Raw genomic sequence first — 144,179 nt, 5'->3', positions numbered from 1 at the left:
GCCGATGTGATTTGGGTCATTGATCCGCGTATGTGATTGATGGTCCTTGTTTGATCGCCATCGCCCCATGGTCTGCACTGATTTTCCTCCACCGATGTGACCCACTGATTAGATCTGGGTCGTTGATCGGCCAGATCTAACGACTGCTATGCCTTCTCACTTTAAGCCTGTGATTTTGGAATTTTAATGGTTTTCAAGTGTTTCCTTCCTCTCGATAGTGTATTTCCTCCCCTTTAAGTGCTTTCCGCCTTCGACCATTTTGATTTCAAACGACCCTTAAGAGGATTTTGAAGAATTTTGGAGCACACTTGGATTCTTTGGGATAATTCTTAAGCAAGTTTGGAGACTTTTAGGACATATATGGATCCTTTTTTGGGCCGTTTGGCTCCAAGGCTAACACCCATCTTATCATATCTGTGTATGGCAAGAGCCTAGCCCTTGCTGTTATTCAATGAAGGAAAGAGCATGCAGCATATCTGAACTGTACTCCTTACAATTCTGTATTTTCAGCAGTTGGTCGAATATTTGTTACTTCAGGGTTTTCATTCTCTAGTGTAGTATAAATAGTATGCCATGCAGTGGTGCCTCCATCTGCAGTGCATACTGCTGTAAACATGGACGGAATATATGTGATTTCGAATTCTGCGATAGATTTCTTGGTATGCTTCTGCATCACCTTTCAAATGGACATCGCTTGAGCGGAGTTCCTATTAAAACCAACAACAATTAATTGTCATGTAAAATAAAAGATCTGATGAAATGATTGAACTTTGTAAGAAAATATCCAGAAGCGAGTTCAGCATTAATGAACCATAACGAACACCATGATTACATGCATAGGGATGATAACCATATTAAATCATTCTAACCTAACATGTGTCCAACTTAAAAACACTATTAGACATTTTTCAAATCCGTCATATCAGATATTTAAGATATAGTACGGATGAAACTTTGTTGATGGATCTTGCGATATGCGATATGCGATATCGCAAGATCGCAACATCGAGATATCATAATATCAGAGTTTTGATAGGTAACAATTAAGCTCTTGCCATAATATCCTCCGATGTGTGATATGCAATCGGAATGTCGCCTACAAAGTTCGATCGAAAGTCGCATATCAGTATTTTTTAAATGTGCTTAAATTTGCTATTAAGGAATTATGCGATTTGTGATTTTCGATGAGGACTTTAATATGTTTTAACTTAGATTCAAAAAGGACTCTTTGAAAAGAAACAATTTTCTGAGACTTGGCATTTTATTCAAAAAAAAGGAAGGGGAAAAATCCAATTTTTAAAAGGGTCCCTATTTGTATTTTATATAATAAAAAAGGCGGGGGGGTGTTGCTGCATAGCCCAACAATTGGTGATTCACTTGGGAGAACCAACTATCTCTGATTAGTTTCTTTGACATTTCGTAAACTTTTAAAACAAGAAAAGTTGTGAAAGAATAAGAATTGTATGATTCATAAATTAAACATTGTTTCTATGGAATATAAAGTATTCACCTATTTCACTTCTTTTCTTACTCAAATCTTTAGGTGATAAAACATAAATGTCTGTACCAATCAATACTTAGATTTATAAAGATAAAGTAGGTATTCTATTAAAATTGGCTTTATAGATTTTTACTCATTTATCATAGATAGAGTCCCTGCTGCCAGCAAGCGTTCATAGCCTCGACAGGGTGATCTTTCAACCAACAATGGTTCATAGTCCTATCTGAAATTGATTCCTAATTTCAAAATTTAATCAAAATTTTATTCAATTTTTTTCAATTGGAACTTGTTTCTTTTTCATGGTACTTTTCACTTTAAATATTCTTAAAAGCCATTGTCCAGGCTTGGTAACCTGATGGTAACAATGTCATTCACTGGTTGTAATTTACATTGAACAAGCTAGATCGTGATGAGACCCTTGTCTTTTGATTGTTTCAATCATTAGCTATTACCCTGTTATGATATGCAGTATTGGTAATATCAGTCTAAATTATTTTCCTGTGATCATGATAAACAAGCTCGTGATGAGACTCATTATCTTTTAAGTTTTGAATATTTTTTAATTACACTGTGAAAAAAAAAAATTTATCAGATGGGGTGAATCATTGGCTCATTTAAGAGTTATGGATGATAATTATAGAGTTGGTAAATACCTTTTTGTAGAGAACCCTTGCTAAGTTACTGGTTCTTTTCTTGACTGGTACAAAAACATCTATACTTTATAAAATCTAGAGTCTTTTCAGAAACTAAATGTCTTTAGTAAATTCAAAATTTTCCAAAGAAATAAGGTTTATTTAAATCTCATATTTATAATTATCCTTTTACTCTTCTTATTTATAGAAGCGAGAAAAATCAAGTAAATTATTAGAAATTTAAAATTTGAATAGCCAAAAGAGATACTATTCAATCTTTATTTTCCTAAAACTAAAATTTTAAAACTAAAGTTTAACTTCTAAGAAAAATAAATTTTAAGAATTTGCCCGTTTACACGTAAAGAGTCTTTCCTACCTGACAAATCTTGTATCAAAAAGGTGGATGGGCCTAGTTTCTCTATGATTTGAAATGGACCAAGCCACATTCTTTGGAATTTGGTATGTTTACCTTTTTCCTCATGTGCCTTATCCCACATCAAAACAACATCTCCAATTTCAAAAGTTCTTGGGCTGGTGGATGTTGTATCAAATGAAGCTTTAAATATCTGTTGATGATGACCATGTATTGCTTTGGCTTTCTCCCTCTGTTCTTCTAATTTAAGGATTTGACCATGTCTAAGTTGAAGAGAAGAAGAAGGGTTTTCATCAATAAACTGAACCAAAGCGAGAGATGGTATTGTTATGTTTGTGGGTAGAATCACTTCTTTCCCATAAACCAATACAAATGGAGAAATACCTATTGAGGCCTTATGAGTGATTCTATCTACCCAGAGAGAAAATATTAGTGCTTTATGCCAGTTCTTATGATTTTTCTCTACAGTCCATTTGATAATTCTAATCAGGTTCTTGTTTGTAGATTCAACTAATCCGTTACCTTGTGGATAATAGTTAGCTGAGTATTTAAGTTTAAAACCTATTTTCAAAGCAAACTCTACCATAGCATTTCCGGAAAAGTAAGATGCATTATCAAACATTAAAGCTGATGGGAGACCAAACCTAGTAATTATAAACTGATCAATGAAATCCGTAATGTTTTGGGTGTTAACTACCTTTAATGGGATAGCTTCTACCCACTTTGTAAAATAATCAGTTGCAGTTAGAATATACTTATGTTGTTTGGAGGAGGTTGGAGTTATTTCACCAATAATATCTAACCCCCATTGTTCAAATGGTTGTTGTATATTTACTGGCTACAACGGGAGTGTTGCTTTCCTTTCTCTTCCTGCTGCGGTTTGACATACTTTGCATTTCCTTGCATATTCATGTGCATCTTTGAAAAGGGTTGGCCAATAGTACCTGGCATGCAGAATTTTATGTGTTGTGGTATTTCCTCCAAAATGACCTCTAGCTGGCCCGTTGTGTAATTCCTGCATTACCTTTTCAGCTTCAGGTTTCTCTAAACAGTTTAATCATACAGCATCATAGTTTTTTATAAATAACACATTATCCATTAATTTATACTGATTTTCTTTAAGCCTTAGAGCACACTTAGATGTATAATTGAGATATAATGGAGCATGTCGATTTTTCAAGAAAAATTTCAGATCAGCGTATTATGATTGAGAATCGTTGAGGCTTACCTCAAATAATTGCACCTTAGAAGATTGATCGTCCTCTGTCGGTAAATGAGAGGCTCCTGTTAGCATTCTTCTAAAACCTTGACCTCTAATATTTTTAGCAGGATGCATTTCTACATCATATTCCTGAAGTGCAGTAACCCAATTTGCTCTCTTCTCTCCTACTTCTCATTGGATTAACAGTTGCCTTACAGCGGGGTAAGGGACTATTATCTTAGTGTGTGTTTTTAGGAGAAAAGGTCTGAAATGTTTTAAAGTTTTAAATACAGCAAAAGCTTGTTTCTCCACAGCTGAATAATTTAGCTCAACACCTTGTAAGTTAGAACTAAAGAATGAAATAGGTGCTTCAACGTTCTGATCATTTAGCTGTGTCAAAACTGCCGCGTAAGAGGTATCAGAAGAGAATGTGTATAATACAAATGGTTTTAGGAAATTGGGAGTTGTTAAGGAAGGAGCCTCAATGATGGCTTTCTTTATCAACTCAAAAGAATCTTTCTCATCTTTTCCCCATTTAAAAATTGAATTTTTTCGGATCATTGACTGTAGGGGTAAGACGATTTGAGAAAAATCAGGAATAAATCTTTTTACAAAATTAATTTGTCCTAAAAATGATTGCATCATTTTTTTGTTATGTGGCAGGGGAATGTTTTCAATTTCTTGAATCCTATCAGGATCGATATAGATTCCTTTCTTAGATACCACAAATCCTAATAATTTACCTTCTGCCAAGGTGAAATAAGATTTTTTAGGATTCAAAGAAATGTCAAATTTCTCACATCTCTCAAAGATTTGTTTTAGGTGACTGATATGGTTGTTTCTATGTTTAGAATAGACAGTGATGTCATCTAAATATATTACAACTAAATTGTTGATTAGTCCTCTAAAAGCTATGTCCATAGCACCTTGAAATGTAGTGCCAACATGAATCAATTTAAATGGCATCTCTTGATATGCTTATGTTCCCCATTTTGTACTAAATGTAGTCTTTAATCTATCATCTGGATGAACCATAATCTGATTGTAACCTAAAAATTCATCAAGAAAAGACATCAATTTATAACCTGCAACTGAGTGCAAAATCTGCTCCATGGTAGGCAAAGGAAACTTATCCTTTTGGCAAGCTTTATTCAAATTTCTAAAATCTATGCAAATCCTAATGTCTCCATTCTTTTTTCTTACAGGAACCATGTTTGACACCCATTTTGAATGTCTTATAGGGAAAATGATTTTGGCTTTAAGCATTTTATTAAGTTCAGACTTAATTTGACTTTCTAAGTTTGGGTGGATCTTCCTAAGCTTCTGTTGGATAGGCTTGTTATTTGAAATCATGGGTATAGTATGCTGCATTATAGAAGTATCATATGTTTTGAGAACTGAATAATCCCAGGGAAAGATACTTTTATATTTTCTTATCAATTTAATGAATGACATCCTTTCATTGGGTGTTGTTGAAGCCCCGAAAATTGGGTCTACAACAAGGGGGATACCCACCCTGTCCGGACCTTGGTTGGTAGCTCCTTTTCCATTTGGTATAGTGGGTTCGACTGGGGATATGGGACCAGTTTCCCAATATCTGTGTGTGTGTGTGTTGAGAATTGATATTTCTTTCCTAATGATTTCTAAGTAAAATGCTTTATATTCTAAATCTAATCTAACAACATGCAATTGTATTCTAATAAACAGAAATATCTAATTCTAAACTAACTCGAGATGTAATATTTCCATTATGCGATCTAAAATGATTTCAAATAACAGTCGGTAATAAAGATCATTCAACAGCTATGAGAAAAGAATTCAATAACGATAAACCATTTCATATAAAAAGTTAGACAAAATAGTTATGAAAAACATATCGCATAATAAGCTATTCATATACTAAGCATAAATAAATAGCTATCACCGTACAAAAGTGCCAAATGATAACTCAAGCATTTAAGCATTTATATATAAATAACTGAACATGAATATCACCATAACACATAAGCAGAATTAGTTAAGAGATAAAAGTACCATTTATAACTAGTTCTACTCATGAGCTCCAGCAATAATGATCTATCTCTTCTTAATCCAACATCCACTAAGAGTACAAAAGTGCAACATCAATAGTAGATATTAGATGCAGATATCAATAAATCCTGTTCCATTCATTCATCAAAATCTCCTCGGAGGGTACAAAAGTGCATGTTCTGAGGACAAGTTTTTGATAAATTTCTGGACCCTTCTCTAAATGCATGAGAAGGGTTTAAATACTACTAACTAAGTCTAAAAATAATTTATTACAAAAATGTAGAATGCAGTTTAAATGACCATCCTCATTTCAGGAAAAAATAAAGCAAAATTAAAACTAAAACTGAATCTAAAACTAAAACTAATAACTAACTATCTATGTATTTTCTCCTTGTAGTTACAAGCGTTCAGCATTTGCTTGAGGAGAGTTGGCTGTTTGACTTCCGACTTTAGCTGTCCTGCAAAAACGGAATCAGCAAGAGCTGGTGCCATTTTCTCGGTAGAACTGATGATACATTTGAAAGTCATGCACTGGCTATGTGGTTTTACAAAATACGCCCAGTAACAATCCCAATTCAACTTGGTTAACCTTTTGATTGACTCTGTTCGTTCTTGAGCCTTCTGTCTCCAGCTTGTTTGTAGATGTTGTACATTTGGTAGATATTTACATACTATTTGAAGATAAATACCATTGGTTTTGAGTTCCAGTTTTACCTTCCGTCTTTAGCACCTTTTTCCTACAAATTTCTGAGCTTACAGGCGACTAAGCAATTTGAGGCTTTCCATCTTGAGGGTTTTTCCCGGCGATGCGCAATTAGCGCTAGGTGCTAATCGCACATCGGAAACTGCCTCCGTTTCACGATCCGAGCTTCCCTGATGCAATTTTCGCCTCTTGCGCGCTTTTTGTTAGAGGATATAAATCTTAAATTTTGTGGAAAGAACGACTTATACGTTCTTGGTTCTGAGCTTTAAATTCTCTATACGTGATATTATCATTATCTAGCACCCATTTAACCATGTCCATGTATGGAAGAATTTTGGGCCTCTCCGCTATCCTGTGCAAGAATGAACATGCTAGATCTATAATAGACGCCTTAGAAGACCTGTGTGAGCCTACAGTAGCCATAACCTCCATTACCTTGGGATCTTCTTCCTCAAGTAAACTATACATGCCTTCCCAAGTAGTAATACTGACATCTTTGTTACAAGTGGTGTTTGTGTACAAGGGCATCATTTCTTTATCTTCAGAACTGGGAGCTTTACCCTTCTTTCCCATAATATCTTGAACTCTGCTATGTATACTTCTCTACTCTTTGCTCCTGCAGTTTACAAATGAGGTGAGAACGATGATAAGAAAAAGGTGACGGGAAAGCTTTAGATGCGGAAAACATATAAAATATACTGTTAGGGTCCCACCCTAACCCTCTTATTTATGTAATGGGATCACGTCATAGTCAAGAGTCAATAAAGCCCATATTAATAATTGTAAGTGGTTAATCCGCAATTAATGACAAAACCACAGTTAGTTGCAAATGGGCCGTAGTATTAGATAGATGGTATTAATAAAACCCACGGTATTGGCCCATGGTATTGCATGTATGAGTCATATATAAAGGATAGAGACTCCCTGCGAGGAGCATCGTGTCTTATTTTGTAGTTGAGCTCTGCTCTATTGGAGGTTGCCCCCTCGAAGAGGCAAGTGAACATTACTCTCTGAATAATAAAATCATTGCTATTTTGTGTTCTGGGTATCTTTTCTTCGCATATTCTGTATTTGGGTATCATTTTGCAAGTTAAGAGCATAACAAGTGGTATCAGAGCACTTTCCAGGGCCGGTGGGATCTCCTTTTCTTAGCAAAAAAAAAATTTGGCTAGAGACGTGTTCCAACGTCTTTAAACCATGGGATTTGTCGTTGAGCGCATAAACCTACGGATTTGGGGAGGCATGCACGCAGGAAATACAAGAGGTGGTCACGTCTGTTGGACTCCCTTGTAACCCCTGTGGGTACCCCTTCGAGTAGTAGCGCATTAGATAGAACCGCGCACGGATTGTCTTCCACGTACCCTCTGGGTATATCGGAAGCCCCCTAGGCTCCCTTGAAACCTCGCCATAGATAAATTGTTGGTTGTCTTGCGGCTACAGTACACCGAGAACAGCACTCGGGGAGGGTAGTCGGGTTGTACGGCTAAGGGTATGGTCGATCCTCCTTAGTTAGAGCCTTGAAACATTGGGCCGAGTACTACTGCCAGACCTTATATATATTGCGATCCATAGCACCTGACACTCCTCAAGACCTTAGTTCCCTTTTCTATCGGGGGATCACACAGCATCTCTTCCAGATCCGCCTGTGCAAAGGGGTGCAGCAGTAGCACACATCAGTCCCGCAGTCTCGAGTTCGTAGATCAGCCATTCCGATCTATTAGATCCATCAGATCCGCAGAAGTAGTCTATTCCGCCATCAGATCCGCCATTCAGATCTCTCAAATCCCCCAGATCGGATTCGTTGTGAAGGGTTCCTATACCAGGGTATAATTTTCGCAGGACTTTTGGCCGCATTGACATTTTGAGGATTTGGCCACTGCAGTATTGAGGGGTGCTTATTGGTGATCTAGCCCATCAGAATCAGGATGACGAGCTGAGCACAGTGGTACCATTCAATTATTAGTGAAAATTTTTAGGTGGTCCCAAATTTTCATCAGGTTGGTGTATGGTAGAAACTAGAGCTCAAGCGATGGCCAATGAAAGGATGGACAAACTTGAAGAATCCAGGCACACCCTCAGCCTTCAGCTTACTGGACTATGTAGCCAAGTCACGCAACTCATCCTGAAGGACAAGGAGCAAGCCCACGAGGAGGCGTATAATGGCAATGGTTACAATGAGGGTGAGTCTAGCCACTCTCCTCACGTCTGGCACACCCACCAACCACCCAGTCAGCGACCTCCCAAGTTGGATATGCATAAATTTGACGGTTCTCACCCATCGGCATGGATAGCACAAATGGAGCAGTATTTCAAACTGAATCGTATCTTAGATGATGCGACTCAGCTTATGTTGGGGAGCATGTACTTGGACAATGAAAGGTGGCAATGGTGGGAATGGCATCAACGTTGCAATGGACCTTTTAGGACTTGGACCCAATTTACAAAAGCTCTTCAAGACCACTTTGAACAGGAGGAATCTTTTTTGGGTCGTCTTACTAAGCTCCGACAGACTGGTACAGTAGATGAATATATTATAGCTTTTGAAGCCTTAGCCTTCCGCACTTGGGGTCTCTCAGATGCGTTCTACACGGAATGTTTTATCAGCGGTCTTAAAGAAGCCATCAAAGCTCAAGTCCTACTGCACCACCCTCCCACATGGACGGAGGCTTGCAAGGTAGCTCGTAACGTGGAGCGTGCATTAGCAGCCCAATGCAGTCACCCAAATTTCTCCGCTAAAGGTCCCCCCCCATAGGCTCACAACATGACTCAAACACTTAAGGTCCAAAAGGTGTCACCTGCAGAAATGGCCGAAAGAAGAAAGAAAGGACTATGTTACTACTGTGATGAAAAATACTCCCCAGGTCATAAATGCAAGGAGCCCAAATTTTTTCAAATAGATGCCATTGACTACAGCTCAACAGAGGAAGATCCACCACTTGAGGACCATGAGGCACTAGAAGCAGACAACCAAAAGGACAATGTCCCTGACGAACCAATTATTTCGCTGCATGCGTTGGCAGGGATTTCTTCCCCCCAAACTCTCAAAATCATAGGTTTTCTTAAATATCGCCCAGTAGTAGTCTTGATTGATAGTGGAAGTACACATAATTTCATCCATCAAAAAGTCGCAGAAGCAGTGCATTGTTTTGTACGAGCAGTTTCTAACTTCCAAGTCCAAATTGCGGATGGGGGCACAATGAAATGTGAAGGCCGCTGTGAAAATGTCAAACTTCAAATGGGGGATTATCAGTTGAAAACCCACATGTTTGCCATACACATGGGGGGTTGCGACATTGTCCTCGGCGCTGAATGGCTCCGCACTCTTGGGCCAATCACAATGGATTTCCAGGAGTTATATATGAGTTTTAAGCAGAACAACTACACACATACCCTCCGTGGACTCCAGGCGGGAGCCCCCTCTATCATCAACTCACATAGGATGGAAAAATTGTTAAAAAAGGGCAATCATGGAGTGGTAGCTCAATTTAATGCCATCCAGGTAGTCGAAACCAAGTCTCTGCCAATTCATCCTGAGATGCAACAGATTTTAAATAACCATCTGCCAGTCTTTAACAAGCCTCATGAGCTTCCACCCTCGTGAGGGGAACATGATCATAGCATCACTTTGGTTCCAGGGGCCCAACCCCCAAATGTGCGGCCATACACATATCCGTTCACCCAAACGAATGAAATAGAAAAAATAATCAAGGAACTTTTGGAAGCCGGTGTCATTCGTCCCATCATTAGTCCTTATTCATCCCTAGTGGTCATGGTGCTCAAGAAAGATGGGGAGTGGTGGATGTGTCCCAACTTCAGGGCCCTCAATAAATTGATAGTCAAAGATAAATTTCCCATCCCGGTGGTTGACGATTTGCTGGATGAACTCAATGGGGCTCAATTCTTCACTAAGTTGGATCTTCACTCAGGCTACCACCAAATTCGCATGAAGGAAGTTGACATTCCCAAGACTGCTTTCAGAACTCATGAAGACCATTATGAGTTCCTGGTCATGCCATTTGGTCTTTGTAATGCCCCCTCTACTTTTCAGAGCCTTATGAATCACATTCTCAAACCATATCTAAGGAAATTTGTCCTTGTCTTCTTCGATGACATCCTCATCTATAGTGGCACTTGGGCTGCACATCTTCAGCATGTAGATCTACTCTTGCAACTGCTCCACAAGCATAAATTATTTGTCAAGATGTCCAAGTGTTCGTTTGACATGGAAGAAGTTGAGTACTTGGGCCACATTGTGGGGCGTGAAGGTGTCAAGGTCGACCCCAAAAAGATCCAGGCAATGCAAGAATGGCCTCAACCTAAGACCTTGAAGAGCTTGAGAGGAATTTTTGGTCTCACAGGCTATTATCGTAAATTTGTCCGCAACTATGGCCGCATAGCGAAGACCCTCACTCAAATCCTAAAGAAAAATTCCTTCTTCTGGAATGAGGAAGCACAACAGGCATTTACCGCTCTCAAAAACGCCATGTGTTCCACTCCAGTCTTAGCACTACCTGACTTCACCAAATCCTTTGTCATTGAATGTGATGCTTCGGGGACAGGTATTGGGGCGGTCTTAATGCAGGAAGGGCGACCTTTGGCCTTCACAAGCCAACAACTAAGTGGGAGGAATCTGGGCCAATCTACCTACGAAAAAGAAATGATGGCCATCTTACATGCAGTCGAGACCTGGCGACCTTACTTATTGGGGCAACGTTTCCAAATCCGCACAGATCATCACAGTCTTAAATATTTTTTGGAGCAACGCCTATCCTCCCCACAACAAAATAAATGGCTCGCCAAAATGCTGGGATATGATTATGAGATCATTTACAAGAAAGGGAAAGACAATAGTGTAGCCGATGCATTATCTCGCCAATTTGAGGAAGAAAGTACTCTGCTAGCAATTTCCCTCCCCATTCCCGAATGGATTGAAGAGGCTCGCAAGGAATGGTTTTCACACCTCGGGCTATCCCAACTCATTTCTCAATTGCAGGTAGATCCAAATTCCACCAAGGGATACTTGTGGCAGGATGATATTCTTCGCTACAGGGACAGAGTCGTAATATCACCAACATCCACCCTCAAAAGTCGCATTTTGGCATAATTGCACTCATCTCCCATTGCAGGACATTCGGGCTTTCATAAGACGTATGCTCGCACCAGAAAATAATTTTTTTGGATAGGCATGAAAAAGGACATCCTTACTTTCGTAGCAGAATGCGATGTCTGTCAACGCCACAAAGGGGAAACCGTCAACACACCAGTCACATTACAACCATTGCCCATTCCGGCATCAATTTGGACGGAGGTTTCTATGGATTTCATTACAGGTCTTCCAAAGTCAGGGAACAAGTCATTCATCATGGTGGTTGTGGACCGACTGTCGAAGTATGCTCATTTCTGTGCCCTACCCACCCATTTACACCAACTTTGGTTGCTCAATCTTTCATGGATCAGATCTTCAAATTGCATGGCATGCCCACTTCTATTGTGTCCGACCGCGACCCGATCTTCACCAGTAATTTTTGGCAGGAACTCTTCAGAATACAAGACACTCAACTAAAACTCAGTACTTCCTATCATCCGCAAATAGATGGTCAAACCGAAGCCCTCAACAAATGTCTAGAAACCTACCTTAGGTTTTTCACTTCAGAAAAGCAACACCTTTGGGTACAGTGGCTACCTTTGGCTGAATGGTGGTATAACACCAACTATCATGCCACCACCAAAATGACTCCCTATGAAGCAGTATATGGTCAACTCCCGCCTTCACCTACTTCGTATCTCAAGGGATGCTCAAAAGTACAAGCAGTGGATCAACTCCTACAACACCACGCAACCATGCTCACCCATCTCCGAGAGAATCTTCATCAAGCTCAGAACCGCATGAAGCAACAGGTAGAACAGCATCGCTCAGAGCGCCAATTTCAAGAAGGGGATCAGGTCTTTTTACGGCTCCAACCATATAAGAAAACATCACTCAAAGACAAGGGGTGTCAGAAACTCTCTCCCAAATTATACGAACCATATCAAGTACTTCAGCGCATTGGAGAAGTGGCCTACAAGTTGGCCTTGCCACCTACTGCAAAAATCCATCCAGTTTTCCATGTCTCATGCCTCAAGAAAGTGATTGGGAACAATTGCAGAATTCAGACCAGTCTACCTGAATTGGATGAAGAAGGGTCCATCTGGCTTCAACCCGAACAGGTCCTAGACACACGAGACAAGCAACTGCGCGGTCGCATGATTAAGGAAGTCCTCATCAAATGGAAAGACACCTCTCCGGAAGATGCAACTTGGGAACCAGCCACTATTCTTCAGCAGTTTCCGCAGCTTCAGCCTTGAGGACAAGGCTAGTCTTAAGGGGGAGGGCATGTTAGGGTCCCACCCTAACCCCCTTATTTATGTAATGGGATCACATCATAGTCAAGAGTCAATAAAGCCCATATTAATAATTGTAAGTGGTTAATCCGCAATTAATGACAGAACCACAGTTAGTTGCAAATGGGGCGTAGTATTAGATAGATGGTATTAATAAAACCCATGGTATTGGCCCGTGGTATTACATGTATGAGTCATATATAAAGGATAGAGACTCCCTGCGAGGAGCATCATGTCTTATTTTGTAGTCAAGCTCTGCTCTATTGGAGGTTGCCCCCTCGAAGAGGCAAGTGAACATTACTCTCTGAATAATAAAATCATTGCTATTTTGTGTTCTGGGTATCTTTTCTTCGCATATTCTGTATTTGGGTATCATTTTGCAGGTTAAGAGCATAACATATACCACCTTACGTGAAATGGCTCCTTGATAAGATCAAAGCCATAATTTATTAATAATTTCCAACTAACTCATTAATTAATAGTAACGCGCATAACTAGACCTCGGTTTATGAAAAAAACTTTCTCAAACAACGGGCCCTGCAGATCTGCGATAAGGCAATTTTACTATTTGCTTCGCAATATCGTAGATCGCAGTATCGCAGATCGCAATATCACAAATCCATTGCATGTGGTAATCATCCGTCAATGTGTTTTTTACGAAATGTGATTCGCGAGATGCGTCATCGCATATCGGCTGTTTAAGGCATTTCAGCATAAGTGATGTTTGAGGCATGCGATGCAATGAGGGTCTTTTGATCCGTGATTTCGCATCGCAATTACCCACTTTTTAGAATTCCACTTGTAGGAAGGCATCCATTACCCTTTTTGCGATGCGACATGTTTTAAGGAGTGATTTTATTCTAACTTATCATAAAACTTAAGTCTTTTTAGATTTTTTGAGGGTATTCTCCTAAGTTTATGATAGTAAGTTTTATTGAAAAAGGAAATACAAGCATTAATCGATTTTTTAAATTTTTGAATAAGGGTCCCCACTTATTTAGTATTAGTGATAAAACTAAATAAGAAGGGGGGTTGTTGCTGGCCACAACAATTGGCCATTCACTTGGAAGAACCAGTTATCTATGCTTTTCTTTTGAATTTCCTAAACTTCCAAAGCAGAAATGTTTCTAGAAAATCAAACTTTATTATATAAAGATAAAATACACTATGCTTTTTAGCCGTCAATGATAGTTTGTTTCTTCTATGTCAACTTTGTTTATTTACTTCCTAGAGCTAGTCATTGTACCTATATCAGTCACTGCTTAGTTTATAGAGATAAAAACAAAGGATTCTCTGTAAATCAGTTTTAAATATGCACATTTGTTGTAGGTGGAGCCTCTGCTGCCAACAGGCGTTTATAGCCTCGACAGGGTTACCTGTTACCCAACAATGATCCTGTATCCCACTTGGATAAATATACAATTTTCAAAGAGAAATCGATATCTACACTTATTGCTTTCCTTTTCTTTTAATCCTTAAAGAACAATGCCTTGGTTTGGTAGCCAAATTATGACAGTGCCACTCACTTGATTTATAGCTTTGCTGAACAAGTTGGCTCGTGATGAGACCCCTTGTCTTTTGATTGCAACAATCTTGATTCATTGCCCTGTGTGGTATGCAGTTTTGGCAAAGTTAGCAAGCTATAATATCTATGATCATGATAAGTCGGCTCGTGATGAGACCTCTTATTCTTTAAGTTTAAATTGTATCACTGGATTATTCCTTGAAGCTTGTGATTCCTTAGGTGGGGAGGAAGTCATTGTTTCCTTAAGAATAGCTCTGGACGACAATGGTAGAGTTTTGGAAAGAGCTTTTCTATAGAGAATCTTTGTTTTGTTATTGATACCTTTCATTTGACTGATATAAAACAAATTCTCACTAAAGGTGTCTTTTTATCAAAATTTACAAGGTTGAAACTAGTATCATATTCAAGCTTATAGCTCTTTGATTGTATCTTTCAATAATAATGACCAACTTTCTAAATTATTTCTATTTATACAAGCAAAAAAACAAAATCTAAAAGAAATACTTGTCCTTTTCTTGAATTCCAAATGTAACCGTTTACAACTAGTTTTATTATGAAAATAAAGGAAAAAACTAATCTATAAAAATAGAAGATTGATCTCCTATGGAAAGTATTTTTTGAGGATCTGCCCGTTAACAGGTAAATATTCTCTTTTTCCTATTAAATCATGTAACATAAAGGTAGATGGGCCTATGATTTCTACGATTTGGAAAGGGCCAAGCCACATTCGTTGAAGCTTTGTATGTTTGCCCTTCTCCTCATGAGCCTTGTCCCATTTTAAAACTAGATCCCCTATCTGAAAATATTTTCTGGACATCATGTTTGAGTCAAAAGAAGCTTTTACTAATGCTTGGTGATGAGCATGAGTTATTTTTGCCTATTCTCTTTGCTCTTCTAGCTTAAGGATTTGTAGCTGCCTTAGTTGTAAGGAAGAAGTTGGTGTTTCATCAATATATTGAACTAAGGCCAAAGAGGGAATTGCTAGATGAGTTGGAAGAACCACTTCTTTCCCATAAACTAAATTAAAGGGAGAAGTGCCAATAGAGGCTTCCTGTGTTATTCGGTCTACCCATAAAGCATATATTAAAGACTTGTGCCAATTCTTATGATTCTATTCAATGGTTCGCTTAATGATTCTAATTAAGTTTTTATTCGTAGATTTAGCTAATCCATTCCCCTGTGCGTAATAATTGGCAGAGTATTTAAGCTTAAAACCTATTTTGAGTGAAAATTAAATCATAGCATTTCCAGAAAAATACAATGCATTATCAAACATTAAAGCAGAGGGTAAACCAAACCTGGTGATTATGAACTGATCTAAGAAATCAATGATGTGTTCGGCATTAGCTGTCTTGAGAGGAACTGCTTCTACCCATTTAGTAAAATAATCTGTAGCTGTAAGGATATACCTATGTTATTTAGAAGAATGAGGAGCGATCTCACCTATTATATCCAATCCCCATTGATCAAAAGGTTGTTCAATGTTGACTGGCTGCAAAGGTAATGATGGCTTCTTTTGTCTCCCAGTAGTAGTTTGACAAACTTGACATTTCCTTACGTAGCTATGCGCGTCTTTGAATAGTGTGGGCCAGTAATAGCTTGCACGGAGGATTTTATGTGCAGTAGCATCTCCAGCATAATGTCCACCTACTGGTCCATCGTGGAGTTCTTGCAACACCTTTTCAGCTTCAGATTTCTCAATACATCTAAGGAGAATAGAATCATAATTCATCCTAAAAAGTACATCGTTCATGAGCTGATATTGCTTAGCCTTCAACCTTAGAGCTCTTTTCTTTGTATAATCGACGTTTGAAGGGGCATATCCATTCTTTAGATAAAATATGATATCAGCGTATAATGAATCAACATCATTTAGGCTTACCTTGTACATTTGTATCTCTGTAGATGGTATTTCGGAAATAAGCGATGCTCTAGCCAGCATTTTGCAAAAGCCTTGACCTTTTACAATATTTGCTGGTTTAATTTCAACGTCATATTCTTGTAATGCAGTAACCCAATTGGCTCTTTTCTCACCCACATCTTTCTTTACTAAAATATTTCTTACCACTGGAAATGGTATTATGATCTTTGTATGGGTTTTAAGCAAAAAGGATCTAAAATATTTTATCGCTTTGAAAACAACATATGCTTGTTTTTCTACGTCTGAATAATTTAACTCAGCCCCTTGTAGATTTGAACTGAAAAAAGCAATTGGGGCTTTTGCCTTGTCTTGATTTGCTTGAGTGAGTATCGCAGCATATGATCTATCAGAGGCAAATGTTTATAAAATGAAAGGATCGGAAAAATTTGGAGTTGCTAAAGATAGAGTGTTAACAATCGCTTGTTTGATCAAATTGAATGCTTCATATTCGTCTTGGCCCCATTTGAAGATTGAGTTCTTTTTAATCATTGCTTGTAAAGGAGATACAATTCTTGAAAAATCTGGAACAAATATCTTTACAAAGTTAATCTGGCCAAGGAAAGATTGCATAGCTTTCTTGTTGTGAGGCAAAGGTATTTCGGAAATCTCCTTGATTCTGTCAGGATCAATATGGATTCCAGATTTTGACACTATGAATCCAAGAAGTTTTCCTTCACTTAATGCAAAAAAGGAATTTTTTGGGTTAAGTGAAATTCCATACTTTTGACACCATTGGAAGATCTGTTTTAAATCTCGGAGATGATTGCTTCACTTCTTGGAATATACAGTTATATCTTCCAGGTAGATTACTACTAATTTGTTTACTAATCCCTTAAATGCGATGTCCATGGCCCTTTGGAATGTGGCACCAGCATTGATCAGACCAAAAGGCATCTTTTGATAGGCATAAGTACCCCATTTGGTTCTGAATGTGGTCTTTAATTGATCATCAGGATGGACCAAAACTTGGTTATAGCTAGAGAAACCATCCAAGAAGGACATTAATTCTGATCCTGCAACTGCCTGCAATATTTGCTCCATAGGAGGCAAAGGAAAATTATCTTTTTGGCAAGCTTTGTTAAGATTTCGAAAGTCAATGCAAATTCTAATGTCTCCGTTCTTCTTTCTAACGGGAACCATATTGGAAACCCATTGAGAATGTCACACGGGGAAAATGATTTTGGCTTTCAATAACTTATTGAGCTCAGATTTGATCTAGTTTTCTAGATTAGGATGGATCTTTCTCAGCTTCTGCTGGACAGGGTTTTTATCGTTTATCATTGGGATAGTATGTTGGATGATAGAAGTATCATAAGTCATAAGTTCATTGTAGTTCCAAGCAAAGACATTTTTGTATTGTTTCAAGAGACGAACATACGCTAATTTTTGTTTAGGAGGTAGGCCAAGGCCTAGGATGATATTCTATGGCTTGGTATCAGTTCCTAGATTTACTAATTCATAGTTTAGAGTTGAACTTTGAAGCTTTGAATTGGTAGATCTTTTGAATTGATCTTTCAAATCATATAGATCTTCTAATTTGACCACTGATTTTGGCATAGCATTATTAGTGCTATCTTGTTGCAATTGTCTGTCATGTTGGTCCTCATCAATTATTTGATTGGTGTAAGATCCCTCAAAGGTGAGGAAGCTTACAATATCAGGATCATCGTTGAAAATTCTCCAATTTGTAATGTTATCAGGAATAAAGGGTTTAAATATTAATTTGATTGAAAACCTATCGGGCTAAACTCTTCTAAGGGAATAAGCTTGGAAGCTACATTTGCCAAGAGGTCAGCCCTAGCATTTTAGAGTCTAGGAATTGACGAAATATTAAATGCTATAAAATGTTCAGTGAAATCTTGTACTAAAGATTGGTAATTCTTTAAATGACCTGATAGACAATGTATAGTATTCCGTACCTATCTGATAACAATTTCAGAATCTCCGAAGACTTGTAGATATTTGATATCTAATCCGATTGTTTTGTATAATCCGTGGACTAAAGCCTCGTATTCTGCAATATTATTGGTGCAATAGAACTCGAGTCTACAAGTTAGCATAGTTTTGTTTCCCTCTGGACTAACTAATACGCATCCTGCTCCTGCTCCTTCGTTAGACTTAGAACCGTCAAAAAATAACTTCCAAAATAAATATTTATTTACAGGATTATCTATAAAATTAATACATTTAGAACTATCCGTTTGAGAAATTTTTCCACTTGAGATAAAACAGAATGTTCTAAGTAAGGTGAAGTGTGAGCATTAAAATTTCCTAGGAAAGAATCAACAGAATAGTTGCCAATTATATTATTTTTGTATGCTACCGGTTCTTTTTCTCCTTCCAATTCTGTTACTATGTATTTCTAATGTCTTTCTCGCTCAACCTTTTTCTGATTTGGTTTACCATTGTAAGGGAGCCACATGTGCGACCAATCAGTTGCAAAGTATCCATGAAGATTTTCTGACCAATCCCTGTTAAGAATTAAGCCATAGAATTCGGGAATGTCTGTAACTAAAATATCAATAACTTGACATACATTTGGATTAGATGACAGCCTTATGGTAACCTGATTTAATTCACTGATCACTTCAACTTGCGACCGATCCAGCTGCACTATGCGCACAACAGATTTTTGAGGTTGAACGTTCAACTTTGCACAAATCGATTTAGGTAAGATATTGGATGAAGCTCCTGAATCAACTAAACAATTATGCAATTTTTTATTGAAAATTTCATAAGTAAGAATAAATGGCAAAGTATGAGATCTTGACCTTCCTCCAATTAGAGCGATGTCACTTGGATCAACTTTATTAATCATAGTATTTGGAGGTCTTCCCATCTCATGGGAAGCTTGCAAGATTATAGCGGCGGGTAGAGGTGCAACTGGTACTGCATGTAATTCTTTCAAAAGGAGCTTTTGTTGATGTTTTAACTTGCTCAATTCATAAAAAGTGATGTTAGCCCTAGTCTTCTTCATGTCTTCTATGATATTATACTCCATTTCATCCGAAACAATCAATGTTTTAGATGGAGTTGGTGAATCTGTTTGGACTGGGCTTGTTTGAGTCGCTTTGGATGTCGTTTTCTTGGCTGTGACTTTATCCTTAGGCATTGAGCTTGTGCTCTTTGGCTTAGGAGTAGGTTGAGGTGGGTTGAGTTGATTTCTACTTTGAGTATTAACCGATGATGCCTCTTGATCCTCTTCATCAGGGAGGATGAAATCCCACATACCGTGTACCTCTACAACTTCTTCTTCATCAGTAGGTTCTTCGGTAGCAATTTCCTCTTCTTCTTCCTCTGATTCAGCATTTGTAATAGCGTTAGGAGGCTTTGAATCAGTCGAAGGATTTCTTCTATAAGGCTTGTAAGGCTTTTTAGAAGAAGTCTCTACTACTTGTTTCTTTATGTCAACCATTTCGTTAGACATGGTTTTCAAAACTTTTTGCAATCCCTCTAAATCAAATGGGTCTTTGGGATAGTTTTTCTTTGGATCTTCTTTGAAAGAAACCTTTTTAGATTTATGTTCTTCAATGGCATTTTTCTTTTCTAGAGCTATGATGCATTTCTCTACTGCTATTGCTTCCTTCATATGGTCAGCTAAAGTTGTTTTGTTAGCTCTATGAACGAATATTGCTATGTTTGATGGTAAAGTAGAGATGTACCATTCACTTCGCACTTCTTCGCTAGGTTTAGAAGCAGTAGGAATTTTTTTCAACAATTTATTAAAACGCGAGTTAAAATCTTTGATAGGTTCCTTTGACTCAACCCTAAGGTTAGATAGGTCATTGATTAATGTCGCACTGGACCTATCATCACCAAACTTAGTCAAGAATTGTTCTTGGAAGATATCCCAACTAGTAATAGACCCGGATGGTAATGAGAAATACCATGATCCAGCTGCTCCTTGCAAAGTGTAAGGAAAAATCCGAAGGACAACGTCTTCATTAGTGACCCCATTGAGATTTATGGATAACATAAAGTTATTTATGTGTTCTTCTGCTAGCATGCCTGCTTCAGGATTAAACTTAGGTAGCCTTTTTTTGGGATGGGCCGGTAATTGACTCAAGGGCGCAAGCATTAAGACTACCCCTAGGTTATTCCATGGCATTTGGGCTATCGTTGAACTGCTAATAGAGGAAAGAACAGAAGATGATTCTTGCGGTTGGGAAGATGAGGATATTATAGTTCCAGATGTTTGAGAAGGAGATGTTGAAGTTCCAGAGGTCTGGTGGATGATGATTTGAAGTGGAGGAGTGGATGGTTGACTTCACGGTAGAGAGGTTGAGATGGATGATGATGACGAAAGAGTCTCACTATCAAACCCTTTAGGTGATTTCCTTGCTCTCTTCCTTGTAGGTAGAGGTAACTCGGTTGGCTCAATACCAAACTTTTGCTCTTTAATCTGGTGAGAGGATGAGTAGGGTTATATTGCGAAGTCACGTTGCCTGACATTTATCTGATATTTGAGGAGATATTGAAAATCACTGAAGTTTATGAATCAAAGATTCAACTTCAGGAGGTTCAATAGTAGATTTGTCTGAAATGTCAGGGTTTGTGGTAGTGGTTATTGTTCTTTCGACTTCTTGCTCAAGATTTAAAGATTCTAAATGTGATGGAGAAGTCGGGGGAGATGGTGAGGGCGATTAACTTTCAAAATGGTATTTAGATTTAGACTTACTTTTCATTCATAGTTCTGATCCCTCCTTCTAGCACCAAATATGTTGAAGCCCTGAAAATCGGATCTACAACAAGGGGGATACCCACCCGGTCCGGACCTTCGTTAGCAGCTCCTTTTCCGTTTGGTATAGTGGGTCCGACTAGGGATATGGGACTAGTTTCCCAATATATGTGTGTGTGTGTGTTGAGAATTGATATTTCTTTCCTAATGATTCCTAAGTAAAATGATTTATATTATAAATCTAATCTAACAACATGCAATTGTATTCTAATAAACAGAAATATCTAATTCTAAACTAACCCGGGATGTAATCTTTCCGTTATGCGATCTAAAATGATTTCAAATAACAGTCGGTAATAAATATCATTCAACTGCTATGAGAAAGGAATACAATAACAATAAACCATTTCATATAAAAAGTTAGACGAAACAGTTGTGAAAAACATATCACATAATAAGCTATTCATATATTAAGCATAAATAAATAGCTATCACCGTACAAAAGTGCCAAATGATAACTCAAGCATTTAAGCATTCATATATAAATAACTGAACATCAATATCACCATAACACATAAGTAGAAACAGTTAAGAGATAAAAGTAACATTTATAACTAGTTCTACTCATGAGCTCCAGCAATAATGATCTATCTCTTATTAATCCAACATCCACTAAGAGTACAAAAGTGCAACATCAGTAGTAGATATTAAACACAGATAACAATAAATCCTATTCCATTCATTCATCAAAACCTCCTCGAAGGGTGCAAAAGTGCATGTTCTAAGGACAAGCTTTTGATAAATTTTTGGACCCTTCTCTAAATGCATGAGAAGGGTTTAAATACTACTAACTAATTCTAAAAATAATTTATTACAAAAATGTAGGATGCGGTTTAAATGACCGTCCTCATTTCAGGAAAAAATAAAGCAAAATTAAAACTAAAACTAAATCTAAAACTAAAACTAAAACTAATAACTAACTATCTCTGTATTTGCTCCTTGTAGTCACAAGTGTTCAGCATTTGCTTGAGGAGAGTTGGCTGGTCGACTTCTGACTTTAGCTTTCCTATGAAAACAGAATCGGCAAGAGCTGGCGCCATCTTCTCGGTAGAATTGATGATACATTTGAGAGTCATGAACTGGTTGTGTGGTTTTGCCAAGTACGCCCAGTAAGAATCCCAATTCAACTTGGTTAACCTTTTGATTGACTCTGTCCGTTCTTGAGCCTTCTGTCTCCAGCTTGTTTGTAGATGTTATACATTTGGTAGATATTTACATACTATTTGAAGATAAATACCACTAGTTTTGAGTTCCAGTTTTACCTTCCATCTTTAGCACCTTTTTCTTACAAATTTCTGAGCTTACAGGCGATTGAGCAATTTGAGGCTTTCCATCTCGAGGGGTTTTTCCTGGTGATGCGTGATTAGCGCTAGGCGCTAATCGCACATCAGAAACTGCCTCTGTTTCACGATCCGGGCTTCCCTGATGCGATTTTCGCCTCTTGCGCGCTTTTTGTTAGAGGATATAAAGCTTAAATTTTGTGGAAAGAATGACTTATACATTCTTGGTTCTAAGGTTTAAATTCTCTATATGTGATATCAGCATTATCTAGTACCCATTTAACCATGTTTGTGTAAGGAAGAATTTTGGGCCTCGCCGCTATCCTGTGCAAGAATGAACATGCTAGATCTGTAATAGACGCCTCAGAAGACCCGTGTGAGCCTGCAGTAGCCGTAACCTCCATTACCTTGGGATCTTCTTCCTCAAGTAAACTATACATGCCTTCCCAAGTAGTAATATCAGCATCTTTGTTACAGGTGGTGCCTGTGTACAAGGGCGTCATCTCTTTATCTTCAAAACCAGGAGCTTTACCCTTATTTCCCATAATATCTTGAACTCTGCTATATATACTTCTCTGCTCTTTGCTCTTGCATTTTACAAATGAGGTGAGAACGATGATAAGAAAAAGGTGATGGGAAAGCTTTAAATGTGGAAAACATATAAAATATACCACCTTACGTGAAATGGCTCCTTGATAAGATCAAAACCATATTTTATTAATGATTGCCAACTAACTCATTAATTAACATTAACGCGCATAACTGGGCCTCGGTTTATGAAAAAAACTTTCTCAAACAACGGGCTTTGCAGATCTGCGATAAGGTGATTTTTCGATTTGCTTTGCAATATCGCAGATCGCAATATCGCAGATCACAATATCACAAATCGCAATATCGCAGATCGCAATATCGCAGATCGCAATATCGCATATCACAATATCGCAAATCCATTGCATGTGGTAATCATCCGTCAATGTTTTTTTACGAAATGCAATTCGCGAGATGCGCCATCGCATATTGGTGGTTTAAGGCATTTCAATGTAAGTGATGTTTGAGGCATGAGATGCGATGAGGGTCTTTTGATGCGTGATTTCGCATCGCAATTTCCCACTTTTTAGAATTCCTCTTGTAGGAAGGCATCCATTACCCTTTTGCGATGCAACGTGTTTTAAGGAGTGATTTTATTCTAACTTATCATAAAACTTAAGTCTTTTTAGATTTTTTGAGGGTATTCTCCTAAGTTTATGATAGTAAGTTTTATTGAAAAAGGCAATACAAGCATTAATCGATTTTTTAAATTTTTGAATAAGGGTCCCCACTTATTTAGTATTAGTGATAAAACTAAATAAGAAGGGGGGTTGGCCACAACAGGTGTTAAGCCCAAACCTAGGTTTATGTTTTGAGGTTTATCAAATGTACCAAGATTAATCAACTCAAATCCTATAGTAGAACTCTGTGTTTTTGAATTGGTGGTCTTTTTAAACGTATCTTATAAATCATAGAGATCTTCCATATTGACTACAGATTTGGGAATTGGATTTGCATCCTATTTATTTTCAATCTGTAGGTCATGTTCATGTTCGTCTATGATTTGACCTTCATAAGATCCATTTGATGAAAGAAAGTTGATTATATTTGTATCATCATTAAACACTCTCCAATTTGTTATGTTATTGGGAATGGAAGGCCTAAAAATTAACTCAATCAAAAATCTATCTCGACTAAATTCTTCTAATGGTATCAATTTAGATGCTACATTTGCAAGTAAATCAGCACTTACGTTTTGTAATCTAGGGACTGTTGAAATATTAAATGCAATGAAATGAGAAGTGAGGCTCTAAGCTAATGCTTGATAATGTTTTAGGTGTCCAGAAATACAATGGATTGTGTTCTTGACTTGCTTAACAATTATTTGAGAGTCCCCATACACCTGCAAAAAATTAACGTTTAATCCATTGGCTTTGTACAGGCCTTGAATCAATGCTTCATACTCGGCACTATTATTCATGCAATGAAATTCGAGTCTGCAAGCTAGCATTGTTTTCTCTCCTTGCAGATTGATTAAAATGCAACCTGCTCCTACACCATCGTCTGATTTTGAACCGTCAAAGTATAGAGTCCAGAACAAAGAATGATCTAAAGTTTTATTACTAAGATTAATACATTTAGAAGTGTCTGATTGAGAAAAAATTTCAACCTGAGAAGTAACAATATTTTCTGGGAAAGGTGAGATTTGGGCATTGAATGAGCCAAGGAATGATTCAGCAGAATAATTTCCAATAATATTATTAGTGAAAATTACAGGCTCGTTCGCTCCTTCTAATTCAGTGACTGTATGTTTCATAAATTTTTCGCGATCAACTCTAATTTGATTTGGTTTACCATTATATGGTAACCACATGTGTGACCAATCGGTTGCGAAATATCCATGTAGTTTCTCAGACCAATCCCTGCTTAAAATAAGACCATAAAATTTAGGGATGTCTACCACTAAGACATCAATCACTTGCAGCACCTTTGGGTTGGATGATAATCTAATTGATACTGATAACATTTCTCCAACAACCTCGACTTTTTTTCTATCCAATTGGACTATATGCACAACAGACTTTTGAGGGGTAACGTTAAGTCTCGCGCACACAGATCTTGGCATGATATTCGAAGAAGCTCCTGAATTGATGAGACAATTATGAACATTTTTATTGAAAATTTCATAAGTCAAAAGGAAAGGAGGAGTGTGAGAACTAGATCTATCACCAATCAAAACAAGATCATTTGGTTTTACCTTGTTTGAAGGTGACGGGGGTTTTCCCATATCTTTGTTAGCTTGGGCTATAACCGGTGGTGGTATGGGAGCTACAGAAACTGCCTTGAGTTCTCTCAGTAATATTTTATGTTGTTGTTTTAGTTAGGTCATTTCATATAATGAAATGTTTTTTAGTCTTTTTCATGTCTTCAACTATATTGTATTCCACTGTATCTTAAACTATCAAAGTTTTGGAAGTATCTAGGGGAATAGGATCAGTTTGAACAGTTTTAGATTTTTTATTCACTACTTTCTCCTTTGTGGGAGGAGATTTATGTTTTTGATTTGGCATAGTTGAGTTAGCATATGTTTTGCTCCTTGTAGATGCAGGCATAGCCTCTCTTTCTTCTTCGGTGGGGAGAATAAAGTCCCATAACCCATTTAATTTGACTTCTTCTTCGAGCTCTGCTTCTTCTTTAGTTGTTGAGGCATCTTCAACATATTGATCTGATTCAGCACTTGAAATCACATTCGGAGGCTGAGATGGCGAAGTAGGACTTCTATTGTATGGGCGATATGCTTTCTTAGGAATTGATGATTCAGCTACTTGTTTATTTATTTCAATCATATCATTTGACATAGTTTTCAAGAATTTTTGAAGACCTTCAAGATCAAATGGATCCTTTGGGGTTTCCTTCTTTGATTCTTGGCTAAAAGTCACTTTTTTAGATTTCCTATCTTCCAACTCAAATCGTTTTTCTAAAGCTAGAATTCTCTTTTCTACAGACAGTGCTTCTTTCATGTTTTCTAAAAGAGTAGCCTTATCGACTCTATCTACAAAAATGTCTATATTAGAAGGTAAAGAATAAATGTACCACTCTATTTGTACATCAACAACAAGTTTAGAGGTAGCTGGGATTTTATTTAATAACTTGTTAAATATGGAGTTGAAATATTTGCTCCTTTCACCTGAATTTGTTTTCAGGTTAGAGAGAGCATTGATTAAAGATGCCATAGTTCTCTCATCTCCAAATTTTGCAAGAAACAGTTGTTCAAAATTTACCCAATCTGTTATAGTTCCTACTGGAAGAGAAAAGTACAATGATCCCGCAGATCATTTAAGAGTATAGGGAAACAATCTTACTACAATATCTTCATGCACAACTCCATTCAAATTCATGGCCAACATAAAATTGTTGATGTGTTCTTCAGCAGGAAGACCATCATCTGGATTGTACTTGGGTAACCATTTCTATGGATGATCAGGAACAGGATGTGGGTTTGCAAACAACATAGCACCAGGATTAGTCCAAGGCTTATTAGCCATAACTTGAGTTGAGATTTAAGAAGATATAGAATCAGATCTAGAAGTAGTGGGTATGGATGTAGAACTTACAACTAGACTAGTACTACTTGTGGTAGGGCTAATTGTTTGAGTAGAAGAAATAGAAAGATGAGAATATGTGAATGGAGGTGTAGTGAATGAGGGAGTAAATGGAGGGGAATTTGATATGACCTCACTTGTATCTAAATTAGATCTAGACACAGGAACTTTCTTACGTTGTGAATGTATTGGAAACTCAAAAGGATGTATTCCCAGTTTATCACTTTTTGATCGAGTTAGGATACCAGTTTCTCTAAATACTTTCTCGAGAAGCTTCAAGTTTATTAGGCTTCTCAACAGAAATAGATATTCGTTCTAGTTTATGAACTAAAGACTGAACTTCAGGAGATTCTGAAGTATATTCTGAAGAAGGTAACTGTCGAGATACTTCAGGAGATGAGGGGGAAGTTTCTACAACTTCTAACTTCTGAGTGTGTGACTTAGAACGTGATTGAGAAGCTGTAGGATTTTTCAAGGGAGAATGACTCTTGTGAAGGCTTCGAGTTTGAGACTTAGATTTATATGCCATTCACAATCGGGGCCTCCTTCTAGCACCAAAAATGTTGAGGCCCCAGAAATCTGTGGCAACAACAAGGGGGATAACCACCCGGTCCGGACCTTAAAGCAGCTCCTTTTCCATTTGGGGTAGTGGCTCCGACTAGGTATGATGGGACCAATTTCCCAGTGTTTTGGGTTTATATGATTTGTGGGATTTTTTCTTATGATTCACAAAAGAATAACTCGAAATTAACACAACCTTATTCTAAGATGCAAAACTTTGAATTAAATCTATTTTAATCTAACCCAAGGTATTGCTAGTTTTATGGATATAAAAACATGTATATGTAATCTATGATGATATAGATCAATCGTAGACTCTATAGAGTTAATATATTGTAAGATAATTCCTTTGAAAAAATAGTTAATCAAAAGAATTGTGAGAAACATATCGCATATTCTAATGATCACATATAAAATAGATCATTCTCTATTCTGATACCATACAATAGTGCAACTGATACTTCAAACAGAGATGACAGATTTCATACATAATTCATGAAAGATAAACTTATCACTAATACTAGAAAAAATATTTAACAAACATGATAACAGTACCAGATGTGTACCGTTCTACTCATTTGACCAGTGACAATAGACCACAATCAATCTTCTACTAACGAGTATCTCAAAGAATACAATAGTGCATCAACAGTGATCAACAAAAAGATATTTGATTGAAAAGACCATGTTCCATGATTCCATCAAGGCATCTAAAAATTTACGATAGTGCATTCTTTGTAAATGTTCTTAATAAAATTCTGGACCCTTCTCTAAATGCATGAGAAGGGTTTAAATATTATTCTTAATTAACTAAAAATAAATTATACAAAATATCCATGAGGAGGTTTCAAACAACCTTCCTCGTTCCTAGTATCCAACTTTCCAAAAATAAAATTGCTCAGAAATGACTCAGGTCTTCATTGATTAATCACCGCTGCCAGCTTTGCCTCTCAACTCACAAATGTCAAACATTGGCCTGACTTGTGGTGGCATCCCGAATTGTGTTCTCAACTGCCCTACAAATATAGCATCATGTAACGGTGGCAACATTCTTTGTACTGAATCCAAGGAGCAATTCAAGTTCATGATCTGACTGTGTGGTTTGACCAAAAGTTTTCATATTGCTTTCCAGTCAGTTTTTGATAGCCCCTCAATGGTTTCTTTCTATAGCTGACTCTTATTCTTCCAATTCGCGTCTAATGCTTTAAGATTGGGAAGTGTTTTTGGATCACTCTACTTTATGAGGTTGGATGTGTGCAACATGTGAATTTATTGTTTTGATAATGCTTTTTGAAATACCTTATGCTCTGGCTATTTCTAGTTTGGCATGTTTCACCTGTGAGTCCCAATCAATTAATAGAATATCCTTATGTCTTTCGTTGATCTTCGGGAGACTTGACCTTTTTTCTTCATCTGAATCCTGCCATTCAATATAATCAGAGATCTTAGAATTAAGTTCATTGAACTCAATTCTTTGGTCAATAATGATGTTTGTTAATTGTTCACTAGTATTCAAATGTGGAATGATATTTGATAGATGTTGGAGGAAGAGCTGCTTTTGCTTTGATAGTAAAGTAATCAGTGTTAAAGCCTCATTAATGAATTCCTCTGCAGTAGGAATATCCTTATACTTTGCTAGGTCACTCTTTAGCTCCTGGATTTGTTTGTTTTCAGCAGATAAGTCATTTTCATGACTTATTCTCAGTATTTTCATATCCTGTTGTAGCTTATGTCACTGTTCCTCTGCTTGATGGTTCACATTGGCTCTTTCTTCATCTAACTATCATTGTAATAGTGTGATCTGGTTGTCCTTTTCTTTAATCAAAATAAAGACTTCAGTTGCTTTGTCGATTGTTGTTGTAGCATAGGCTCCAACAAATTGAGATAGCTGAGTCAAATGTTCAATCGGATTTATTTGTGTGTCCTTCCATAGGACATCCATAAATTCATGTTCTGAAGGAGTTTCGGTTCTCCTCCTCTTCCTTTGTATTTTTACAACATCTTTATGAAGAGGGTTGTAAAAGACATCTAGAGGAGGGATATCTGTTACATTCAAGACAATTTCAATAGTTGGATCTACAGGAATTACCTTTGTATCTTGGAAACTTGTTTTTTGACCTTCAGTGGTCATTGTTGCTATCTGCCTTGATGGGGTCTGAAATCCTGTGGGTTCTTGTGTTGATGATACCTTAGGGGTATCCTATAGTTTTTCATTGAATGCATCCCACAACTTTTCTAATTCATCTATTTCTACTTCCTGATCTCATGACACGCTTGGCTTATTATGCTCCTGAGACTTGGTTTCAATTCTATGATTAGTAATCCAAAATTCTTCTGGAAGGTATTCTAATCTCTATTCTCTAAACTCCTGGAATCTTCTCAATTTCTCTGAATTTAACTTTTACTTGGCCGCATTCAGAATCTGCTCAAAGTTCTCGACTAATTCCAATAAATCTTCAAACTCATCTACTATATGAGTTACAGGTTTGATCTTAACTGAAAGGGTGAATTTGTTTGCTACTTGTTGTGGATCAAAATACCTTGATGGTAGAACGGGGATCTTTAATAACTGAAAATTCTGATACTGTTTATAAGCATGACCATAATTAATAAGGGTAAATGACCCACATTGAAGAGGAAATTTTGGCCATAGGGATTTCTTCATTTCCTTCAATGTTTTTGTGAGGCCATTTGCTACTGTTTGGTATGCTAGTTCCCTTGCCACTAGTTTATCCGAGACATACATAGGGAGGACATGTGGAAAATCTTAGCTAACAAATATCCTGATATAAGAGAAGGATTCTTCAAGAAAATACCTTCAGATTGCTTGGAGGTCTGCGATAGCTTCTTTTGTGAATCTCAGACATCTTCTGTTTAAAACTAATTGATTTAAGGGGAGAACAACTCCATGGAATAATTGGTGAAAATGTGGAATAAAATCTTGTTCTCACATTTTCTTATAACTTAGGAAGATAGGAGTAGGATCATTGGTAGTCCATTTTCAAGCCATGGTTGGAAAATGAGTGTAGAAACAAATACCATTGAAGCCATATGTAGACATGAAGAATTAGGGAACTACTCTAGAGGAAGCAACCCTGGTTTGGCGATATTCAATAATCTCTTTGGCCAAATTCTTAGACAGAATGGTTGCCCAATTCATAATGTGAGAATTAACACAAGCATCAATTAAAGGAACCCAATTGATTAAGAACTTAGTATTATCAGGGAGACCATACAACCTACATAGCATAGAGGCTACGAAATTATAAGGGTTGGCTAAAGAAGCAATGGGTACATACCCGCTTTATCTTGTTTGAATTTATTGTCTCTTCTCCTCCATTCATGTATCATTTGAAACGGGTCTTCATTTTCCTTTACCAACTTTGCAACAAACTGTTTGTCATAAATGTCCTAGGCATTGGCTAGCTTGTACATTTGTTGTAAATCTTTGGCTTTGAAAGAACCCATGACTGTGTTTTTAGCTGTCTTGATAAACCTGTCTTCCACTTATGTATTATCTACTACCCATCTTATCATATCTATGTATGGAAAAATCCTAGCCCTTGCTGCTATTCGGTGAAGGAAAGAGCACGCAGCATCTCTGAATTGTACTCCTCATGGTTCTGTACTATCAGCAGTTGGTCAAATATCTGTTACTTCATGGTTTTCATTCTCCAGCGTAGTATAGATAGTATGTCATGCAGTGGCGCCTCCATCTCCAGTGCATACTATATCTGTAAAAATGGGTCGCATATCTGTGCTTTTGGTTTCTACGATAGATTTCTTGGTATGCTTTTGTATCATGTTTTGAATGGACATCGCTTGAGCGGAGTTCCTATTAAAACCAACAACAATTAATTGTCAAGTAAAATAAAAGATTTGATGAAATGACTGAAATTTGTAAGAAAAGATCCGGGAGCGAGTTCAACATTAATCAACCATAACGAACACCATGATTACATGCATAGGGATGATAAACGTACTTAATCATTCTAACCTAACTCGTGTCCAACTTAAAAACACTATTAAACATTTGTCAAATCTGTCATATCGGATATTTAAGCTATAGCACAAATGAAACTTTGTTGATGGATCTTGCGATATGTGATATGCGATATCACAAAATCGCAGATCACAATATCGGAATATCATAATATCGAGTTTTGATAGGTAACAATTAAGCTCTTGCCATAATATCCTCCGATGCAATATACGATCGGGATTTCGCATACAAAGTTCAATCGCAAGTCACATATAGGTATTTTTTGAATGTGCTTAACTTTTCTACTAAGGAATTATGCGATTTGCAATTTCGATGAGGACTTTAGTATGTTTTAAGCTAGATTCAAAAAGGGCTCTTTGAAAAAGCAACAATTTTTTTAGAGTTGGCATTTTATTCAAAAAAAAGGGGGGGAAATTCAATTTTTAAAAGGGTCCCTATTTGTATTATATATAATAAAAATGGGGGGTTTGTTGCATAGCACAACAGTGACCTAATTGAGTAAGTGGAGAAAGGGTAGGCAGGAATGACGTTCAGAAAAATATGTGAGGTTCTCTCAATTCTGTGGGTGGGATTGGCATTATTATAAAATCAATCCCTCTTGTTCAAATCTATGTTGTAGAGAAATAAAAGAAAATAACATGAAAAGATAAGTAAGGTCATCCCTCCATTTGAAGGAAAGGATGACCTTTTTTCCAACTATCTACTTCTTCCCATCAAAGGTTTGTGAAGTAAATTAGCAAAACCTAAAGTATACCCAATGACTTCATCTATTCTCTTTAAGAATTTCTCTTGATTCACGTGTGCCCCCATCAATGATTTCACCATTTATAGATAGGCTAGTGAGTATATTGGGCCATAATTTATGAGGCAACAGGTAAAGGTCCTGAAATAGCCTTCCCAAGATTAACTCACACTGACAGATTCTACCTATTTCTTGAATGGAGGTATGGTTCAGGTAGGCAGGAAAGATAGTAAGTCTAGGCCAGGAAAGATAGTCATTCCAAACTTGGTTGCTTGGTGAGACTGGTTTGGGAACTCAATTACCTAGGGTTCAGTCACTTGCTTGGATGAGAACTACTTGGATAGATGAAAACTATACTATTGTTTAAGTTCGTTGAGTTTCGAAAGAATTCATGACATGAAGTCACTAGCTAGTGCTTTTGAAAGCCCAATAATGGTTCATAATAGGGGTCGCTTAAAGATTGATCAATAGGTGGGATACTGGGCCTTGATCAAATCATCTGTGGACTTCAAACAAAACCAAACTATATATTATGCAAAGTCCTCTTGCGGTAAACCGTGTATCTTATATATATATATATATTAACTTCACATAGTGTCAATGTTTCCTCATTATGTCTATATCTTCACATAGTGTCAATGTTTCCTCATTATGTCTATATCACTTCTAGGGTTGGAATCATTTTGAAGAAGACACTATGGCCAATATATATTTAGGGAGGGAGGTATGCAAGCACATTCCTTTTTATATGCTCTGAATTCGCAGGAGATAGCATGCATACATATGAAAGTCTATTATATTCAAGAAAGCAGGGTATACACCCATTGTATGCCCGTTACTCTCAGGTATCATTGCTCAGACAACCTACCTATTAGTCCATGAACTGATATAGTGAGTTCAAGAACATGAGAAGGATGCATAATCATATCCTATAGAGATGCTTTCAAACTTAACCCCGATATGGTATTTAAATGCATGGAGGCAAGGCACGGATTTATTACACCTATCTATTGAAATCAATCCTTGCAGAGTGCTACCATAGTTATATTAAAATATTGATTGATAACCTTCTACCCCAATTAGATATCGTGAAACTCTTAAGTGGTTGCTTCTTTCATCAACTTGTGGGGTTTGGTTGGATTTTTCATAGGGTATGGTATGACAATAAGGGCATCGTTGAATATGGGGAGGTAACTTAGCACTCAATTTCCTAGTACTTGGATTTTCATCACTTGGTCTTCACCTTGGCTGGCCTCCAACAATCAACCAAGGTTCATTCACTCGCCTACCCCACTTTATATACATATAGTTTGAATGTGGAGTAGGGCCTCAAAGAACAAAGTTCCCAGGTCCTATTAATAAATTTAAAGTGTTCCCAAGACCTCGATCTATCTATATATCTGGGTTTTTTTTATTCTTGGGAGTTAAAATCATAAAATTTACAAGATACTCCCAAGAATCTAAAGATACATATACATCTTCTAATATACCATTAGGTTTGATATCAAATCTGCCTGCTAATTGCAATAAATTTGGAGTATATTGAAGATGATGAAGCTTTAATTAATTCATATTTTTCTTGTTCATAATATCGATGGTTTCTCCTAAATCAATCAAAGTGTCTAAAATCTTAGTACCATTGATGTGAAGTTGTACAATAGGGCCACCAGGCTCTAGATATTTTTTAACTATTGGTTTCCCCATCATAATATTTGCAATATTTCCTACCAATTGAATCTTTTTAACATCTTTTCTTTTTCTTCCTCGTTTTTTGATGCACAACTCCTTTATTGTCTTTAAAAATATAGGTATTTCCTTTACAGCTTGAAGAAAAGGTATTTTGATGCAAATCTTTTCAATTCATCTATCATATCATATTTAGGTAAGACAATCTTCCGTTCTATTCCCTTATCAATTTTGAGCCTTACAAGAAATGGGGGATTTTGTAGGGAAGCATAGGGTTGCTCTACTAAAGGAATTGTAAGAGTTGGATTTATTTGGTTGTCACCTAAATGTGTAGGAACATATTCCTTTGGAGGAGTATTTTCTTCATCAAGAGATGCCTCTTTTTTAGGAATTTTATCCTCCTTAAATTCTTGGATGATAACTGGTGGTGATTTCTTTTGCAAAACCCTACTAGATCTAAGTTGGACATCATTTAGACCTAGAGGGGTTATCATACAAGCTTGAAAATTTTGACCCTCAACATTATAGACAGGTTGTTGAGGAGCTTTATTATTTGGATTCAGAAGTGGTTGAGCAGGTAGTTGATTGGATTTTTGAGGAAATGGAGTGGATGGCAAGGGAAGTGGTTGACTTGTAGTCAATTGGGGTTGGAATTGTGGTTGATAGGTTGTGAACATTGAGAGGGATAATACTAACGTTTTTATTGAGGGTATGGTTGTGGGAATTGAGGATATTGAGGATTCCTACCGTAATAATTTTGTCAACCCTGTGACGAAGTTTGGTTTTGGGACTGAGAAGTTTGGTTGTGGTAATTGAGGATATTGAGGATTCCTACCGTAATAATTTTGTCAACCCTTTGACGAAGTTTGGTTTTCCAAGGCATAGGTGCATTCCAATTGCTTTGTGGTTGTGCATATGATTGACATTGGACATTGGGATCCTGTACCATAATCATTTTTCTAGGCTACCATGGTCTCTTAGGAGCAACAAAACAAAGTGATTCAGCTTGACTTGTTCCAACTTCATCTTTGAAAACAACCTTAAGCCCAGTTATTGAAGGGCATTCTTTTGTATCATGATTTTCTACACATATGACACATATATCAACACTATCCCTAGGAAATTCTCGTATAGCATGTTTTTTCCTACACCTAGAAAATGCAACATTCTCAGCTTTTTTCTTGTTTTGTATCCTTAGAGTATCCAATTGTTCATTAATATTTCCAAGGACATATGTTTTGAAATTATCAAGCTAATTTCCTAATTCTACTCTACTTATTGTTCCATATGCATATATGTTTACTCTCGACATGACTATGTCACTTGTATTTATGCCATATATTTCCTTATCTATTTCAATGTGTTTACACAACCCCCAAATTTCCTCAAATGACAAGTGAGAGACATCTCCTTGTCCAATTAATTTGAGTAGATCAATCCACTCATATCTTATGGTTTTTAGCAAAATAGTTTTTAGTGTCTCTCTACCTAAATTGTGCATTTTAGCCATTTTTATATTGTAGGCAAACCTTTCCACTAGATCTTCAAGTTTTTCATCCTCTCTGTGGACCATATTAAAGACTTCATCCTTAAGGTTACGATGCATACAATAATCTTTGTATTTTTCTCGGAATACTCTCTTCATTTCGTCTCATGTTATAATAGAGTGTATTCCTAGACCATGACGATACAAGTGGATGTTGGTGGCCACCCACCTATTCCACTTGGACCCTCACCACTATCTCTTTCAATTTTTCAATTTCCTTAATTGTAGCACAGTTTACTATTTTTGGTAGGTTTTCGGGTCCTGAACTTCCAGAGTTGTTTTGAGGCCCTAAATGATGTTTTTTTAGGGAAAACGGGACCAACATGGGTTTTTTCCCTATGTTTGATACTCATAAGTTGTACTCCTCAGATATATATTTCTAACGAGGTATTTTGCGCGTCAAACAGAGATCGTATGTCAAAGTTACGCCCCCAAGAAGTTAATGTACCAATTTACCCAAACGAGGCCCATCGTTTTGGCGCTTCATCTCCTAGGGTTAGTTTTTTGGATGTTTAGTGTTTTCCATTGTTTCTCAATAATAAATAGGTATCTAAGCCTCATTGTAACACAGTTGAGAGGCATCACATCTCTTCTCAGAGATAAGCTACGATCGCCCAAGCTAGTCTTATTTCCATTTTGTTTGTAAGCATATTTAAGTATTTCATATTAATGAAATGAAGTTTTATTTCTGTTGCATATCTGTATTTATGATTACATTTGTAATTTGTTGCATTCATATTTAAGTTTGTATCAGTGGTATCATAGTGGTCTATTCTTTCTCTATTTTTCTTTGCATGTCCCCAACGAGGTCGGGATATAAGGAGTTAGGGATCGTTAATGTCAAGCCTTTGCCAGACTAGCCTCGCAAATCCAGGCGGCCTCACATGGCGGAAGAGAAGAAATACGAGGGGGCAGAAGATCCTTTAAAAATCTTTCTCGAAGAATCCCTCAAGTGAAAAAGGAATGCGATGATGGACAACTTTGCCCAAATCTTTCAATGGCTACCCAAGGGAGACACATCTCCTTCCAGCAGCTACTCTAGAAGTGCCACACCCTTTAAGGTGCAAGTTAACTTTAACATCCCCATATTTGATGGTCAGATAGATTTGGATGTCGTAGATAAATGCGATTAAATGTGTTAGAAGGATATTTTTATGTTCGTGATTTTTCCAACTGGGAAAAGATTACTTTTTCACTTCCCAAAGCCGCCCCCATAAGGATTGATGGGAAACCTACTATGAGAAGAAGGAAAAAAGTACACCCTCAGTATTTTCGGCTACACCCACTTGGAATTCATTATGGGATGCCATCAAGGAGTAGTACTACCCTGTCAGGAGATATGAGGATAAATACATAAAGTGAACCACACTACGACAGGGAAGGTACCAAGACATGCCAGAGTTTACCAATGTTTTTCATACCCTTCACACGAAGTTGGGTATCAAGGATTCTGAGAAACATTTGGTGCTCAAGTACTACAACTGCCTACACAGGTACATCCATGATGAGATGGAGTTTTTGGACATTTCCTCACTCATCAAAACGTACTGCTACACTGTTAAGATTGAGCAGAAGTTTAAACAGAAAAAGCGAGACTTTAGATCTGTGAATCTGAAGTAAGTGAAAGGAACCCCCAAACTGCAGAGCAAAGGCAAAATCCAAGGCAGGGCCAACCAGGATAACCCATCAAAGCTACAAGAAAACAAAAACACCACGAAGACAAAGAAGGACACGAGAAAGTGGTGTGAGTTCCATAAGAGCTCCACTCACAACATAAGTGAGTGTCAGGCCAAGCAGTCACCGGTGGCCGAACTGAAGGCTTCCGAGTCAGACACACGTTCTGACTCTGAGTCAAAACCCGAGAAATGGAATGAAAAAGGGAAGTAGATCATTGACACTAAGCCCAGTGCCACTATGGCCACAACCAAGATCTAGAAGATTGAGCCTGAAGATCTAGAGGAGTGGGAACTCCTATTCCACTCATAGATGTGGGTGAAGGGTTCTCCACTGCAGTTCATTTGCTATAGTGGGAGCCAAAAGAACCTCATTTCAGCAGAGGTCATGAAGCGGCTAGGGCCTACCGACTACAACACATTTGCAGTCGTACACCATCAGGTGGCTTCACCAAGGATGAGATCTACACGTCAACCAGAAGTGTCGCCTTCCCTATAGAATCAAGCCCTTCACAAATGAGCTACTGTGTGATGTTGCTCCTCTTGAAGTTTGTGATGTATTATTAGGACAACCATACTTATGGAAGTGACATGCTATATATGAGTCTAGACCTCGCTCTGTTATTATTTCTTTGGGTAGTAAGTTATACAAGATACTTGAGGTAGCCCACCTACCGCCATCTCTTTGATGTCTTCTAATAAATGTAGTAAGATCATATCCAAGGCTGGGAAGTTTCTTTCTGATTCGCTCTCAAAGTAAGGGGAAGATCGTAGACCATATCCATGGCCCTTGGGAAGGGTTCCTCCATGCAAGAGAAGTAGGTGGATACGGTCATGGAAGAATACAAGGACATCTTCTTCTCACCCACAAGGGTACCCTTGCACCGTCAGGTCAAGCATATTATCGATCTGACTCCCAGAGAAACTCTACCTAATGGGCCGATATATCACCATTCCATTATGGAAAATGAAGAGATCAAGTGGAAAGTCTAGAAGTTGCCACAAAAAGGGCACATCCAACCAAGTTCCTCACCTTGTGGGAGCTTGATTGTACTAGTGATGAGATTCTACATTGATTATCGGGCACTAAACAAATCATTGTCAAGAACAGGTATCCAATCCCATGGATTCATGACCTTCTGGACCAACTCAAGAGGGACAAGTATTTCAGAAAAATCGATCTGAAGTCTCGCTATCACCAAGTTTTAATAGAGCCCACAGATGTATGGAAGGCCACCTTAAAATCCAAGGAAGGCCTTTTTGAATGGTTGGTTATGCCCTTCGGGTTGAAAAATTCCCTTGCTAATTTTATGAGGCTAATGGATGACATCTTGCATCCCTTCACCAAACCATTCATGGTTTGTTATCTAGACAACATCCTCATCTTTAGCAAGAGTTGGGAAGAACACTTGCAAAAAATTCGGTAGGTCCTTCAAACCCTTCGGCAACACAAATTGTGTGCCAACTTGGAGAAATTCGCCCTTGGCATGAGCCAGGTCAAATATTTGGGTTACATCATAGATGAGCATGGTGTGCTTGTGGATTCGACTAAGATCCATGTCATTATGGATTAGCTAGCCTCGACCACTCTAACAGAGTTGCGCAACTTTTTGAGCCTTGAAAATTTCTATCAGAGGTTCATGTTGGGATTATCCCATATCACTCAACATTTGAGTCAAATTACTAAGGGTGGGGTGAAAGAAAAATTTTCCTGGTCTGAGTCTCAATAGAAGGTGTGTTTAGTTGAAGCATCGACTCTGCTCTGCACTAGTACTCACATTGCTAGACCTGCAGCAAACATTTGAAATCGAGACAGACTCCTCATACTATGTTATTGGTGCAATCCTCACCCAACACGAGCATCCAGCGGCCTATTATAGTGAGACAATCTTCGATACAATTCAGAAGTACCCCACCTATGATAAAGAGATGTATTCCATCGTGCAGGCTTACCGACAATGGAAGCATTACATTCTGGGGAAAGATATGGTTATCCACACCGATCACCGACCTCTTCAGTTTATACAAACACAAGCGAAGTTTCAAAATGATCTCCATCAGAATTAGTCTACATATCTGCAATAATTCCACTTAAACATTAATTACAAAAAGGGCAGCACCAATAATGTTGCAGACTACCTCAGTCGGCCCCCAGTTGCAGAACTGACTACTATTCTCAACTCTCATGGCCACGAGACCTCCTGATGGTCGCACCTATACAAAAATGATCCAGAGTTCACCTGCACATACCAGATGCTTGTAAATGGAAAGCAAGTTCATGATTTCCACCTCCAGGGTGCATTATTATGATACCTGGGCCACCTTTGTGTTCCTTCAAGGGAGCGTGCCAAGCTGATTTTGGAGGTGCACTACAATCGGGTCACATAACACTTTGATGTGGAGTAAACTGTGGTTGTACTACAAAAGTACTTTTATTGGCCCAAACTCCGAATGGATGCTGGGAAATATATCAGATACTACACTAATTGTACCATCGCCAAGCCAACCATCAAGAAGAAAGACTTGTACACTCCTCTACCAACTCTCAGCAAGCCATGGGAATCCATATCCATGGACTATATGTCTAGCCTCCCTTCTACCAAGCATGGTAATGACTGTGTATTTGTGGTCATGGACAAATTTTCTAAGATTACTATATTGGCGACTTGTAAGAAGAGTATCACAGCAAAGGAAACTGCCAAACTCTTCTTTGAACGAGTATGGGTACATTTTGGGATCCATAGACCATTATATCATATCAGGATAGCAGGTTTATGAGCACATTCTAGTCAAGCCTCTAGACACTATTGGACACCAAGCTCACCAAGTTGACTTCCTTCCATCCCTAGACTGATGGCCAGACAAAGGTCGTCAATGGGATGATAATGCACATACTCTGCATGTACAACTCCAAGCATCCATGGACGTGGGATGAGAGCCTTCCTTGTGTGCAACACAGTTATAATAGATCTCTCCATATCTCGACTGGTCACAGTCCCTTTCAAGTGGTACTAGAATTTCAACCATTGTATCTGATTGATGTTGCCATGCCTCATGCAACTACACAAATCTACACATGTATTGTATGGCGCTGATAAAGCAACTAGATTTATTGAATGCATCAAACACATCCTCCAATAGGTTCACAACATTTGGAGAAGTCAAATGCCCAGTACAAGCAGTGACATGATCAACATCGAGTGCCAGACAAGTTTCAAGTGGGCGACAAAGTTTGGTTGCATTTGCAGAAAGAACGCCTTACCAGAGCCCATCAGAAGATTAGACCACTCTGATATGGTCCTTACACCATTACCAAGGTTGTTGGAGACAATGATTTTGAGCTTAGCATTCCCCCATTCCTTGGCCTGCACCTAGTCTTCAATGTGGACAGCCTTCGACCATAATTCCCATAATTACTGGACACATTAGACATTGCAGAACAACTCACACCAACAGAGTTAAACCCAGACTACATGGAACAGGTAAAAACTGATTGGATTATGGACACATAGGTCAAGAACACTCGCCAGCAGAAGATCCAACTATATCGGGTTGTCAAAGCTAGCCAAATCCTGCACCAAGGCAAGTGGCTCACGAAGGACCAAGTTCAGCAGAAGTTTCCCCATCTCATGGAGGCACTCAACGCAATGGGGACCATTTATTCCTAAGGGAGGACGACTGATACGGGTGTATTTTTTTGATCACCTACCTATTCTAGCTGGACCCTCACCACTGTATCTTTCAGTTTTTCAGTTTCCTTAATTGTAGCACAGTTTACTATTTTTGGCAGTTTTTTGGGTCCTCAACTTCCGGAGCCGTTTTGAGGGCCTAAACGATGTTTTTTGGGGAAACTAGGGCCAATTGGGGGCTTTGATTGTTTTCGGCCACTCAAAAGTTGTATTCCTCATACAGATCCTTCTAACGAGGTATTTTGCGCATCAAACGAAGATTCTATGCCAAAGTTATGACCTCGGGAAGTTGATGTACCAATTTACCCAAACGAGGCCCATAGTTTTGACGCTTCATGTCCTAGGGTTAGGTTTTTGGATGTTTAGGATTTTCCATTGTTTCTCAATAATAAATAGGCCTTTGAGCCTCATTGTAACACAATTGAGAGGCATGTAGCCACCACATCTCTTCTAAGAGATAAGCTACCATCACTCGAGCTAGTCTTATTTCCATTCTGTTTGTAAGCATATTTTAATATTTCATATTAATGAAATGAAGTGTTATTTCTGCTACACATATGTATTTATGGTTATATCTGTAATTTTTTGTGTCCCTGTTTAAGTTTGGATCACATGAACCATTTAAGGGCTCCATCTTTTAGAGTGGTTGGAAACAATTTCAATTTTTGAGTATCAAGTAAATAATCATATGAGCTACACAATACTTCAAAATCAAAAATAAATGTTTTAGGATCCTCAATTCTTAAGCCATGAAAATTGGGAAGGATATAAGGTGAAATATTTTTCATGGTAGCAGTGGTATCTTCATCCAAGATAGGGAATCTATAAGGATCTTCTTCACGAAAATCTCTTTCATCTCCCCTTCTGCCTCTACCACCTTGACCTCTTCTATTTCCTCCTCTACCTCTTCCATCATCAATCCTTGGTCCACCATCTCCATTTTGTACTTCTACTTCCCCTTCTCCTGGGTTGTCTACTTCCTCCTTTAGTCTTCTACTAATGGCATGTCAGAAAAAGTTTCTTCCTCTTCCTCACTAGGCACTTCTAACTCTTTTCCTAGGATTTGCTCACCTGTTGAAGAGATAAATACAACTCCTTCGATAGGGCATGTAGGTTCTTCTACTACAACTTCTGCAGATGAATTTGTTGAGTCCCTAGGTTGAATTTCATACATATGTACCTTAGGGATTCTATGTCTACCTACTATGGATGGAATGTGAGTGCCATTAGATGGTGTGGCACTTCATGGTCTGGACGGGGTGGTCGGTGATGTTGGTATTGAACTACATCCTCTACCTCTACTTATAAATCTACGCCTAGAATATCGTTCTCTATACATGCATCCTATAGTATTTTAAATGAATTTTAATCGTGCATCTAAAAAATGAATGCATCTAGTATGATATGCAAATAAAAAATAAAGTCCTATATACACTTCCTTGGAAATGACACAAAAAATGTTGGGTAATGTAATTGTTACTTAAATTACGTCATTAAATTGTCAAACCAAGGTTCGTGTACTTGTGAAGTGCATGTGCACAATATATGCTAGGAGTTCTATTTTTTATTTGAGATGAAGTACAATTTCTAATCTATCATAGCAAACTGTAATTTTGAGTCAAACGAGATTAACTCATATCAATTCTGCGCACATGTTCTTTCTATCAAAATTGTCTTTTCAAGGTGAAATCTAATGAAAACTCTACGCTGTTAAGCTAAAACAAAAATTTATTCCAATGAGCATAATTATTCTACTTGACAAGAATTAAAATCTATTCTACTAAATTGAATTGGAAAATATTATTCTAATGAGAAAAATTAAAACCTTATTTTATTACAATGAATTGAAATGTTATTCTAATTGACAAGAATTGAAATTTCTACACTATTTAACTAAAAGAAAGTTTATTCTAAGTGATTTGACATTCTATTAAACTACATTAAGAGATTGAGCTTGAAAAATGTTGATGTAAATTACAACTCAGATAGATTACTAATGTGCAATTATGAATGAAATCAATTGAAAAATTAACTCGTAAATCTGAGACTAAGCAAAACAATATGAAGGAAATGCTTTTGATATTTTGTTTTATAAGTGAGTGCTCAACCCTATGCAAAAAAGACAATGTTAAATAAACTATAACATGAAACAAAGCATTGATGGAAAGTGTCTAATTATCTGCAAATAGAAAAGAGGCTACTCATAAAAATAATATTGAATCAACAACTAAACTAACTTACAACTCTTCAGGGGGGCCTCCTGTCGAGCGTAAGAATGAAAGGACTTCAATTAACGAGTTATTCACCCATGCATTTGATCATTAAAGGAACATAGTAATTGCATTAAAATAGGGGTCTTCAATAGAAAAATAATTACAAATCTTAAAGATGTCCATTGCCTCACTTCAAGGCTATTTATAATTCCTTATGAGTAATAGTTTGAAGAGTTATGAGCCGAGAAGCAAGTTTATATTTGACAACTAAGTAATTAAATCAAAATAGGAATCATGCTTCTCATGATTTTCTACAAGAAGAGAAAATCTTGAGAATATTTTGATTTGACATTTCACAAACTTTGATTCCACACTTTTCTCATTCATTCCCATGCTCGCTTGATGATGTCATTAGAGTTGACTTCTAGTTTGACCATTAGATTTCTTGAACCTTGTGAGTTTCCAGATTGGTATAATAGGTGGATGTCCATATGTTTACCTTTGGTCGTTTACCTATATGCTTTATTCCCTTTCAAACGCGTCGAAACCTGTCTAACCATGGATATAACTACACAATCTCTGGTTAACTACACAATTAGTGCAATTCAGTAGCCATAGAGATGTTTTGATTAAATTTCACAAAGAAATTAAGACTATAAACTATGAATGGTTGATACCTTTTATCGTGTTCTGAGCATATCTAGAGTGACCTTACACCTTGAAAATGTAGCAATTTTTTCTGGGAAAGGTGGAGATGAAGATAAAAGGCTGTCAAAAATAGGACAATTAAGGACCTCAACATTACATATACCAAAGTTAATTAGCTAAACCCCCATCAATGCAAATGAAAAAAAAAAGTAAACCCATGGGTTGAATTACCCACATGAAAGGTCAACTACCCACAACAATTACAAACATTACCAATTTATTTCCCATATCAAAAGTCAAATTTCTTCTACTTTGTAGATGCTTATTGTCATAAATCCTTTGTTTGTTAACATGCAAGGGAGCCCATAAGCCCACATGCAAAGTAAACCAAACCCATGGATTGAATTTCCCATGTCATAAGTCAATTAGCTAAACTCAATGATTTATACAAATTACAAATATTACCTAGCTATTGAAGTGTTCTGGAGCTTGATATTTTTGAAATTTCAACTCTATGAGGTTAATTTTTTTACAAACACATAAGAAAACCTATCAAACCACATGCAAAGCAAAGCAAATCCAATAGTAAAAGTCCTAATATCTTGACAATTGTTTGTAAGAAAACCCATATCTAACATGTAAGCAAACTCATAGGCCCATAATTAAAGCACACCAAAGCAACATTGTCAAATTACGCATATTAGACATCGATTAGCTAAGCCCATAAAAATTACACACATCAAACAGATAATCATTAGCAATCAAATTTCCTTACAGAATTAGATGTGTTGAAAAACACAATGGAGACTGGAAGGATGGTAGGATTCAAATTCTACCACATAAGTGCTCGAAAGTACTTTTTTTCACCTGAGTTCATACATCCTGGCCCCATGACAAAGCACACCAATTTTACCTACCACAAACAAACAAAAAAGTGTGTTAGGGTTGAATAATCTCATTTAATAGGAAAACTAAGACTTCAATACGCAAAAACTGAACCATTTTTTCCTACCTATAAAAGTGTTGAGTTACAAAAGTTGAAAACAAATTGAAAATACCAAAAACCAATTGTGTAGGATTGTTCCTCTCTCCTTCTATCATTGCCAATAACTTGAGTGGAAAGGAAAATGGAGCGATGTATTGAAATCACCCGAGAGAAATGCAAGGGTTGATGAATTTGTAACTATTGTAAGTCTTCATGATGTACTTTTTGTGACTTGATGTAGTGATATTTATCATTATAAAGCATATATATAAATGCTTGAGTCAAAGGAAAAATTATTTTGAGTCAAAGTCCCTTTGTGACTTTAAAAAAATGTAAATTTGAATTTTTAAAATGAAATTTTGGCTCCAAAAGTGACAAATCGTCTTCCCTCCAAGTCAATTTGGCCCTGGCCAAGAGACACACCCTTTCACCCTAGAATAACCACTATATAAAGGCAGCTCGAGCTCCTCATTTGGGAAATTCTCATTCCTCTCTCAAGATAGTTTCTAGGAAAGTGAGTGAAGGATAAGAAGGAAAAAGAAGGACGGATTTTCTCTCTCCTCTCTCTCTCTCTAGCAACTAACATGAGTGAAAGAATCTCTCTCTTTTTGATTCATAATTTCTAGGGAAATTATTGCGGGGGGATAAAATTTTCTGGGTTACTGGGGCAACTGTTGTAGGGCCGAAATTTTGGGTAACTCACTATTTCAGGAGAGCCAAAATTCTTGAATTGCAAGATCGTGAGAAAAATGTAGGATCAGTTTGAGTGACTTGACTTGGAGGAGACGACCGGGTTTTATCATAGGTCTAGGCGTGTCTCTCATTGAACAAGAAGAATTTCTCTATTGAAAAGGTTGTTGGGTTTTTCCCCGTAGTGGGTTTTCCTAGGGTAGACCTTATCTCTCTTTTGTGCATTGTGATCTCTACTATTCTATTGTTCTTGATTTTTGAATTTCTAAAGTATAATTGTCTAATTATATATGGAATAAATTAAAAAGAAGATATACATCAAAAGTAATTAGCAAAATTTTAGAAATATCGTGTTAACCCTAATTGCACTAGAAAATTAACATGGGATCAGAGCTTTGGTGATGGAAGGAAGGTACATTGAGATCACTTTTGTAGAAACCCTAGAGAGAGAATTTTATTAAATTCCTTCTTGTACCTTGGCATTCATGGCTTCCTCCATGAAATATGAAAACAAGCTAGAGGGAGCATCAAACTTCAGAGCTTGGAAAGTCATAATAGATCTTATTCTTGCCAAAATAAAAGTGTTGGATATTGTGACAAGAAATATTATTGAACTAATTGATGCAGCCACAAAAGAGAAGTCTATGGAGGATGACATTACTACCATGAGTCTAATAGTGGACTCCTTTAGAGATCATCTCATTCCCTACATTGCAAAGCACGATACTTCCAAGAAGATGTATGATGCCCTAATAAATATTTACACTATCAAGAATGTTGGCCAATCCTTGAGTTTGAAGAATGAGCTCTTGAATACAAAATGACTAATGATGACACTATGGCTTCATACTTCAAGAGGATTTCACAAATAAGAGATCAAATTCAATATATTGGAGAATCAATTCTCGATCAAGAAATACAACTCTCATTGGTCTCCATAGATTATGGGATGCATTTGTAGATGGCATAAGTAGTTGGAAAGAAGCTCCTTCATCTGAGAAATTATGGACATCATGTGCTCAAGAAGAAGCAATTTTGATGATTATGGATTGTCAAGATGAATAATTTCAATCCATTGCAACTCACTTCAAGAATAAGGGAGAGAAGAATTTTGGACCTTAACATAAGAAGTCATGAAAGGGATTTTCTTCCTATAAGAAGAAGAAAGACTTATCAAAGATACAATGTTATGGTTTTCAAGAATATGGAAATTTCAAGCGAGATTGTCCTAATATGGCTAACAAGAAAATAAAAGGGAAACAACATACTTTTGCAGCAGAAGTTGAAGAAGATGAAAAACTAAAGAAGTCAAAAGGTGAGAAATATTTCTTCTACTATTCTCCTTTGATAGGTTCCTTTGCAGATAATGATGACATGTGATTGAGAGAGAGTGGAGCAACAAGACAAATGACCAAAGAACATGGAAATATTTCAAGCATGATAGAGAATAATTTATCTCAAAGGGTTGAATTGGGAGATAATAATAGTTATGCAGTCAAAGGAGTTGGAAAGACATCCATAGAGCTAGAATCTAGTAACAACATTCATCTCAACAATTTCCTTTATGCACCAAGTTTGAAAAATAATCTTGTCTCTATTTCTTGCTTAGAGGATAAAGGAGACAGGGTTGATTTTGTGGATGGAAAATTACTTGTAAGCTCAAAGGGATCTAGTTAATATGATGCTAGGGTTATTAGGATTCATGATGGAAGTTTGTATAGACTTGTGAGTCAACCAGATCAAGCATTGGTGTTATGCAATGAGCTCACAAATAGATATATCAATGACTTAAAAAATATCCTCTTCGAGGGGGAAACCTCCTTTACATTGCATAAATGAACAATTCTTTGATGACTCAAATGAAAAAACTTCCTTTCTATATATAGGAGTCTAAGGGATCACAATATAATCAAAGCCTACATAACAATAATAATGTAAGGGCACAATAATAACAATAGTGTGCTTCTATGCGGCACAATAATAACAACATGGGGACTACATGGGCACAACAACAAAAATAAGTGGGATACATTAACAATAACAATAAGGGTTGCACTAGTATTATAGGGACCTAACATGCCCCTCTCCTTTAAAAAAGTGTTGTCCTCAACGCTTGAATAGTTCTGAATTCTTCTGTATAAAATTATCATCCTCCCATGTGGAATCGTCCACGGGTAAGTTCTTCCACTTGATGAGATACTATGAAATTGATCGATTTTGTAGCTCTCAAGTTCTAGTTTCCGTGACTACTTCAAGTTCCAATATGATTTTATTTCCTCATCAAGTTTTGGAAATATTGTTTGAATTGGGAGCTTGTCACCTATAACCTTCTTTAAGCATGAAACATGGAAAACTGGGTTCACTTGAAAAGATGGAGGAAGCTCTAATTTGTATGCCATAGTACCTGTCTTTTGCAACACCTTGTAAGGACCATTGTACTATAGATTCAACAACTTATGTGATATGCTAAATCACAAGACAAGAATCTACTCTACTCTTCAGCGAAGCCAAACTTTATCGATGAAAACAATAAGAATAAAAGGAATAATTTCAATCGCAAATAACACAATATTTTTCTGTGGAAAGCAACTTCTAAAAACCCTGACTATCTATATTGCATTAACCAGAAGATCTGAGAATAAAATACAATGCTTGTTCAACCCAATCAATTCCTGCACTAGTACATTCTATCTCTCTGCCTCACAAGCCAGCTCAAGCCAACACTTAGCCAAATATGTTTCCTACCAAGCCCCTACTTCCTTAACGCAATTCATGAGAGAATTAACCCATATTTAATTGGTAAATCCACTCTCCATAACTACAAAATCCATCCATAGGCCCTCAACTGATTGCATGCACCATTTGTACAACTCAGAAAATTATACAACTAATAGTACATTGTTCCTAAACTCTAATATCAACTAGTTCTTCCTTTGAACTGACATGCATGAGTTATTTATGAGTGAATATTTTGTTAACTAGTGTGGTACTGAGGATGCACTGGTGCACGTCCCCACCACTAGACCTCCTACTAGTTCCTCCAACATTTAGAACTAGTTTAACTTACTATAACTAAGTTATACCGTGTTAATTAATTACAACTCAAAAGAACTCAACTTGGACCCCTAAAATTTAGGGATCACTCTACATGACTCTAGATAGACTTCCAACTCGAATTTCCTAATCCAACCTGTTAGCGCTTGAAATTTCACCTCAGGCTGAGAAAGGCAAACTCCAAGGCAACATCAAACCACTTAGCCTCGTAGCTAGCCCTACGGGGCAGGAGAGGGCTCTCTCCGGTATATCTCGGCAAAGATCTTCTAAGGGTAGAGATAACCAATAAAGAACAATGATTTTAGGCTAGTAAACTGATAAAAGGTTTGATTTGAGATTTTTGGGATTTTGGTGGAAAATCGAGGAAAGGCAATTTTGGGTGCGGGGATTGGACACAGTTTTTGCAGGGGGTTCTTTGGGGAAAGGTAGGAGATTGTATTGATGCCTTTGAAAGAGTTGGATGGATGAGAATGACTGGTGAGGAGCTAAGGAGAGCAAACAATCACCTTGAATTCTCCTTAAACAGATGAAAACATTGATATTAAGCAAACTTAAAAGCAGAGCATGGCAATCATGAATTCTACTTTAACACTTCATTTGCCTAATTTGCAGAAGGAAAAGTAAGAAGATGATTCACATAAAAAACTTAGAAGTACAAATAGAAACACACCATCAATACATGTAACCACAGGAATCCCAAAAAGGACTGCAAAACCCTGGTCTTTCTTCCTTTGCCAAAATTGCAGAGATACAATGAGTAATACAATAGAAGCTTTCTCCCTCAAGAGTCCAACCATGAAAATGACCAAGAAAGTACATAATATAGGCAATCTAACATCTTTCCTTGCCTCTAGGGGTCGAGCTCACTATCCTAGGAGCTGTTTCAACAAATTCTAAACTGAGCACTGAAAACTAGGCAGTCAAAACAACTTGCCTCTATAAGCTAGGAAACCAATTCATTCATTAAATTTTTGCCTATCTCATGAATGAATCTTCTAGAAGAGATAAATGAGTGTCAAAATATCATAAAATTACATCATTTACAACAAGGAGGATCAAAATCCACTCCAAAAAGTCAAATCCAATCAAAACTGCGTTTTGCTGAGCTGTAGGTGCATTTCTGTGAAAATTGCCCAACGCGTAGCGCCCTGATTCTGAACGCGTAGCGCGCCTTTGGAGCAACTTTTGAGGCACTTCCAGGTGTCCAAATGAGGCAAAAGTGGGCTTGTTGGAAGGTCTGGATGTCTACTTTCCAATCCAAGTGGAATTTCTGAATTTGGTGTCCATTTTCCCCTCCAAAATTGCAATCTCCCAAGACTGCTTCCTGTGTGTCAAAAAAGTGGCAAAAAGTCACTTTTTGCATGTTTTTTTTGACCTTCTGGAGGCTCAAAACTTGGTGAAATTTCTTGGCAATTGCTGAGCAAGTGTATTTTTGCATGAAAAATCCAAAAATGCTGAGTTTTCCTGAAATGGAGTTGCCCATCTTAAGGGTCGCGCGCGACGCGCTACACGTTGGTGAAGAAAACCTGTTTTTAGCCTAAAAAATTCACAAGTGACCAAAAATGCTCAAAATTTTCTGAAATTTATGCTGGAGTTGAGTCATTTAGCATCATGCTCCTTCAAGAAAGCCTCAGCCAAGATGTGGAGGGGATCGGGTCTTTTTCTTCGTTTTAGTGCTTTGGCCAACCGTCCTTGGAGCACCTTCATTCTCGCCTTGCATACGTGCATTCGGGCCCAATAGTGGTTCTTCATGTTCCGGAGCAGGTCCTTAAGTTTGTTGGCCTTGGCCAGCAACCTCTCCAAATGAGCATTGACCCGGAGAAGCATAGCCTCTCGCTCAATGGGTACCAAATCACCGGGTCTTCATGGATCCTCCGCAACTCATCAAGAGTGTGCTCATCTTCTAATTGCTTGTTGCGCTGCTCCAAATATGTAATCTTCCATTGTGCCATCTCTAATTTTTCTTGCAACAAGTGATTTTCAGCCTCCCGTTGCTGAATGATCTCCTTAAGCTCCGAGCTAGGAGAACGGGTGTCAAGATCAATGATGTCAATATCTGGATCACCTGATATTCCCTCCTCAATCATGGGCTCCTCGCCCCTCTCTGATACCTGTGCTGCTGTCGAAAGCGAGGCCCCTTCCACCTGGTGTGGAGATAACACTCGCGGTGCTGATGAAGAAGGCGAGACCCCTTCCACCTGGTGTGGAGAAAATACTTGCCGAGCTGATGCAAATAAGGCCCTGTGGCCTCTCTGATATGTGACCAATGGAGGGGAGCTGACATGTCTGGGCTCAAGGATGTCATACTGCTGTGATGGTCCTCCCTCCTCATGAACAACCTCAGGGAGTGGTGGTGCTGTGAAGAAATATCGAGAGATGAAATCCTCCCATGGGATACCCTGCTGGGCCAACTGATGTATGACCACAAGCTTGATCAAACCATAATGATAGATGCTCATGTGTTGCTATGCTGGGCTCTTTCTCTGCATCAAGGGCACCATCCTCTCAATATTCCGGCACATGAAAAATGGTATGTTCATCATCCGTACCCGTGTGAAATGCATCAACAAGCGGATATGGTACGAATATAAACATGAAAATCTGCCCTCACAGGTGAAATAACGAATGATGACCCTCATCAAGGGTGCATACTCATCCCTCAAAAATCTGAAAGGAAATACACCAGTCATGTGCCTCATGTACACAGGTTTAATGTAGGGCTCATACTGAAATCTGTCCAACAGTTTGCGCTTGTTCCACTCTTCTCCAACATTGGGTATCCCTGTTGCTTGAGCAACAATCTCAGGTGATAATGTAAAATCCACCCCTGCAAGATTCACATGCCCGTCATGCAAATGCAAAACAAACAAGCGGACCAATTCCCAATGGTGCTGAATTTGAGAAATCCTCTCGCAAAATTCATAGCATGCTTGATGGCGGAAACATGTGACTGCAAGTGGACAAGCCTGTAAATAAGTCAAAGAGGTGGGCTCCTCTTTCACATGCTGACCACCCTTACCACCCCTGTGAGGCCTCCTTGGCACCTCAACCTCCGGTGTTGACTCATGGTCATCACTTTGCTCATAGTCGGTTTCGGTTTCTGACATGGTTTCAAGAGCAAAGTGGCTGAAATGTACTAATGCTTCTGCTCAAAAACCTGATGTTTTAACTGTTGAAATGCTGCTTCAAGGGGACAAATAACACAAGGGAGATGTTAGGGAAGGGAGACTTTTGAGGGAACTGAGGGAAAATATAAGTAAAAGGGGATTTAGGGAAGGAATCATGACATATACAACATCATACAATTATAATTTGCAGGGGTTTTATGGGAAGTAGGGTTTATGGTTATGTTATTGAATTTTAGGGATAGGGGTAGGGTTTTAGGGCTTTTGGTATTTTTGTTAGGGAGATTAGGTGAAAATGACAAGGGAGATGGTAATGGGATGTGGGGAAAAAATGGGGGTGAAAAGGGATGACCTTGAGCAGCAAAAGCAAAACCCTAGCCTTACTTGCACTTTGACATTTGTAAGCAAAATACACATGAACTTCTCATTTCAAAATGATGACATTTAAATGCTCATTCAAGCTTTAGCAAGCAATATACTTTGATGTTTGGAGGCCTACCTGCAACCTTGAAGAGATTTGGGGTCGATTTGAGGTTTGAAGGCAACTTTTCTGTGTGTAAACCCCAACGCGTAGCGCGCAGGTCCTGACGCGTAGCGCGCGCCCAACGCATAGCGCCTGTGTCTTTTTCCCACTGCGATGACTGCCCCGACGCGTAGCGCCTGCCCAACGCGTAGCGCGCAGGTCCTGATGCGTAGCGTGCGGGCTCTCGCAGCAATTTCGCCCAGTTTTTTCACTAAGTCGCCTTTCACACTTGCTCTTAGAGTCTTGGAGGCAAATAATGATAAAATGAAGGGAGGGGGGCTTTTATAAACTTGATTTGAATTAATTTCCCCTCAAACCCACTTTCTAATGTTTATAACATGACACTTTTCAAAATTTAAATGCTGCTGACTTATGGTTTCCTTTTTGTCCTGAAATTGGTTGAAATGATGCTTTTTCTTGAAAATTTTTGCAGGGATAGCTTTTGAGGAGTCTTGGCAAAGGGGACCAGGGCCACATGCTGAATTTTGAAGAGTTTGAATTTTTACCAATTTTACAAAAAATGAGAAAATGACCTTGTCTTCAAAACATGGTTTTTGAACTCAAGGTAAAAATTAGCTATACAATATGAAATCATCTGAAGTGATGATTTGATGGACATCCCTCTGGCCTGCTGGGCATTTATTGACCTTAAAAGACATGACCTCAAAAGGCAAAATTGGACTAAACCCTAAACCTAGGACCTTGAATTCAAGACAAGACCAATGACCCTATAAAGAATTTTATTGACTGAAACAAATTGGATCCAGCAGTGCCAAGAAGGGAATAAAGACACAAGCTCCTCCATTAGGGTTATGGCATGCCTAATGGAATGCAATAAGATGACACTGATGAGACACCTACTAATGAAATGCAAAGAGTTTTGATCGCTGATGGAGGGCTACTAGACCGACTTTAACACAACCAAGTCAATTTAACTTAGTTACCCGCTATAAGATGTTATGAGAGTAGAATTACAATTTAATTCCCAATCTAATATAAGGACAAATTAAATTAGAATTTCTAGATGTTGTTTTTGACATTTCTTGTTGCTAGTTTCAATACTCCCTCTCAACAAGAAAGGATTTTAACTCTATCACGATCTGGTACATTTGGAATGTTTTGCATGCAACACTTCTCTCTAGTGCTATTTCTACCGCAACTTCTGAAACTCAAAAAGCATCCAACCTAAATCAATATGATGCATCTATCACCAGAGTCTCTAACTGCTACTAGATCCTACACTGTCTACTCAAAAATCTGGGCTTTTGTTGCCTTTACTCTGTGCCATCTGCACTGCTTCCAACTCTGCTCTACGCTCCCTAGTATATGATTGCTGCTAGTCTTTGCCTCTGTCACTCTAACATATGACTGCATCAACCACCACTTATCCATCCTGCTATTGTGTATTGTGGGCTCCCATAGCAAGGTAATGATCCATGAGATAAAACATCTCAATGGACCCTACCCAAATTTCTGCACTCTTGGGACTATTACTTCACATCACCCCACCTCTCACCTGGAGGTATGGCAGCATGTGCTCCCTCTTCCCACTTGGATTGAAATTCCCCCCTACTAGAGGTCTCTTCCTGAGTGGACGTCTCCACTTGGTTTCCTCTCTACTTCTCAAATTTTGGCTACTCCACAATTTCCTGAGGTTGCTTCTAAGGTTGCATGTTGAGAGGTAATTCATGTTACCTCTCAACCATAAAGTATCTAATCTTTGCCTTGCTCCTCAAAGGTTTGCATGCATCTTGTACCTCAAGTTCATACAAGTTATTGACTCGCACATCAATCTATTTCACTTGTCTCGTGGTGATGTGTCTAAGAAAAACATTTCCTTTTCTAAAAATCGCATCGTACCACAGTCTTCCAATACTGTGATGGAAACAATATTCTTCTTTATTCCTGGAACATACATCACATCTGTGATTCTGAGAGGGGAGACAGACTCCCTCTGAAAGGTAATTGTATTGATTCCAGTCACACTATACCTCCCATCATCTCCAATCTCTATGTTCCACTTGAGGTATTTCTCCTCAAACTCACTGAAGATATCTTTATTCTCGTCATACAAAACAAGGCACCGCTGTCAAGATACCACATGCTTCCCATTACAATGTTGGACATGCATGCAATTAGAGTGAAATCAAGTTCGAATTGTGAAGCTAGAGCTTCACCTGTTGCTACTACTATAGGATCCTTCTTGTTTTCTTTCTTGTTGGGCAATTTGTGGCGTAATGTCCATACTCGTGATAGTGAAAACATTTGATGTTAGACAAGTCCTTATTCTTGCCTCCCTCCTTGCCTTGGGACTTCTTTCCCTTGGATTTCTTTTCTTTGATGGCTAATGAAAATTCCTCTTCCACTTCTTTGGAAGAGGTCCCATCTCTATTGTTCCACCGAAACTATTCTTGTACCAAGTTGGACCACAACCACTCCCACTCTGGTAGCTTCTCCCTCCCATTAATAGAGTCCTGGTAACTGTGCCAACTCTTGGGAATTCCTAAAAGTGTTAGCTCACCATATTGTCTTCGACAATAGTAATCCCGACACTTCCAAGCTCATTCTGACAATGGGTGAACTTGGTCAAGTACTTCGAAATAGAGTCGCCCTTCTCCATCTTGATCTTTCTGAGTTTCTCCTTCAATTCCAACTTCCTATGGTCACTGTTATTTTGAAACAGGTCTTTCAATGCCTTCCACATTTCAAATGGAGTCTCCTTCCTGGTGGAGATTCGAGACAATGTGATCTCGAACTCCTTCTAGGATAATCCTTCTCGCTTTTGCCACACACTTTCTCCATTCAACCATATCTTTAGCATCAGATGTTGGAGGCTTAGGAAGATCATGATCTATGAATTCCTTGAGGCCATTGTCTTCCAAAACTGCCTCCATCCTATAAGCTATGTAATTTGAGCTTCTCTCCAAGGCATACTCAAGTCTCAAACCATATAATGACATATTGTTGACTCTGAAGTATTAACTTGAAAATTCGATTTCACCTCCACAACAAACTTGAATTCTCCTCTTCTATATTGTCTTCAGCTCCGATACCATGTATATTTTTACTGTAGATTCAACAACTTATGTGATATAATAAAATGCAAGACAAGAATCTACTCTACTCTTCAGCAGAAACCAAAATTGATCGATAAAAACAATAAGCAGAAAATGAAGAATTTCAATCGCACATAACACAATATTTTTTAGGGGAAAGCAACTTCTCAAAACCTCAACTATATATATTGCATTAACCAGAAGATCTGAGAAGAAAATACAAGCAGTAGTAGAAAATGATGAAATTAGTGACTAGGTGACTGAAAAGTTAGTCACTGTAGCTTTTCCAAGTGAAATACTACCAAAAATGAGAAATCTTAAGTGATTAACTAAAAATGACTAGCATAAATGACTAATTTAGTCTCGGGTTAAAATATACGACTAGCTAATAAGTAATACAACTAAAAATGACTAACGTGAATGACTAATTTAGTCTAGTAACATAAACATGACTACTTAACAAGTAATACAATAGTACAAATCAGTCGTTTATGTTAGTCATTTTAATTATGTCACTTCAACAATCTAAACTTACAAGTGATAGGGGATTCAAAAGTTGTTATAGATTGGCTGAAAGGTTATACTTCCTTAAACACTTCCTTACTGCATCAATGGACTATTAGAGTTATGGCACTAATTAGAACCTTCAAGGTTATACCCTTTGATCACATTCATAGGGGATTACATTAAAATATTTATAGATTATCCAAAATGGGAGTGGGCTTATATCTGGGTCAAATACATTATGAATAATACCTACAAGGAGAAGTGTTGAGTAATTAGTAGAGGACACATTTCCTTTAGTTAAAGACTTAACTTTTCATGCATATCTACATTTTTTATTATCACGTTCATATCCATTGAAATTAGGATACTAGTTTTTAACTTGGATACCATGTTGTTTATGTAGTTTGAACATACATTATGAACATAGTAGTACTAGACTCTTATGAAATTATTTTGAATCCTATGGGGATTTTGATATTGCCCGAACATTAGATGTTGAACATATTACAATATCATGTCATTCAAGTAAAGAAAATTTAATATATGTTAGATGATGTAAATTACATCTTTGCATTAATATTAATACAAAAATTATGTCTTTTTCTTATTGGGAAAAAAAATTATGGCATTTCCCACCACCTAAGTTATTAGACATAATTTACGTAGGAATACATGCAACTACAAGAATATTTTCTTAGTTGCTAAAGATAGTTTGATTTCATAACAATGATGATCATTATTTGTCTTATCAGTACCATATGTCAATGTTGGGCTTCCATGATGGATTTGTGATGGTTGGGATTCCTCATAATAGGCATGTGAACCCCTAGGTGTGCACACAACTTGTTGAATGTGAATATGGGGTTTGAAACTTGGTAGGCACAATGTTGTGTGTGTTGTATGAAAGGTTGTTGAGGTTTCAAGATATTACCTTGAATCCTACAAGAAAAATTGTGCCACCCCTTAAACCTTATGTTAAACACTCTATGCTTTGGTATTGATGTGCAAAAATAAATTTCATGAAAAATATATATTTATAATTTATACAAAACCATACATCAAATACATGTACTTGTGCTAATTTTATACAAAATATCCAAGAATGGTTTTCCTCATTAAAACTTCAAATACATATAACTAGCCTAGATTCATCTTAACCCCAGATCTATCAAGCGTCGAGGGGGACCCAATCTCTCGAGGTGAAAACCTCTTTTTTTTAGTGCAAAACTTGAGGAAAGGTGTGCACCTCGAGATATTTGATCCCTCTAAGCGCTTGATAGATCTGGGGTTAAGATGGATCTAGGTTGGTTATATAATACTATATAATTTGTATTTATGTGTCTCTTTCTTATTCACCCTCTCTATTTCACCCCCAAACACGCACACACTCTCTCCATATCTATCTCTTTCTCTCCACCTCCCTCTTCCTCTCTCTCTCTCTATCTTCCCTCCCACTCTCCTCTCTCTCCACCTTTATCCCCTTATTTATTTCTTCTTCCTTCCTTCTCTCTCTCCCCCTCAACTCCATCTATCTTTCCTTCTCTCTCTTGATTCCTCTCTCCCCATTTCTCTCCCACCCCCTCTGTCTCTCCCCCATCCCTCTCTCTCTCTCTCTCTCTCTCTCTCTCTCTCTCTCTCTCTCTTCCCTTCTCTCTCTCCCCTCCATATATGTGTCTCCTTCTTTCCCTCTTCCCCTTCTCTCCCTATCTCTCTCTTCCCTCCTCTCCTCTCTCCCTCGCCCTCTCTCCATCTCTCCCTTCTCTCTCTCTCTCTGCCAAATTTGTCACTACCTATCTCCCTACCCTCCCCCCTCCCCCCTTCACTTTTCTTTTTGTCTCCCTTGGATGCTTCTTTAAGATGGATTTATGTCGATGCTTACTAACAATATTTATATTTTATAAATTTCACATCTTTAAATATAAAAGTAGTCTCGTTTTTAATTTTTATTAAAACCTTCATTTAATTTCTATGGGAATATTTTTAGTAGTGATGAGGATAAAGAGTTTAGATATATCTCAAAAGTAATTATAACCTTTTTTATTTTTAGCTTCAATTTAAAAAAATGTTATAAAATTCAATTACAATAAATTATTTTTATTGTGAAATATGTTATGGTTTTTGGGCATGTGGTATTGATAAGCCGTGGTATTGGCCCACGATATTGTAACAAAGCCTATTTACAAGTTAATAATATCCATGGTAAACTATGGTTGAATATCCATGGTTAAGAATATTGTCATATTGTTAAAATATATTATGATTGTGAAATAAGTTATGATTTTTTGGCATTTGGTATTGCTAAGCCTTGGTATTAGCCTCATGCTATTATAAAAAAGCTTATTCACGAGTTCAGAATATCAAATGAAAAGTGAGGGTGAATGTCCATGATTAAGAATCTTGGCATATATTGTGAAATATGTTATGTTTTTTGGGCATGTGGTATTCATAAGCTATGGTATTGGCCCATGGTATTGTAACAAAGCCTATTTACAAGTTAATAATATCCATGGTAAAGTGGGGGTGAATAACCATGGTTAATAATATTTTCATATTGTTTTAAAATATTTGGATTGTGAAATAAGTTATGTTTTTTTGGTATGTGGTATTGATAAGCCATGGTATTGGCCCATGGTATTGAAACAAAGCCTAGTTTTTAGGGGTTAATGATAATCGTGGTTAATAATCTTGTAATACTATTATAAAATATTTTTGTTGTGAAATAGGTTATGGTTTTTGGGCATGTGGTATTGATAAGCCATGGTATTGGCCCATGGTATTGTAACAAATCCTATTCACGAGTTAACAACAAAATCAAAATATAACAAACTGCTTTTTATTATTTTTATTATTACTTAACCTAATATTTAAATGTTTATAGTATTTCCATTATTAAAAAAATAATATATTAAACAATTACCATCAAAATTAATCTCTAACTTCTTTAGTAATTAGTCCCAACTTTCTAATGGGAGCTCCACAGACAAGACCAAATTGATGGCCCAAAATTCGCCTCGATCTTGCAAAAAAAATATTTCCAGTAAAATTGTTTGAACTATATTTTTACCAGGGAAATTCTAAACCCTATGTTACCTAAATTCTTGAAAATCCCAAAATTGGCCTCGATCTTGCAATTTTTTTCCCAGTAAAATTGTTTCAATTTACCTAATTCTTGAAAGTCCATAACTATAACCTAGATTTACAAAGTATTATGCAAAAACCATAGTGTTGGCTTGATGGGGCCTGACCCAGGTTTGGAAGAGTTTTAGCCAAACAAATCCTACACTACCGGCCCTTTTGGCAATAGTCCACGGAGCGTGGGCTAAAGTCTCACCTGAGGTAGTAGGGGAGAGTGATGGAACTAGGTTTCTGCACCCTAGGGATGTCTTGATGAGGACTGGAAGGATCGTGAACCAATCTACGCACTTGCGCTACTCTGCACAACTCTCTAGCCTTCACGTAGCTTGGCGACGAGGCACCTCTTAGATTCTTATTATTAAGGTGTTTATTATAGATCTGATCTAAGTCTTAAGGTCTTTAATCAAGCTATCAATATTTATAACCAGCGCGCACAACCATAAATCTTACAAATATGCATAAACTCAGAACATAAGCATAACCATATAAATCTGCGAACGAATGCACTATAATTCAGAAACACTTATCTTTTATTAATCTTCAGTTCAGTACAATCCCAATCCACCCTGCGCACTTAGCTACAGGGACTCGCGCACACAGTTGCGGACTCTACCAGGCCTCTGCGCACACAGCTACAGAGCCTACTCTAGCTACTATCAACCCCAACTCCAACTTACAGACTCAAAGCAAATATCGCATTCATAAACCCATAACATTCCAGATTCCACCAAAAGAACTGCCTTCTATCCTTAGATCCTCGCTCTATTTATATATTCCCATGGTCCGCGGCCATGGGTAGGCTGACTTGCTTTCTATTATCTTACATTATTTTCAAGCGAACAACCTGTTGACTTGACTCATTACAATTCGCGCTCCACGCACTTCGTAGAGCCTTTACAATTACGCAGGGTCTTTAAGCCCCAAAATTGTTACGTGGGGGGATCCACTACCAAACAGGCCCCCAACACAATCATCGTGACTTGTCCCGAGTCACTCGGCTAGTGCGTTGATCTTTGCTCAGAGTTCCTCCAACAACCTTTGTGTTATACTGACATCTGCCACACATTATTCTGTTGTCCTTTGTATCAATTGTGCTCGACGTTCTCATACATTGTCAGAGGCACCTTCCTGCCTTAGCGCATATGTGTCCTATAGCTGGGTTAGCTTCCCCTAAATCGTAGTGGTGATCGTAAATGCTTCCTCAAGCCAAGGCTGGAGGCACGCTTTGAGCCCAGCTTCTTGATGTTGTGTGGCGTCCACCTGCTCCTTTAGAACCTGGGCCTCTCTTATCTTGGCCAAGCACTGAGTGATGGCAACTGCTTGCGCAATTCCCTGGACATTGTCATAAGCCAGCTGCAACTCCCGTGCTTCTATTTCTACCTGCTGTATCATTGGGTCTTCCTGTAGTGATGTGAGCGTAAGAAGGGAATGATCCAACAATCTCATGCAGTCTTGTACAGCGCACTCTATCACTTCCAATCCTGCTTGAATTGCATGGTGGTGCTACTCTCTAACTTCGGGGGTGTAGAAGGTTGCGCCTTCATCCTTAGCTCCGCGATCTGCAAGTTCAACTCCCACAGAGCTTTCGTGGCCTCCTCTTGGGCCCTATGGAATCCTGCTGCCATGTGATGAATCTTGTTGGCTGCAGGGAGTTCTGCTGGGACATCCAATTTTGGTACACTGCTACAGACCTCTCCACAGCCTGTTCCAATCCTCGGTTGTGTGCAACCAAGTCATCGCGTTGTAGAATGATCTACTCTAGATTTCCTTTTTCTCTATTAAGACCTGGAGGGTGCGACCTTCCCTAGCGCGGATCTCAGCAGTCACCCCATCCTGCAGTTGGTATAGGGTTTCTCGCGAAACGGCGGCCAAATTCAACCCCCATCCCCTCATGGCACCTTCGGCTTCTACTAAGATGATGTCAACTAGTAATACTAAAGTGTTCATTTTGGAAGTGCGCACCAGCTACTCCGTTGTGGGTATACCTTCCGCGAGGGTCGGAATCATCCCTCCTAGGGGTTGCACCTGTAATGCATGTAGCTGTGCTCTGAGCACCCCCAACATAGTTGTCTGCTCTATCATCAATTCCTCCAAAGCACCCTTAGTGATATCATGCACTGGTACACTGCTGGCAAGAAGATCTCCCTCCAAAGTCCTTGTTGTCTTCATCTTTTTGCGTGTAGGTGGCTACTCCTGGACACGCAGTCTCTTAAGTTAAGTCGATGTTGTGGTCAGGTCCGTGCATCCCTATGTCTCCACTTCCCCTTGTATGTACTATTCCATGGACATTTCCTCCTCAATCTCTTCGGCGGGTGCAGTGATAGTATCTCCTACTACCTCGAGTGCCTCCCGCTGCGTGGGCATTTTCTGTTCCTGGCGCGTTCTTTCCGCCAACTTTGTGATGCGCAGCTTGATTTCCTTCTTCTGCTGCTGAGCTACAATCTTTTCTAATTCGGCCAAGTCCGGAGCGCGCCACTCTAGAGGCCATGCCACCATTGCCTCGAAAATTGCATCATCCGTTGCAATGAACAGAAGCTTTACCCATGTTTGAGCGGGATCCTTTCGCACCTGAATATAGAGATTATGTATATATGCCTTGAACTCAGCCGCAATTTGCAACCAATTGTATACTGTCGGGGATAACCATAGTATGTGGTTGATCCGTGTCTGGATACTCGCCTCCATGAATATCCAAAACACCTTGATCTCACGAATCCTCATGGCATCTTTCGTAGCCTGGAGTGAGTTATACCGCACGGCTTCAGGTAGGTTCTTCTCAATGTCAGGAAACTGGCTGCCCTTCGGTAGCTCTCCTGCAACCAATAGGATTGTTAGGAGCAACCATGCATAATGGAAAGTCTTACCTTGCTCCTGGGCTTCCCGACAATTCGTCAAAAAATCATCACAGAGAAATTGCGCCCAGTTGAATTGAACTCCTTCTGCGCATTGCTCTGCGAGCGCAATGACAGAGGTTGGCACCTCGTCTACGCGGCATTTCCTCATGAGCTTACCGGCCAGTAACTGGGTGGTGACGCGCACCCCTCGGTCTTTGATACTTGCTATTACATACCCTCGCTTTTGCTTTTCCAGCTTATATTTAACCTTCATGGCTTCGGCGAGGCCCACGTCGCTACTCATTCCGGCTATGTCTGCAGGATCATTTCCTTTAGTAGGCAGCTGGGAAATTTGGTGTATTAAATCGGCCGTGATGGGAATTGGTTCCTCCAGCCAAAGATACCCATCATGTACTAGACATAGTAACTGTCGGATAACAAAAATTGTGATGGCCACGCAGTGATAGTGGGGTATCCACCTCAGATTGAGTAATCCCGCCTTCTCCACACCCCGTAACCACTTCTGCTGTAGTAATTTCTCCTCGGCCAATTGGGGGAACTTCTCACTGTCTGCAAGATCCCAATCTTCAAACTTGATATTTGGTACTCGACCCAGCGGCAGACCATCAAACCTTATTTCATCCGGAAGAAGCGGGGTCTGGAGCGTACTCTTCGTGGCCTCCAGGTCCTTCGGTATCTTGGCTGTCCCTTTCCATGGAGAGATATATGGTGGTAGCGACGGTACTTGGAAACATTTTCCTCTTCCTCATCCTGTGCTTCAATTTGAGCGATCAGGGCTTGCAAATCTTCCTCTTCCTCCTCGAGTTCAGTGGTGATTGCTTTGCCCTTTTCTACCACTGACAATTTACTGAATCGCAGTGATACCCAGAATGGCCCCATAGTCTACTTATATTTCTGAGGTTGCGGCGTGCATGGGGACTTTGGAACTCCTAGGGCAATGGCTGCCTCTCTCGTTTCCTCTTGGGTCAGATATAGCTCTTCCGCAAACCTTACCCTAGTTCTAGAAATGGTTTTTATCCTGGATCCGCTCGGGTACGTACTCATGGGTGGCTGGGTATTTGTTGTTCTGCACTAACTTGAATCTCAAATATCCAAGTACTGTTGTGGGGCCACCCCAAGGATTTTTATAGGAACGTGTGAATTTGAATTTGACCCTTCCTTCCACTTCTGATTTATTAATATCTTCTTGATGGTAGATATTTTCGTATCTAGCTTGGAATTCCTGTCTTAATGGCCCGCCGCCCACTCCTCTCTGCCATAAATCGGACTTCTTGTCATGAAGACTGATGTTAATGGTCACCTCCCGGCCTTCCCACCCGACAGCGTAGCCTCTTCTGCATGGTTGCAATCTTGATGGTCGACTGACCCTGTGCGGAACCTCCTTTCTGCGTAGTTCTCCTGCAAACTTGTTTATAGTCCCGCGCCTCCTTTCAACTGCCTGGAGTGCTGAGACTGTGCTTCCCACAGATAGTCAGGTGGTTGCACCTGACGTGCAAGGCTTCCACTTCCCTACTAGCCTGGGTTGTGGGCACCTTTCGAGTACCTTTGTATCCAGTAGCGCATCACATTCTACATTCCCTTGTTCAGTCAGGTGTGGTCCCACGATAGCAGGGTCGTGGCTTCTCCTAATATAGTAGTGAGGCTGGCCAGGCCTGGCCCCCTTGTGCTTAGTTCTGCGGGGTCTACTTGTGCGATTCTGGTGTTCTGTTTACTGATTTCTTCACCCAATATCACACTTTTTCCTCTTCAGTCGTGCCCATTCTTCATTGAGTTCGTGAAGTTTCAAGCTCTCACGATGAATGGTTCTTGTAACTACTGAATCTGTTTACCCCGGTCCTCGCATTCTGTCTGAACTGTGGGAGCTACAGTCTGGGGAGTTTCCTCTATCCTCCTAGTTTCAACTTGTCTCGTTAATGATAGGATCACCTTCGCACAAATCTTCTGCTTATGGTCCTATAGGCCCATCAAACCCTTGGTACACGCAGATTCCCATTGGCTTGTTTTATCAGGCGAACTCTGTTCATGATCTTACCTATTTTCCAATTGCTTTGTTGCGAATGGCTGGTAGAATGCGTCGCTTTCCCTGCTGTCATGGAGGATTCTGATTTTTGATTCTTAGTTGGGGAGGCGGTTGCACAACATACATCTGCATCCCTTGCCACCAGTGGATTCTCAAACCGCTTAGTCCTCCAAATCGTACACACGCCTGCCTTCTATATTCACGCCAGTTCTTGCTAGTCTTTTGACGTATACTCCATCCTTGTGCAGCTGTCGCACGCAACACCTTTTTTTGCGCACCTTATCGCTCTTGTTCCAGTATTGCCTTTTCACAGTGGTCTACAGATTCCTCCACGTTTGTTGCACCCGCATCTGTTGGCAATTCCCTTGCTTCTGTCATTACGCGACGTAGTGATCTAACCATCATATTACAATTCAGCGTTGCTACCTCATGCAATCGGTTCTGCCATCGCTCTATTTCTTCATCGGAACTATCGCACTCCCATGAGATTCTTCCATCTGTCATTGGATTCCCTCGATCCTGGTCTTGTGTCATTATCTGGTAAATGCAGTCTAGTTCATCATCATTGTCTTCATCATGCACAGGTTCAGTGTAGTGCGCTCCTTCGGCTATATCTAGTGTAACTATTACACGGAGAGGCTTTTTCTCAAATATCATTTTTCGTCTCTTTAAGTTGATGACTCCATTCATGTCCATGGCCTAGTCTATTCCTAACAAGGAGGGGTACAAGTTACTGTCATCCACAATTTCTATTACCTCAAAATCTGTTTGTTTGCTCGCGCCTTCGATGTCCACTGTTACTCCCTGTAATCTCCCTATGGGCAGGATCTTTTGTTGGTTCGCCATCCATAATTGAATAGGAGACCATTGTAGTGCGGGCCTGCCCATGCATTCCCAGGTCTGTTTAAGTAGCACATTTGCATCCAACCCTAAGTCCAGAATGACCTGATCCATCTCATAGTCACCAATCTATGTCGTCAATCACATTTCCCGCCCAGTGCGCAAAGCATGCTTACCTAGTTTCCAGACCATGCGTGGTTCACTCGACCCTGCGCACCTAGTTACCAGTTCTTGTAACCCATTAACTAATTTATTTTCCCGCAATAGCTTCATGCATGTCTCTAAAAAGGTAGTTAGCATAGAAGGATCCATTTCTAGCTCAGTTTGATCCTTACTACCTGAAGTAGAGGCCTCCACGAAGCTCTTCTTAGCTTCCATAAATGTCTCCTTCACGCATTCCAAATAAAACTCAGGTTTCCTTGTAGGGGCCTTGCAAACCCATGCATCCTCCTCAGGTTCCTTCCCCTTATCCTCTCCTGTGGTTGCACCACTTCTGAGCACCATATTCACGTTAGGGTCCTCTTCATGCAGTTCAGCCTTCATCATTTGGACATTCTGTGTGGGAGTAGACTGAAGCACCCCTTTTTCATGCATCTGTGCAATTAGTGTGGGGAAATCTACCACTTCATGATCAAACTAGTAATAGTACGGGAAACATGTTCTGGTCAGGTTCATACAGTCACGCGCGTAGTGCCCAGGTCCTCCACAATTGTAGTAGATTAACTATCCACGCCCTCGTCCGGGTCCCATTCCTCCTCATCCCCGTCCACGTCCCTAGAATCCACCATGCGTTATTGTTGCGGGTGGATCCTGACCTTGCGCCTCAGTCTGCATCCTGTAAGAAAGTTTTTGATCCATCAGCAACTCATAACTTCGGCAATTTCGTTCATCATGGCCCACCGATATACAAAAATTGCAAAATAGCTGCTGGGGGGGCTGTGTAAACTTCGGCAATAGATGACAATTGTCCGTTGTGTGCTTTCCTCCCACCAGATAGATCGCGCACCAAAGTGCGGGCACTGCACTTGACCCCACTTGTGCCTCTAGTCTCAATGGCATTAGTCCGCCCCCTGCCAAATAGTTCGCGAATATCGGACAATGGTCCTTATCATGGCCCTAGTATTTACACTTTATGCACCACACCTCTACACACACTTCTGGCCGGGGCGCCTTATCTTGTTTTAGAATTTGCATCTCCAAGCATAGGTTTTGTAGTTGTGCATGGATTTTCTTAATTCCCAACCCAGGATCCTGTATTGGAGTTTCATGAAACCTCATCACTATCTCTAATGCTTCAGCCTAGGTCGAAATCTTTTGCTGTGATAGCGTCGTCCTCAGATGTGGTGTCAAAGATGCCACAAACCACGCGTGGTGTTGCGCATCCATCAGCATCATGTTAGCCTCACGGATCATACTCTTCAGTCTCTGATCCAGATCCCAAGGGGTTTCACCTGGCAGCATCGCGATCTCCTTGAACCCGATGATCGATTACGTCTCTGATTTCGGCCGACTAAATTCTTTGTTCAATGCATCCTAGATCTCCATTATTCCGGCATTTGGATGATCGCTAGAGTGCTTTATATACCACGTCAACGCGCGATCCTGCAATGCAATCACCAAAGTAGCCTTTTTAATGTTATCATCTGTAACACCTTGGGCTTTCCATACTGCCTTTACCACGAGCCAGAACTGATCTGGTTCCTCATTTCCTATGCCTCTAAATATGGACAACTTGATCACACTCGCCATTCCAACCCTTGGAGGTGGTGGAGGTGGTGGAGGTGAAGATGGGGTGGATGTAGGTGAAGAGGGTGATGTCGTGGACGGAGGTGGTAACTATGGAATGCGCTGCTTGATCAACTAGACCGCACCTCTCGGAGAGAACCCAACGAGCTCCTCCTTGCTTTCCCACGAAAGTGAAATCAGTGGATTGTTCTCTAATCCTTTGATCCCTTGGTAGCCTCTTCTGCTCCACGTTACCCCAGAAATCAATGGATTCGCATAACCCGTTTTTCAAATGATAGCATTTTAATCCAGGTATTCAACGATTTGACGTACTTACCACGCAGTCCCTTGAGAAAACTTCTTTCCGCTTCGCTATAGCTCACGGTTGTGTCTATCACGAACTCAATGAGAAACCCTCCTATTATCTGATCCAACCAATGATCTACCGCCCATGCAATTTTATCTTTAGATGCCTCTAGCCTGCGAACCAACTCTAGAGTCCACACTATCGGTTGATCAAGTTTGCACCTTCCTTGACTATCAGCTAGCCTTGTGATCCACTCATCTAGTTCTAACGAGAAGGTTGCGAAGAAGATCTCATGGATCTCCATATATATATGTAGTGATCTAGCCACCTTTTCTCAGATATTTGCGGGTTTTTTTTTCTATACCACGAACTCATGCAGCTTCTGATTCAACCAATATTCAATCTCTTTCTTCATAGGGTTCCAGTGTTCCAACATCAGACATTCCTTAGGCAGATTCCAGTCCTAGCAATCGAACCATTTGTTGGCTTGATGGGGCTTGACCTAGGTTCGAAATACTTTTAGCCAAACAAATCCCACACTACGGCCCTTTAGGCAACAGTCCATGAAGCGCGGACTGAAGTCTCGCCTGAGGTAGTAGGGGAGGGTGCTGGAACCAGGTTTCTGCACCCTAAGGATGTCTTGATGAGGACTGGAAGGATCTTGAACCGATCTGCGCACTTGCACTACTCTGCACAGTTGTCTGGCCTTTGCATAGCTCGACGACGAGGCACTTCTTAGATTCTTATTATTAACGTGTTTATTATAGATCTGATCTAAGTCTTAAGGTCTTTAATCAAGCTATCAATAGTTATAACCAGCACGCACAACCATAAATCTTACAGATATGCATAAAATCAAAACATAAGCATAACCATATAAATCGGCGAACGAATGCAATATAATTCAGAAGCACTTATCTTTATTAATCTTCAGTTCAGTACAATCCCATTCCACCCTACACACTCAGCTACAGGGGCTCGCACACACAGTTGCGAACTCTACTAGGCCCCTGCACACACAGCTGCAGAGCCTACTCTAGCTATTATCAACCCCAACTCAACTTACAAACTCAAAGCGAATACCGCATTCATAAATCCACAACACTCCAGATTCCACCAAAAGAACTGCCTTTTATCCTTAGATCCGCACTCTATTTATACATTCCCATGGTCCACAGACCATGGGCAGGCCAACTTGCTTTCTATTATCTTACATTCTTTTCGGGCAGACAACCCTTTGACTTGACTCATTACAATTTGTGCTCCACGCACTTCATGGAGCCTTTACCGTTACGCGGGGGCTTCAAGCCCCAAAACCGGGGGGATCCGCTACCCAACACATAGGAAGGGTATATTATTCATAAAGTTATATGTACAACTGTGAATAATTTGAAAAACCACTTTACATTTACAAATATTTACAGGAGATTCAAGCAATACTTAAGGGGGGCTTGCATGAAGAAGTCATTCCTCTTTTCGAAGACAAAGTACTCCAATATTTCGCTTTGAGAACTCCAAGAATTGCTTTATCATTACCATCATCATTCACCAATGGCTATCAAGGGTCTTATGGACAAGAATGTTGTATTCAAAAAGCTTTGGGTCAAACTCAAAAACAAGGTTCTATTCATATTTCTTGATGCTTTTTCTCTTCAAATTATTTATGGCTAATTTATTTCTTTCGTGGGAACATGTTGATGCCTTGAAAATCATTGCAAAAACATGGGGGAAAACCGCTCGATCAGGGACTCGAATATCGTCCCTTTTCCGTTTGGAATAGTGGCTCCGACTGGATATAATGGGACCAGTTTCCCAATAAAAATGTGATAGAATGGATAGAGTGTTTATAACCCAAAACTAAGTGATGGATGGGGGTGATTTATACACTGAAATACATGTATATTAATCTATCTATTTACCCGGGGTTACTTATTTTTATGCGATCTAGAATAACTGTCCTTAGTGCATGATAATAATGATTAATCAAACACTTATAAAAATGGAAAGCATTTAGATAATTATTTTGATTAAATAGTTAATCAAAATAATTGATGAAACTCGTATCACAATCAAATAACGTTAAAAATTTCTTGTGTATGTATTGAAACTTACAATTATAGCATGTTCAGAAGTGAATTAATCCATATCTGTGTTAGAAAACATAAATATAATAAACAATATAAAGAGGAATGACTATTAATTCATAAACAAAATAGAAATACAATGATAAAAGTACCTGATGTATATTTCTCTACTCATGAAAGAAATAGTTCTGGTCCAGTTTTTCTCATTAAGATGGTTTCAAAAGTACAAAAGTGCAAGCTTCCAAATCCTTCTCTACAAAACTTTAGGACCTTGATCTGGTCATTCTACTAAGATAAAATTTAAAGTACAGAATTGAAAGATTCCAAAGTCTTTCCTTATAAAATTTGGGGACCTTTTCTTTGTAGACATGAAAAAGTCTATATAGAAAAAATAAAATATAAAAATAGACAATAAATAAAAAGTGTTGAGGAGGTTGAAAAAAATCTCCTTAAAATGAGATACTAATACAGAAATATAATTTGTTTGAAATATCGAGCTCATGAATGCAATTGTGTCTATTATTTCATTCATTTCTTCAGCTCGTAGATATGTAATATTTGCTTAACTTCAGGGGGCTGACCTGTCCTCATGCATAGTTGTCCAGTGTACACTGCATCTGAAAGCACAAGAAACATATGAGTGGATGAGTTAGCAAGGCAGCGAAGCATTAGCCATTGATTGTGTGGCTTCACTAGATATTTCTAGTACATCTCCCACTCAACTTTTGTCAAGTTTTTAATTGCCCTTGAAATTTCCTTCCATCGCCTTTCCAAAACTTTAATATCAAGAAGATTACCAAGTGGGCATTCTTGAATCAAGTTGGCATTATGTAGGTTATCATTTATAGTTTCAATGATGTTATTGATAGCATCGTTTTCCATGGAGGCTGTTGTTTCTGCCTGTTTCAACTAAATGTCCTAATCAGTAAAGAGGACTTCCTTTTGAGATTCCTCTATTCTGGGAAGGTATGCTGCTCTGCCATCTGGTGTATCCTACCAAGTTATAAATCCTGATATTTTATCATCAATGTCATTGAAATTCACCCTCAGATAGGATGATTGATTCATCGGTGAATCACTTTTGACACATAGTGGATTGATGATAGATAACTTTTGACAGAACATTACTTGTTCCTTTGATAACATAGTGTTTAGTTCCAATGCTTCCTTTATAACGTCTTCCACTTTAGGATTGTCTTTCATCTGATCAAGTGAAAACTGGAGCTGTCAGATTTGAGTATCCTTAGTACTCGTCGTTGCCTGATGTTGGAGATTTAATTGATCAAAGATCTGTTGGAGTTGAGACAACTGTATCTTGAATTGTTAATCAATACTTTGTCTTTCCTCTACTAACTTTTGTTGTAACTCTTGAATTCTTTCTTCCTTTTCCCTCATTAGTTGTCGAACTTTTGTTTCTTTATCAAACATAGCAGATTCATAAGCACCTGTGAACTGTGACAACTTTGTTAAATTCTCTGAAGGATAAGTTTGTGTATCCTTCCATACTGTATCCATTGTTATATCACTGGGAATGACTGCTGATGATGGCTACGCTATTCTCCTTTTCCTCTATCTTTTCGCCACAACTCGATGTTTGGGACTGTAAAAGACGTCAAGAGGAGGGATTTCTTCCACTTTTAGGACAATTTTTTATGAAGGGAATGCTGGGATGATTTCAATTTCTTCTATAGTGGAAACTTTATTAGAATCCATATCAGTAAACGAGCTTTGTCCAGTGTTCTGGGGTGTGTTGAATGTTTTCTCAACTCAATATGCTCTTCCCCCTGTTGTCCTTTAAGCTGTTGATCAAACTATTTCCAAGCTTCATCCAGTACATTATTGAAGTGCGTTTTATCAGTATGAATTTCTGTGGATTTATCTTACACTTCAATATCTTTAAAAACTTGCTTTGAGTCTTGTTGTGAATTCTTCTCTGAATCCTATTCTAAACCCTGCTCTGAACCTTGCTTTGAACCTTTCTCTTCTTGGGAAATCGGTTGAGGAATCCTCAATAGATCCAAAGGGATGTTTTGAAGTCTTCTTTCCATGTATTCTTTGAATTGCGCTACCTTTTTCTGGATTCAGTTTCAATGTAGCCAGGTGTTGTACTTGTGAAAATATCTCGGTAGATTCAAATAGGTCATCATAGGCATCATCTTCATGACTAAATCACCTGATTTTTACTTGGGTACTAACATTTTGTGCTACTTTGTTAGGATCAAGTTATCTGCTAGGCATAGTATCAAGATTTAAACATGTAATATTATCAATTTCAAGTGAAGCATGCTTGAAATCATGTTGAGAATATATGCCACATTAGATAGGGAATGAAGGCCATAAAGATTTCTTGGCTTCATTTAAGGTTTTTGTCAATCCACCCCCTACATTTTGATAGGCAATCTCCCTAGCCAGTAGTTTATCAGGTACATATAATGGGAGAACGTGAGGAGCTGCCAGACTTCCATAGACTCTAACATAGGTAAATAGATCTTCTCCAAACCACCTACCTATTGGTATGAAGTCAATTTTGGCCTCTTCAGATAATCTTGGGGCTCTAATATATAAAAAATGGCTTGGTGTATTGGTAGCATGACTCCTTGGAAAATTTTATAAAAATGGGCATGGAAATTAGATTCCCACAGGATTTTATGATATGTATGGATAGGAGTGGGGTCTTAAATGGTCCATTTCCATCCAATGGTTGGGAAATATGAAGTGAAACAGACTGCATCCATGATATATGCACTCATAAATAATGGTGGAACTACTTTGGTTATAACATACCGATTTTGCCTAAATTTGTGGATTTGGGAGGCAATATTATTTGAAAGGATAGTTCCCCAATCCATTATATAAGAATCGACTTCTGCCTCAATAAGAGGAACCCATTCAACTAATAATTTAGTTGTATTAGGGTACCCAAATAGACTACACATCATAGTTGCGATATAAGAATAGGGAGCGGTGAGAGAAGATATAGATTACATACCTGACTTTTCATGTTTGTGTTTGTTTGGGTAGGATCTCCATCATTTAATTGGCTCTGGTTCCACCTCATTCTCTCTTGCAAAATTTTCAAGGAAAACATTTTCATACACCTTTTGTGGCTTACATATGTGGTACATTTTCTTCAAATCTTGAGTTGTAAAAGACCCGACAACTATTTTTCTTAAAGTCAAGAATGTCCTATCAGCAATGTTGATGTTATCAATTATCCATTTCACCATATTGGTATAAGGAAGGATCTTGGGTCGAGCAACGATCTTGTGAAGAAAATAGTTGGCACCTTCATAGTTGGACACTTCAAAAGATGAAGCAGCATCCGTTGTTTCCACTCTCTGAATTACCTTGGGTCCTTCACTTTCAAGCAATTCATACATGGATTCCCATGAGGATGTTCCACTATCTATCGTGCATGTAGTGTTAGAGAAAAGAGAGGGAATTTATGTTACATCAGAAGCAGAAGGTGTGGATTGTGAAGCTTTCATGGCTTTCTTTCCTTTCTTTGCATTGGTCATTCTATTACACTGTTGCTTCTCGGGTTTAACCTACAATTGGAAACAAGAGGAACAATGAACAATAGGTTTGGAAAGCAGGATAATTTCAACATACAAGGTTTGAAATGATGGCGAATATAGTTTAAATGTGAACAAATCTAAAATATCTACATACAAACCATCAAATCACCATGGGGATTTAAATCATAAATATTGTTATAAGTCCTTAATAAATGAAATCATGGCTTCACGTGATAATTTATTATTTCATTAATAGATCGTATCACAAAGACCTTTCAGGCAATAATCTCAAACATGTCTCGATGTTTTTTCCCGATATGTGATGGTGATACCGTTATATCAGCGATTTGGGTATTGGAAGTCCACGATGTAATGATCACAATATCGCAATCGAGGGTTTAGAGCAGAGGAGAATGGAAATAACTAAAGGCCTTTTGTGATTATGAAATCACGAGGAATGATGTGGCAGTGGAGCGGGCCCAAGGGATGGCTTAGTATTATGTTTTGATGTGATTTTCCTTTGTTTTATTCATTCTTGTAAATTTATTAAAGTCATGCTTTAATAAAGAGCTTTATCGCAATTAGAAGATCGGAAGTGAATGGAACGACCTACCTTCTGCCAATCTGTAATTCATCCAGACGCAACATATTGATAGGGTTGTGTTAATTGTTATATCAGGTCTGGAATTGTTATCGCATATCGCAATCGAAGTGGTCCTTCGGGTTTTTTAAATCGCGCCCTTTATAAATTTTATGATGCAGGTAAGCTTCAATATAAAGCAACTTTTTAACAATACCTAAGCCTTTTAAGGATTTAAGCATGTTTTTGTTCTTGGGGGCTATACGCATTGAGATATGTTATTTACAATATATTTTATCGCATCGCATCATTTGAAAAGGATAAAATGGGGAGTTACTCATTAGGACTTGCGAAGTGCAATAACATAGCGATTTGTTTAAGGCCAATGGAATTTGGATTTTATTTATTCAAATAAACTCAAAATTATCGTTTTAAAACACTAAATGTTTATTTTCTATGATTTAAAAATTTAAAGGGTCCTAATTATTTATATAATAATTTCCTAATATATTTATATATAAATAAATGGGGGGGTTGTTGAACAGCACAACAATTGGCAGTTCACTGGAAGAACCAGTTATCTCTGATTTATAACAATGAAATTTCTAAAACTTTACTAAGTAAAAATAATGTGTTTTCCCGATATGTGATGGTGATACCGTAATATCGGTGATTTGGGTATCGGAAGTCCGTGATGCAAAGGTCGCAATATCGCAATCGATAGTTTGGAGCAGAGGCGAATGGAAATAACCAAAGGCCTTTTGTGATTTTGAAATCGAAAGGAATGATGTGGTAGTGGAGCGGGTCCAACCAATGACTTAGTATTATGTTTTGATGAGTTTTTCCTTTGTTTTATTCGTTCTTATGAATTTATTAAAGTCCCACTTTAATAAATAGCTTTATCACAATCAAAAGATCAGAAGTGAATGGAGCAACCTACCTTCTGCCAATCTGCGATTTATCCAGATGCGACATTTTTATAGGATTGCATTAATTTTTATATTGGGTCCGGAAGTGTTATCACATATCACGATCGGAGTGGTTCTTAGTGTTTTTTAAATTGCACCTGTTATAAGTTTTGCGATACAGGTAAGCTTCAATGTAGAGCATCTTTTTAACAATACCTAAGCCTTTTAAAGCTTCAAGCATGTTTTTGTTCTCGGGGGCTGCACGCATTGAGATATGTGATTTGCAATATATTTTATCTCATCACATCATTTGAAAAGGATAAAATGAGGAGTTACTCATTAGGACTTGTGAAGTGCGATAACGTAGCAATTTGTTTAAGGCCAATGAAATTTGGATTTTTTTGATTCAAATAAACTCAAATTTGTCCTTTTAAAACACTAAATGTTTTATTTTTCTGTAATTTAAAATTTTAAAGGGTCCCCTTTATTTATATAATAATTTCCTAAGAGATTTATATATAAATAAATGGGGGGGTTGTTGAGTATCACAACAATTGGCGATTCACTAGAAGAGCCAATTATCTCTCATTTATAATAATGAAATTTCTAAAACTTTACTAAGTAAAAATAATTCAGGAAAGGAAAACTATTTTCGAAATATTTAGATAAGTAAAATTACTCTGAATATAAAAAAAAATCACTTAATCATAATTCCTTTTAAATCCTCTTATAGATGAAAATACTTTTTATCTATATCAATCCTTAATTGGTTGTAAAGATAAAGTAGGGGGCTTCTACAACTTAGCCTTTTAATATACTCATTTTTCATAGGTAGAGCCACTGCTGCCAGCAAGCGTTCATAGCCTCGATATGGTTACCTTTTAACCATCAATGATTCAGAATCCCATCCATTTAAGAGTGCAGTCTTTAGAGATAATTTCAAAAGTATATGTATATTTCATTTTTTATTTGTTTACTTTTCTTTTAATAATTTTTTAGCAATACCTAAAATCCATTGTCCTGGTTTGGTGACCAGAAAGTGACAATGCCATTCACTGGTTGTAATTGAACTGAACAAGTTGGCTCGTGATGAGACCCCTTGTCTTATAATTAAAATAATCATAATCCATTACCCTGGTTTGATATTCAGTATTGGTAATGTCAGTCTATTATTTCCCTATGATCATGGTAAGCAGGCTCGTGATGAGACCCCTTATCTTTTAAGTTTAATATATTTTTGAATTACACTCTAAAAATAGTAAAGTTAATGGATGGGGAGAATCATTGACTCCTTAAGATTTTTGGATGAGAATTTTAGAGTTAGAGATGCTTAGCTGTAAATAGTCTTTACTTTGTTAAAGATAACCTTTCTTGAATGATAATAGAATAAAAAGATTTTATAAAGTTTGAGGCTTCAAAAATTTACAACTTCAATAGAAAAATAAAATTTCAAAGTGTTATGACACTTATCTAATTTTCAATGTTGTGATCACTTCCTTAAGAATTCCTAATTTCAAAGCGAAAGATCATAAAATGTTTTAAGAGATTGTAATGTAAAGCCAAAAGTATGTTATTTAACATTATTTTCTAACATAACTTAAAAAGTAAACGTGATAGTGTTACAGTAGAAGATATTATCTTCTAAGAAAATATTTTTTTCAAAATAATCCCATTAATAGGAAGATAATCTCTCTTTCCTTATAAATCTTGAAATATGAATGTGATGGGCCTATTTGTTCAGCAATTTGAAATGGTCCAAGCCACATTGTCTAGAATTTAGCATGCTTTCCTTTTTCCTCGTGTGCCTTGTCCCATTTAAGGACGAGATCTCCAATTTGAAAATATTTTGGGGTAATAGAACTTGCATCAAAATAAGATTTGACTATTTGCTGATGGCGAGCATGTGTAATCTTGGTTTTTTCTCTTTCTTCTTCTAATTTAAGGATTTGAGATAGTCTTAACCGTAAAGAAGAAGAAGGTGATTCTTCTATAAATTGGACTGGGGCTAATGAGGGAAGAGATAAGTTTGAAGGAATGATAACATCTTTCCCATATACTATATTGAAGGGAGAAGTGCCTATTGAGGCCTTCTGGGTTATTCAATCTGCCCATAGAGAAAATGTCAAAGATTTGTGCCAATTCTTTTGGCTCTGATCAACAATTCTTTTAATAATTCATATGAGGTTCTTACTGGTTGATTCTACTAGACCATTTCCTTGGGGATAGTAGTTAGTAGAGTATTGAAGTTTAAAACCCCTCTTAAGAGAAAATTCAGTCATATTATTTCCTAAACCAAACCTAGTAATAATGAACTAATCAATGAATTCAATGATGGCATCGGATTTGGCTACCTTTAGTGGAATTTCTTACACCCAATTAGTAAAATAGTCAATAGATGTAAGGATATACGTATGTTGCTTTGAAGAATGGGGAACAATCTCACCTATGATGTCCAGGCCCCATTGTTCAAAAGGTTATTCAATGTTGACTGGTTGTAGAGGTAAGGCTAGTTTTCGTTGGCTTCTAGTAGCATCCTGGAATATTTTGCATTTCCTTACATATTCATGGGTATCCTTGCACAAATCTGGCTAATAGAAACCAACATGCAGGATTTTATGTGCAGCAGTATCTCCTCCAATATGTCCACCAGCTGGTCCATCGTGGATTTCCTGCAAAACCTTTTGTGCTTCGAAATTTTATAGGAATCTTAATAATACATAATCATAATTTCTTCTAAATAACAAATCATCAATGATCTCATATTGGTTGGCCTTTAATCCTAAAGCCCTTTTCCTTTTGTGATTGAGTTTAGGGGGAGCATATCCAAATTTTAAATAGAAAATGAGATTGGAATATTGGGACTCAGAGTCATTTAGGCTTACCTCATATATGTGTAAAGTATTACCTGAGTCCTCATCAGTTGGTATATTGGAAGATCCTATAAACAATCTGCAAAAACCTTACCCTTTAACAATTTTAGTTGGTTTGATTTCAATTTCATATTCTTGCAGGTATGTTACCCAATTTGTTCTCTTTTCTCTTAATTCCCTTTTCATAAGCAATTGTCTCACTTTTGAGAATGAGACTATTAATTTAGTGTGTGCTTTTAGGAGAAAAGGCCTCAGGTGCTTTACAGATTTAAAAACAGCAAAAGCTTGCTTCTCCACCTCTGAATAATTTAGTTCAGCACCTTGAAAAATAGAACTAAAGAAAGAGATGGGTGCTTCAATTTGTTGATCATTAAGTTGTGTTAGAACAACAACATAAGATGTTTGAGAAGCGAAAGTGTAAAAAAGGAAATGATCATAAAATTTTGGAGTTGTTAAAGAGGAAGCATTCATAATGGCTTCTTTTATTAAATCAAAATCTTCCCTTTCGTTATGACCCCACTTAAAGACCGAATTTTTCTTAATCATGGTTTGTAATGGTAAAACAATTTGGGAAAAGTCAAGGACAAATCTCCTAAAAAAATTATCTGACCTATAAAGGACTGCATAGATTTTTTATTATGGGGCAAAGTAAGTTCAGAAATTTCTTTTATTTTATCAGGATCAATACGGATGCCCTTTTTGGATACAATAAATCCTAAAATATTATCTTCATTTAGAGCGAAATAATATTTCTTTGGATTTAATGAAATTCCATACTTCTTGCAGCATTCAAAGATCTGTTTCAAGTCATGCAAATGGTTGTTTCACTTCTTGGAGTAAACAGTTATTTCATCCAAGTTAAAAACAACAATTTTGTTTATCAGACCCTTGAAAGCTATGTAGATGGCTCTTTAGAAGGTTGCCCCTGCGTTTACTAAACCAAAAGGCATTTTCTGGTAGGCATAGGTTCCCTATTTAGTCTTGAACATAGTCTTTAACCTATCATTTGGGTGGAACAAGATTTGATTATACCCTGAAAAACCATCAAGGAAAGGCATCAGTTCGGAACCAGCTATTGATTGTAGTATTTGTTCCATGGTTACTAATGGGAAATTGTCCTTCTGACAAGATTTATTGAGATTCCTAAAATCTATGTAAATATTAATATCACCATTTTTCTTCCTGACAAGTACTAAGTTTGAAACCCATTTTGAATGACTAACAAGAAAGATAATCTTGGCTTTAAGGAGTTTATTCAGCTCAAACTTGATTTGTCATTCTAGATTTGGGTGAATTTTCCTTAATTTCTGTTGTACTGGTTTGTCACTGGATATCATTAGAATAGTGTGTTGTATTATGGAGGTATCATATGTTTTAAGATCGTCATAGCTCCAAGCAAAGATACCTTTATACTTTTTTAATAAATGAATGAAGGCTAATCTCTCATCACGGGAGAGACCAAGTCCTAAATTGATGTTTTGGGGTTTGAGATCAGTTCCAAGGTTTACTAGCTCAAACCTTAAGGTTGGACTTTGGATTTTAGAATCAGTAATCTTCTTAAATATGTATTTTAGATCATAAAGATCTTCAAGCTTCACCACAGATTTAGGTATGGGATTTTCATTGGATTGTCGTTTCAATTTATTTTCATGTTCGTTTTCATCAATTATTTGATCATCATATGATCCTTCAGATGTTAAAAATCTTAGGATATCCTCATCATCATTAAACACTCGCCAATTGGTGACATTACCAGGAATTGATGGTTGAAAAATTAATTCTATAGGAAACCTATCTGGACTATAATATTCTGATGGTATAAGCTTGGATGCTATATTAGCCAGAAGGTTAGCACTTGCATTTTGAAGTCTAGGAATAGGAGAAATATTGAATGCTAAAAAATGTGAAGGTCGTAAAACAATGATTGATAATGTTTTAAATGTCTAGATAGACAATGAATGGTGTTTCTCACTTGTTTGATAACAATTTCAAAATCTCCAAATACTTGAAGATATTTGATATCAAGACCTATTTCTTTATACAAACCCTGGACCAGTGCCTAATATTCAGCGGTATTATTTGTTCATTCAAACTCCAACCTACATGCTAGCATTGTTTTTTCTCCTTCTGGAATAATTAATATACATCCATCTCCTGCACCATCATTAGATTTAGATCCATCAAAATATAATGTCCAAAATAAATATTTAACTAATGGTTTATCTACAAGATTTATACATTTGGAAGAATATGTTTGTGAAATGCTCTCAATCTAGGAAGTAGCAGAGTTATCCAAAAAAGTGACTTATGTGCATTGAAATTTCCTAAAAATGACTCAACTGAGTAGTTTCCAATGATATTACTATTAAAATCTACTAGTTCATTTTCATCTTCAAAATTAGTTACTGTATACTTCAAATGTTTTTCTCAGTCAATTCTGATTTGATTTGGCTTTCCATTGTAAGGGAGCCACATATGAGACCAATCTGTTGCAAAATAACCATGAAGTTTCTTAGACCAATCCCTGCTAAGAATTAAACCATAAAATTCGGGAATATTAGCAACTAGTATGTCAATTACTTGACAAACTTTTGGATTAGAAGAAAGCCTAATGTTGACTAAATTCATTTCCCCTAAGACCTCGACTTTTGTTCTATCAAGTTTGACAATGTGGACTGCAGACTTTTGGGGTGAGACATTTAATTTCGTGTAGACTGATCTTGGCATTATGTTTGAAGAGGCCCCTGAGTCTGTTAAACAGTTATGTTGGGTTTTATTAAAGATTTCATAATTCAAGAGGAAAGGGGGAGTGTGAGAGTGATATCTATCACCAATTAAGATAGCATCGATGGAATCAATGTTTTTTGATGAATCATTGGGAGGCTTACCCATTCCTCTAGAAGCTTTGGATAAAACAGCAGCAGGAAAAGGAGAAGCAGGAACTACATTCAATTCTTTGAGTAAAATCTTATGCCAATGTTTAAGCTTACTGAGCTCATGAAGGGAGATATTTTCTCTGGCTTTTTTCATGTCCTCCACTAACTTAGATTCCATAGTATCTGCAACTACCAAGGTTTTGGATGAGGATGGAGGATTAGATGAGGGTGAGTTTGGTTGAGGAGATGTGGAAGAAGACTTTTTATTGACCACTTTATCTTTAGCAATAGAGGTTGAAGGCTTTTGCTTTTAGGTTGATTGTACAGAATAAATAGGGCCTTTACTCCTACTCCTAACAGGTAAAGCTTCTTATTCATCTTCATTATCAGAAGTAGGTAGGATAAAATCTCACAACCCATGTACTTGAACCAATTCTTCATCGTCAGATTCATTAGCAGATAATGTTTTTTCTTCATCATCTTCATCCAAATCAAACTCAGCGCTAGATATTGTATTTGGAGGTTGAGGATTAGATGTTTGATTTCTCTTGAAGGATCTAAAGGATTTTTAGAAGAGGACTCAACTACCTGATTTTTAATTTCTACCATCTCATTTAACATGATTTTAAGGACTTTTTGTAAGCCTTAAATATCAAAGGGATCCTTAGAGGCTTTCTTCTTTGATTCATCCTTAAACATAACCTTTTTCGTCTTTCTTTCTTCCCGGGCAATCTTCTTTTCTAAGGCAACTATTTTCTTTTCGACAGGCAGGTCTTCTTTCATGTTTTATACTGAAGTATCCTTATTGGCTCTATCGACAAAAATAGCTATATTGGAAGGAAGAGAAGAAATATAGAATTTTATCTAAACATCAACACCAAGGCTTGATGTAACTCAGATTTTGTTTAGAAATTTGTTAAATCTGGAATTAAAATATTTGATATTTTCAGTACCGATTTTGTTTTTAAATTAGAAAGATCATTAATAAGGGATGTAGTTGTGTGGTAATCACCGAATTTAGCTAAGAATTGTTCTTCAAACATGTCCCAATTAGTGATAGACCCTAGTGGTAATGAAAAATACCATGAACTTGCTGATCCTTGAAGGGTGTAGGGAAACAATCTTACTACACAGTCTTCTTGTTGGGTCCCTATAATACTAGTGATTACCCCATTACTATTGTAGTTAAAGGAGGTTTTGTCATTTGAATCATCCAAGAATTGTTCATTTATGTAATGTAAAGGAGGTTGCCCCCTCGAAGAGGCTGAATTCTAAGGCGTTGATCTATCTTCTCTATCTTTTTCTTGAGCTGGTTTCATAACATTTGGTATCAGAGCTTTGGATTCTAGGGTTTCACTGCTCCAAACAGGTCATCGTGGCATTTTCGCTATAACTTTTTTTTTGCGACGTTTCAGAAGCTAAAAAGAAAACACATTTGAGAAGAAATCGTGTTGAATCTCGGGTCTGAATTTTAGAGCTTTTTGCGCTATATTTGCGGAGATATGATCTGAGGAAGTTGGTCTTTTTGGAGAATCCTGAATTACATTCCAAACAGGTGACCTGGGGAAAATAGTCATAACTTTCTCTCTAAGCATCGAATTGAAATTTCAAAAGAAATTACAGAAATAGGACGGACTGTAGTTTCTTGTATATATTTTTCAGAGTCAAAGATTGAAACAGTGACTTGTGGCACATCGTACAAGTTCACTCTACTGAACTAGTCTATAATCAGGTCACTATGGGAGATTTCGCATAAGTATTCCTTGGAGAATCCAATTTGGATCACATTGGTGGCATTGGAAAGAGGAAATAGAGGGCTACTGCAGGTCACAATTTTAGAACTGGATGATCCGAAAGTACAGAGATACATCAGAGGCAATATCGAGCTCCTACAAAGTGAAAAAAGGTGTGTAGATTTTTTTAAATTTTTGCTTAAGCTTGGTTTGAAAATTTATTTTGAAGGACTTCAAAGGGCATAGTAGAGAATTATTATCGGTAACTGATGCCCGAGGAAAGAAAATGCAAACACCTAGTAAGCAACCTGAAATCTCTAGCATGACTCATGAAGAAGAGGAAGAAATGCTACATGATATATCAAAATTACAAGACCAAGTGCAACAAATGTCACTCTCACAAAAGCTAATAGAAGCTAAGATAAAGGGTGTGGAAGCTAAGATGGATGATTTGAAGATAGATTTCAGGACAGATTTCAAGAGAGAGATGGCAGATTTGAAGACAGATTTGACAAATTTTCTACAAGAAATACTTACTAATGGTAAAAAGGTAGTAAAGGAAACTCATGATGTGAACAAAAGAAATGTTAATAATGATTTCATAGACTCTATGGGATCGAACACCCACAATATTCCAAAAATTGATATGAGGAAGTTTGATGGCAAGGATCCCGCAACATGGATATTACAGATGGAGCAATTTTTCGATCTCAATAATGTGCAAAACACACAAAAGGTACGTATTGCAACTTTATATTTGGAACCAAATCAGTTTGTATGGTATTAATGGCTTTGCTCTCGTAAACAAATTATCACTTGGGAAATTTTTACGGAAGAATTGGCAACACATTATGAGGATACAAAAAGCAACATTTTTTTAGCCAATTGATAAATCTCAAACAAAAGGGTTCAATAATGGAGCACATTGAGGAGTTCCAAAAATTGAACATAAGAGTAAAAAATATTCTAGAGGAGCATAGGATTGATGTGTTCATAGGGACTTTAAAGGATAATATCCAACATGATGTTCGCCTTTGGGAACCTGATTCATTAGAGAAGGCATTCAGGTTAGCAAGAAAAATGGAAGAAAAATTATGGCAACTAGGAAGCATACCACTCACAACTATAAATATGGAAGTGTTGTTGCCCCTAGTTTTCCACAACCTATAAGGTTGACACCACAACAATTGGAAGAAAAAAGAGCAAAAGGGCTTTTTTACAGTTGTGATAGCAAATACACTAAAGGTCATAAGTGTGCTGAGAATAAATTATTCTACATAGATTGTGAATATGAAGAAGAAAAGTAGTAAGAAAGGTCAAAAGAAGAGGATATACTCCATGAACAAAGCCTAGATAAAGAAGAAATGAATCCGACCATATCTTGTAATGCATTGGCAAGAATTACCACTCCTCAAACCATCAAGATAGAAGGACAAATCAAGAAGAAAAAGGTAATAGTGTTGATTGATTCAGGAAGTACCCACAATTTTATTCATTGTAAGGTAGCAAAAGAATTGAATTGCTTCTTATATCCAGCACCAGAGTGTCAAGTGATGGTTGCAAATGGAGGAACAATAAATTGCTCTGGAAAGTTCCATAATATCAAGCTATCCATGGGAGAATATGTATTGACTAGCCCAATGCTTTCCATTGCAATGGGTGGTGCTGATGTTGTACTAGGAGTTCAATGGCTACAATCCTTGGGTACAATAGCTTTTAATTTTCATGAAATTTTCTGTGGAAGGAAAGGAAGTTGAATTAAGGGGTATTGCAGGGAAACCGGGAAAGATAATCAGCTCTAACGGTATGACAAAGCTTCTAAAAAGGGAACAAAGAGGTGTAATTACACAATTATGTTCGCTAGATGTTTCCACATTGGAATCATCTATTTCTCCAGATCTCCAAAAAGTCTTGGACAATCATTCCAAGGTATTTGAGACTCCTAAAGGTCTCCCACCTATTCGTGATCATGATCATGCTATTCATCTGATTCTAGGAAGTGTTCCTCCAAACATTAGGCCATAAAGATATCCCTATGCCCAAAAGAGTGAAATTGAACGTATGGTTGCAGAAATGCTAGAGGATGGTATAATTCAACCGAGTCAAAGTTCTTTCTCTGCTCCAGTAGTATTGGTGCACAAGAAGGATGGATCATGGCGCATGTGTCCAGATTATAGGGAGCTCAACAAGCTCACTATTAAAGATAAGTTTCCCATTCCCGTCATTAATGAATTACTAGATGAACTGCATGGATCAATTTACTTCACCAAGTTGGATCTTCATTCAGGATATCATCAAATCAGAATGAAGACTGAAGACATTCCGAAAACAGCATTTAGAACTCATGAGGGTCATTATGAATTTTTGGTCATGCCTTTTGGCCTTACCAATGCACCTTCAACATTTCAAGGTTTGATGAATTCCATTTTCAAACCATTTCTTAGAAAATTTGTGTTAGTATTTTTTGATGATATACTAATCTACAGCAAGTCTTGGAAGGATCATGTTGAACATGTTGATAGGGTGCTACAACTATTGGAGGAGAAACAATTATATGCATAAAGATCTAAATGTTTCTTTGGAGTACAAGAGGTGGAATATTTACGTCATATTGTATCTCATTAAGGATTTAAGGTAGACCCTAGCAAAATTAAAGCCATTAAGGAATAGAAAATCCCCACATCCATAAATCATTTGCGAGGATTTCTTGGGTTGACAGGGTATTATCACAAGTTTGTTAAGAATTATGGGAGAATAGCAGCACCTCTAACAACATTATTGAAGAAAGATGCATTTTCATGGACTCCAGAAGAAAAAAAGGCCTTCGAACATCTTAAAGAGGCAATGTGCCAAGCATCGGTCTTAGCTACACCGGACTTCACAAAAACCTTTATTATGGAATGTGATGCTTCAAGAAATGGAATTGGTGATGTTTTAATGCAAGATGAAAGACCCATTTCTTTTGAAAGTCATCCAATCAAGGGAAAGTTTTTACAAAAAGCTATTTGTGAGAAGGAAATGTTGGCAATACTCCATGTACTTAAGAAATTGCGACCCTACCTAATGGGAAGACACTTCAAGGTAAAAAAAGATCATGATAGCCTTAAATACTTTTTAGAACAAAGATTATCCTCTGAAGAGCAACAAAAGTGGGTCACAAAGATGTTGGGTTATGACTTTGAAATCATCTACAAAAAAGGGAAGCAAAATGTGGTGGCAGATGCACTCTCAAGAAAGGATGAGGATGTGGAAGCATTGTTGTGCACCATTTCTATTATCCAACCAGATTGGATAAACGAAGCAAGGGAGGAATGGAAGAATGATAAAGAAGTGTGGGAACTTATTCGAAAGTTACAACAAGATTCCAGTACATCTGATACATTTAGCTGGCAAAATGATTCGTTATGGTACAAATATCACTTATACCTCTGTAAGAATTCCCAGCTAAAACAAAAGATTCTTATGGAATTGCACACTTCTCCCTTAAGAGGGCACTCAGAATTTTTAAAAACTTACCACAGGGTTAAGAAGGATTTTTTTTGGGATGGCCTTAAATCAGATATTCAAAAGTTTGTGGCGAAATGTTTGGTTTGCCAACAAAATAAAGTTGAAACAATTAAGACACCGGGTCTATTACAACCTTTATCCATTCCAAGCCAACGTTGGGAGGAGGTTTCAATGGATTTTATCACAGGTTTACCCAAGTCTGAGGGAAAGAGTTTCATCATGGCAGTAGTTGATAGACTTACCAAGTATGCACACTTTTGTGCATTATCACATCCATTTAAAGCGAGTGTAGTTTCTACTGCATTTATGGAAACAATTCAAAAGCTACAGGGAAACCCAAAGATTATTGTAAGTGACAGAGATCCCATTTTCACTGGAAATTTTTGGGCATAATTATTTTCTTGTCTTGGTACTCAGTTAGCTCATAGCTCATCTTATCATCCTCAATCTGACAATATTTCCAGAACTTGACGAGGAAGGAAAAATTATATTGGAACTGGAAGCAGTCACAGAAACAAGAACTCGATAGCTACGAAATCGATCAATTTCGGAGTATCTTATCAAGTGGAAGAACTTATCTGCTGAAGATTCCATATGGGAGGATGAGAATTTTATACAGAAGCATCCAGAACTACTCAAGCATTGAGGACAACACTTTTTTGAAGGAGAGGGGCATGTTGGGTCCCTATAATACTAGTGATTACCACATTACTATTGTAGTTAAAGGAGGTTTTGTCATTTGAATCATCCAAGAATTGTTCATTTATGTAATGTAAAGGAGGTTGCCCCCTCGAAGAGGCTGAATTCTAAGGCGTTGATCTATCTTTTCTATATTTTTCTTGAGCTGGTTTCATAACACTTCTTCAACTACTCCATTAAGATTAATGGCTAACATATAATTGTGGAGATGCTATTTAGCAAGTAATCCATCATCAGGATTAAATTTTGGTAGCCATCTTTTAGTAGATCATGGAGAGGTGTTGGCATTTGCACAGCTCTAGGATTGGCCCATGTTTTAACTCGTGGTGGGGGTGGCAAATATTGTCTTCCTACCATTATTGGAGTTTGGGTAGAGGTGGAATTTGAGGGTGATTGTGTGGAAGAAGAGGCTGGTTGTGAATTGGTTCTAGATGAACTGACACCAGTACTTTGAGAAGAAGGGGTATTAACAAGAATGAATGGATGGAATGAAGGAGTTTGTGGAGGTGAGTATGACAAAATTTCACTAGTGGATGTTTGACTCAGATTTCTTAGTCTTTTCCGAAAAGAGGAAGAGGAAACTCAAATGGAGGAACCCCAATATTTTCACTTTGAGAATGAGTTAAAATCTGAGTAGGTTCTAAAATAGAGGTTACACTTCCTTCAGAAGCTTTACATGGCACAAGCTTTTCTACTGAAATATAAATTTCTCCCAATTTATATATAAAAGTCTGGAATTTAGATGATTATGGATTATAATCTGAAGAGGATACTTCAGGAAATGTACTAGGAGATTTAGGAGGTGATTTCTCCACTTCTAGAAATAGGGGTTTTGGATGAAGATCTAGAAGTTGGGGATGATATTGAGGGGGAGTGACACTTGGAATGATTTTTTAATTTAGATTGAGTTCTTTTTCCATTCATAGTAGGAGGCCCTCCTTTTAGCGCCAAAATTTTGATGCCTCGAAAATCGTTGCAACATGGGGGAAAACCATCCGTTCGGGGACTTGAATACCATCCCTTTTCCATTTGGAATAGTGGCTTTGACTAGATATAATGAGACCAGTTTCCCAATAAAAATGTGATAGAATGGATAGAGTGTTTATAACCAAAAACTAAGTGATGGACGAGGATGATTTATAAACTGAAATACATGTATATTAATCTATCTATTACCCAAGGTTACTTATTTTTATGCGATCTATAATAATTGTCCTTAGTGCATGATAATAAAGATTAATCAAACACTTACAGAAATGAAAAGCATTTAAGATAATTATTTTGATTAAATAGTTAATCAAAATAATTGATGAAACTTGTATCGCAATCAAATAACGTAAAAAAATTCTTATATATGTATTAAAGATGAAAATTCTAGCATGTTCAGAAGTGACTTAATCCAGAACCATGTTAGAAAAGATACATATAATAAACAATATAAAGAGGAATGACTATCAATTCATAAACAAAACAGAAATACAATGATAAAAGTACCCAATGTATATTACTCTGCTCATGAAAGAAATAGTTTTGGTCCAGTCTTTCTCATTAAGATGGTTTCAAAAGTACAAAAGTGCAAGCTTCCAAAGCCTTCTCTACAAAATTTCAGGACCTTGATCTAGTCATTCTACTAAGATAAACTTGAAATTACAAAAGTGCAAGATTCCAAAGTCTTACCTTATAAAATTTGGGGACCCTTTATTTGTAGACATGAAAAAGTCTATATAGAAAAAATAAAATATGAATATAGACAATACATAAAAACTGTTGAGGGGGTTGAAACAACTCTCCTTAAAATGATACAATAATATATAAATAGAAGTTGTTTGAAATGACGAGCTCATGAATGCAATTATGTCTATTCTTTCATTCGCTGCTTGAGCTTGCAGATATCTAATATTGGCTTAACTTCACGGGGCTGACCTATCCTCATGCATAGTTATCTAGTGTACATTGCTTTTGAAAGCACAGGAAGCATATGAGTGGATGAGTCAGGAAAAACCTGCATTTTATGTGATTAATGTCATATCGATCTGGTGCTGATTTGGAAGAGATTTTTTGACAATGCATAACGAGCTGAATATTTCTTTGGGAAATGTTTTATAATAATCAATTTTCATTTAAAGTGTTTTGAAGACTCCACCATAGTAAAGTGTTTTGAAGACTCCGCCATTATCATATATTCTGGTATCACACATTGTCACAGTACCTCTGATATATACATCAGAACTATATTTTACTACAGTTCATTTTTTTCTCTTTTACACAACAAGTGAAAATTGTCTTACTAATAGAAGAGCGATTTTTTTCCATTGTACACAGATTTTACAATGCATTCAATCATATCCATTGTGGGAATAGTTCTCACTGGCAAGGAGAACTATCCTGAGTGGTCCAGGATGATAAAACACACCCTCATTTTCAATGAGTTGTGGAAAGGAGTGTGTATTGGAGACGGAGACAAAGAACCAGAACAACCTACCTCAAACAAAGAGCTCACCATTTGGGAAAATAAGAACAATAAAGCTTATGCATTAATTGCAGCATCTGTAAATGAAGAGGTGAGTTGCCATATTTTTCCATTTTCAACTGCTTTTGAAGCCTTACAAAAGCTGAAAGAACTCTATGACTCACATTCTGCACTTGAAGTTGTTCAAGTCATGATTAAAATCTTCACTCTTGGATTACAAAATAATGATCCCCTTGCTCTTGCATCCGAAGTAAAATCTATAATGCATGATATCAAATCCACTAAGGTTGAATTGGATATTCCTCTTATCGCTTTTCTCAAGGCACTTTATCCTACTTACTCCAATTATCTTGAGTCATTGCAAGCAAATGGAAATCTTAAAGATATCACCTTTGACTCTCTTGTGAAAAAAATCGCTGAAAGAGAGAAAGCTTTTGGAAACAAGACAGCCCCTGAATCTTCTAAAGAGGTTGTGTGCCTTGCTCATAAAGAAAAGAATCCTGCTCAAGATTCTTCCAGAGGAAGAGGTGGTCGAAGAGGAAGAGGAAGATATTTTAGAGGTAGGGGGGATAGACACTCTCAAGGAGAAAAGGTAGATCTGCATTGCATATGCTGCAAAATAAATGGATCACATGATGCGTCTACATGCAAGTTACCATGGGACAAAATTGAGCAGCAAAGAAATCAAAAGAAAGGTAAAACTAATGACGCAGATAAAGGTAAAGAACCTGAATCCACTCACTATGTTGTGGCACAATGTAATATTGGAGTAAATGAAGATTTATTTAATGCTTCACTTTCTTCTTGGAAAAATTATTGGTTGCTTGATTCAGGAGCAACTTGCCACATGACTCATAGAAAAGATTTTTTTGAAGAATTTACTGACAATATTGATGGAGCAGTATACTTTGCAGACCAATCAAAATTCAAGCCATCAGGACTTGGCACAATTATGGTTAAATTGCCTGGTCTTCCAGACTTTCTTCTACATCATGTTCTATATCTCCCACAGCTGAAGAGAAACTTGTTGTCCTTGTTCCAAATCCGCCAGCAAGATCACTCCATTCATATGTTTGATGGCAAGCTTGAGGTGAGAAAAGCATCTGACCACTCACTTGCGATGAGGGGAATAGAAGAAGAAAGGCTTCTCAAACTGCAAGGTACCTCTGCTCGTGCACAACATTTCTCATACAATTCTCATTATGAAGAAGGTACAATTCCATCAAGTTTATTATGGCATGCTAGACTTGGACATTTGAACTATGACAGCCTCCACTTCTTGAAGAAAAATGGTGTTTCTGGTTTTCCTACAATTCCTAGGAAATTTAAGCAATGTGATGCTTGCATTCTAGGAAAGCATAGCAAACAGTCTTTTCATGATTCACGTTCAAGAGCACATAGAAAAATTGAACTCATTCATTCAGATTTATGTGGTCCAATTCTTGTTCTTTCTGCAAATGGAAATAAATATATGATGACATTTATTGATGACTACACCAGAATGTGTTGGGTTTATTTATTGAAGAACAAATCTGATGCTTTTCAAACATTCAAGAACTTTCATAAATGGATTGAAAATGATGCACAATCTCATATTGGGTCTATTCGCACTGATAATGGAAAAGAATACACATCAAATTAATTTGAAAACTATCTTCGCCAACATGGGATCAAACATCAAACAATTGTACCTTATAATCCCCAACAGAATGGTGTAGTTGAAAGAATGAATAGGACAATCTTAAATATGGTACGCTCCATGCTCTTCTTCAAAAATGTAAAAATAATGTTTTGGGCTGATGTTGTTCTATGTGCTGCATATATAAAGAATAGATGTCCATCTAATGCTATTAGAAATAGGACTCCATATGAAATGTGGTATGGGCATGTTCCTTCGGTAAAGCATCTCAGGGTCTTTGGTTCCACCTGTTATGCCTTGATACCAAAGGTACATAGAAACAAACTTGGTGCAAGAAGTCATAAGTGTATCTTCCTTGGGTATTCAAACACTTCCAAAGCATATTGTCTCTATGATGAAGTCAATAAAAATTTTGTTGTATCTAGAGATGTAATTTTTCTTGAATCATCCAAAACTGACAATGTTTTTGAGCGGCAACTTGATCGCTTGGATAGATTTGCAAATGCAAAATCATTTCAAGAATTTGATAATCAGATTCCAAATCTTAAAGGGGGGATTCCTATACTAGATCAACATGTAGAATCTTCTTCTGAAGAACCCTCTCCCCTGCATGAAACTCCAACGGATGATGCTTTAAGTGATGTGATTGATAGAATTGGGAGACTCAATATTGATTCAGTCCCAACTCAATCAACGAAGTAGCCTAGACCAACTGAGAAAGGTCCTCCAAAGTGGCTAATAAAGACACTTGAAAGTGTTCATCCTAATGATGTTGGAAAGACAGGAACTAGAAATTCAAACCAGCAAAATGGAGGTGATGTAGATGACTCTAATTCCCCTATTTATATGGATGTTTCTTATGATTGTGAATTGAATTTGTCTACAGATTTTGAACCAAATTCCTTCAAAGAAGCTGCTTCTCATGATGAATGGAAAGAAGCAATGAAAAAGGAGTATGATGCCCTCATAAGAATGGCACTTGGAATCTGGTTGATCCTCCATTAGGAACCAAACCAATTGGCTGCAAGTGGGTCTACAAGAACAAGTATAAAGTTTATGGCTCACTTGACAAGCACAAAGCCAGGCTTGTGGCAAAAGGTTTTGCATAGAAGGAAGGGGTCGATTATGAGGAGACTTTTTCCCCCACAGCAAAATGGGCTACCATCCGGACACTCTTTGCCTTAGCAGCTTAGAATAGTTGGAAAGTTCATCAAATGGATGTAAAAACTGCTTTCTTGAATGGAGATCTAAAAGAGAATTTTTTTATGTCCCAGCCTGAAGAATTTGCTGTGAAATGACATGAACATAAAGTATGCAAGCTTGTGAAGTCCTTGTATGGCCTCAAACAAGCACCGCGAGCCTGGTATGAAAAACTAACTGAGCATCTTCTGAAACTCAATTTCAAACATTATGATCTTGATGATGCAACTTTATTTGTCAAGAAAGTTGGCAAAACAATTGTATATCTTGTGGTATATGTAGATGATCTTTTGATGACAAGGAACAATGAAAGCTACATTGCATCCATAAAGAAGGAATTGGGGAAAAGTTTTGAAATGACTGATTTGGGCTATGTTCATTACCATCTTGGTATTGAAGTAACTCAACATCCAAAGTCCATATTTCTTTCTCAAAAGAAGTACATTGGAGATCTGTTGAACATATTTGGCATGAAAAAATGCAATCCTCTTACTACTCCAATGGAACAAAACTTAAAGCTCACATCTATTGAAGGAAAAGAATTTGAGGATGCAACAAAGTATAGACATCTTGTAGGAAGTCTCAACTACCTAACTAATACCAGACCAGACATTTCGTTTGTTGTTGGAATCCTCTCCAGGTTTATGCAAAAGCCTTGTGAGGGACATTGGTCTGCTGCAAAAAGAGTTCTAAGGTACTTGAAGGGAACTCAAGACATTGGAATCAAGTATACACAGGTGGATGACTTCAGCTTGATTGGATACTCTGATTCAGACTTCGATGGAGACAAAGAAACTGGGGTATCTACTTCAGGATATGTTATGAGTCTTGGATCAGGAGCTGTCTCCTAGAGATCACGCAAACAATCAGTTCCAGCAGATTCCACAACAGAAGCAGAATACGTGGTAGCAGCTGAAGCAACAAAAGAAATTGTGTGGCTCAGGAAAATTCTTGAAGATTTGTAGGTAAAACAAGTACAATCAACTCCACTCATGATTGACAATACCTCTGCAATAAAGTTGGCCAAGAACCCAAAGTTCCATGATCGAACGAAGCACATCAATACTAAATATCATCTTATTCGACATCATGTTGAGGCCAAAACAATCCATCTCCGTCATTGTTCCACTAATGAGAAAATTGCAGACATCTTCACCAAAGCACTTGGAAGAGAAAAGCTTGAACGATTCAAAATGATGCTTGGACTCACCAACATCTCTTCATATTAAGGGGGGGAATGTTGACACCTAATCATCAGGATTGGGTGAATGTAATTAATGTAAATAAATAATAAGAAATATGAATAGTCATCAGGAGATGAAGTGAACAGTCTCTCCCTCATGTATATAATAAGACCAGCCTGAAGGAATAATATACGAATTGATTTGTTTTGAGGAGTTACTGCCTGGTCTGATAGACTGTGTGGCTTCACTAGATATTTCTAGTACACCACCCAGTCAACTTTTGTCAACTTTTTAATTTCCTCTTCCTTTCCCTTTGAAATTTCCTGCCATTGCCTTTCCAGAACTTTAATATCAGGAAGAGTACCAAGTGGGCATTCTTGAATCAGGTTGGCATTATGAAGGTTATCATTAATAGTTTCAATGATCTTATTGGTAGCATAATTTTCCATGGAGACTTCTCTTTCTGCCTGTTTCAACTAAATGTCCCAATCAATAAAGAGGATTTCCTTTTTAGATTGCTCTATTTTGGTAAGGTTTTCTGCTCTACCTTCTAGTGTATCCTACCATGCTATAAATGCTGAGATTTTTTCATCAATGTCATTAAAAGTCACCCTCATATCGAATGATTGATTCATAAGTGAATCAATTTTGACACATAGTGGATTGATGCTAGATAAATTTTGACAAAATACTACTTGTTGCTTTGATAATAGAGTGTTTAGTTCCAATGAGTCCTTTATAAAGTCTTCCACTTTAGGATTATCTTTCAGCTCATCAAGTGAAAACTGGAGCTCTTAGACTTGAGTATCCTTAGTACTGGTCTCTGCCTGATGTTGAAGCTTTAATTGATCAAATTTCTGCTGGAGTTAAGACAACTGTGTCTTGACTTTTTGATCAATACTTTGTCTTTCCTCTACTAATTTTTGTTGCAACTATTGAATTGTTTCTTCCTTTTCCCTGATTAGTTTTCGAACTTTTGCTTCTTTATAAATCATAGAAGATGCATAAGCACCTGAGAACTGTGACAACTTTGTTAAATTATCTGAAGGATAAGTTTGTGTATCCTTCCATACTATATCCATTGGTATATCACTGGGAATGACTCATGATGATGGCTTTGTTCTTCTCCTTTTCCTCTATCTTTTGACCACATCCCGATGTTTGGGACTGTAAAAGATGTCAAGAGGAGGGATTTCCTTCACTTTGAGGACAATTTCGGATGAAGGGAATGTCGGGATGATTTCAATTTCTTCTATAGTGGAAAATTTATCCGAAGCCCTATCAGTAAACGAGCTTTGTCCAGTGTTCTTGGGTTTTCTGAATGTTTTCTCTAGCTCAATATTCTCTACCCCTTGTTGTCCTTTAAGTTGTTGATCAAACTATTTCCAGACTTCATCTAGTTCATTATTGAAGGGTGTTTTATCATTATGAATTTCTATGGATTTATCTTCCACTTCAATATCTTTAGAAACCTGCTCTGAGTCTTGTTCTGAATTCTTCTCTGAATTTTTCTTAGAATCCTATTCTGAACCCTGCTCTTCTTGGCAAATCAGTTGAGGAATCTTCAATAGATCCAAAGGGATGTTTTGCAGTCTTCTTTCCCTGTATTCTTTGAATCATGCTACCTTTTCTGGATTCAGTTTTAATGTAGCCAGGTGTTGTACTTGTGAAAATATCTCGGTAGATTCAAATAGGTCATCATAGTCATCATCTTCATGACTGAATTACCTGATTTTTACTTGGGTAGTAACATTTTGTGCTACTTTGTTAGGATCAAACTATCTGCCAGGCATAGTAGCAAGATTTAAACATGTAATATTATTAATTTAAAGGGAAGCATGCTTGAAATCATGTAGATCATATATGCCACATTGGATAGGGATTGAAGGCCATAAAGATTTCTTGGCTTCCTTTAAGGTTTTTATCAATCCATCCCCTACAGTTTGATAGGCAATCTCCCTAGCCAGTAGTTTATCAGGGACATATAATTGGAGAACATGAGGAGGTGCCAGACTTCCATAGACTCTAACATAGGTAAATAGCTCTTCTACAAACCACCTGCCTATTGGTATGAAGTCAATTTTGGCCTCTTCGGACAGTCTTGGAGCTCTTTTATCAAAAACAGCTTGGTGTATTGGTAGCATGACTCCTTGGAAAATTTTATGAAAATGGACGTGGAATTAGATTCCCACAAGATTTTATGATATATATGGATATGAGTGGGGTCTTGAAAGGTCCATTTCCATCCCCATGGTTGGTACATCTGAAGTGAAACCGACTGCGTCCATGATATATGCACTCATAAAGAATAGTTGGAACTACTCTGGTTGTAACATAGTGATTTCACCTAAATTCTCGGATTTGGGAGGCAATATTATTTGAAAGGATAGTGCCCCAAACCATTATATAAGAATTTATTATTTCTTGAATAAGAGGAACCCATTCAACTGATAATTTAGCTGTATTAGGGTACCTTAATAGTCTACACATCATAGTTGCGATATAAGAATAGGGAGCGGCGAGAGAAGATATGGAGTACATACCCTAATTTTCATGTTTGTGTTTGTTTGGGTAGGATCTCCATCATTTAATTGGATATGATTCCACCTCATTCTCTCTTGCAAAAAATTTTAGGAAAGCTTTTTCATACACCTTCTGTGGGTTAGGTATATGGTACATTTTCTTCAAATCTTGAGTTGTAAAATACTTGATGATTTTTTTTCTTGAAGTCAAGAATGTCCTATATGTTATGTTGATGTTCTCAATTATCCATTTCACCGTATCAGTATAAGGAAGGATCTTGGTTCGAGCAACAATCCTGTGAAGAAAATAGCTAATGGTTTCATAGTTGGAGGCTTCCGAAGATGAAGCAACATCCGCTATTTCCACTCTCTAAATTACCTTGGGTCCTTCACTTTCAAGAAATTGATACATGGATTCCCATGAGGATGTTTCATTTTCTATCGTGCATGTAGTTTCCGAGAAGAGCGGGGGAATTTTTGTTACATTGGAAGCAGAAGGTGTGGATTGTGAAGCTTCCATGGCTTTCTTTCCTTTCTTTGCTTTGGTCATTCTATTGCATTATTGCTTCTTAGGTTTAACCTGCAACTGGAAACATAGAGGAACAAAGAACAACTGGTTTGAAATGCGGGAGATTTTGAACATACAAGGTTTGAAATGATGGTGAATATAGTTTAAATGTGAACAAATCTGAAATATCTACATACAGGCCATCAATGTTTTTTCCCAATATGCAATGGCGATACTGTTATATCGGCGATTTGGGTACCAGAAGTCCGCGATGAAATGATCGCAATATCGCAATCAGGAGTTTGGAGCAGAGGAGAATGGAAATAACTAAAGTCCTTTTGTGATTTCGAAATCGCGAGGAATGATGTGGCAGTGGAGGGGGCCCAACCGATGACTTCATATTATGTTTTGATGCGCTTTTCCTTTTTTTCTTAGTTCTTATGAATTTATTAAAGTTGCACTTTAATAAATAGCTTTATCGCAATCGGAAGATCGGAAGTGAAAGGAGCGACCTACCTTCTGCCAATCTATGATTCATCCGAACGCAACATATTTATAGGGTTGTATTAATTTTTATATCAGGTCTGGAAGTGTTATCGCAATCATAGTGGTCCTTAGGTTTTTTTAAATTGCGCCCGTTATAAATTTTGTGATGCAGGTAAGCTTCAATATAGAGCAAATTTTTAACAATACCTATGCCTTTTAAAGCTTTAAGCATGTTTTTGTTCTTGGGGGCTACACACATTGAGATATGTGATTTGCAATATATTTTATCTCATCGCATCTTTTGAAAAGGATAAAATGATGAGTTACTCATTAGGACTTGCGAAGTGCGATAACGTCACGATTTGTTTAAGGCCAATGAAATTTGGATTTTTTTTATTCAAATAAACTCAAATTTGTCCTTTTAAAACACTAAATTTTTATTTTTCTATGATTTAAAAATTTAAAGGGTCCCTATTGTTTATAATATAATTTCCTAAGAGATTTATATATAAATAAATGGGGGGGGGTTTGAACATCACAACAATTGGCGATTCACTAGAAGAACCAGTTATCTCTGATTTATAATAATGAAATTCTAAAACTTTACTAAGTAAAAATAATTCAGGAAAGGAAAACTAATTTTGAAATATTTAGATAAGTAAAATTACTCTAAATATAAAAAACTCACTTAAAATTAGACAACCATGTCTTTAATTGTTGATCAATACTTTGTCTTTCCTCTACCAATTGATGTTCCAAATGTTGAATTCTTTCTTCCTTTTTCCAAAGGGTAGTGCCCCAATCCATTATATAAGAATCGACTACTGCCTCAATAAGAGGAATCTTGACTGAGAATTTAGTTGTATTAGGGTACCCAAATAGCCTACACATCATAGTCGCGATATAAGAATAGGGAGCGGCGAGAGAAGATATAGAGTACATACCCGACTTTTCATGTTTTTGTTTGTTTGGGTAGGATATCCATCGTTTAATTGGATCTAATTCCACCTCATTCTCGCTTGAAAAATGTTCGAGGAAAGCTTTTTCATACACCTTATGTGGGTTAGGTATATGGTGCATTTTCTTAAAATCTTGAGTTGTAAGAGACCTGATGACTATTTTTCTTGAATTCATGAATGTCCTATCGGTGATGTTGATGTTCTTAATTATCCATTTCACCGTATTGGTATAAGGAAGGACCTTGGGTCAAGCAGCAATCTTGTGAAGAAAAGAGTTGGCGGCTTCATAGTTGGAGGGTTCAGAAGATGAAGCAGCATCCGTTGTTGCCACTCTCTGAATTACCTTGGGTCCTTCCCTTTCAAGCAATTGATACATGGATTCCCATTAGGATGTTCAACTATCTATCGTGCATGTAGTGTCTGAGAAAAGCGGGGGCATTTCTATTACATCGGAAGCAAAAGGTGTGGAATGTGAAGCTTCCATGGCTTTCCTCCCTTTCTTTGCTTTGGTCATTTTGTTGCACTGTTGCTTCTCGGGTTTAACCCACAATTGGAAACACAAATGAATGAAGAACAACAGGTTTGAAATGCAAGAGCGTTTGAAAACAAAAGGTTTGAAATGATGACGAATATAGTTTAAATGCAAAAAAATATGAAATATATACATACAGGCCATCAAATCACCTTGGGGATTTAAATCATAAATATCGTTATAAGTCCTTAATAATTGAAATCATGGCTTCACGTGATAATTTATTATTTCATTAATAGATCGTATCGTAAAAACCTTTCAAATGGTAATCTTAAACATGTCTCGATGTGTTTTCCCGATATGCGATGGCGATACCGTTATATCAGCGATTTGGGTATCGGAAGTCCGCAATGTGATGATCGCAATATTGCAATCGGGGGTTTAGAGAAGAGGAGAATGGAAATAACTAAAGGCCTTTTGCAATTATGAAATCACGAGGAATGATGTGGAAGTGGAGCGGGCCCAAGCGATGGCTTAGTATTATGTTTTGATTCGACTTTCCTTTACTTTATTCGTTCTTATAAATTTATTAAAGTTGTGCTTTAATAAAGAGCTTTATCACAATCAGAAGATAGGAACTGAATGGAGCAGCCTACCTTCTGCCAATTTGTGATTCATCCAAACACAAAATATTTATAGGGTTGTTTTAATTGTTATATCGGGTCCAGAAGTGTTATCACATATCACAACCAGAGTGGTCCTTAGGGTTTTTTAAATTTCACCCATTATAAATTTTATGATGCGGGTAAGCTTCGATATAGAGTGGCTTTTTAACAATACTTAAGCCTTTTAAAGCTTTAAGCATTTTTTTGTTCTTGGGGGCTATACGCATTGAGATATGTGATTTGCAATATATTTTATCACATCACATCATTTGAAAAGGATAAAATGGGGAGTTACTCATTAGGACTTGTGAAGTGCGATAACGTCGAGATTTGTTTAAGGCCAATGAAATTTGGATTTTTTAAAATTCAAATAAACTCAAATTTATCCTTTTAAAACACTAAATGTTTTACTTTTCTATGATTTAAAAATTTAAAGGGTCCCCATTATTTATATGATAATTTCCTAAGAGATTTATATATAAATAAATGGGGGGAGTTGTTGAACAGCAAAACAGAAAAACATTACTGAAGAAATATGCATTTTCTTGGATTCCATAAGCAACTAAGGCCTTTGAACATCTTAAAGAGGCAATGTGTCAAGCACCAGTCTTAGCTATGCCGGAATTCACAAAAACCTTTATTGTGGAACATGATGCCTCTAGAAATGGAATTGGTGTTGTTTTAATGCAAGAAGGAAGACCCATTGCTTTTGAAAGTCGTCTAATCAAAGGAAAGTATTTACAAAAACCTATTTATGAGAAGGAAATGTTGGCAATACTACATGCACTAAAGAAATGGAGACCATACCTAATGGGAAGACACTTCAAGGTAATAATAGATCATGATAGTCTTAAAAACATTCTAGAACAAAGACCATCTTCAGAAGAGCGGCAAAAATGGGTCACAAAGATATTGGGGTTATGAATTTAAAATCGTCTACAAAAAAGGGAAGCAAAATGTTGTTATGGATGCACTCTTAGGAAAGGATGGGGATGTGGAAGCATTGCTTTGTGCCATTTCTATTATCCAACATCAAGATTGGATAACTGAAGCAAGGGATGAATGGAAGAATGACGAAGAATTATGGACACTCATTCAAATATCATAGAAATATCCCATTACATCTAATACATTTAGCTTGAAAAATGATTCATTATGGTACAAATATCACTTATAACTTTGTAAGAATTCCCAACTCAAACAAAAGATTATTTTGGAATTGTACACCTCTCCCTTAGGAGGGCACTCCGTATTTTTAAATATTTACCACAGGGTCAAGAAGAAATTTTTTTGGGATGGCCTTAAATTTGACTTTCAAAAGTTTATAGTGGAATATTTGGTTTACCAACAAAATAAAGTTGAGACAATTAAGACCCCAGGTCTGTTATAACCTTTATCCATTCCAAGACAATGTTGGGAGGAGGTTCCAATTGATTTTATCACAGGTTTACCCAAGTCCGAAGGAAAGAGTGTCATCATGGTGGCAGTTAATAGACTTACTAAGTATGCACACTTTTGTGCATTATCTCATCCATTTAAAGCCAATAATGTTACTATTGCATTTATGGAAACAATTCAAAAGCTACATGGAAACCCAAAGATTATTGTAAGTGACAAAGATCCCATTTTCACTGGAATTTTTGGACGAAATTATTTTCTTATCTGGGTGTTATCAGGAAAACTAGTGTCCATTCAGAGCTGCTAGTCCAACTAAGACGGGTAGCTATCTTAGAAACAAACAATTTAAAGTCACTTGTGTTTTCCTTTATGAGAGATAGATGAGACAGAAGCAGAGAGTACCAACCTCAGTCTTTTGCTTGTCTACTTGCTTGTTTCCTCTCTCCCTTAATAGAGCTTTCGCCACTCCTTTCTCACTTGTCCCGCTTCAAAGAACACCTGTAGAGTCAAAGCAGCAAAATACCATCAAAGCATAGAGATCTATTACCATAAAAAATATAGGATCAGATGTATATTAACCATACAAATGCATACACCAATACAAGATTCATAAATATACAAGTATATGGAGGAAAACTCAAATAGCTTTATTGATATAAGTAGTAGAAGAGAGGATTACAACCCAGCTGTCTGATCCAACGCCATCCTCCCAGCATGAAAGCCCTCTTCACCTCATGAAAAGCTTAGATCACCCAACAATACAATGTTTCACAGAGAAACCAACAGCACTTCCCTACAAAATACAAAATTCCAACCTTTGGATCTCTAGGATGAGGTATCCATATATAGATATTTGCAGGTGGGTGAGTCAGCTTTTGGGATTTTGATTAGTGTCATTTCACTGATAGTTCTTGGTTCCACTTGGAGATTTCATGATCTCTTACTCATCCCTGGGCGAATTCAGAGAGGCAAGTGTCATATGAGCAGTTTCTAGAAGATTCTCTGGGTTTCCACCTAGCCAACTGCCTCTGCGATTTATCTACTCTCGCTCATCGCACCCTACAGAAGGGATTTTTAGTATGCATCGCACCCTTTGTGTGTTACAGGTGAGATGCATCGCACCCTCAGCATGGAGCAGTCTGTATGGTCCAGTTTTGACCAATTCTGAGTAGTTTTTCAAGGAGAACTTCTGGGAAATGATGTAATCAATTGACCTTGTTCCTTTAGGGTATGAAACAACACTTTTAGGGGCTTAGAAGCCCTTGATTTATGGACATATGTAATTGGGCTTGCAGTGCCCAAATATGTCTATAACAGTTGCCCCCTAAAGCATGAGGTCGTAAATCTTTTGATGTCGGATAAAATTCTTTATCATGAGGATCCGAGGTTTTTCGAACTCGAAGGTGACCTATAATAAGATACAATACAATACATTATCTTCATAATATTTTCATGATCTAGCTGAGGCGGGCATTCCCATGCTCAACTTTATAAATTAATTTTCATGTACATAGGACAAACAATCGTCTGTGTGGTAGACTGATGATTCCAGTAGAGCCATAATCCCTTGGCTTGGATGATTATCTGTGCAGCTATAGAGTACATTTGATGTCTTTATTTTCCTGAATATATCATAGCCCAGATGGATGAAACTAGATCCGGGGTCTTCAAACTCATTCAATCTTCGCCCGAAGTAAAAGTCGATCCATGTGAAAAGATGTTCTTGTGTCGAACATGGAAAGACATCGCTTGATTACCAGCCAATGATGTAAGCTGTTAACAGGCGCGAGAGAAATCACCGATAATGATAATGACCCTCAAGGTACTGCAGTACAATTCATGTGGTGTGAATATGGGACTTAACGTCGAACACCACACAAAATCTTTCGGTCGAAGGCCATTGATGTAAACCTGTCGCCGAAAGTGAGAAACATGCCATTGAGGCATGCAAGCTTCAAAGTACTGAAAGGGTTGTTCCTAAGTCAACTTCTTGGATAATGAGTTGATGTTGACAAGAAGTGACCCGTTGTAGGAGGGCCTTAATGAATCCCACATCTACAACAAGGAATGGAGCAAATGATTTTGTGGAGGTGAAAACAATCTAATGATACAAGGTTCAGGGTGGCGGTCATGAAAGAATGAAGCGTGAAGGTATTGCAGTGGATGAGGCATTAGATGGGTTGGTGAATTCTTTGAGCGGCTTCTCTTGAACATATCGGCGACACTGAAACGGATTGGTAGTGTTAACCCCAAAAATGGATGGTACGGAGGACCAATAGTGATATGACCGACGAACGGAATAACCCAACCCGACTCAATCATGGTGATGGAGTGAAAGTGTCATGTTCAAGAGCGACTTGCTGTTTGGTCAATTTAGAGTGTCCTGAATTGCTATATTAATTTTCAATCCAGGAGTCGTAAACTACTGAAGTGAGGTGCACTATATATGCAAGATAACCGATTTCTTTCTTTTTTGTCGTTTTTGTTTTTTTAGTTCATTTTTGGGTTTATCTTTGTTGATTCCCTAATGTGAGATGGTAATTCTAAAATTCAAGTATGGATATCAGTGTTCAAGGCAATGGTGTACTTTTAAATGATTTCCAACTTCAAACAAAAAGGCTTTAAAACTTGCAATGATAAAACTAATTCCTAAAAGAGAATGAAAATGTACCACTATTCTAATTAAACAAACAGTGAGCTAGTGACCATGAAACCCATTATCCTTGCTGCTATGTAAATATAAAAGAAAATGAACTCAAAGAAATCCAAAAGTTGCAAGCAAAGCAAAGCTAAGATCAAACTACATCAACTCATATTCTGACCCCTCACCATTTGTCTCGCTCTGGCTTTAGGAGGTAATTGAAAATGACATGAGCAATTCAGTAACTAACTCGCACAAAAATAAACTAATATCAAACTACGCACTCATACTTCAATCCCTCACCATTTGACTCGCTCTGGCTTTAGGAGGTAACTGAAAATGACATGAGCAATTCAATAACTAACTTGCAGAAAAATAAACTAATATCAAACTACGCATTCATACTTCAATCCCTCATCATTTCACTCGCTCTGGCTTTAGGAGGTAACTGAAAATGACATGAGTAATCTAATATCTATCTTGCAGAAAAGTAAATGAACAAAACTGAAAGAAATAAACAATGTTGGAATTAGAACTAAGAAAATAAATCAACAGAAGGACAAGATAATTCCATGTCATTAGTCATTATAAAGCTATGTGCAAATTCCTGGGCTGCCTATTAAAACCTGAAATGAAGACACTGATCAGTTAACAGCATTAGAAAGCATAAAAACTATGGACAACAATCAACATGAATATCATAAGCAGTGCAATATATACAAGTAAACAATTATGGCATCAGGAACGTAAAGGAATAAAGCATGAAACTATACAGAAATTAACAAAACCTTGGTGTGTACAGGGGCCCTCTGCACAACCTCGGCTAATCAACAATCAACCACGAATTGAGCTTATAAACAGTGTCTTCTCATGTATTAAAATGTAGTCATAACACAGAAATAAAGTTACGGCACAGTGGGCTCATAAACAGTCAAAATTACGTTCCAAAAGCTAGCTAATATGCATATGAGAACGCTTTATTTATAACAGAGGATGACACAACTACTTTCCTAAAATCTGCGTTGATAAAAAGACACGTGAATAACCACGTCCAGAAATCTAGGATTATGGTAGCCGTGAAGATTAAATCCAAGGAGGGTGGCTGTTAGATTCTGTTCATGGAGCAATCCACAGGTGTTAACACGTCTCCTAAGATTTAGGAACGGCCACGCAAGTCTTCACGTGGTGAAAAACAGAGTTCTGCGACTGTAAGACTCTTAGGTTGACCACCGCTTGACTATCTTTGACCATGGCCTTCTGTGAGGGATTCGGCTGAACCAATAGGACACGGTCCATGTCCACATCAATTGCAACTTGCCCATGTGGCCGGATTCGCCTGAAGACACCTGTTGTTACTGGGAAAAGTGTCTATTTAGAACGACTCTATCCCACTAAGGTGTGACAGTTACCTTAGAAACAAACAGAGAAAAATACTTTTGTATTTCCTTTATGAATTAAAGATAAAGGGGGATAGGAAGAACCGACCTGTGTCTTGCGCTATTCCTTTGATCCAATCCCTCTCTTCTTTGACAGCTTCCAGCTACCTGCTTCCTTACTTGCCCAGCTTCACCAAGTTCCTATAAGATCACAGAAGAAGAAAACTACACAAAGACATGGATCTATATTCATAAAAAGCTTAGGATCAGATTTAAGCTAAACATACAAATGTAACAAGCATCAATGATACACAAGCATGTAGGAGAAACTCAAATAGTTTTATTGATATAACAAGAAGATCCAGGAGGAGTTACAACCGGTGATTCCTGATCCAGCATCAACCTCCCAGGAAAGAAGCCCCTCTTCACCTCCAACAAAGAATAAATCACCCAATACTCTGATATCTATCTCAAAACCAACAGCAATTCTTTGCAATGTACAAAATTCCAACCTCCGGATCTCTGGGATGAGGGATCCATATATAGATGTATGCAAGGAGGATGAGTCAGCTTATGATTTGACTAGTGTCTTCTCTCTGTCAGTTCTTGCTTCCACTTGGAGACTGAGAGCCTCTTACTCATCCTTGGTCGAATTCAGTGAGGCAAGTGTCATTGGAGAAGATTCTGGAAGCTTCCATTGTCTTTCCACCTCGCGGAATGGCACTGCCATTTGTCATTTCCCGCTCAACGCACCCTGATAGTGCATTTAGGTGCGTTGCAACGCACCTAGCTAGTGTATTTGGGTGCTATGCAACGCAGCTAGCCAGTGGAGCAGCTGAAATGATCCTGATTTGACTGATTCTGAGCATTTTCTGGTGGAGAACTTCTGAGAGAAGCTGTAATTTGTTGACCTTGTTCCTTTAGGGGTCGGAACAACACTTTAGGGACTTAGGATCCTTGGTTTATGGACATTTCATGCTTGGAGCTGCAAGGCACAAAAATGTCTATAACACCTGTAACATAGACTTCAACAAAAAGGCTGCGGAAAGTTGAACTGGCTACGGAAAGTGACAAGATTCCGCAGCTGAATGAGCAAAAATCTAGATCAAACAGCAGACACAAGACATAGTTAGGAAACCATTTTATATGCTCTTTTTAAACTAATATGCAATGATTTGACAGCTTAGGATGTCCAAGTAAATGGAAAAAGGCTAGAAAGGTGTATAGGGAAGATGCAAGTTTGGGACTCAACACCTGCTACCAATGAAGTTATTCAAGTTTTCTTCCCTTTTTCCCCAGTCATTGCTGACCAGTACCTCTTTATTTTTGTCAAGCTTGAGGAGGATAACATATGCTTGTTCTATAATTTGCCCTTCGGGCAAACCTGTCGCTATGTTTTAGCGACCCTAGCGACAGTGAAACTCGCTCTTGTCTGCATGGACAAGCTTGTCGCTATTGTTTTAACAAGTTTAACGACAAAGATAACTCGGTCCTTTTCAATTTTAGAGAGTCTGAAAAGAGATGGAAAGGAAGCTCCAGCAGTCCTTTTTCGTAGTATAATCCCTTAAGTCCGAAAAAGTATAAAATAATACGAAAGGGATGACTTTTCTGATCACTTTAGCGAGCCCAAAAATACAAGCACTCGATCTTTTTGTGTAATAATCCCTCAGGTCCAAAAATATTAAAATATAGAGGAGGGATGGCACTTCCAATCACTTTAATGAGTTGGAGAGGCCAATTGCTCGGCAATCTTTTTATATTTTACAAGTTTAAAAAGATCTTAAAAGAGACTCGTCTTTGAGGAACGAGTGATATTTTTGGGTAGCAGCTGGTTCCAGGTAGGGTTTGGAACTGTTCAATCATGGCAGTGTAAATAAGATGGCTAACAGAATCACTCATCGCAACTATTCCTCAAACGGGTAAACAATCAAGTGGAGGGGTATGATCGGCTAAAAAGTGGAGGTGATGGTAAGAACACGACCAAGTCTCAAAAGCTGATAGTAATGCAATCAAAAAGGTTATTTAACGAAAGTGGGTTCATTTTTTAATGAGCTTGAACTCTGGGGGAACATATGCTCATAGCTAGGTTTATTTTTTAACGAGCTTGAAATTTGCAGAAACATTGCTCGTGCCAGTTGTATAATAAGGATGTCTCTCATTAGTAGGTTCATTTTTTAGGGAGCTTGCCCCATGCGCAACTTTGCTCCGGAGCCTTTTGTATGCAATCTAGGAATGACCAACTACTATCCTAGGGGTTAAAGAACTACGGAGGTTAGGTAGGATAGCTTCTCGATGGGAAACCTTTCCTTTACTTTGTCGGTGCCATTTGGCCCCTGCAAAGGTGAATGGTTGACCAGACCAATCACCTAACTTAAGCAGTTGAAGTTAGAAAAACTATGGGGTTAGAGTTACGCTGGTTGCTTTTCACTTGCGTACAAAAGGTTTGCATGCCCCCAGATATAAAGAGAAGTAGAGTTTCCAGGTTACCATATGGAAGTTCTTGCATAAAAGCAAGGTTGTTCCATCCGCATTTGTGAACAAAACACTTCCTTGGCTTTGTCCATCGAAATAGACAAATGTGAATGGTGGGAGCTTCCACTCACATAACGTTTGACGAGGGAATCTTAATCCAGTCTAATCCCATTTTCCTAAACAGACGGGTGTGTCAGACTAGTCATATATCCTACGCAAAAACCTACCTTATATCTGGGGCTTTCCTGTCGAAGCAGACCAGGGCACATGCCCCCTGGGTTTAGTCACATTCACCAAATCACTCGCACTCATCAGGTGGATGGACTGGAGGTTTATGAGACATTCCTTGTGCAAAAAGACCAGTTAGGGATGTCATCTGACTAGTATCCATGTTTGAACCAGGGAATGAAAGCTGGTCTACGAGTTGGACCATTCTGCCTTCATACGAGAAACACGTCACTCGAAAGATGAGGAAACAATAGCTCCCATGTTGTAAATGTAATCACACCCAAGGAGTAGATTGTAATCTAGAGGCCTTTGGAATACCATCGCACTCAGATAAACGGTTTTCCTTGTCAAAGTTATAGGAAAATTTGGAAGGATCCCTAACAGTCGACTGGTTCCTTTGTTGAAGCCTGACAGATTTCGAATCTCAGGCAGAAGTGATGGCGAACCAAGCACTTTCCAAGAAGTTGAGGAATGGATACTCATAGAAGCCCCTTCATCTATGATAGTGCCAGCCATGACCATTCTGTAAGCTTGTACTATGATCCGGAATGGTACATTAGATGGAAGGCGGGGTCTCGCTAGTAGATTCCATTCGAAGGAAACGACTAGATTGCTTGGAGGAGGGACCAAATAAATGACCAGATGAATCTCTGATGAACTTCCTTCCTATGGTAAAGGAACGGGTAGATTGTCCCCATGTTCATCTGACTCTGTGTTAACAAAAAGAATTTGAACGGTGTTGTTCTCATTCTCTTTGGAGATTGTATCATCTGAAGATGGACCTTCTGAAGACAAGACTGGATCGACTACCGTCTTGACCTGTTGACTTTGGTCCGGTGTGGACTCAGAGGGTTTATCTTCAATGATAGGCATTTCGACCGACAACAAAGGTGTGTCAATCAAATTTTCAACTAGCGATGGACTTGGCAAGAGTTTCTTGTATCCAGGAGGAAGTCACTGCGGTGAAGCAAGATGGTTATCCAAGACTCTTTTAGCTTCGTCCAAGAAGCGACAACGATGGAGAGCATGATCGACTTCACACAACTTATAAGGAAATTTAGATCTTCCTTTTTCTCCATTGACTTCATTTTCACTAGTTGATGGTGTACTCTCAACATGATCGTCAGAGGTTGAAGACACCAGATTGTGAAAACGGGGAGACCAGTCCCTTAGGATCCACGGGATGCAAGGACAATCTCAATGATAGTGGTCTCCTTTGCAAATGACACATGGAGATTTAGGTTTGTATGGTGCAGTGTGTGGATTTTCGCCAGATGATGCATGGTTGCCCCCTTTCGCCATTGGCTTCTTCTTCTCCTTCTCCTTCCCTTTCTTCTTCTTCTCAGTTACTTGGTTTTAGTGTTACTAGTTTCACCAAGTGAAGAGGAAGAAGGAGAGGGAGAAACAAATGAAGTAGAAGGTGGGGGAGCAACTTCAGCATCATCTGGTTTCTGATTTGATTATTGAGGAATTACGGTGTTTTGAATGATAGAGGTCGAGAATAGCCATACCGGCAGGCCAATTGTGAGTCCTGGAAGGGACAATGTAGCCATATGTGGAGCACCAACATCTCCCCAAGAAGAGAAAGGACTAGGATTTCCCCCAAGGGGAAATCCTTGATTGGTGGACTCCATTTTCTCAACCTAATACCAACGAGGGAACAATGATGTTATTCCAAATTAAATGAATTTTATGACGCTTTGACACAACTTGCTTTTTCAATTTTTAAGAGTCAAGAAAAAGCTAAAGGTGACTCTAGTCACCTTCGATTTTTAATGAGGTCGAAGTGACAAGTGCTCATATGGACCTTTTCTTTTAAGGAGTCTGAAAAGGAACGAAAATGACTACTCTGGAAATCTAGACAAAGGGATCACAAAACCAATCGCAAAACTGCAAAATACTTTTTACATACAGCAGTCAATCTTCCAGAATGTTGTGTTCAGTGCATTGCGATCGATAGGGCGGAAGACACGGCTTCCTAAGGATAAAGGATATAGCCTATTGTGGTCTCCCAATATATACTCGACGGCACATTTGAGCACAAGTCTGTACTGGCACTTATCGTATCAAAGAGGAGGAATCACCCAACCTACTATGAAAACAATAGTTACCAGGGTTTATGATGCCGAAATACGTCTCTAGCCTAGACTTTTAGATGTTGTGCATTAGGTTCCAAAGCGTTTTTATGTTCATTGAGGTTTATTTTACAGTTGATCTTTCTTAAGAAGTTTTCCTTTAAGGTTCACCACGTGATGTAGATATACAATTCCTAAATATGCTATCTAAGATGATAAACAATCGTTTATTTTCTTTTAGCAATGAAAATCCTAGCTACTAAGGAAAGAGGAGTAAAATTCTTTCAACATAGAGTAGAGAGCACACACTAAATGCACTTTCCTAAATCAATTTCCGCATGTAGTCTAAATGCAAATGCACATGCATGTATTTGTTTTTCAATTTCCTTAATGTGAGAATGACAAAAAGAAAGCTAAGTACAGATCTGAATTGCTTTTCTTCAAAGCGACACTTCAGCAATTTCTTTTCAAAAAAGAAAGGAAGATTAAGATGACACTTTCAATTTCGACTTGAAAACTGCTTTCGACACTTCAAAGAATTGATGATTCAAATCAAATACAATGGAAAAAGTGTAATCGACTATCTAAAAGAGGAAGACTTTACGACACTCTTTTCTTTGACTGAAAATGACACTTGCGACACTTTCAAATCAAAAGATGATAGTTCAATTAAGCTATTGTTTGCAAAGGAGAATTGTAAATGATGAAAAGAACATAAAAAACATTCACAATTCTTTATCAATGGAGGCTGAATAATGCAAAGGAAGAGAGTTTCAACAGTGATATACTGATCATAGACAACAAAACTATTGAATAGAGCTGAAAACAATGAAGGAAAAATAAAAATATGGAGGCAGAAACATTCTCATTCAATCATCACACCTGTAACACAGGGAAACAGGGATGCATATCACCTGCAACACACGGGAGGTGCGATGCATCCAGGTTGCCAATGAGAGATAGTGCGATGGTCTAGGGACGAGACTGAGCTTGGTTTTTACTCACAGTTTGCAGCTAAGTTCAGGGATTTAGGCTGAGCTAATGATAGACAGTAAACAGAAAGTATAGGGGCTGATCTAATGAGGTTATTTGAGCTACCACCAGGGCACTTAGGATGTTTGCAAGTCAGATGTTTAGTTCATAAACTAACCCAGAGATTGACTGAAGCAGCGTTGATCTACTTTGCAGTTGCATAGCAAAAGAAATTCGAAGGCTAGCTGGCTTAACTTCAAGCTCTGTCTGTAGTTTATAAAGCAAACAACAGTTACTAACAATCAAACTATCTGCTCCCCAGCAGAGTCACCATTTTGTTATCGGGAAAACTAGTGTCCATTTAGAGCTGCTAGTCCCACTAAGACGGGTAGCTATCTTAGAAACAAACAATTTAAAGTCACTTGTGTTTTCCTTTATGAGAGATAGATGAGAGAGAAGCATAGAGTACCAACCTCAGTCTTTCGCTTGTCTCCTTGCTTGTTTCCTCTCACCCTTGATAGAGCTTTCGCCACTCCTTTCTCACTTGTCCCGCTTCAAAGAACACCTGTAGATTCAAAGCAGCAAAATACCATCAAAGCATAGAGATCTATAACCATAAAAAATATAGGATCAGATGTATATTAGACATACAAATGCATACACCAATACAAGATTCAGAAATATAGAAGTATATGGAGGAAAACTCAAATAGATTTATTGATAGAAGTAGTAGAAGAGAGGATTACAACCCAGATGTCTGATCCAACACCATCCTCCCAGCATGAAAGCCCTCTTCACCTATGAAAAGCTTAGATCACCCAACAATACAATGTTTCACAGAGAAACCAACAACACTTCCTTACAAAATACAAAATTCCAGCCGTTGGATCTCTAGGATGAGGGATCCATATATAGATATTTGCAGGTCGGTGAGTCGGCTTTTGGGATTTTGATTAGTGTCATTTCACTGATAGTTCTTGGTTCCACTGGAGATTTAATGATCTCTTATTCATCCCTGGGCGAATTCAGAGAGGCAAGTGTCATATGAACAGTTTCTAGAAGATTCTCTAGGTTTCCACCTAGCAAACTGCCTCTGTCATTTGTCTGCTCTTGCTCATCGCACCCTACAGAAGGGCTTTTTAGTATGCATCGCACCCTTTGTGTGTTACAAGTGAGATGTATCGCACCCTCAGCATGGAGCAGTTTGTATGGTCCAGTTTTGACCAGTTCTGAGTAGTTTTTCAGGGAGAACTTCTGGGAAATGATGTAATCAGTTGACCTTGTTCCTTTAGTGTATGAAATAACACTTTTAGGGGCTTAGAAGCCCTTGGTTTATGGACATGTGTGATTGGGGTTGCAGTGCCCAAACATTTCTGTAACACTGGGTACTCAATTGGCTCATAGATCATCTTATAATCCTCAATCTAATGGGAAAACTAAGATAGTGAACAAATGTTTGGAAGGATATCTTTATTGCTTTGTATCTGATAAAAAAACACATTGGTCCAAGTGGTTACCTCTGGCTGAATGGTGGCGTAACACTTCTTTCCATACTACAGCAAAAATGACCCCATTTATGGCACTTTATCGATATCATCCATCTTCCATCACATCATATTTAAGAGAAATTTCTAAGGTTCAAGTTGTGGAATATCACATTGAGCATCAAAAATAAGTTCTCCAACTCTTTAAGGATAACCTCACTTTGGCGCAGAATCGCATGAAACAATAGGCAGATCAACATTGCAACAAAAGAATTTTTGATGTAGGCGACTGGGTATTTTTACAGCTCCAACCATACAAACAAATGTCCCTCAAGCAAGCTAAGAAGGATAATAAATTATCACCAAAGTACCTGTTGAAAATATCAACAAGAAATGTTAAAAATAATATCTGGAAATTCTAATTTAATTTGTCCTTGAATTAAATTAAGAATTAAACTGTAATTATATTCTCATAACAGCTTTTAGCAATTAACTAATTTAAATTGACTTGATTGGCTTAAGAAATTCGAGTTGGAATTCTATCTGGAGTCATGTAGAGTGGTCCCTAAATTTTAGGAGACCGGGTTGAGTTCATTTGAGTTGTAATTAATCAAGTCAGTCTAACTGAGTTATAGTTAGTTAAACTAGTTCTAACTGTTGGAGGAACTAGTAGGAGGTCTAATAGTGGGGATGAGCACCAGTGCATCCTCAGTACCACACTAGTTAACTAAATATTCACTCATAAATAACTCATGCATGTCAGTTCAAAGGAAGACCTAGTTGAGATTAGAGTTCAGGGACAGTGTACTATCAGTTGTATAATTTTCCAAGTTGTACAGATGGTGCATGCAATCAGTTGAGGGCCTATGTATGGATTGCACAGTTATGGAGAGTGGATTTCTCAATTAAATATGGGCTAATTCTCTCAAGAATTGTGCAAGGAACTAGGGGCTTGGAAGGCAACATATTTGGCTAAGTGTTGGCTTGAGCTGGCTTGTGACGCAGAGAGATAGATTGTACTAGTGCAGGAATTGTTCGGGTTGAAAAAGCCTTCACTAGTACAAAATGGCTAATTATTTACTAAAAAAACTACTAAAATTTGCATATAAATGACTATTTTTCGGTCGATGACCAATAGTAGCTAATTTACAGTATCTTATCACGTGACCAACTTTTAGTCATTTTTAGCTTAGTCATTAATTGGTTGTCTCAATTTTATTATCTAGTAGTATATTTAGTCATAAATTTGGTCACTAATTTAGTCATTGATTTAGTCATTAATTGCCACAATTAATGACGAAATATACAACAAAATATATTACTAGATGATCACCCGAGAAAGTCAATTAATGACTAAAGAAATATGACCAAAATGTTGGTCGTGTTATAAGACACTGTAAATTAGCTACTAATAGTCATATATATGCAAATTTTAGTCATCGTTTGAAACCAATTAATGTCCAAGAAATATGACTAAATTTTGGTCATGTTATAAGACACTGTAAATTAGCTACAAATAGTCATATATGTGCGAAATTTAATCGTCAATTGTAATCACAAATTTATCATTTGCAGTAGTCATTTATCTTTTTTTGATAGTTTCATATTCATTATATAAATGACTACTTTAATAGTTTATAGTCATTTCATTTACTTTCATTAACAACCATTATAAGAAACTAATTTAGTCGTATATTCATTTTATTTGTGACCATCATTAATCAACATAAACTACTAATTTAGTAGTTTTAGATTGATTTGATGTGTTCATTATTAATCAAAATAAATCAATTAGTATGATTTTGCAACTAAATTTAAAAAAAAAAAAAAAAAACATACAATGTACATGTTTATCTAATATGAAAACAAAAAGTTACAAATGTTAATTATAATACTCAATAATATCAAGTGAAACTACAAATAATTTCAGCCACGAAAATTATATTATATAAAATGTCAAGTATTACAATATGAGTTTCCAACTCAATATTTTTTGGAGTAAAATTGACACATGAAATAGTGTTTCATCACTTCAAAACATTATCGTTGTGTTGTCAAGGCATTGCAGGTGAATTCACTAAATATGCGGACTTGACCATTAGTCTTTGTGTGTGCCTTATGTGGGATATTTTCTCTACAAGTACTACTAGACCAATTCTCTTCTCTCTCTCTTTAATTTGCATTTTGTCACTCCATTGTTATTGTTCTCAACTAAATTAAAAAAAAAAAAATGTCATATAATGTACATGTTTATCTAATATGACAACACAAAGTTACAAATGTTAATTATAATACTAAATAATATCAAGTGCAACTATAAATAATTTCAACCACGAAAATTATATTATATAAAATGTCAAGTATTACAATACAAGTTTTCAACTCAATATTATTTGGAGTAAAATTGACACATGAAATAGTGTTTCATCACTTCAAAAACATTATCATTGTGTTGTCAAGGCATTGCAAGTGAATTCACTAACTATGCGGACTTGACCATTAGTCTCTGTGTGTTCCTTATGTGGGATATTTTCTCTACAAGTACCACTAGGCCAATTCTCTTCTCTCTCTTTAATTTGCATTTTGTCACTCCACTGTTATTGTTCTCCTCTTTCTTCAATTCCTACTTCTTACTGTCAATACTGAGTTCCTTTTATGAAAAATAAAGAAGATATAATGCAGAGTATAAGACATGAAATACGATGAACATTGGAATATAAAATAAATCATACGATAAATGATTTATATGATATGTATCTTAACATCAACAATATTGTCAATGCCATTTTTCCCCATAAAAGCAAGAAACACGAACATTTTTTCTTCATTTGGGCAATAATGATCATTATGTGGCCAGATGACTTGTATAAACAAAGCAAATAAAACATCACCATAGAAAATAACACCTTAGAAAAATTAGTATTCAACCTTCAAGGAATTATAGGCACAATCATGCTAGGCACAGTCATGCCAACTAAGTTACATGCTAAAAATCTCAAGTTGTAGATTACTTATACAGTGTGGGAGTGCAAACAAAACTCCTAGAAAAAACCAAAGCTAAGTCTAGAATAAAATGAAATGAAGTAAAAAGGATAAAATAATAGGATAGCCTTGTATACATGTATATAACTAGATAATGTAGAAGGCTAAGTGAATAAGTCCAAGGTTGGAGGTCGATGATGTCAAGAATGCCCAAGTATGATGAGCATTTCTTCATATAAGAACTACTATTTGGGTCCATTATCACATATGAATAAGCCAACTAGTCTATATCAAATTATTAATGTTTTTCTTATATTTATGGATCACTACAATATAAGTGGATAAATTGCAAAGACAATTCCCTTCCCATTGTGTTCTTGACCTGTGGTACAATATATTAGCTATGATTTGGAGAAAATTTCCAACATTGAAAATATGTAGCAATCACCACTAGTAATCCCCCAAATAGGATTATTTTGGAATGTAACTTTCAGATTCCAATTGTTATATGATTCTTGAATGGAAAATCCACACTGAATTCCAACACCAAACTTCCAATTTGAGGGAACACATGTGGCCATCCTCAATCACTCAAACTCAAAACATCAGTGATCATTATAATGAAAAGATAAAATAAGAGTAGTTTTGATCTGTTTTGCAGATTTACATGCAAAGCACCAATAGTTTTCCCATGTTTACGATACTTGTAATTTCCAAGATATAACACATCGATTGATCTTTTATAGCAAATACTTGATTCAATACAAACAATAATTTAACATATTACAACAATACCACCAATGTTTGATCCTCAATTAGTTCAAACTAGTTAGCACAAAAACTTCAAGAAAGAGCAACAAGTAGAAATAACAAATCCATCAATTAATAATCAATCAAAAAAGGATAATCTTTTTGTTGAAGCTTGATAAACAACTATAAATTATATTGACAATCCACTGCAACTAGTGGTCTTATTCAAAGAGAAATACTACCTAGAGAACTCATCTTCCAAATTCTTTGCTCTATCCATGAAGCTTTCTACAATCCTCAAAACAAAATTCGCATTCAATATTTTAGGTTTCTGAAGCTTCCCAAAGGCCTTGCCAAATGAAGCTGTGAATTTCATTGATTTTCATAAAATGCTTCTTGTACTGGAGAATAGATATATATATATATATATATATATATATATATATATATATATATATATATATATATATATATAGTTTGATCATGTGATAGATAATTCAAGCAAGTAAAAAATTGTGTAAATATTTCTTAGAAGACTTCATGTTAAAAGGAAAAGTTGCATATTTTAGATAGAAAAAGAATCTTAATAGAGATGGTCAATATTAAAAAACTATAGAGTGGATATAAAACTGCAGGTAGAACGAATAAAATCCTAAATGCAATACAGTTGATTGATTAGAAGCCAACTATATACATACAAGTGTTCATTTTCATCTTTCTTTCCCATATCTTTATTGGACGTGGAAGCTAACTTGCATGCATCTCGCAAGGTTGTTTTAGCAAGAGTATATGTTGCATTCTCATATTCCACACTTTCTTTTCCATGAAACATCGCAGCAAGTATCGGAGGAATTCGTTGCTACGTTACTTGACTTGTCAACTTTCATTTTCTCGATTTATGTTTTCCTGCATGTGCATTATTTGAGTTTTCCTTAGTGGAGTTTTAGATAAGAAAACAATAGGTCTAAAAAGAAAAAATTCATCATGCAAAACAATGACTAGTTATATGATGCCAACCCATATTTCTTTATTTTTGGAATAAAACTAGTCAGCTACGCTCAATTGACATCATTAAAGTTATCCAAAACCAACTTGGTGGAGATTTCAAGTTTTTCTACATGAACTTGTTCCTTTGTGTGGATAACTTTCTCTTTGTGTGTGGTAATGGATATTAAATTTTCTGAGAGTGATGACTTATACTTACCATCAGATTTTACCATTTCCAACTGATTTTTTAGCATCTTGACATATAATATTTTTCGTTGCATCTCAATTGTGTATGATCTCAATGCCCATAACATAGATTACCTATGCATGAGGCTATTGGTAAAAAGAATATAACACATACCCAAAAATATGAAGGGCATTAATGATTATAGATGTCTATGGATCAATGCTATAGCTTGTAGGAGCAGTTGGTTGTTGCCTAGAGATCTTTGGGAAGGCCCTAAGAGAATGAAGCTAGGACTGGTCAATGGTCCAAAATTGGACCCACTAATTTATTTTTTTTACTTTACAAGTAGCGATGATGAGCGTTCTTAACCCTTATTTTTATTTTGTAACAAGGTGTGAATTTGGATTAGTAATTCTCCTTAGTGGAGATACTTACTGGTAATATTTTCCAGCATTCAACACATTCCCTCTATTCATTATATTTCCATTTTTCTTCTTTTATTCCATTGTGTATGCTCCCATCTGTAGCTATAATACATAACTAAAATATTTCCATGAATTCATTCTCTTGTAAATTCATATGCTCTAGGCCCAAGGTGATTAATATGATATTGTTTGCAAGAAATATGAACAATATATTGCAATAAACAAACACAAATGTGGTCATAATATAGCAAGCCAACCAAAACAGGAAATAAGAAAAATGTCAAACATGGTTGAGAGAGATGGAGATGAATATATCAAAAAGTGATATTTATTTGTATCATAATTCAAATCACCCTGCATAGATCTATCTTAACCCTAGATCTGTCAAGCACCAAGACAGACAAAATCCTTTGAAGTGCGAACCTTTCCTTAAGTTTTTGCACTCTAAAAAATTTTTGCACCTTGAATCTCAACACATGATAGATACACGGTTAATACGAATCTACACTGGTTTATATTTTATTGATAATACATCAACTTTATATATTTATGGTTTTTGGCATACTAGAGATGTAGATTATAGAATGCACCTCTTGATGCAATGCCAAATGTCAATATATTTAGTTGAAAAACTACAATAGGATATTCTCTAATGGTTTCAATACAAGGCTAATATCATAGAAGCTAGAGTAATAAAGAGCAGAAAAGAAACTAAAGACATACAAATCAATTAAGAAAGTTTTTAGTAGGAGAAATTGTTGATATATTAAGCCATGTTCGCTCTAGACCAACCATAAGACAAACAAGTGACTCAAATGGATTTTAGAGACAATAGTCCTAAAATAGTTTAGGAAATATTCAAGAAAACTAAAGATGAGCAAGCAAAAGAGTTAAATTTATGTCAAAACACAACATAAAGAATATAAAGTGGTCGTAATTAGTGATGCACTTGAGTAGGCACCTTCACACCTCTCGTCTACAATGTCTTGCCTACCACCTACCACTACATGCACTAATTTTCTCTAATATGGTCATTCATAAACCCTCTATGTTTGGCAATGAAGTATTAATTCACTGTTCAGTTCAATAGGCAATTAATTTGTCCACTAGGATTCCATTTTCAATGTGCTTTGCCCCACCCGAATGGCACAAATTTGAAAGGGATGGCACTAGGTAGAATTCCTAGGTGCAAGCTCTTTGTAGAATCAGCCAAAATAGCTTCTCATGGTTCCCCCATCGATCTAGTAAAATTCAATCAATTTTTGTAAAATAGTACATCACTGGCAACCAAATTCATTCTTAGGGGGTATTTTTCCATGTTGATTAGTGGTAGACAATATTGTTTTGTCTCCAAGTAGAAAATGTAATAACCAGTACATCATAATTCAAATGTGACATATCTTCTACCATATACAAGTGTTTACATGAAATAGGGAACTCACCTATTTGATTGCAAATTACGAATATGCACCTAACACTGCAGCATTTGATGAGTGTACATGTAGGGATATACACCATGAGATGTTCAAAACCACCACATCCAATTGTGTTATCCCAATGTATACCCTCTTAAATGATGCAATGTTGTGTTTATTAATTGCTATTAATTGTATCAACATATCCGTCATGACTGTCCAATGTTAATCACTATTATGTTAAGCTAAATATCATAATGCAACCTTCACTAATATGCACTTCAATAGAGCAGTTTACAATGTATCATCCAATATACATTACAAGGAGATAATGTCATTAATACATATCAAAATCCTCGTGGAAATATATGTCACTTAAATTTTTATTTTAAGTTAGCTTGCAATTAAAACGATATCACAAAGACAATAGGGAAACACAAAACACACAAGTACCTCTATGCAATGTTAGTGCCTAAATGAGGGATAATATGTTATAATTAGTGCCTTAAAACGACCTTTAGTTTATTTTCTATCACAACTGTAACAAATCCATTTTGCTTTTTTTTCTTCCAATTGTTGTGGTGTCAACCTTGTAGGTTGTGGAAGGCTAGGAGCGGAAACACTTCCATCTTTATAGTTATGAGTGGTAGGCTTCCTTGTTTCCATAATTTTGGTTTCAATTTTTCTTTCCAACCTGAATGCCTTCTCCAATGAATCATGTTCCCAAAGGTGAACCTCATGTTGGATTTTATCCTTTAAATTCCCTATGAATACATCAATCCTATGCTCCTCTAGAATATCATTTACCATTATATTCAATTTTTTGAAGTCCTCAATGTGCTCCGCCATTGAACCCTTTTGTTTGAGATTTATTAATTGGCTAAAGGAGGTGTTTCTCTTTGTATCCTCATAATGTGCTTTCATTGCCTCCATAAAAATTGACCAAGTGACAAGTGGTTTACGAGAACAAATCCATCGATACCATACAAACTGATTGGGTTCTAAATATAAAGTTGCAATGAATACCTTTTGTGTGTTTTTCACACTATGGAGATCAAAATATTGCTCCATATGTAGTATCCATGTTACCGTAGCCTTGCCATCAAACTTCCTCATATCGATATTTAGAATATGATGGGTCTTCAATCCAATGTTAGAGTCTATGAAATCATGATTATTTCTTTTGTTCTCATCATGAGTTTCATCTAATACCATTTCGCCATTATGAAGAATTTCTTGTAGCAACTTTGGCAAACCTTCCTTCAAACCTTCCATGTATGCTTTTAAATCATTCTTCAAATATTCCATGTCTGATCTTAAACCATTCTTCAAACCATCCATCTTAGCTTCCATTTCATTTTTTATTACTCTTTGCGAGAGAAAAATTTGTTGCACTTCGTCTCATAATTTTGATATATCATGTTGCATTTCTTCCTCTTCTTCATGTGTCATAGAAGAGCTTTCGGGTTGCTTACTAAGTGTGTCCATTTTTTTATTTCGAGGTATTTTGAAATCAAACAATGATATCTATGCTTCACTATGCCCTTTGAATCACTTCAAATTGATTTTTTCAAACAAAAGTTATGCAAAATTTAAAAGACACACACCTTTTTTCTCATTTTGTAGGAGCTAGATATTGCAGTTGTTGTACCTCTGTAATTGTGAATCTCCAAGATCTGAAATTATGTCTTGTAGTAGCCCTCTAAATCTTATTTCAAACCCAACAAGTCAGGCCAATATTGGATTCTTCAAGAAATATTTATGCCCAATCTCCCACGATGACCTGATTATAGACTAGTTCAGTAGAGAAAACTTGTATGGCGTGCCACATGTCACTGTTTCAACCTTCAGCCCTAAAAATGATACCCACAAAACTAAATTTTGTCTTGTTTCTGACACTTTTTACGAAGTTCAAGTCTGATGCTCAGAGAGAAAGTTATGGCGATTTTCCCTAGGTCACATGTTTGAGATGGAATTTTGGATCTTGCAAAAACCCTAACTTCCACGGATCATGTCTCCAAAAATATAGCGAGACAAGATCTGAAATTCATACACCAAGATTTCGGTTCCACTTGGTTGCAATTTCAGCTTCTGAAGCTTCGTATAAAAAAGGTTATAGCCAAAATTCCACGATGAACTGTTTGAAGCAGCGAAACCCTGGAATTCAAAGCTCTGATACCAAATGTTATGCAACCAGCTCACCAACAGATAGATCAACAACTTAAAAATTATCCTCTTCGAGGGGGAAACCTCCTTTAAATTACATAAATGAAAAATTCTTGGATGATTCAAATGACAAAACCTCATTTCTATATATCGTAGTCTAAGGGGTCATAATATAATTAGAGCCTACATAACAATAATAATGTAAGGGCACAATATTAACAATAGTGGGCTTCTATGGGGCACAATAATAACAATATGGGGACTACATGCACACAACAATAACAATAAGGGGGCCACACTAACAATAACAATAAGGGCTACACTAGTATTATAGGGACCTAACAATTGGTACATGATGAAATATATCCAAGTGAGTTATGGCACCGAAGGCATGGACATGTTCATTTTAGAGAATTGCCTTAATTAAGTGAAATAGTGTCAAGTGTTCCTAAACTATAGATAAAGAATATGGTGTATGCAAATGATATGATGGTATTGGGAAGAACATTAAGAAACCATTTCCAAATAATGACAATAGATCCAAGGAAGCTTTGGATTTGATTCATTCTGATGTATGTGGTCCAATGCCCGTAAAATTTCTTGGTGGTTCGTTGTACTATGTGACATTTATTGATCACTTCTCCCATAAAACATGGATATATATCTTGAAGACTAAAGGTGAAGTATTCTAAAATTTCCAAGAATTCAAAGTTAAAGTGGAAAACTTGATAGGAAAAAAGATCAAGACATTGAGATATGATAATGGAGGAGAATACACCTCAAAGGAGCTTGTCGCTTTCTGCAAGCAGGTTGGGATTAAGAGGGAACTAATTGTCCCCTATAATCCACAACAAAATGGTGTAGCAAAACAAAATAACATATCCATTGAATAATATATCAAGGCCATGATGCATAATTTGGACTTGTCGTTTTTATTATCGGGTGAAGCATTACAAGCAGTTGTGTACATTCAAAATTGAAGTCCCCATAGAGTTCTGGAAGGTATGACTCCCAAAGAAGCCTTCTCCAAAAGGAAGCCAGAGGTTGGGCACATGAGAATATTTTTTTGTCCTATATATACTCATGTTCTTGAGGATAATAGGAACATGCTTGAGCCTTCATGAAAGAAAGGAATATTTGTTGGGTATAGTGAATCTTCAAAAGCCTACAAAATTTACATTCTAGAACAGTGACGGGTTAAGGTCAGTATAGATGTCACCATCGATGAGAAAGTGGAATATTGGAGGTCTAAGCAATTCTTCATAGATTCCTTGGATGAAGTAAATCAAGAGGCCTCAAGGGAGGAGAATTCAAGTTCTACAAAATGTACCAAAAAGCTAGAAGGGCCTCAAGATCCACCATAACCAGTCATAGTTCTTGAGATCAAGAAGAGACCAGCATGGCTTAGATCCACATTGGAAGAGGAAGAAGGACATGTAGCTCTCGATGGAAAAGCTAGAGAGATGAAGAGGCCTAAAATGTTCTCCAACTATGTAGCTCTCATGACAAAAATCATTGATGAAGAACCTTCCACACATGAAGAAGAAGTTGGTCAGTAGGTTTGGAAGGAAGCAATGAATGAAGAGTACCAATGAATCATGAAGAATGATGTTTGGGAAATCATGCCGAGGCTTGAAGGGAAGTTATTGGTGACTTCCAAGTGGATATACAAGATTAAGCATGCTTCAAATTGGAGTATTGAAAAATTCAAGGCACGGTTCATGGCTAGAGGATTCTCCTAGAAAGAGGGAGAAGACTATGATGAGACTTTAATCTAGTTGCTAGGTACACCTACATTAGATCCATCATCTCACTTCTTGCTACTATGGGATGGGAACTGTACCAGATGGATGTAAAGGTTCCTTCCTTAATGGCATGAATGAGGAAGAGGTGTACATAGAGAAACCTCAAGGATTTGAGGTATATGGAAAGGAGTATCATATTTGCATGTTGAAAAAGTCCTTGTATGGACTCAGGAAAACTCCAAGAACTGTGTATGCTTGTATTGGCATATATTTGATGAGACTAGGATTTACCAAGAGTGAAGTTGATCCAAAACTTTCCTTTAAGGTTGTGAAGAATGCATTTGTGTTCTTATTATTATATGTTGACAACTTGTTTCTCACACGTGCCAAACCTCTTATCATTCACTGCAAGAAGAAGTTGGATTCTGAGTTCGACATAAAGGATCTTGGGTTGATGCATTATTACTTAGGATTAAAAGTATGGAAAAAACCTGGTGAAGCCTTCCTCATTCAAGGAAAGTATGTGATAAATATCCTTCAGAGATTTCGTATGATGGATTGCAAATCCATGGTGACTCCTATGGTGACTAACTTGAAGAAGTTAAGAGGCTCAAACTCCAAATTGATAGATCCATCTATGTATTGACAGTTCATTGGTGTGTTCATGTATTTGATTAACACGATATCGGACACCTACTTTTTTGTGAACATCTTAAGCTAGTTGTAGGTATAACCAAGGCACGAGCAATGGATTGCAGAAAAGCACATTTTGATATATTTGCATGGTACAATGAACTATGGCTTAAGGTATGTTGCAAATAAGGATGTACAACTTTAGGATATACAAACATTGATTGGGCATGAAGTGTTGAAGATAGGAACAGTACCTCAAGAGTATGCTTTATTTTGGGATCCACTATGATATCGTGGATGAGTAGGAAGTAGAGTTCAATCATGCTCAGCACTATTGAAGCAAAGTAAGTCACAACTAATGAGGCTTGTACCAGAGTAGTATGGCTTCGGAAGTTGTTTACATGATTATTTGACCAAGATTTGGGACCAACAGTGATACATTGCCATAATCAAAGTTGTGTGAAGATTTCAAAAAATTTCATGTTCCATGGCAGGCCAGAGAATATTGAGATTAAGTACCAACACATCTGTGACATGGTGTAAAGGAAAGAAATAAGGCTCGAGTACATCTCCACTGACAAACATACAACTGATGTTCTAATGAAGTTGTTTCCAAGGGACAAGTTCGTGTAATTCAAAGATAAGTTGGGGTTCCTGGAGATCACCCCTCTTGTTGAGAGGGAGTGATGATTTGTATGCAACATGAATGTACATTCTCCCAAATGGGAGAATGGGTCCAAGAGACCCAGAGGACTCAATATGAAGTGTTGAGTGTCTTTTGGGGGACCCTGATCACACACCTAAAATGATGGAGTGAGGTCTTGGACCTTGATCACTCACCAGGCATGGTGGAGTTAGTTCCTTTAGCATCTCGATCTTGATCACGCACCGTGTTGGTTATATTATTTCCATGACTATCCCCCCTAGTTAAACCGGGTGGTTATCCCTTCATTGCACCAATGCGCAACGAGGGGGTCACAAGGGGTTTGAGGGGAGCCATTAGCCCCCCTCTACGGGGTCCAGGGCACCGCCCCGGGCAATTTTTATTTTTTTTTGGAACCATGGTTTTGTCCATGGTTTTGTGCATGGTTTTCACACATGGTTTTGGGTGCGATGCTTTTAGATCCATGGTATTGGATGCTTCGGCATGTATATATATGTATTGTAACATTGAAAGGAACATAATGAAAATCCAATCTGGTAGTCCTGGTTTTGGGATCCAGGGGAAATCTTTGTGTATATTTGTTTTATGTGTTATGCTCTCGCCTTTGTTTATTTTATGTTTTAGAATTCGTATGCAAGTAATTTTTGTAAGGGGTTAAAACCTACATTTGGTATCAGAGTTGTTTTGGCTTTAAGGGGACGCCTTTGTTGTTGAGGGGTTTCGCTCGGGCTTATGGTAGACCTTGTTCAGTGGGAGATATGCAGGATAGATTCTGGTGGTGAAAGAAGATGGCGAGCAGTGGAAATATAGAGATCAAGAAATTTAATGGTCAAGGTTTTGAGTTATGGAAACTCAATATGGAGGTTTTGTCGGTGAATAAAGATTAGTGGATCGTGGTAGATCCAGGTACTAAACCAATGGGAGTGTCCGATGAAGAATGGAATAATTTGGATCGGAAGGCAAAGAGCACAATGCGATTGTGTGTCTCAAATTTAGTATTGTTGAATGTATCAAGGGAAGCTATGGCGAAGGCTTTGTGGGACAAGTTAGGGACTTTGTACCAATCTAAGTTTCTAGTGAATAAACTGTTCCTACGGAAAAAATTATATAACCTGAGGATGAAAGATGGAGACTCGGTGACAGAGCATCTAAATGCATTTAATACTGTGAAAAGTTAGTTATTATCTGTTGATATTAAAATTTCAGATAATATAAGTGCATCAGTTTGTTGTGTTCTCTACCAGATTCGTGGGATAGCCTGGTTGTTGCAATAGGTAGAAATGCAACTACCTTGCAGTTTGATGAAATAGTCTCATCCTTACTGATCGAGGGGATGATATGGAAAAATATGGAGAGCCAGAATGGTGATGCCTTGTCTGTACGAGGACAGTCCCAGAATAGAAACAAAAATAATTGATCGAGTGGGAGATCTAAATCTCCAAAAAAACTTATAAAGGTGTGCTGGAAATGCAAAAATCAAGGGCACTACAAAAGGGACTGTAAATCTAAAGCTCCTAACAAAGGAAAGGGATCTGATGATGCTCCTTCTGCAGAGGTGAAAACCACCTCAGATGAAGGTGGGGATGTGTACTTGGCTTCTTCAAGTATAGATGTAGATCATGAGGCATGGTTGATTGACTCAGGTGCATCCTTTCACTTCACTCCCCATAGAGAGTGGTTCTATGAGTATGAGAAATATGATGGTGGTGATGTCTTCTTGGGGGATGATAGGAAGGCTAGAATCATTGGTCATGGAAAATTCAAGTTGAAGTTGCAAGGTGGAAGGATTAGAACACTTCTGGGTGTTCTACATATTCCTGCATTAGCCAGAAATCTGATTTCTATAAGCAAGTTTGATGATGCAAGTGTAAAAACAGTGTTCAAGAAAGATACCTGCAAGGTGGTTCGAGGAGCACTGGTATTGATGCGGGGAGTTCGGATTGGAACTCTATACAAGCTGCAAGGTAGCACAGTTATTGATGGGTGCAACAGTTATGTGGTTCCAGAAAGTGTAGCAGAAAATCTAGTGGTTTCTAGAGAAAAGACCATGCTATGGCATCAAAGGCTTGGACATATTGGAGAGAAGGGCCTTCGAGTACTTCATGGTAAAGGTATGGTAGAAGGTATGACTAATATCTTTCTGGATTTTGATTTATGTGAAAATTGTGTATATGGGAAGCAAAATTGGGTGAGTTTCCCCTCTGGTGTTAATAGGGAGAAACGGATATTAGAGCTTGTGCACAGTGATGTGTTTGGACCTGTGAAGGTTCCATCACTGGGTAAGTTTGTGTACTATGTATCATTTATAGATGACTTCTCAAGGAATACATGGATATATTTCCTAAAGAAGAAATCTGAAGTCTTTGACAGGTTTAAAGAATTTAAGGCTTTGGTGGAAAACCAGATAGAGAAGAAGATAAAGGCACTGAGGACAAATAACAGTGGAGAATTTTGCAAGAAGGAATTTGAATACTTTTGGAAGAAGTGTGGTATAGCACGATAGAAGACTACTCCATACATACCTCAGCAAAATGGATTTTTAGAAAGAATGAACAAGACATTGATGGAAAGGGCAAGAAGCATGCTCAGTGGTGCTGGGTTAGAACAGGAATTCTGGGCAGAGGCGGTGGAGACTGCATGTTACTTGGTCAACAAATAACCTTCATTAGCGTTGGAGGATAAGAATCCACAAGAGGTATGGATTGGTAAGAAACCCTCTCTTTCACATCTGAGGGTATTTGGATGTGATACATATGTACATGTTCCAAAGGAGAAAAGAACAAAGTTGGATAGTAAATCTAAAAAGTGCATCTTTATTGGGTATAACGATGGTTTAAAAGGCTATAAGCTTTGGAACCCAGTAACAAGGAAGGTCATGTACAACCGAGATGTGGTGTTTAGAGAGGTGAAATATGTTATTAAACATGAATTCCCATCAAAGGAACCTAAGAAGATAGAGTTTGAGCTAAAGGAGGAAGAATCAGACTCTACAGCAGAAGGGGAATCAGAATATGAAGAGCCACAAACTCCGGTTGTGAGAAGATCAGTTCGAGAAAGAAGGCAGCCAGAAAGGTATAGTCCATCTGCTTTCTGTTCAAATTTTTCTTTATCTATTACTGATGATGATCCCGGAACTGTGAAGGAAGCAATTGATTTAGAAGATGGAAAACTCTGGAAAGAGGCCATGGTTGATGAAATGGCATCTTTGTAAAAAAATGAGGCTTGGGATCTGGTGGAGTTGCCGGCTAGAAGGAAACCCATTAGCAGCAAATGGGTGTTCAAGAAGAAGACAAATGCAGAAGGAAAGGTGGAGAAATACAAAGCTCGGTTGTAGCAAAAGGTTATTCCCAGGTGCCAGGAATTGATTTTGGTGATATTTTTTCTCTTGTTGCCACGGTAGCTTATATTAGATTACTTTTATATGTTGTTGTTGCTTTTTATTTGAGGTAGAACATATGGATGTGAAGACAACATTTCTTCACGGGGATCTAGAAGAAGAGATCTACATGAAGCAACCTGAAGGCTTTGCGGTGAAGGGTAAGAAAGAACTAGTATGCAACTTTAAAAAGTCTCTGTATCGGTTAAAAAAATCACCAAGGATGTGGTATCAGAAATTTGATACATTTATATAGAGACTTAGCTTCACAAGAAGCAAAGAAGATCACTATGTGTATTTTAAATTAATTGATGACCATGTTATTTATCTGGTCTTGTATGTTGATGATATGTTGTTGGTTGGAAATGACAATGAAATTATCCAGGATTTGAAGACCCAATTGTCCTCCAAATTCGACATGAAAGATCTTGGTGTTGCAAACTATGTTTTGGGCATGGAAATTAAAAGAGATCAGGAAAAGAGGAAGCTCTTGTTAAATCAGAGGAAGTATGTTGAGACAATACTGCAGAGGTTTAATATGTAGGATAGTAAACCACTAAAGGTTCCTATTCCTGTAGGTGTAAATTTATGTGCTGAACAGTGTCCCAAGACACAAGAGGAAGAGGACATGTCTTGTGTTCCATATGCAAGTGTAGTCAGTAGCCTGATGTATGTGATGGTCTGTACTAGACCAAACATTGCACATGTAGTGGGAGTATTGAGTAGGTTTATGTCAAAACCAGAGAAGGAGCATTGGACAGCAGTGAAGCGGGTTTTCAAGTATTTGCGTGGCACTAGTGATTATGGTTTGTGCTACCAAGGAAGACCAAGATTGGACAGAGTTTTAGATATTTGTGACTTTGTTGATGCAGACTGGGTTGGAGATCTAGATCAGAGAAGATCTACAAGTGGATATGTGTTTAACCTATTTGGAGGTGCAGTCAGTTGGATGAGTAAGAAACAATTTGTAGTGGCACTATCAACTACAGAGGCAGAATACATGGCAGCCACTCATGCAAGTAAGGAAGTAGTTTGGTTGCAGAGATTGTGTTCAAGTATGGGGTTAGTACATGGAGCTATAAGGATAGACTATGATAGCCAGAGTTCAATTTTCTTGGCAAAGAACCCTGCTTACCATTCAAAGACAAAGCACATTGATGTTTAGTTTCACTTTGTGAGGGATATGAAGAATACTGCAGTTGTAGAGAAACAATGGGCATTATAGGGCTAGATAATGACTAAGCTCTCTTGTGGCCCCTTGTGGAAAGAAAACAAAAAGTGGGAGAATGTTGGGTTGTGTTATATTCTTTCGACGACTAGGCCCCCTAGTTAAAACGGGCGGTTAGAGGGGGGGCGGATACCCCCCTTCGTTGTGATGATGTGCATTGGGGGGGGTCACAGGGGGTTTGAGGGGTTAGCCCCCCTCTATGGGGTCTGGGGCAGTGCCCCAGGGAAATTTTTTTTTTTGGACCCATGGTTTTGTGCATGGTTTTCACACATGGTTTTGGGCACGATGGTTTTCGGTCCATGGTATTGGATGCTTTACATGTATATATATGTATTGTAACATTGAAAGGAACATAATGAAAAATCAATCTGGTAGTCTCGGTTTTGGGAAAATCTCTGTGTATATTTGTTTTATGTGTTATGCTCTTGCCTTTGTTTATTTTCTGTTTTAGAATTCATATGCAGGTAATTTTTGTACGGGGTTAAAACCTACACACCGAAAGGGTGGAGTGAGGTCATGGACCTTAATCACACAACATATAGGGTGGAGTGAGGTCCTTTCAGCATCTAGACCCGATCACCAACCAAGGAAGGGTTGAGTGAGGTCTTGGCCTAGAGTGCTCAACAAGAAAGGTGAGTGAATGCTTGCTAGTTGAGGGTCTGAGTATTTTGGCCTAGGTAGAGGCCATGGGATTTGAGGACCAATCACTCTAGAGGAGTGACTCTTGATATGTTGATGATATTTCCATGGGATCGGTACCACCCTGGATATGGCCACTAGTAGATGTTGATGATAGATGATGATGTTGGTGATAATGGATAACCTTTTTCTTTAGATAAATTTGTTCAATTTGAGAACATATATGATAATGATTATTAATACCTATCTAGTTAAGAGGGAGAGTTGAGTTTGTAGTTATGGTCGGTCTTCATAATGTACTTTTGGTCACTTGATGTAATGATATTTATCATTGTAAAGCATATTTGTAAATGCTTGGGTTAAAGGAAAATTTGTTTTGATTCAAAGTCCCTTTGCAACTTTTAAAAGATGTAAATTTGAATTTTTAAAATGAAAGCTTTAGCTCCAAAAAGGACAAGTTGACTTCCCTCCAAGTCAAGTCGGCCCTGGCCAAGAGACATGTCTATTCACCCTAGACAGATCACTATATAAAGGTACCTCGAGCTCCTCATTTGTGAAATTTGCATTCCTCTCTCAAGATAGTTTTTGGGCAAGTGAGCGAAGGACAAGATGGACAAAGAAAGACAAAGAAGGACAAAGAAGAAGGATGAATTTTCCCTCTCCTCTCTCTCTCTCTCTATCAACTCGCACATTTGAAGGAATCTCTCTATATGTGATTCACAGTTTTTGGTGCAACTATTGCAGGGGGGCGAAATTTTCTGGGTTATCGGAGCAATTGTTGCATGGGGCCAAAATTTTCTAGGTTACTAGGGCAACTGTTGTAGCAACAAAATTCTAAATAACTGGTTATTTTAAGAGGGCCAAAATTCTAGAAGTTCAAGATCAAGAGCAAAATGCAGGATTAGTTTGGGTGACTTGACTTGGAGGAGAAGACCAAGTTTGACCATAGGTCTAGTTGTGTCTCTCATTGAACAAGAAGAATTTCTCTATTGAAAAGGTTGATGGGTTTTTCCCCATAGTGGGTTTCCTGGGGTAAATCTTGTCTCTCTTTTGTGCATTGTGATCTATATTATTCTATTGTTCTTTATTGTTGAATTTCTAAAGTATAATTGTTGAATGATATATGGATTAAATTAGAAAGAAGATCTACATCAAAAGTAATTATCAGAATTTCAGAAATATTGTGCTAACCCTAATTACACTAGAAAATCAACAGGGGTGAGGGTTACATTTTCGTTGAAAGGAGGGAACCCAAGGCCATATGCCAAACTCATTGACACCAAACCGTAGTCCATGTATCCTATTACTATGAACAACTAGCTAGAACACTACTAATATTGATAGGTCTTTCTAGTTTAGGGTGGAGAAATCACTCCACTTCCAGACAATGTAAAAACTACACGAGCAATAAAGAAGGTTTAGGAAATTTGTTAGATGATCCAAACAATCACTGCAACCAACACTATAGTAAAGACCACAAAGACCACAACCACCTAGACATGTGATGAGCCCCAATTTTGGTACAATTTGGGCTCATTTTGGCCTATTCTACTTGCTCAAACCATTCATTTTTTATTGCTTATGCATGCATTTCTTAGTTTGTTCATGTTGTTTGTAGGAAGAAGGGTAGGCACTCTATCTACGTGACTAATGCATTATGATTCCAGGTTTTGGCATTAAAAGGGAGCAAAAGACAACGAAAAAGGAGACAAGGAGACAACGAGGTGGCACTGCTGGTTTTTAGGAGAGGATGTCCACGGTCTTGGGGACATTCCTCGTGATTCCCACCAAGAACTCCGAGCTCCAATCCATCTCCCCTCCGAGCTTAGAAGCAGCCAGCTGTTCTACAGGAACATCAGTTACAACTGTTCTACAGGAACAGCACTTATGACTGTCCTACAGGATCAGCAGTTAAACTCTAGTTGGACAGCCGAGCTCCTAAAATCAAGGACACTTGTTGGATCACTGTTTTGCATAAGTATAGAGGACGTAGCCTTTGATAGGTTGTTGAAACGTTCGCATTACTATTGTAATTTTGGAGCACAGCTCAGTTTTTGTTCCTTTTTGTAAGCCAATTTGGCATGACATCAGATTATGAATAAAGAAGGCAGATTTTGATCTAGCTCTGAGTTTTTCTTAAGGAGACTATAGCTCTCAGGTTAGGGCCCAACCTGAGAGCCATAGATCCCCTCTGCTGTAGTGTTGTTTCCATTTCGTTTCAGCACTTTGAGTTTTCATTTGCACATGCAATTTGAATTACAGGTTGTCAATTTGGTCTTTTTCATGAGTTAGATAGGATTTGCTTATGGTGAATTTGTTTCCACTTGCTTAGTGTAGCAGAGGATAGATAAAATCGATCGGAGCTCCAGCAAAAAGGTTGTTAAGGCTCACTGCCATCTCATTTGGGATTGGGGTGCAGTCCATGACTAACCACCAAAAAAATACGCATTTCTTTATTTCATGATTGCTGCAAACACAGTCACGTTATGATATATCTTTCCACATGATTCACACCTGCACACACGCCTTCATCACAGCTTCATGCACATTCTCCTTCGCGTTTTGGATTGCTGTTCATTGAATTTATATGCACAGGTAGTTTAGGTTGATGCATTTTCGGTTTGGTGACAGTCATAAGCATTTGTTTCACTTACACTGCTCTCTCTCGTTCCATTACCTTCTCCTCCATCTTGATCACGCATGCAAACACATCTTTGACCTCTGTTCCGCTCTGTTATCTCCCAAAGTCTTTCACTCCTCACATAGCTTCATTCTCTAGCCCTTTCGTTGACCTAGTCCTCTATCTCCCAACCTACTCCCTACACTCACTCCCTATCCTATTCTTCCACTTCTGAGCCATCACCAACCTTATTCCTACCTTACACATCTCCCCCTACCATTCCATCACTCCTCCATCACTTTAAACACTCACGGTAGGTCATCCTGTAGCAATTTGTAGACATCCTGTAGAAATCTCTGTGTATCCTGTAGGATCCCCTGCAGACATCCTGTAGGAGGCCACTCACTCGGTTGCTGAGCTTCTGAATGCGAGGAACCTCTGTGGATGGATGCTAAGGATCCCTAGGGACCTCTCCTAGCCTCCCCAACCTGTCCCACGCTTTCCTTCCTTCTCCATCCCATCTGCACAACCAAACCCTAGTTAGCACAAAATCACAATCCTTCCATCCACTTAAGGGAAAAATACAAAAACATGTATTTTATGATGCAAGTAGCTTAGATCCATGCATTTCCACTTATTAGAGGTAACAGCAGCATTGGTAGAGGTTTCATTCACATTCTTTGCATTATAGAGGTTAGACTAGCTAAATTAGGGTTTCCTAGGTTTACATGCTTTGATTTGCTTTCAGTCCATTTTGTCAAGTAGAGTAGTTTTCCTTTGAGAATAGCTTTCATCCATCAATTAGCAAGCTTCTTCTGAGAGCCTATAGAAGTTGTCTTGAGCCCTAGCGGACTTGTGCCACTTGACCAAGTGACAGCTGCGACAAGAGCTAGTACTTGTGCATATAGCACCGTCGCTTCCAAGTTTGTACGAACTACCAGGTTGATAAAATGAGAGACAGGAAGCCCCAGGAGTTGTAGCATTATTGCTACAATACTGGAGCTCACCATCTTTTTGGCGCCGTTGCCGGGGAAGCGTCAGAGTATTAGTAATTGTTGCTTTTCTTCTACTTCCGTACTCTTACTTCTGCTCAGTAGTTTATTTCATTTCCATTCTGCAAAAGTAGCTTAGTATTTCTTGCTTTCCTAGCTTAGTATTTCCTGCTTTCATAGATTAGCATTTCCTGCTTTCCTAGATTAATATTTCCTGCTTTCCTAGATTAATATTTCCTGCTTTCCTAGATTAATATTTCTTGCTTTCCTAGATTAGCTTTCCAATTCCGCAAATTTCATTTGAGCAATATAGTTAGTTGTAGATCACTCTGTTTCAGTTTTGCAGGTACCAAAGAAAAAGCAAAAGCACTCAAAAAAAAAAAAAGAGAAGTCCTTTCCATTTCATGCCTCGTAGGAACCGAGATAGATCAGGCAAATTCCTACCAAACACCCCCACCACATCACTGAGTCACCCTTCTCTCTTCTTTGGTGACAGTGACCCAGAGGAACCTATAGGTGAACATCCTGAGATATACCAAGACCCTATAGAAGAAGAAGAGTTAGAGACCACTCCAACTGAAGCCATGGCTGATAATAGAGGAGAAGATGAGAGAATAGAAGGAGCTTTCCCCATCCGAGAGACCAATGGAGAGATGAAAATGAAGAACATTAGCCCCTCCGCCTTGCCTCACTTCCATGGACTGACCACTGAGGATCCTGATACCTTTTTGTTTGAGTTTGTTGTCCTCTGTAGAACCTATGACTATACTGAAGATGAGCAAAAGCTGAAGCTTTTCCCTTCAACCCTTAAGGATGCAGCACTACGCTGGTTCATGGGATTACCTGGGAATAGTATCACTACTTGGGCTCAGATGCAGCAAGCCTTCAATACCAAGTATAGGGATTACTGTAGGTCTAAGGAAACCAAGGGAGAAATCTTTCGGATGACCATGGGGAATGATGAGTCTTTAGAGGATTATGAGGAGAGGTTCCAACTTAGCTATAAGCGGGCCAGGTGCACACTTGACCCTGAATCCCTCAAGTTGGTTCTACTCCGAGGAGTCCCTGAAGATCTCTTAGACACCCTTCACATGTTAGCTGGGGGGGACATTTACCAACTGCCTTATGAGGACATCAAGACTGTGTTTAGAAATCATTCCAGGGCAGCTAGGAAACGAGGGAGAGGAAATCTCCTCTCCACTGGTGTCCCTTTCTCCAAACATGAGTTTACAAACCAATTAGAAGATCTTAAGAGTGAGGTGAGATAGACCATTGCCATGCAGCTGGACACATTCAGGATCCAGCAGAAGAAAGAAAGAGGAAGCTGAGAGAGCCTTGGATATCTTCTGCCCTAGGTGCACCAGAAGACACCCTAAGAACGAATGCCCATTGCATTCGGTTGAAGTGTGTTTCGTTTGTGAGGAGGACCACCCAACAAATCAGTGTCCAACCTTACCTGGGTTTAAAGCCATGTACCAAGGAACCGAAGCCCCCACTGAACCTCTCTACTTCATCAACCAAAGGAGGCCACAAGGATCTAGACCTTATCAGCAGGGGATGCAAGGGGCACCACAAGCTTATTATAACCCCAACCAATCGACTCCCATGCCTTCTTGGGGTCCCCCTGCTCATCCTTCTTGGTCCATGCCTCCTCCATGGTCTTATCCACCTCAGTACCCCACTCAACCTACTTCTCATCCATATCACTCACATACCCAGCCACAGCCTCAATGGAATGCACCTCAGTCGGGGTGGAGGCCTCAGTACAACACTCCACCCGCCATTCTGCCTCCACCTCCAGTTCAACCACAACCATTACCTCCTGCTCCTCCAAGGCAACCTCAAATGCCTGCTCAACCGAACCCGAACCCCAACAATAGACAGGCCCAGCAGGTATACACTGGGGAAACCTCATGCCCTACCTATGCTGTGGAGATCCAGGAGATCAATCTTAGATCTGGAAAGACTCTTCCAGATCGCCAGCCTCCTCCCCCAGAGGATGAGGAGGACCATCAGGAGAGTGAACCAAAGCCTATTCCACCCTTTCCTGAGAGACTAACAGCCACCACACAACCTAACCCAGAAGAAGATGAGCTTCTGGGAGAGCTCAAGCAGTTGTGTGTAAAAATCCCACTTCTCCAAGCCATCAAGGATGTGCCAATATATAACAAGCTGGTTAAGGAGAAGTGTTTCAAACACCCAGGCAGACGGAAGAAAGATGCCTCAACTATCAATGTCATAGGACAACTGTCTGACCTTATGCTAGGACAAGTCATCTGCCCAAAGTACCTAGATCCAAGAAGTCCTGTAGTAGATGTTCACATCAATGGCACCATTATCCCCCACACCTTGATTGATCTGGGGGCGGCCATCAATGTGATGACCAAGGATACCATGCTTAAACTCAATCTTCAGGGTTCCTTGAGAAAGACCTCGACAGTACTGCAATTAGCAGATCGCTCCACCGTGACTCCCGAAGGGATTGTGGAGGATGTCATGGTCTCCATTGATTCTTGGGAATACCCTGCAGACTTCCTGGTTCTGCAACCAAAGGCCAAGCTTACTGGATATCCTCTCATTTTGGGAAGGCCTTGGTTAGCTACTGCAGATGCTTACATAAGTTGTCGGGCAGGAAACATGACCATCAAAAATGGTCCCATGTCCAAGCAGCTAGTCCTATACCCTCCTGCCCAACCTTCTTTGGAGCATGATTTACCACTCTGGTTGGAAGAAGGAGAAGAAGACGAGGTGTACTCAGCACCTCTGTGCACCTTAGATACCACTAGGAAAGACCCCCTAACCGAGGATGACTTGATCGAGACCTTGATCCAGGATCCACCTACCAGTGCACTACCCTTAGAGGAATTGGTGGAGGATGCCCAAGCTAGCACCTTAGTGGATCTTTGTACAACCAACCCTGTTACTCCCAAGGTTAAGAATGTGGAGTTCGGCCCTGAGAAAGCACTGAAGATCAGCTCCTCCTTATCTCCTTCCCAGGAAAAGGAGCTGTGTAGTCTGTTGGCCAACCACCTAGATGCTTTTGCTTGGAGCTATAAGGAAATGAAAGGAGTCCATCCTTCGGTCTGTACCCATCATATATACATCAAAGAGGATTGTAAACCGGTTAGGCAACCTCAGAGGAGAATGAATCCAGCTCTTAAGGACATTGTCAAGGAAGAATTGCAGAAACTGTTGGATGCCGGATTCATCTACCCCATTTCAGATAGTGAATGGGTGTCCCCTCTAGTGTTGGTTCCCAAGAAGAATGGGAAGTGGAGAATCTGTGTGGATTACCGGGAGCTGAACAAAGCTACCAAGAAAGACCATTTCCCTCTACCTTTCATAGATCAAGTGTTGGATGGACTGGCAGGAAAGAAGTTCTTCTCTTTCCTGGATGGGTTTAGCGGGTACAATCAAATCCAAATCAGCCCGGAAGACCAAGATAAGACCACCTTCACTTGTCCTTGGGGTACCTTTGCCTACCGAGTCCTTCCCTTTGGGCTATGCAATGCTCCTGCTACTTTTCAGAGAGCTATCTTGAGCATCTTCTCGGAGTTGGTCCATGATGCAGTGGAAATATACATGGATGACTTTACTCCTTATGGGGCCAACTTCCAGGAAGCATTGTCCAACCTTGGTAAAGTCCTAACCAAATGCACCGAGATGAACTTGTCCCTTAGTCCTGAAAAATGTGAATTCCTAATGACTGAGGGGACCGTGCTAGGCCATACCATTTCTTCCCAAGGATTGCAGGTGGATCCTAACAAAATTGCTCTCATCAAGAGGGTTCCACCTCCTCAAAAAGTAAGGGATGTCCGGAGTTTCTTGGGATTAGCAGGATACTACCGAAGATTCATTAAAGATTTCAGCAAGCTAGCCTCGCCATTGTTTGGTCTGTTAGCAAAAGATGTGGAGTTTAAGTGGACTGACGAATGTCAGAAGAGTTTGAATGAGTTAAAGGACAAGTTGGTGTCAGCACCAATCTTGAGAGGTCCAAACTGGGCCCTACCTTTCCACATCCACACTGATGCCTCGAACAAAGCCATAGGTGCAGCTTTAGGACAAGTTGAGCAGAAACTTCCATATGCCATTTACTTTGTTAGCAAAAACTTGTCCAAAGCTGAGCTGAATTACACTGTAACCGAGAAGGAATTCTTGGCTGTGGTCCATGCATTAAACAAGTTCCGACATTATATTACTGGTTACCAGACCTTTGTACATACTGACCATGCTGCTATTAGATATTTGATGAATAAACCAGATGTGAATGCTCGTATTATTAGATGGTTAATTTTATTGCAGCAGTTTGATCTAACCATTGTTGATAAACCAGGTAGAGAAAATGTTGTTGCTGACTTCTTGTCTAGATTGGATTTGTCTGCAGATGAAGATGGGACGGTGGATGACCAGATGCCTGATGAGCATCTGTTTGCTATCTCAGTACTCTCTCCATGGTTTGCTGATATAGCAAACTGCCTTGTTTCAGCTCAGTTCCCTCCGCACCTCTCTTCAAAAGAGAAGAGCAGAATCATCAGAAAAAGTGCCTCATTTACTTGGATCGGGGGCAACCTGTTCAAGCTTGGCCCCGATCAGATCTTAAGGCGTTGTGTAAGGGAAGAGGAAGTCTTTGACATCCTCCTCACCTGTCATGATGGGCCTTGTGGAGGACATTTTGCAGCAAAGAGAACTGCCTTCAAGATCCTGCAGGCAGGCTACTATTGGCCCACACTTCATCAAGATGTCAGAAGATATGTCAGCCAGTGTGACCAATGCCAAAGAATGGGGAAACCGACCCAAAGGGATGAGATGCCTCTCCAACCTCAAGTGACTCTTGAGCCATTTGAGAAGTGGGGCATGGACTTTGTGGGTCCAATCAATCCCCCTTCGAGGCAGAGATCCTACATCATTGTGTGTACTGACTACTTGACAAAGTGGGCAGAGACTAAAGCAATCAAAGCAGCAACAGAAGAGAAAGTGGTCGAGTTCCTAAGAGAGAACATCTTCTACAAGTTTGGCTACCCAAGAGAGCTGGTGACCGATCAAGGGAGCCAGTTCACATCCAACTTGGTTGAAGATCTACTAGCTCATCACAAGATCAAGCATAGGACTTCCACCCCCTATCATCCTCAAGCAAATGGGCAGGTGGAAGTCACCAATAGAGCATTAGAAGGGATCTTGACCAAAGTGGTGAGCAGCAGCAGAAAAGACTGGGCAGATCGCCTGGTTGAAGCCACATGGGCTTACAACACCACTTGGAAGACCACCACCGGCTTCACACCTTATGAGCTGGTCTATGGGAAGAAAGATTTGCTGTCCATTGAGTTTGAGTATAACACTTTGAGGATGGCAGCTCAGCTGGACCTAGATCTCAGCCATGCACAGCAAGAAAGGTTATTGCAGCTGAATGGACTGGATGAGCACCGCATGCAGGCCCTCCTTCACTCAGAAGTGGTTCAACTTCAGAGGAAGGTGTGGCATGACCAACATCTCCATGACAAGCAATTTCAGCCGGGAGATTGGGCTTTGTTGTATGATTCCAGATACAAAGATTTCAAGGGGAAGTTGAGAACCAGATGGCTGGGACCATATTCAGTGGAAAAGTGTCATGACAATGGATCTGTCCTCATTCGAACCATTGATGAGGAAGCCATTCCCATGCTTGTCAATGGGCATCGATTGAAGATCTACAGGAAGCCTCCCTCAAGACAAGAGTTCATCAAAACAATGGAGAAGGCAGTATTGGTCATAGAGAAGGGTCCTGCCCCTGCTTTGGGCACACCCTGAAGCATCTAAAAAAAAATAATAATAAAGATCCTTGGGTGAAAACCTCTCTGAGGCGCCCAAGGCAGGTGGTAGGGGTGAAAACCTCATTGAGGCGCCCCTGCTATCTTCCAAAAAAAAAAAAAAAAAGAGATAAAGATCCTTGAGTGAAAACCTCTCTGAGGCGCTTAAGGCAGGTGGTAGGGGTGAAAACCTCATTGAGGCGCCCCTGCTATCTTTCAAAAAACAAAAAAAAAAAAAAATACAAGATCAATAAGTCATTATGTGAAATTTGCATGCAGATTGCAGGTGTTCTATGGAGGAGAGGAAGCCTCTCAACTCAAGGCCAAAAGTCCTTATCATGCAGCCAGGACACCTCACCAGCACCTCCTCCAAGAATGCTTATGTTCTTCAAGGTATGTGCACTTTCATTATAAATTGAGTCTCCTACAGGAAGACACAGATTTTCTACAGGAAGGTGCGATTTTCTACAGGAAGGTGCAAATTTCTACAGGAAGAGCTGCCTGTCTACAGGAAGCTCTGTATTTCTACAGGAAACTTCCTGTAGAAGCTCAGAACGGCCCATAATGCGTTTCATGAGCAGATCTGATGACTACGGGTTGGTGTGGACGCATGCAAGCCTCTTTTGGGCCCATGCACGACGCTGTTACCTTGCTCCACCACCCGTGTCGACATGCGGCCAAGTCCCTGCACCCACAAAGAAAATCGATGAGTTCTCGCGGGCAAGCCATTTCCAAAGGTAACAAATGACGAGATCTCATACCATATGCATCAAGAGCGCTGGGATCGTGATCGAGAAGCCAGAACCGCCAGCGTGCAGCATGCACCCAAGGAGAAAGGACTGTGACGAGACCCCTCGCGGGGATCCTGTAACAGTTCAACTTGCTCGAGTGAATACCGTCCACAGCACCGCCATCCGAGATGAAACGCGGGTGCATGAAAGCAAAACCATCCACTCCAGCGTCAGCAACCTGTAACCATGAGCCTCCGGGTCTGTGTAAGCCGCGTGCAGCAGGTAGATCCGTCGTCCAAAAACTGAAAATCGTGTGCAGACGCGCGCAGGTAAGTGTCTCAACCTTCTCTCCATCAAATCGCATGAATATTACTTTGATTTGTTTGCATGGCGTAAGAGTGAATGGTTGAGCAGCCGTATGGCCAGTTGACTGGCCACGTCGGCTAGTTATGGTATAGTCGGATGATCGGGTGGCAGCCACGACAAAGAAAACACGCAGCACGCACGTGAAGATAGTCCCGTCAACCGAGAAACGAGTTTAACCGAAAAGGGCGGCGGCAGATCTGTGGGAATGAATGCGGCAGCGAGTGAATATGCAGGCGAATGATGGGTGACGTCGCCCAACGGTCCGGCGGGGACAGCTCACCCCCCGCGCCACGAGCTGCGCCGATTCAAAATCTAATCGGCTAGATTATGCGCATGTATTCATCAACCTCCACTTCAAAACTTAAGTGGCTCTTCTGATTTCCTCGGCACGTTGATACGCCAAGCTTTCGGCTACCAGAACACCGGTGAAGCGCACCTCAACCGCAGTCCAATTGCAGTCCTCCCCGAAGTTTGCATATTGCTCCTACAGGAACAGTTTCTACAGGAACGCAGTCCTACAGGAAGCAGTCTCTACAGGAACGCGGGTGTTCACGTAAAAAAAGGTGGTCGAGTAACGAGGTAACCCTGGACTCCTCATGCAATTGCTCATTTAAGGTGGTAGGATTGTCAGTTACTGTCTGGGTAAATGAGAAAGTAGACAAATTGTTGTCTGTGTGCCCATATTGCAATTCTACAGGATTGTTGTGTGGTTAGACTGTGTTGTAAAATTTTTGTGGGTTATACGCATTGTTCTGCACTCTGTCACCGAAACTAAACTCTCTTCCACCATCACCACCTCCGGTTAAGAAAATTGTGCCATCATGCCGGGTGGATTTATCAGGCGAGAGCCCACTGATTCAAATACACTAAGAAGAAATCAGGCAGTGGTAGAGCTCTTCACCAGAGCACAATGGATGCCTTTTTGTGATAAGTTGCAGGGGTACGATGAGGAAGTGGCCGAGGAATTCTTGCAGGCCCTGAGGCCAAAATCCAAGGTGCTGGCCACAGTCAATTTCAGAGGCCTAAGCCTCAAGATCACCCCGCAGTCTATCAGTAGAATCACTGAGCTTCCTATGGGTCTCCCGTGGGATAAAGAAGAACGAAAGCTAAGCCAGCAAGCCAAGAAGGAGTTCTTCCCACCTGAAGAAGAATTCACAGAGGATAAAAATGGGGTGAGAAGGACAAGCCTGTTGCCACCATGGAACGAAGTCAGCTTGCACATCATGAAATATATCACCTGTGAGGGTCGTTACAGCATCGTGTATGCATATCATTTCAGACTGCTCACCGAATTAAGACACCGGATCAATCTTCCTGTAGAGCAGAAATTAAGCATTCCTTATTTCCTGTTACAATCCTTGATTGAGTGCGCTACAAAGCTCAAAGATGGTATACCAGATCAAGTCGCACACCATGGGCTGATCAAATTGCTTGTGGAGGATGCACTGCACTCATATAAAGTTCCCCTCTCCTGGGAGTCATTTAGGAATCTAACACGAGATGGGGACATAAAAATGCTAGTCGAAGCTAGTGGCTCCTCCAGCGGTGAAGAACGAGAAGCAGAGGCCGAGGAAAAGAAGGAAACTAGCCCAAGTACCCCGACTACCATGCAGGAGAAGCAGCACGAAGAAAAAGATGCTGAAGAAAAAGCTGACTCCCCCATCCTGTCAGCAAGGGAAAAGAGGTTGAAGAGTAGGGCAGTCAAAACTGAGGTGGTCCCTGTCAGCCCAAGCACCTCGTCAGCTCCTGCAGTCAAAGCCAAAAGCAAAATCCATGCAGCCAAGCAAGAAAAGGTGGTGACAGTTGCGTCTACAGGAAAACAAAAGCAGGCTTCTACAGGAAGCCCGGAAGCAGCCCCTACAGGAAAACAAACGCAGGTTTCTACAGGAAGCCCAAGAACAACGCCTACAGGAAAGCAGACGAAGGCTTCTACAGGAAGCCCAAAAACAGAGAAGGGGTCTCCTACAAGAAGCCCACAGAGCGTAAAGAAAAAGTCTTCTACAGGAGGGCCGAAAGTGGACAAAGTAGGGTCTTCTACAGGAAGCCCGAAAATAGAAAGGGAAGGGCCTTCCACAAGGAGCACCGGGAAAGTAAAAGGCACGGGAGAGAAGGCTGATCCTCTCGAGAAGGAGGCGGCAGCTGCGCTGGCCGCCCTCAGCACACCTGCAAAACCAAAAGAAAAGAGGGCGAGGGAGATCCCTCTACCTTCCGAAACCAGGAGAAGTCAGAGAATGAAGACAGACAAGCCGCAGCCTCCTCCCAGCAGCACAACCACTTTAGGGAGTGTTCCTACTTCACCCAGTAAGCAAACTCCCTCTAAGACACCGGCCACCCCCGAGAAAGGAAGCCCAAAAATAACTTCCTGGACACGAAAAATAAGCCAGTCGCCTTCTGAAGCCCGGCTCAAGGAAATGAAAAAGGGAGAAGAAGCGCCACCCTCGTCACCACCAGGGGCAGAGAAGGCAGGGCCATCAAAAGCAGAAAATAAAGAGCCTGTTCCGGTCCCGAGTCCTCGGCCAAGGACAAGGAGCAGGAGCAAGGTTGCTCAAGGATGAGCAAATGGTTCAGCTGGGGGGTGATGATGAGCCCCAATTTTGGTACAATTTGGGCTCATTTTGGCCTATTCTACTTGCTCAAACCATTCATTTTTATTGCTTATGCATGCATTTCTTAGTTTGTTCATGTTGTTTGTAGGAAGAAGGGTAGGCACTCTATCTACGTGACTAATGCATTATGATTCCAGGTTTTGGCATTAAAAGGGAGCACAAGACAACGGAAAAGGAGACAAGGAGACAACAAGGTGGCACTGCTGGTTTTTAGGAGAGGATGTCCACGGTCTTGGGGACATTCCTCGTGATTCCCACCAAGAACTCCGAGCTCCAATCCATCTCCCCTCCGAGCTTAGAAGCAGCCAGTTGTTCTACAGGAACAACAGTTACAACTGTTCTACAGGAACAGCACTTATGACTGTCCTACAGGATCAGCAGTTAAACTCTAGTTGGACAGCCGAGCTCCTAAAATCAAGGACACTTGTTGGATCACTGTTTTGCATAAGTATAGAGGCCGTAGCCTTTGATAGGTTGTTGAAACTTTCGCATTACTATTGTAATTTTGGAGCACAGCTCAGTTTTTGTTCCTTTTTGTAAGCCAATTTGGCATGACATCAGATTATGAATAAAGAAGGCAGATTTTGATCTAGCTCTGAGTTTTTCTTAAGGAGACTATAGCTCTCAGGTTAGGGCCCAACCTGAGAGCCATAGATCCCCTCTGCTGTAGTGTTGTTTCCATTTCGTTTCAGCACTTTGAGTTTTCATTTGCACATGCAATTTGAATTACAGGTTGTCAATTTGGTCTTTTTCATGAGTTAGATAGGATTTGCTTATGGTGAATTTGTTTCCACTTGCTTAGTGTAGCAGAGGATAGATAAAATCGATCGGAGCTCCAACAAAAAGGTTGTTAAGGCTCACTGCCATCTCATTTGGGATTGGGGTGCAGTCCATGACTAACCACCAAAAAAATACGCATTTCTTTATTTCATGATTGCTGCAAACACAGTCACGTTATGCTAGATCTTTCCACATGATTCACACTTGCACACACGCCTTCATCACAGCTTCATGCACATTCTCCTTCGCGTTTTGGATTGCTGTTCATTGAATTTATACGCACAGGTAGTTTAGGTTGATGCATTTTCGGTTTGGTGACAATCATAAGCATTTGTTTCACTTACACTGCTCTCTCTCGTTCCATTACCTTCTCCTCCATCTTGATCACGCATGCAAACACATCTTTGACCTCTGTTCCGCTCTGTTATCTCCCAAAGTCTTTCACTCCTCACATAGCTTCATTCTCTAGCCCTTTCGTTGACCTAGTCCTCTATCTCCCAACCTACTCCCTACACTCACTCCCTATCCTATTCTTCCACTTATGAGCCATCACCAGCCTTATTCCTACCTTACACATCTCCCCCTACCATTCCATCACTTTAAACACTCACGGTAGGTCATCCTGTAGCAATTTGTAGACATCCTGTAGAAATCTCTGTGTATCCTGTAGGATCCCCTGCAGACATCCTGTAGGAGGCCACTCACTCGGTTGCTGAGCTTCTGAATGCGAGGAACCTCTGTGGATGGATGCTAAGGATCCCTAGGGACCTCTCCTAGCCTCCCCAACCTGTCCCACGCTTTCCTTCCTTCTCCATCCCATCTGCACAACCAAACCCTAGTTAGCACAAAATCACAATCCTTCCATCCACTTAAGGGAAAAATACAAAAACATGTCTTTTATGATGCAAGTAGCTTAGATCCATGCATTTCCACTTATTAGAGGTAACAGCAGCATTGGTAGAGGTTTCATTCACATTCTTTGCATTATAGAGGTTAGACTAGCTAAATTAGGGTTTCCTAGGTTTACATGCTTTGATTTGCTTTCAGTCCATTTTGTCAAGTAGAGTAGTCTTCCTTTGAGAATAGCTTTCGTCCATCAATTAGCAAGCTTCTTCTGAGAGCCTATAGAAGTTGGCTTGAGCCCTAGCGAACTTGTGCCAGCTGACCAAGTGACAGCTGCGACAAGAGCTAGTACTTGTGCATATAGCACCGTCGCTTCCAAGTTTGTACGAACTACCGGGTTGATAAAATGAGAGACAGGAAGCCCCAGGAGTTGTAGCATTATTGCTACAATACTGGAGCTCACCAACATGTAAGTCTTGCAACATGAATGTTGTTGTATACCAAATTGACTTCTCCACTTAACCAATTCAAATGGAAAAAAAAAGTGCACCACTACCAATATCTCTCCCTCTCCTAATTTGTGGATATAACCAATTATGAGTTCCTCAACTATAAAAATTGTATTGTCTTACATTTATAGAACATCTAAATACCTTAAATTTTTCCATATATTATTACAATTACACCTCATTTAAAATTTTAATAATATTAAATAAAATATACTCTTTAAGCAAATAATATAAAACTATAACGAAATAAAGTAAGATATATATTATCACAATTAAAAATATCTTACTTTTGATAATATATACCCCAATTTATATAACAAGCAATTACTATTTTTGAAAGTATATTTAGCCTACGGGGCTTTGGATTGACGGTGAATGGGTGCACTATTAAAGCACTCCTTGCGATAGGTCACTTGTTCAAATCCCCATAAGTACTTACCTAAAAAAAAATACAATACATTAATAATGGTTATATAAATACAAATGAACATAAACAAATATTTTTCTATTTTACTATATTTTTTAACCATAAAAATAAATTCTGTGACTTCATACCATAAAAAAATACCACCTAGCTAAACGACAAATATTTTTCTATTTAACTATATATATATAATATCTGTCACTTCATACATAAAAGAGTACCACGTAGCTAAACGACAAAAGCACGCTAACTATCGAAATGTAGCAAGGTAGACGAAGATAACAACCTTAATAGAGAACGAGTAGCATCTCATTTCACAAGTTAGAACCACGTAGCTAAACGACAAAAGCACGCCAACTATCGAAATGTAGCAAGGTAGGCGAAGATAACAACCTTAATAGAGAATGAGTAGCATCTTATTTCACAAGTTGACGTCTTCACAGCGTGCTCTAGAGCATGGAATGTACTTCACTTCCATTTTTATGCCACGCAGATGGAAAACCACGAAATATATCTCAAGAATATATTAGTTAAGAATAAAAAGTTAGTTGTTTTATTAATATATATATATAAAAGTTAAATGTTGAAGTACTTCCTTAAAATAAAAGTATATAAATAAAATATTATTTTTTATTAGAATGTTTTAATTATTTTATAGGCGATTTTTTTTTTTTTTTTTATTAGAATGTTTTAATTATATTTATAGGTGAATTTCTATTCGAATTTAGAATAAGTATTTTAATAAATATGAATAATTTGGATTTATAATTTAGAATATTTTTGATAGTTTTAAATTTGAGGGATGAAATTAAACTTAAATATCTTAATATTGAGTATTTTTAAATTTAATTAATAGTGTAATTAGATTGTTTCAGTTTACATTTTGTGTATATTTATATATTTTGTGTATTATCGGATTTGTTTTCTTTTTATAATTTCACTTAAAAGTGCAAATTGTGACCAGCTTGTTGTTCAGGGAAGAAGGTAGAAGCACTGATTAGGTCAAGTCCCTCTTTTGCTTTTTCCAACTCCAACAAAAGTGTAGAAAAGAAAAACCCAATTTTATATGTCTAAATTGTAATCATTAATTATTAGCTCTAAACTTGCCCCTGTTGAATTTACTATTAATGAACTTAAGGCCATGCGAAGAGAATGCATAGGCTCAATAATTTCGTGTTCACTCTCTCCACTACATGGTTTTGATTTCGTGTTCACTCTCTCCACTACATGGTTTTGAGGTCATCATTAAGCCCTTGCAAATTTTCTTGGTGCAGAGGAAGATGTGTACAGTGTAACTTAAATTTGTATATTAAATATGTATATAATAATGTAGTTTATGCTCTATTATGTATGGGGATAGGAAGATACAATGTTATGTGAAGTGTTTATATGCTTTTATATAATTTTTATATGTTAATTTCATATGTAATAAAATAAATTGTCATATTTTAGAATACATATTTTATAACTTAATTTAATATAATGTGGTGACGCATACTATGATATTTATTTTTTTCACATAAGATAATTTTATGAAGGAATTTATGAGTTTTATATTTTTAACTAGTAATTTTAATCAATGTTGATAATATTGGTAACATTCGAAAATATCGTGATATTTTTGGCAAAATGATATATCTCCGAGTAAATATCGCAATATTTTCCATTTTGAAAATATCATGATATTTTCAAAATATCGGCAAAAAATCGCCATATTTTGAAAATATCGACAAAAAATTTCCATATTTGGAAAATATCGCTATATTTTGAAAAAAAAGGCAAAACATCACCATATTTTGAAAA

The sequence above is a fragment of the Pinus tabuliformis genome, chromosome 9 (genome assembly GCF_031772625.1).
Source record: "Pinus tabuliformis cultivar Carrire ecotype Pingquan chromosome 9, CPIR1, whole genome shotgun sequence".
Lineage (NCBI taxonomy): Eukaryota > Viridiplantae > Streptophyta > Pinopsida > Pinales > Pinaceae > Pinus > Pinus tabuliformis.
The sequence above is the reverse complement of the archived record's forward strand: the minus strand, read 5'-3'. Positions refer to the sequence as shown.